Source organism: Nelumbo lutea, chromosome 4 (assembly GCF_056320005.1).
Source record: "Nelumbo lutea isolate HS-2025 chromosome 4, American lotus-T2T, whole genome shotgun sequence".
NCBI lineage: Eukaryota > Viridiplantae > Streptophyta > Magnoliopsida > Proteales > Nelumbonaceae > Nelumbo > Nelumbo lutea.
This window is the reverse complement of record NC_142687.1, coordinates 28,189,055-28,333,233: the sequence shown is the minus strand read 5'-3', so window position 1 is coordinate 28,333,233 and position 144,179 is coordinate 28,189,055. Positions and strand designations below refer to the sequence as shown.

The window sequence follows — 144,179 nt, the reverse complement described above, 5'->3', positions numbered from 1 at the left end:
TGCATTGAATATGCAATTCACGACCCGATCATTGGGTCAAACAGTTCTTAATGTCAACGGTTTTTTACTGTCTGATGGGTCTTAATTGAATCGAACCCAAAATCCTAACTGAGTGACGATTCATACGGTTCAACCAGTCAGATTTAAAACATTGTTACAACATAAAGGTAACTGGTTATAGGGATTACTCAAAAACAGAGTATAACATAATAGCATCTATCTTTTAAGAATGTTGCGCGAAATTGTAAGCAGGTAGTAGGACCTAGGGCTGTTCATAAGAATGCCCAACCCAACCAAACCGACCAACCCGGACCGGCCCAACCCAAGTCGGCTGGGTTTTCATCAGTACCGGTCAATTTCGGGTTGGGCAAATATATAAACCGATATATCGGGTCGGTTTCAGTTTTCTTGTGTGAAAACCGAAACCAACCCGACCCAAACCGAACTAGTCTTCTACTAGTTCGGTAGTTCCCAGTTTGAGTAATCTCCTATTTAACTATAATTAGTCTTCTACTAGAACTAGAATGTCCATTAGGCAATTACAATTAGAATAGGCAATCTATCCTAGTTTCTAACTTTCTATAGTCTTTTACACCAAATAGGCAACCCATTAGGAAATTACAATTAGAATTCAATTAGGTGTCCTTTTGTACAGGAGCAAAATCGAAACCGACCCAAACCGACCTAACCCGACTCAAACCGACCAGGTTGGTTTGGCCTATCAGTAGGTCGGTTTCGATTTCCACCTCAGGTAACCCAACCAGGTCAGGTTGGTTGAGAAAACCCCAATAAACCGACCCAACCTGACCCGTGAACACCCCTAGTAGGACTAGCAGAAGAAGAGACATCTCTTTTAAGAATGTTGTACTTCATCTGCTTTTGGGGATTTATGAAGTAATTGCCCTCAAATCTCCCCCAAATTAAGGGTGACTACGTTGGAGAGAAAGTTTTTGGCTGCTTCCAAACAGAGTTTGGAAGGAGTACAAATGTAAATATGTAAAGTGCAAAACCTTATATTTTGTATTATTTTGTATGTATTTATGCTATACATATTTGCATTTATATTGCTTTCAAACTGAGCCGGTACAAATGAAAAAAAATGCAAATTCTTATTTAATTTTATTTTGGGTTTTATTCTATTCTTCTCCATATCTTAACTTACTTCATTTGTACTTCATTTGTACTGCAATCAAATAAAATAAATTAAAATTTGAAACAAAAATATGTCAAAATTTACACTCAAATCATTTGCACTGTCATAGTTTTGCAACAATGCAAATTTATTTGTATTGCAACCAAACACAGCCTAAAACACATATAATAAAATAATTAAAAGCGTATGAAATGGTAGAATTGCAAACTGGCAGGCCAAAATCGGTATAATTGAATGTAGCACTTCAGTGGTACACTGTGGTGGCTCGTAACTCAATTAATTCCTGTCAACACCTTGGCTACTACTGTTCTCACCAAAAACGGTCACAACAAATTCGACAAGATGTGGTAAGGCTTATTTAGGCACGATTTGGAAATAGTAGCAATACAAATATGTCTCATGTAAATAATACAAAATATAAGGTTTTACATTCTACATATTTATATTTGTACTCCATCCAAAATAAGCTAGGTACCACTTCCATATCATATGGATATGGTGTTTCTTTTGACAAAATTCATGCACCTCTGAGTCGCACTTTGTGCTTCCTTTGGTTGTACTACTTTACTGTAAATAAAGCACACCATGCACTGAAGATGCACTAGAGTGAAAAAAAAAAAAGTGGTGTTCCTTAAACTTAGTCTGGGAAGAGTACAAATACAAATATGTACAGTATAAATTCATACAAAACAATATAAAATACTAGGTTTTGTACTTTACATATTTGTATTTGTACTCCTTCCAAACTAAGCCTTGTCAGTTAGCATAGAATTGGTGATTGGTGTAAAATATAAAAGAATGATAATAAAATTGCATTGCTAGAATATGGAAATTATCAAATTACATGAATATATTTAAAGAATTAAGGCGATGTTTGGCATCAATGACGATTTCTTCTTGCTGATTATCCAGAAATTGGTCATCTCTAGAATCAGTGTTTTTTGAATAGTCATCAAGAATTGTTGTTTGGTATCATTTATGCCATATAAACAGATTTTTGAGAAATCAGCTTTCAGTCTATTTGGTACTGATTTTCAAGGGCTGGTTATTTTTGTATTAGAGTTTATTATTCAATAGCATGTTGGATGCCATGTTCGGGTCATGACTGAGCTAGTCCTGAGAGACACGTGGCTGCACAGCCATTGCCCGGCCACATCGGCCTAGCTCGGCCACGTCAGCATAGCTCGATCGAGCTATACTACTATTGTGGCCCCCCATCTTATCATTTCAACCACGTCAGGTACATGTCACACAGATGAAAACAACTACGGATAAAGAGGGGTAAGGAAGATAACTCCATTGGAGAATGGGACTCTATCCCAAACACCTTGGCGGCTAACCTCATCCCGACAACCCCGGAAGCCCAATCCAATCAGGACACGAATCTTCGGCTATAAAACGGTACTCCATGCTCAAGGTAAGGGATCCAACTTCTAACACAAGAACTGCTACTTGGCTCGGACTTGCAACCTTATAGCTTGGCCCGACCATCTACCATCTCCTATTGACTTGAGTGTCGGAGTACTTACCTGAGGATAACTCCCCGGGCCTCTGACTTCTCCTTTCTTGATCATAGGTCTTGAAGTGCGGCCTCGTCCTTGTAGCTTGGTTCCACCCTGCCAATAAGGACTATCTGGTTGTTCTACTCAGTTCATGCACCACCTTGGATTGAGCAGCATCACCATGTCATCCTCAAAATACCGGAATCAGTTAAAAGCAAGATATTACCAGAAAATGTAACCCCTGAAAAGGGTTGATTTCCCAAAAATTGGCATAATCAGCCAACTAGACAAGAAAAAAAAATCACTAATTCTTCAAATTCTGATGTGGATCCTATGTGGTGCCGATTTCTGGGAAATCATCAACGATGCCAAACATCACCTAAGAAGTCCTACAACGACTAATGCCCCGTTTAATTTGCAAGAATAGGAATCTAGAATCGGAATCAGAATGGTCTATTCTGATTCCAACTGTTTGGTTGGGTGGAATCGAAATCCCATTCTCATTCTTGATGGAATGACATTCCCCCATTTGAGGTAATGGCCATTCCCTGCCCCTTCTTTGGGAATGAAATCTTATTTTTGAGAAATCAGCTTTCAGTCTATTTGGTACTGATTTTCAAGGGCTGGTTATTTTTGTATTAGAGTTTATTATTCAATAGCATGTTGGATGCCATGTTCGGGTCATGACTGAGCTAGTCCTGAGAGACACGTGGCTGCACAGCCATTGCCCGGCCACGTCGGCCTAGCTCGGCCACGTCAGCATAGCTCGATCGAGCTATACTACTATTGTGGCCCCCCATCTTATCATTTCAACCACGTCAGGTACATGTCACACAGATGAAAACAACTACGGATAAAGAGGGGTAAGGAAGATAACTCCATTGGAGAATGGGACTCTATCCCAAACATCTTGGCGGCTAACCTCATCCCGACAACCCCGGAAGCCCAATCCAATCAGGACACGAATCTTCGGCTATAAAACGGTACTCCATGCTCAAGGTAAGGGATCCAACTTCTAACACAAGAACTGCTACTTGGCTCGGACTTGCAACCTTATAGCTTGGCCCGACCATCTACCATCTCCTATTGACTTGAGTGTCGGAGTACTTACCTGAGGATAACTCCCCAGGCCTCTGACTTCTCCTTTCTTGATCATAGGTCTTGAAGTGCGGCCTCGTCCTTGTAGCTTGGTTCCACCCTGCCAATAAGGACTATCTGGTTGTTCTACTCAGTTCATGCACCACCTTGGATTGAGCAGCATCACCATGTCATCCTCAAAATACCGGAATCAGTTAAAAGCAAGATATTACCAGAAAATGTAACCCCTGAAAAGGGTTGATTTCCCAAAAATTGGCATAATCAGCCAACTAGACAAGAAAAAAAAATCACTAATTCTTCAAATTCTGATGTGGATCCTATGTGGTGCCGATTTCTGGGAAATCATCAACGATGCCAAACATCACCTAAGAAGTCCTACAACGACTAATGCCCCGTTTAATTTGCAAGAATAGGAATCTAGAATCGGAATCAGAATGGGCTATTCTGATTCCAACTGTTTGGTTGGGTGGAATCGAAATCCCATTCTCGTTCTTGATGGAATGACATTCCCCCATTTGAGGGAATGGCCATTCCCTGCCCCTTCTTTGGGAATGAAATCTTATTCCTGCTTATTCCAATTCTCATTCCTGGGAATGAAATCTTATTCCTGCTTATTCCAATTCTCATTCCTATTCCTGTTTGAAGCAAACAACTATAAGAATAAACCATTCCGATTCCAATTCCAATTCCAACTATGAATCAAAAAGACCCTGAAACTTTATCTTATTCTATCTTGTAATCTCTATTTTCTCATCCGTATCTCATCGTAACCGCCTCATGAAACCCCAATCTTATCTTGCTACAATATTCCCTGGTATGCCCCCTCAAGATGAGAGATCTTCATGTGTTTGATAAAAAAAAAAAAAACACTGGATAGTTTCCAACTGTGATGTGGCAAGTGGACGGTGACATGGTGATGTAGTAAATGATCTTGTCTTGCTGCTTCTTCAAAGAACGAAAGCCTCCAAAGGCTGGTTACCAAAAACATCAGCGGGCCAACATGGTCCTAACCGAAAATGGGCTAAAAAGCCTAAAATAGGTCAACAAAATCCCACATTGGGTCAACCGAGACGGGCAAGCTTTTAGAGCCGATACAAGACGGGCCACAATGGGCTAAACCAAAAAGGGCCAATAAAAGACCACAGTAGGTCAACAAAGTTTCTTAATATGCAGGGCCTCAATGGACCAAAATGAAAATGCCTCAATGGGCTGATTTTTTAAATGTGAAATGGGCCTAGGTGGCCAAAATGTAGAAGAGCAGCAGGTGTTATTAGCCAAATGGTCCAAACCAACCAGCTCAGATGGAAACCTAGGATCGCTGATGCAGTGCATGGTGTTTGATTGCGCTTGGTTGGAGGAAATACAATTAGAAACAAGCTACGAGCAATGGACGACATGGGCAATTCAGAAAAAGTGGGGTGGGTCCGCCAGTTGGATAAGACCTGTAAGAACTGGTTATTGTTCGTTCCTTACAAATTCGTAGGTTCTGCTTGGTGAATAGGGGTGAAATTTAATGGGGATATGTATCTTGTAGTTTGGGAAGAATACAAATAATAAAACTGTGTTGTATTTCTAAATCTTGTATTTGCACCTTATATATTTGTATTTGTATTTTTTTCAAATTAAGATTTAATTAATTATAATGGGCCAGAGGGATCCAACACTATACCACTTCATCAAATAGGCCATGATACCCTCTCAAGGAACTCAAGGAACAGTTGAAGGTTTTATCCCATAACAACCGGAATGTCATGGGGACTTTCAAGCTTCCAGAGTAGTAACTAAACTGATTGGATGGTTGAGACTTGACAGCATCTCTGTCTGTTCCCTACTTCCCTTAGACCGAACGAGGCTCGCCTGGTTAGCCGACGCTAGGTCCAATACGGCTGCTTTAAATTTCTGTCCTGTCCAAGCATTTTGTTGCTTGTTTGAATTTTGAACCCGGTCTAATCTCATACTTGGCCGTGACACGACTGCCCATTTCAAACCCAGCACCACAAGGCGGGGATCAACCTACCTGTGTTCATGTCCATATTCCAATCCGACGGTTTTTAGTGGTGTCGCATCAGAGCGGTGTTCTCAGAAGTTTTATTTATTTTTTGGTATATCGGTGTAGAAGTGCATCGATGATATTTTACATCAAACCGTTTAAATGTAATCATTTGAACTTTAAAAAGTCAAAAGCATGACGAGAAAAGCAAAATTTTACATCAATTTTATTGATATATCCATAATCAATGTAAAATTCTACTTTAGACAAAGTTTTACATCTTATGATATAAAAATTATATTCCTTCCAAACTAAACTGAACTGGAGTTTTACATCAATTTCGATCTTGATTTATACTCCTTCTAAACATTGACAAAATCGAACAAACTTAAATATTTACATCAATTTCGATTTACATCACTTCCAAACACAACCTAAAGGCAAAGTTCATTTATCCACCAGCATAACAGATTGACCAGTACAATACAATCATATACCAGCCTAATACGAATCATTTAACACCTCTCCCTCAACAACACATGGTTTACTTGTTATCAAGTTTGCTTCTCCCAGTTTGGTAAAATACAATGGAAATCTTGTATTTTATATTTATAAACCTTGAATTTACACTTTAGGCTCAGTTTGGAAGGAATACAAATACAAATATATACAGTGCAAATATATACAAAATAATACAAAATACAAAATTTTGCACTCTAAAAATTTACATTTGTATTCCTTTCAAACAGAGCCTTACATATTTGTATTTGCACTCTACAAATTTGCATTTATACTCTTTCTAAATTGAGCCTAAGAAATTTCATCTGCTAGGAAGCCGTCTGAAGCAAAAAACCTACCACAGGTCATCGGCATGAAGCCTAAGCCTTTCAATTTCACAAAAATGTAGTTTACAGTGACACGTCCCTAGCGTGGCAAAATGTGAACAACTACTTCTGGGTAATAATCCAAAGGGTATCAATTAATTTACAAGAAGCAATGAAGCATGGGTTATTTAAATTACCAACTTTGAATATATGATAACAGAAACGTTTTCAGAAAAATTAATCTGTTAAAGAAAGAGTTGCAGTACATGGTTGATATGAATGCATTTTTTTGTCTGCTTCCAAGATTGTTGAATGGTTTAAACATGAGGATGTGAGCTATGGAAGGAACCCCGTAATGTAAGGATAAAGCTTAACTTGGATTCAGCTAATTAATAATTTTAAATCCTTCTTCTTAACATGGGGATTTGAGTTCTCAGTTTCTCTGTCAGTATGACTGAGTTTTTTATCTCTCTGGAAGAGAATGAGCTTCTTCTCCATCACTGGATGAGGAAAGAACAGATTTTTAACACACGGGCTCTGAAAGCTCTAAGCTGGTAGATATTGTACCATATTTTATCAAAGTTTATAATGTTTGGTGATGGAGCGTGATCCGGCCGGTCTTAGCTGTCCGCTGTCTTGCTTTCGAACGAGGTAGCAGGGATCCTGAAACGGGAGAGATAGAAAAGCTCCGAGGGGAACCCGGTGTAGAGGCTCCGAAGCTCAAGTTAGAATCTTTCAAAAGCAAGGTAATACCAGATAGCGCAAAGTTTTTGCATACCTCCGTTGTTGGGGGGGGCAGGGGGCTCTTATAGTCGCTTCGCGTACTCGTCCCGAGGCCCTTGTCAGATCGGGTATGATTACTCTTGCGCTTGTCAACTCGGCTGTCGTCCCTTCTGCTGAGACAGAACCGTCACTGCCTAACCGTCACTGCCTAACTGCCACTGCCTAACCGTCTAACTGGAGAGGGCGGCGTCAATGGCGGTGGCAGGTGGCCGTTTAGAGTGTTGCTGCCAAAACGTCAGATCCCAATTCAGTCAGGCGTGGCGCCCTCGGGCACGGAATTCCCTGGTGCCAGGCATGGTACGACTTGTTTGGCTTTGGTGCCTAGAAGATGCGAAGTGATGAGCGAGGCGGTCTTGAGCTCGGAGGTATCCTGAACTGCAACAAGGTGGGTCAGTTCGGCGAAGTGTGTCCCGAGCTGTTACAAGGTGGCAGTTCGGCGAAGTCTACCCCGAGCTGTTACAAGGTGGTAGTTCGGCGAAGTCTACCCCGAGCTGTTACAAGGTGGCAGTTCGGCGAAGTCTACACCGATCTGTTACAAGGTGGTAGTTCGGCGAAGTCTATCCCGAGCTGTTACAAGTCAGTTTAGTTCGGCGAAGTGTGCCCTTGTTCCCGCCTAGGCTTGACCCCTTTTGTCGAGCTGTCGTTTCTGCCACGTGTCTCATAATAAAGAGGTCGGGCCAAATTTTCCTTCATCAATTGCCCCCCACTCCTTGCGCCGAGGGCTTTGCCATGGTGCGAGGAGTTTTCACGAGGTGGTTGTAGATTTGTCCCGTCCTTCAAACCTTCACTGTATGAGACGCTTTTGCTAGGGTTTTTTCGGTTTTCGAGAAGGCTAGAAACGTGCCTTACTCAAGAACGCTGGTGGTTGTGATCGTGCGTTTTAAATTTCAAACCAACTCGCGCCGCTGGGACGTGACAGCGGGTCATTTCAAAAAGGCACGCCACTGTTGTACGTACGCCGTCGACTGTCAGGGAGACGTGCGGCGCGTCAGATTCGAAAAGACGCGTGTCGAAGCGACGTCGGTTTCAAGAAGACGTGCTGACGTTTCGCTTTTTTCGGAAAGACGTGCGCCAATCACGTCTCGACTTTAAGGGTTGCGCGGTTGGTAAGAACGTGGGCCGTCGGATCGTCTTCAGTCTGCACGGTCGATTCATGGTTACTGTAGCTATAAATAGTGGGGGACCCCGGTTGGTTTGTCACTTCTGCGGTTGTCTATCGAGTTCGCGTCCAACCTTCCAACTCGCGTCTGAGTCTCTTCCAGCTCGCGTCAAGGCTGGTTATACAGTCTTCACGGTTCTTTAGCTTGTTCTTCAAACTTTTCGGTGAGTACTTTCTTGAATGTATCTTTTCCCCAATGTCTAGCTTTGATAGCTCAGACGATTCTTCGAGTAGGGCCGACGTAGGTTCCACCAACCGAGCCGTGTCCCAAGACAGCCTCAGTGACCCCGAGGTGGAGCTTGAAGACTATGAACTAGTGGGCCGAGTTGCTTCGGGCAGTTTGGCGTCTAGCTCCCGCCGAGGTCGGATGCTAGACAGGTTTGGTCCTTCGACCATGACGCCTGAGGGACTTCAATCCATACTTCTGTCCTACAATCTTCCTGGGGGGTACACATATTTCATTCCTTCGGGTAGCTTTCCTTGAGAACACGGTCCCGACGAGATCATGATTTTTCGAGAGCAGCTCGCCGCAGGGTTGCAACTTCCTTTCCATCCCCTCCTCGTCGAAGTCATAAACCACTTCGGTGTCACCATTGGCCAGGTTCATCCGAACTCTATTCGGAACCTGGTGGGGACGATATCCCTTTTTTGCGAGCAGAATTTCCCCTTGGACTTAGAGATATTCTCCTCTATCTTGATGCTCAAGAGACAGGCGGGTCCTCTTCTTGGGGGGAGACGGGCGTATTACCTTACTCCTCGCCAGGGTTTTAAGCTTCTGCACGATCTCCCTAACAAGGTCCCGGCGTGAAAGCGGGACTACTTCGGTGTGCGAAGTGCACAAGGATGGCCCTTTCAGACCGGGTGGGGTGAGGCCGCTCCCGACTTGGGCGTAACTCTTGATAAAGAGACGGTGAAGGGTCTCCGGCAGTGGGCACGGCAAGGCTTAAAGTGCCACCACTACTTAACGGAGGCTAAGCTTTTTGCAGCCGGCCTAAGTTCGGGTAGGTTTCTGGCTATGCGGTTTCTTGCTTGCTCTGTTCCTTCATTTTTTCTGATGTTGAACTCGTTCTACAGGTGTGATGGATGCGGAGAGAACTCGCGGTGGGCGTTTGCTCCAAGGTATGAAGAGGAGGAAGCGGGTCACCAAGCGAACTCGTACCGATCTGCCCCTGGATGAGGAGCCCCAAGCCCCAGACCATACGACAGAGGATCTACCCAGGGAGCCCGAAGTGACTCCACCGGTGCACGAGACTGCTGGGGCACCTTTCGCTGAAACCACTCATACGGGCGCTCCTGCGTACCCAAGTGCTCCTCACTCCGGGTCTGCTCATACGCGGGCTGGGCCCTCGGGCTCGGGAGCTCAAGGGGAGTTTAGGAGCGTGTTGATGCCGAACTACGCTCTTCAAAAGAGTAGGGATGCTACTTTCCCCGAGGAGGTCGCGGCGTGGACCGATCTTCCCTTGAATCAGGTCGCTTGCCACGCCGTAACACATGCCATGGTGGTAAGTGAGATTTCGTCTTCCTTTTTTATTCTGTTGCTTCTGCTGTTATTTGCTCACTTGTTTCTTTTTGTAGGTGAATTCTTCAATTCATGCCTTGGCTGCCCAAGTGGAGAGGAGCTCGCGACAGGCGCGAGCTGCTGAGGCTGCTGCTGAAGAAGCCTTCCGTGCTGCAGAGGCAAATACCCGGGCTGCTGAGGCGGCTGCTTACGCTACTGAAGAGGCTGCTCGCGTCGCGATGGCTAGACAGGCGAGGTCTCAGCGTGACGTCGAGGCCATGGGGGTAGTTGTCAAGCACATGGCGGACTTGAAGTTGGATTTGTAGCATCAAGTCGAGTATCTTCAGGAGGACATTAGGGAGAGAACACAGATTTTCTCCCAAGGCATTGAAGACGCTAAAAAGAAGGCATTTGAAGACTACATTGCCTCCCCGCGTTTTGACGATCTGATGGTGGACTCTTACAGGAGGGGGTTCAAGTTGAGCCAGTGGATAATCCGGAATACATATCCCGACCTCGATGTAAGTGCCATAACCACTTCGCGCATAACTCAGGAGATGGCCAATGCTGCCGATGGCGAGCCGGACTCTGAAGGAGAGGCAGGGCCTTCGGGTGTTGTTGAAGTGCCTTCCGATGGCGAAGAAGTGGCTCCGGGCATGTAAATTTTTTTTTTCAATGTACTGTTTCTTGCAATGGAGTGTCTTTTTCCCTTGCTCATCTTCCCCGAGCTGTTTCTTTGCCGGGTTTTTAGATTTTCGTGGTCTTTTATGCCGCGAACTGATTTTTTGCCGAGCTGATAATGTGTTGAAGTTCCTCGGCTTGCCTTGTGGCACGGCCTGATTTCGTCCACTTCGCTAGGTGGTTTATAGGTAGTATCGCCTCAAGTTCACGATGTTCCACGTTCGGGGTACTCGTTTGCCTTCCAAGGTTTCGAGTTCATATGCGCCCCCGAGCGCTGTTTTTACTTTATAGGGACCTTCCCAATTAGGTCCAAGCTTGCCGACGTCGGGTTCGGGCACCATAATTTTCCGGAGGACCAGGTCACCGACTCGGAAGCTTCGTTGCTTTACTCTGCTATTGTAGTAGCGAGCTACCTGCTGCTGGTATGCCGCTATTCGGATGTGCGCGAGGTCCCTTACCTCGTCCAGTAGGTCGAGGTTGGTGCGTAACTCGTCTCCGTTCGTCCGATCGTCGTATGTTTCTAATCGCAACGTTGGTATTTCGATTTCCGCTGGGATCACCGCTTCAGTGCCGTAGGTGAGGTTGAAGGGGGTTTCTCCCATGGCTGCATTTTCGGTCGTTCGGTGAACCCATAAGACACTTGGTAGCTCTTCGGCCCACAATCCCTTAGCTCGATCCAGACGTGCTTTCAGTCCACGCAGGATGGCTCTATTCATTACTTTCGTCTGACCGTTTGCCTGTGGGTGCGCGACTGACGTGAAATTTTGCCGAATCCCCATGTACTGGCACCACTCTTGGAACTTGATATCCTCGAACTGTTTGCCGTTGTCGGAAATTAGAACCCGAGGTAATCCGAACTGACATACTATGTTCTTCCAAAAGAAGTTCTGTATGTTTCGGGCCGTAACAGTTTTCAGAGGTTCGGCTTCTATCCACTTCGTAAAATAATCTACCGCAACAACTAAGAATTTTCTCCTGCCTGTTGCTGGTGGGAATGGCCCAAGGAGGTCGATGCCCCATTGTGCAAAGGGCCACGGGCTGGCGAGGTATTTGAGGTCGGAGGCAGGTTGATGGTGGATGTTAGCGTGCTTCTGACACTTGTCGCATTTTCTGACGAGCTCGACAGCTTCTGCCTTCATCGTTGGCCAGTAGTATCCTTGTCGAAGTGCCTTTTGGGCGAGTGCTTTGCCCCCCAAGTGTATGCCGCACAAGCCTTCATGAGTGTCGCGGAGTACAAACTCGGCTTCGGTAGGTCGCAGGCACCGCAAATAGGGGAGCGTGTACGACCGTCGGTATAACCGTTCGTCTATTATGACATATTTAGCCGCCTGGCGCTGCACCCTTTTGGCGGCATTGCGTTCTACAGGGAGGGTTTCGTCTATCAGGAAGCTCGCGAGTGGATCGATCCAGCTCGGCTCTGCTTCTAAGATGGGAGCGACCTCCTCTGTCCCCCCGAGAATACTAGGCCGAGGTAAGTCCTCTATGTACACAGTTCTCATATTGTTGTGACTCGTGCTGGCTAACCGGGACAGGGCGTCGGCCTCAGTGTTTTCAGACCTCGGGATTTGCCTGATGATGTGTGACCGGAAGTTGAGCAGGGCTTCTTTTACTTTGGCCAAATATGCGATCATGGAGAGATCGCGTGCTTCGTATTCGCCGGTAACTTGGTTTACCATGAGCTGAGAATCGCTGCAGATGACCGAGTGTTTTGCCTTTAGCTTTCGCGCTAGGTCCAGCCCGGCGATTAACGCTTCGTACTCTTCCTCGTTGTTGGATGCCGCGAAATCAAAGCGTAGCGTGTACTCTACTTTTGTGCCGCTCGGGCCGACAAGACTATTCCAGCTCCGCTGCCCTATCGGCTCGAGGAACCATCCACGTGAAGGATCCAGGGCTCCTCATCCCAATTCGCTCTTCGCCTGATCAGGAGAGATGCCACACTGGATGCTACTTCACGGAGTTCGAACTCTATGGGTTCAGGAGCTCCGGGTTCACCGCAAATGGGGACCTCGGGCTCGACCTGTGGGGCTTCGTGGCTGAAAGTGCACTCGGCGATAAAATCTGCCAAAGCTTGGGCCTTGATAGCGGTTCTCGGTTTGTACTGGAGATCGTACTCGTTGAGTTCGATGGCCCATTTCGTCAGTCGACCGGAGACTTCGGGTTTGAGTAAAACTTGTCTGAGAGGTTTGTCAGTTAGGACGATGACTGTATGAGCCTGGAAGTACGGGCGGAGTTTTCGAGCTGCTATTACTAGGGCGTATGCTAGTTTTTCTATCTTCGGGTACCTTGCCTCTGCTCCCTGCAAAATTTTACTAACATAATATATGGGTCGTTGGACCCGGTCTGTTTCCTTTATTAGTACCGAACTGACCGCCTCGTCGCTCGCCAAGAGGTACAGTTGGTATACTAGCGAGGTAACCTTTTAGTTCGTCGAACGCGAACTGGCAGTCCTGGGTCCATTCGAACCCTTTGCCTTTGACTGCCTTGAAGAAGGGTAGGCAGCGGTCTGTTGACTTAGATAAGAAGCGGCTTAGAGCGGCTATGCGGCCGTTTAGCCTCTGGACCTCTTTTACTTTCCGAGGTGGTTTCATATCTAGAATGGCTTTTATTTTGTCCGGGTTGGCCTCTATACCGCGCCGATTGACAATGTAGCCTAGGAACATGCCCGAGGTGACGCCGAAGACACACTTGTTGGGATTCAACTTCATGCTAAAGTGTCGCAGGATTTGGAAAACAGAATCTAAGTCTTGTATTACCTCTTGTGAAAACTGAGTTTTGACGACCATGTCGTCTACATAGCACTCTATCTTCGTACCAATCAGGGGCCGAAATAGCTTATTTACAAGTCTTTGGAAAGTTGCCCCGGCGTTTTTTAGTCCGAAGGGCATGACTTTGTAGCAATACAGGCCGAACTCGGTAATGAAGCTGGTTTTTTCCTCGTCGGATGGGTCCATCCTAACTTGGTTGTAGCCCGAGTAAGCGTCCAGGAAGCTTAGCAACTCGTTTCCCGAGGTCGCGTCCACTAGGCAGTCAATTCTGGGGAGGGGGAAGCAGTCTTTTGGGCAAGCTCGGTTCAGGTCGGTATAGTCGACGCACATGCGCCACTTGCCGCTTGCCTTTTTTACCAACACCGGGTTGGCCACCCAGCTCGGGTAGTCGACTTCCCTTATGAAGTTTGCTGCGAGGAGCTTCTTGACCTCCTCGTCGACCGCTCTCCAGCGTTCTGGGGCTAAGTTGCGTTTCTTCTGTCTAACGGGTCTGATTACAGGGTCAGTATTAAGCTTGTGAGTTATCAGTCCGGGGCTAATGCCGGGCATGTTGGCCGCTGACCAGGCAAAAACATCTAAATTTTGGAGTAAAAAACTTACCAGTTCGGCTCGTAGGGGATCTTCGATGGAAGCTCCGATGCTTAGTGTGCGAGCTGGGTCCGTAGCTGAAGCCTGGATTACGACTGTTTCCTCCGTGGGCGAAGCTCGCTCCTCACCTTGCTCCGCGGTCGCTCCAGCTCGAGGTCGTCGGCCGCCTTGGTTTTTCCCTTTAGGGCGGCAACGTAGCACTTGCGGGACTCGAGCTGGTCGCCCCGCGCTACCCTTACGCCAAAGTCCATAGGGAACTTCATGGCCAAATAGTAGGTGGAGACCGCCGCCCGTAGGACATGCGTGATCGGCCGCCCTATTATGGCATTGTATGGGGAGGGGGTCGCGACTACCAGGAAATCATGGTTGAGTCTGACCGCACAAGGCCATGTGCCGACTTCCACAGGGACAGTTATTTTTCTGAGGGGCCTAACTTCCTCTCCGCTGAAACCTACCAGGGGAGTGTTCGCGGGCTTCAACTCGCTCCTCTTTAACTGCAGCTGGTCAAATGCCGATTTGAAGAGGATGTCCGTTGAGCTGCCCGAATCTACGAGCACACGCCTGACCTCGAAATCGCTAATCCTTAGCTTAATGACAAGCGCGTCATCATGGGGGTAGTGGACTCCTCGTGCGTCGTCCTCCGTGAAAAAGATTGGCTCTTCGGTCTTTGGCCTCTTTGGGGGGTTCCTTTCTTCGAGGGCCACTTCGCGAACTGAAGTCCGGGCTGCTGCCGAGGTACACCCCGCTACTACGGATCCTCCCACTATTACATGGATGGTTCCCCGAACTGGCCTCTCTTCCGGAGGCTGCTTCTGCAACGGTTCGGTAGGTCTGTTGCTAGACTCGGGTGCATCCTTTTCTTGCTCCCCTTGCTGACTTGCTTTATTGTTATTGTTGTGCTGTACAAAATTTCTCAAGTATCCGCGACGGATGAGTTCCTTTATCTCATCCCGGAGGTTATTACACTGTTTGGTGCTATGACCATGGTCTCTATGGAAACTACAATACAAATTCTTGTTTCTATCGTTCGGATTTCCCTTCAGGCGAGGTGGCCACTTAACGTACGGAGCGTCTTTGATCGTCATTAAGATCTCTGTCCGCCTCGTGTTCAACGGCGTGTAGTCTGTCCGAACTGCTAAGGGGGCCCGAAAGGACTGGTTCGGCTTTGGCTCCCGGATCGGGTTTTTTCTACTCACCGGGTTGGGGAGCTCGCCTTCTCTCTTTCTTTTCTCGTTCCCGCCTTCGGTTCGTTGGTTGATCTCTTCCTCAGTCATCATGAACTTATCTGCGAGTTTGAGGAATTCGGCCACGGTCGCGGGCTAGTTGACCACCATGTTCCATTTGAACTCTTTGTGCGTCACCCCTCTTTTGGCCGCCGCGAGCTGCACTACGGGGTCCAACCGTGGTATTTGCAAGCATGCCTCGTTGAACCGCTTGATGTAGCCCCGAATAGACTCTCCTTCTCTTTGGACCACTCCGAAGATGCTTTCCTCTGTTCTGGGGCACCGTCGACTGGTGATGAAGTGCATGGTGAAGACTTGCATGAACTGGGCCCAGCACTTTATCGACCCGGGGGCCAGGTTCCTGTACCAAGTGCGGGCTACCCCCCTGAGGGTGGTGGTAAAGGCCACGCACATGAACTGAAAGGCATCAACGTGGTCGTTGGGGTCGAAGGATCCATCGTACTTGTCCAGAGGTGGGAGTTTGAAGTCTCTGGGTAAGGGGACCGCCAGGAGTTCCGATGCGAGGGGGGAAGGAACGGAGAGAGTCGGGGTAGCCCCTACCTCGTCCGAGCTCGTGGCTTTGCCTCTGACTTCCGACAAGGCGCGGGTGGCGGTCTGGCGGCTTCGCCGGCGCCTTCGCCGTTGAGCGGGCCTTGTGTTGGCGCTGCTGGCGTCCGTGTTACCGACCTCGATGGGCCCGGAGTGCTGGTAGTCCGCCGCCAGGGCACCGAATCGATTTTCGGTGAGCGGGAGATCGGGTTTGGAGCGCCGGGGTGCCGACCTCGCGGGCGAGGTTTTCGACCCACCCGCGGGTTACGAGGCGGGGATGACATTTCTCTCTCTTCGGCCTGGGGACGAGGCCTGGCTGTTGGGGTGGTTTTGGGGCCGGGAGGCCTTCGCCTGGCGGGGTTGCCCATCCTGCGGGGAGGCCTTGACCGGCCTCAGAGCGGGGTGGTGAGGTGGAAGTAGTGGTTGGTTCAGTGGCAGTTGGGGGAACTGCTGTTGGTAGTGATACTGGGAGATGTTGTGCAGCACTTGGTGCTGGTGAAGCTGGTGTTGCTGGAACTGTTGCATTTGGGCTTGCATTGCCCGCATGCACTGCACCAGGTCCTCCAACCGGTCTTGGTTAACTGTTAGGGGGACGGCAGTTGGTTCAGTGAAAGTTGTCTCAATGGGGAGATGAAAGGGGACGTTTGTGGTAGGAGGGTTTACGGGTGCCACTGCTTGTGGCGTGTTCAGGATGGGGATCCCATCCGCCGAAAGGGGGATGGTGAACTGTCCAATGCACACTACGGGGACCTGAAGTTGCTCCCCGGTGGCGTTTGTCTCCGTGCCACGTCCAGTGTTGCTGGAGGAGGCCATGAGTGTTGGGATTTTTGAAGAAAGGGGGTATCGAAGTTTGGAGGGAGGCTTTTTGAAGCGTTTTCCACAGACAGTGCCAATTGATGGAGCGTGATCCGGCCGGTCTTAGCTGTCCGCTGTCTTGCTTTCGAACGAGGTAGCAGGGATCCTGAAACGGGAGAGATGGGAAAGCTCCGGGGGGAACCCGGTGTAGAGGCTCCGAAGCTCAAGTTAGAATCTTTCAAAAGCAAGGTAATACCAGATAGCGCAAAGTTTTTGCATACCTCCATTGTTGGGGGGGCAGGGGGCTCTTATAGTCGCTTCGCGTACTCGTCCCGAGGCCCTTGTCAGATCGGGTATGATTACTCTTGCGCTTGTCAACTCGGCTGTCGTCCCTTCTGCTGAGATAGAACTGTCACTGCCTAACCGCCACTGCCTAACCGTCTAACTGGAGAGGGCGGCGTCAGTGGCGGTGGCAGGTGGCCGTTTAGAGTGCTGCTGCCAAAACGTCAGATCTCAAGTTAGTCAGGCGTGGCGCCCTCGGGCACGGAATTCCCTGGTGCCAGGCATGGTACGACTTGTTTGGCTTTGGTGCCTAGAAGATGCGAAGTGCTGAGCGAGGCGGTCTTGAGCTCGGAGGTATCCCGAACTGCAACAAGGTGGGTCAGTTCGGCGAAGTGTGTCCCGAGCTGTTACAAGGTGGCAGTTCGGCGAAGTCTACCCCGAGCTGTTACAAGGTGGTAGTTCAGCGAAGTCTACCCCGAGCTGTTACAAGGCGGTTTAGTTCGGCGAAGTGTGCCCTTGTTCCCGCCTAGGCTTGACCCCTTTTGCCGAGCTGTCGTTTCTGCCACGTGTCTCATAATAAAGAGGTCGGGCCAAATTTTCCTTCATCATTTGGGGATTAGATATTTGGGTTGTAGCCTACATATGCGTTCATGAATAAGTATAGTCCAATCAACGAGGGGCCATAGACTAATTGCAGTCTTAGCAAGATGAAGTTCCTCAGGGAATGCCTTCAGTGAGGCAAAGACTAAATGAATTTTCAATTTTTCATAGAAAAATGAACAAGCTGGAAGTTTCAATTACTTTGCATAGTCATTGACTCACTGTACATTTAGTGGAAAAGAGGGCAAAGTCTTCTGATATTAGAGAATCAAAGAGAAATGGTTGTAGCTAATTATCAACTGTCTACTTGATATATTGTGACAACCACATGAAACCATCACCATAGCCCATCTTACGAACAATGCTACACATGAAGAGCTCAATAGGACGGATGTTAGAGTTTGACAAGTTCACCTTCCCCTTGCCGGTAGTGCAGGTTCCCAGGCCAAGGCAATAGCGAAGTTCGTCTTCTGAGGCTGCATAAGGGATGTCTATCTTGTTGCCAAGAATAAGGAATGGAACCTTTGATAGAGAGTCATCTGAGAGCAATGCATCCAGCTCATTCTTTGATTCAAAGAATCGCTCTTTGTCGGCCGCATCCACCAGATATACTACAGCATCAACCTACAACTCATACCCAGATGAAAATGATAACAACAGAGGAAAAAGCAAAGATAAGAATCAAATACCTTAATTAAATGAATTTCACCATTTCATTGCTTTGCATATAAGATTCACTGCAGTACAATAAATATGATTGGTTTATTTAATTCCTTCACAATATCTTTAGTGAAATGGGAAGATAAGTTATGACATCAATAACTAAGTAGTTTCTAAGTGTTTTTACATCTTGAATAGGTGAAAAGATTTGAATTTCAGAGACAGATAATGGATCAGGTATAATATGAAATTTTATCTTTGCCTGTGTCCTGTTTCTTCAGAAAACAAATAAATAATATGTAACCATCAAGCTTGATGAAGAAACTAAATTCAACCCCCGAGCCCAGATGTTAAGAAAGTTGTTCCTTTTCCAACTATAATGCAATTAAACCTGGTTCTTCAATGAAAAACCTGTCTAAAACTTACTGAGGCCATTTATGTCTTAAGCACAAACATTCGATGAGAGTGGCCATGTTAACATTAGCTTTTCTTATCTTACATCAAGAAGCTGACAAAAGAGTACTAAGTATTGGTGGATAGCAAAGGGCACTCAAGTGAGAGATCCCTTCGGTACATATTGCATTCAAGAGATTTTTTTTTTTTTTTTTGAAGGCTTGCATTCAAGAGATTTGGAGAATGATTAGTTGGCTGAAAAATAAATAGCCTGAAGAATTGCATAAATTTAGAAAACTAAGAAAAGAATTGCTATTAAGGCTTAGTTTGGAAGGAATACAAATGCAAATATGTAGAGTGCAAAACCTTATGTTTTGTATTATTTTGTATGTATTTGCACTGTACATATTTGCATTTGTAATCTTTCCAAACTGAGCCTAAAATTCAGAAAGCTGTATACAAATTAGATGGTAAAAGTCATTAATAAATCATGCTTTTTTTATATAGACCCTCTCTCAGTTGGTACTTGGTGCCCATCCAGTTATGGGTCCCAATCCCATGTTTTCTAACAAGTGGCAAGTTTTGAGCACGCGTAAAGGGAACTAGGATAATGTTGAGTTGAGTCAGATTCTGTGGAATAGGAATTCAAGTAACTATACTCTGCTTATGATGTCCTCATGGAAGGGCAGTCGAGTATTTCACTTGTTACTGGCCTTTGTTTTACTTAGGTCCTCCAGAGGGGTAAAATCTATATTTCCCTACTCTGAGTGAATCTCTTTTCCAAATTCTTTAAAATAAAATGAATTCACAGCTAAAGATCATTCCAAAATCCAAAAAATAAAAAATAAAGAAAGAAGAAAGAAGAAGTGAAAACAGTATCGTTGAAAAATGAAGAAGCAGCAATTAGAACAATGTTAAATTGATACAATATCGATAACAAGATACACCTATTATAAGTGAGTATTCTCTAACCTATAAGAAGTTGAAATTGGATATCTATTCTGTGTGTCTCTTTATAGGAATTTGTTAGAAATGTTTAACTCTGGAATTGATGTTTACTTATGACAAAATCATTATTGATATGGCTAAATGGTTCCATGATTTCATCGGGATTTCAGGATGAACGACATTTAATTCTGAACAGAAGCAAGACAATGGAACGGATTTAATTGAATATGAAGCCACTCCAAGAATAGTGCATATTGAATTCCATGGGTCAGCAGGTGCAGGCAAGAAGAAATCCAAAAGCAGACCAATCTGAAATAAAGACTTGTTTAGTAGTGTAGTGATTAGTGATTATTAAGGCTAAGATTTAAATTTCAATGTATATATATTCAATCTAATATAACCAAATCCAAATATAAAAAAAAAAAAAAAAAAAAAAGTTGACAGAACAGAGACACTTATAGAAGAAGAGAAACGGTTGAAACGAAAATCATATATGAAAATTTACCTCAGCATAGTAATCTTTCCAAACCCTCCGAGCAATCTGATGCCCACCCAAATCAAAGGCTTTAAACATGATCTTCCCAATGCAGAGCTCCTCAGACGTGGGATGCTGCGTTGGCTGGTGTTGTGCTAATCTCTGTTCATTCATCACAAAATGAAAAGAGAGAGAGAGAGAGAGAGAGAGAGAGAGAGAGAGATTAATTAATAAAATTAAAAAAAAAAACACGGAATCCATCGATCATCAATTTCTTACGGTTAGAAACAATATTGGATCAAAGTGGAAGATGAAAGAAATTGGAAAGATTGATTAGAGAGAGAAAGAGAGAACCTCATCTTTAAGCATATGTAGAAGCGTAGTCTTGCCAGCGTTGTCCAGTCCTAAAAATAGGATCTTGGCCTCTTTCATGGCCAATCCTAACATGGCTAACACCCCATAGAACCATTCCAACAGAAACATGTTCCTCTCCTATATAACACGGAAAATTATATACAATCTCTCTCGACGCTCAGTCGCTCGTTCTGTACAGGCTTCGGTGAAGGAGAATTCCTACCTTTTCTTCTTTTGGCAAATGAGCAGAGAATTCAGCTGTTGTCTCCAAAACTTGTTAGAACTGACTATTTATAGTTTTCTTAAGGACACGTGGCTTTGGATCGGTAAAATTGTCAGCTATTGTGATGTCACTGGGCTTTTATTAACCGTCAATTTTCTAAACAACGGTTGCGATCAGTTCTCATAAGCAAGAAATTTTTAGAAGAAAAATAAATAAAATCTGATGCCATCCATCCAAGCAGAATACTTTGTGGTGCTGTCTCTTCAACGTATACTGAATTACTGATGTTAATGGATGGTTTAGAAATAGAATTATAGATTCTCCCTTAGGAAAATTACACATATCTGAAATTTTGGGTAATGAAACTTCAAAAGTTAATACATTTCATTTTTTGAGACACGGTTTCTCTTTCTCTTTCTTGGTGAATTAGACCAAACATCTCCCTATACACAAACAGAATACACATATATAACTACTGGCAGCCGGTCCTGTTTCCCCAATTTCTTTCCCTCCCCTCCTCCTCCTTCTTTCTTTTTTCTCTTTCTCTCTTTCTTTTTTTTTCTTTTTACTTTCAGTTTCTCAATTATTCTTTAACCGTTCATCTTCAGCCTGGGAACCTCTCAATCACTCTCTCTCTCTCTTGCCGCACAAACACCATGAATGATAAGTTTCAGGCACTTGGGCTTCGTTTGGATCCAGTATAAAAGTGTAGAGTTTTACACCGATAAAATCAATGTAGTATTTACACCGATAATTGATGTAAAACTTTATGATTGATGAGGTTTTACATTGATTCACGATGTAAAACCCCTCTCCATCTAAACGCCAACAAATTTAAATTAGAGCGGAGTATTATATTGATATTCATTTATATTCCTTCCAAACGCCAACAAAACCAAACTGGTGTAAATTTTTACATCATTCTTGATTTACACCAATTCCAAACGCAGCCTTAAGTGTCACTACCCCCAAAGTACAAGCAATAGTTAAAGTATTGGTATCCAGTATTATATCAGACAATTTAAATAGTGGATATGGATATGGATACGAATACACTTTGAAAATACATGGATATGGATCAAAATTATAAAAAAAAAAAAAAAAAAACGTTTGGATACATTAGGGAAATACATAAAAATTACATAAATACACTAATAACACTAAATTTAAAGTCAAAAAATCATAAATAATGTATAAATATATAAAAAATACATACATACATACATACATGCATGCATGCATATACATATATATATATATATATATTTAATGGTTTACATGCAAAATATATTATAATTAATATAGTGGGATGCATAGATATCATACAAGGCATTAATCAAGAGTCCAAGACACAAAACATATGGACCTATTATGTTTATCCTAATTATTTTCTATTTTATTATTGTTCTTTTTTAACATCAACAAAAAATTAACCAAATACTAAATTCTCAAAAATAAATTAAATTATCATTTAATAATTTTAACTTAAAGTATATCAAGTCTATTAAAATTTCTAAAATATATATAATATGGAAATCCATAATTTTTAATAACTAAAATAATTAATTCATTATTAAAATTTTTGTTTCTATAATTTTTTTGAAATTAAGTCATTTTTTCATATAAATGTAAATTAGTGGATTTGATAGATTCAATTTAATATTATATGCTTTAATATTTTGTAAATATTTTTTTAAATGAATTAACAAACACATTGTTATTTAATATCAATTAAAATATTAATAATTATAAAAATATATAAAAATGTAAGATATATATCATGCACAAATTTATAAATATTAAGTACTAAGATAATTATTCTATTATTAATATTTTATTTGTATAAATTTCTTGAGATTAAAATCATCTTTTGATGTAAATGTGGATTTGATAGATTATTTACAAAAATGCTAATTTTAAATATTACTTCTTTTAATTTTTAGTTGGAGTTGTTAAACATAAAAATGTATTATTTGTTTGGATTGCATATGGATAGAAAAGTTAATAAAAATTATTTTATTTTATTAAATGTCACAAGACACGAGATGGTTTAGTGGTTTGAATTTGTGTTAAGAATTTAAGCGTTAGGTATTATGTGATTTAGGTTCTAAGCACACTATAAGTATCAATTAAATTTTTTAATAGAAAGGCACTACATATTCCCATATTGATGCATGCCAGTCAATACAATGCGATATGGGATGATATGAAGTGTGTACCAGTCTGATACGTACAATTTGCAGGATACATTTCCAATCGTATTGTATTCTACATCACCCTACACTGATACCAATACGATATGACCCGTATTGGATATATCCTATCTAATATTTAAATCCTTGAATACAACATACCCACCTATACTTCTCCCTATAAAGTAATAGTTTAGTATTACTACAATTTTTTTACCATAACAGTACAATGAAATAATAAGAATTAAGAGTTTAGACTTTAAAGAGTGACAAGAGATCAAGAGAGAATATGGTGAGAAAGGGAGGAGTTGTGTTCAATGAAGGGCTTCCAGATGACTTCAATTCGACTAACCCATACAAGGATCCATTGGCGATATTGGAGATGAGGAAGAATTAGTTAGAAAAAAAAATGGATCATCACCAAAACGGCCAATAAGGGCAAAGCCAAGGGTGGCAGAGGAGACCCATCGCCCACTTATGGCTTAAAAATTCCCACAATTCCATTTATATTTCACTTATATTAACTTAGTCCGCAATCCATATTTATTAGCTTTTGCCCCCTACTAAAAAATCTCGGCTCTGCCCCTGATAGCCAACATATCGAGAGAGAAGCTCAAGTGGTGCTATTGTATTGGGAGTGCCAACCACCTTCAGAAGTAGTGCAAACACATTGTTCATCAATACCTTGAGGCCACCCATGGCATTGGTTCGGGCAAAGATGCTTGTCCCTAGAATTCCACAGTATTTTATTTATCTATCTATCTATCTATCTTTTATCCATTGATCGATCGATCAAGAACCTAGAGGCATTACAGTTTTATCAAGGTAATCATGCTTCATAGATATTAATCAGGATATTTTAAGGGAAACCTATTGTTCTTGTAAGTTAGATAACTGGAGAGTTTGGTAAATTGATCGGTTGCATATGAGTATGCAGTACGAAGCTACAAATACAATGTTATCAGCTTGTCAATAGTCTTTAACCGGGACCGGATCTAGTAGGTACATCGAATTAAGCACATTAAATGAGCACTTAATAAATATTTTGACAATTGTCAAAAGTGGGTATTAATCTTTTTCAAGAGTGGGGTGAGGGTATTCTAAGGGACAGATGCCAAAAAAACTTTCAAGTGCTCATTGAACGTGCTTACAACTTCATGCCTATCTCATCTGAGCTCTCTATAACCATGCATGTGGACACAATAGAAATGTTTGTTCAGTTTTGAATGCGGTTCTCTATTCATGGCACTTGGTAGCATGATATTTGATGCCTGGATCCTTTACCTCTTATTGTGACTCTTTTTTGATATATGTCCTTTTGTGATTTAAGGGCCTTGCGATGGCTACTTCCATGTGGAGCGGACATTTGTTATTGTCATGGGCATTTGATCAGTTTTTTTCCCTTGGCCACCTAATTTGTTGGTTTGTGAATTACATCAGAAGCCAATAAGACAAATCTATCATCAGCAAGCAGTAGCTGGGCCTAAGATCGAAAATCAAGGAGTTCCATAGTTTACAACCGAGTATTCTCCTTGGCAAGTCTTCTTCTTAGCAAGTCTCAAGGTGAGATCCATATGATTTTTTATCATAAAAAACAAAAGCACTCTTAGTCTCAAACCATAATAACTAGTAGTAGGTCGCAAGATGAGATCCATCTGATTTTTTACCACGAAAACAAAAGCATTCTCAGTCTCTCACCATAAGAAACAACAATTGCGAACATGGAGCCCAAGGTCCAAACAAAAGACCTATCATCATGAATACAAAATGGCCATTGAGATTAAAGCTAGCTTGGAGAAAAACTATAGACCTATCATCATGAATGCGAAATGTTCCAGTTCATCTTAAAAAGTTAGATGAGAAATCATTTATCAAACACTTACAAATTTCCACTAATAAATCCAACCAACCTAGCATATGGGGGGAACCTAGACGGTCACGAAAATTGTGCTAGAATTGGATAGAATAGTCAAGGAAAAGTTTATTGTGTATAAACCACACTGTGAAACAAAAAACACGAATTAGTTATAAAATAACATGATACAATTGACATCTTTAACATTATTAAAATCTTGATACATGTTATAAAATAACATAAAGTACACATTGTAAAACATGGACCAATGAAAAGTAAGTAGACTCTGTTTGATGTCTTTTAACATGATTGGTTGAAATCCTTATTAGGAGTGGCAATTTCTCACCCAACCCGCTGAATCCACCCAGTATCTAATCCATCCAACCCGCTGAATCCACCCAGTATCTAACATAATTGGTTGGGAATGGGTTGATCACTCATTGGGTCAATTTAAATGGGTTGGGTCGGGTTGGGTTGTGGATAACCATTGGGTTAACCACTAAAGATACAAGTATTAATTCCTTAGTCTTTTTTTTTTTAATTTCTTCATTTGAGTGAAACAATTTATAATTAATGCATTAATTTTCTATTAATTATTTACTAAAATTAGTTTTGCCTCAAATCAACACACTTCACCCAACCGATCCATATCAAGTCGATCTAGGTCGACCCGAATCTAAAGCGGGGTCGGCGAACTAGCGCAACCTAGACCTGGCACATTCTGACCTGAAACCTAGCCAGCTTGCTTTGACCTGGTTCGAATCGATTGGTCTGACCCGTATTTGTACACTTGACCCAAATTTGGACCAGCCCGCTTTACTTCCATTGACCCATATCAGACAATCGGTTCGGTCCCAAACCCATGCACAACCTGATATAGGCCGATCCGAGTCAATCCACCATTGACTGAAGCGGTCCGATCTGGTCTGATTGGATCGATCCAAATCCAAATGGTTCAACCACTTTTAATGTGATTAACTTGAAGACAATCCAATTAGATAGTTCAAGTTGGTCTGACTAGTTTGAACCTAAGTGGTTCGGTCAAACCCAAAACTCGAACATAATCAAATGGCTTCGCCACTTGTGTAAAAATAACATGCACGTAATGTGATTTGAACCTTCACCACTTGTGTAAATAACAACTACTATTACCACCAACTCACCAAGCTATGACCAACTTATTTGTCAAGTGGGAATTAGCTTTTTGTTTTAAGTACATAAATATAAGATTAATGGGTTTGGGCAGGTTGGATTGGGTCAAGGCGGGTTTGGGTTGAATCTAACCCATTTAGTTTTATATAACTGGGTCATTAATGGGTTGGTGGATTAGATGAATTAGGTTAAAGCTCAACCCAAACCAAACCCAACCCAACCCACCCGCCCAATTGCCACTGCTAATCTTGATTAGATGTGCAACAAATATTTCTAAATGCACTCTTAAACTCAAATAAGATTTAAACTCCGCTTGTGTGTGAGGTGGGATGGGGGATATTGGATTAATGGAATGCGATGGCTATTCAGCGGCTGTGGAATCAATGATAACACCCTATTTCAATCAGAAATATATGACCTACATCCACTCAAAATCTATCATTTATTATTTATGGCTGATGTTTGACATTATCATTAATTGGTTCCACAGTCCCCTAAAGAGACATTGTTTGGGTCTATATATATATATATATATATAATGCATCTTCTACCTTGTTATGCTCTAAATTTGTTACACATTCAATACAAGGAGCATTCTATTCCAGTCGCTGACCCCATAGATTCATTGCACATTAAATGAAGGTAGGAAGTAGGATGATTTCCATATTACCGCCTTAATTTGAATAGCCCTTCATTTCATTTCCATTCTTAAGAATTTCCATGGATGAAGAAACAATGTGATCAAATACATTGAATTATATTAATACATATTAATTTCATTTCTTGGTGGATAACTTAGAAAAAATGAAAAAATACATGGAACAAAGAAGAAGAAGAAATATTATATCATCTGAATATTGTAACCTAATCACGAAAACTTTCTAAGTGACTACCAAGGGCAAGCATTCATTCCTCTACTACTCGTGATCTTCTTCCTCTTCTTGCACATCTTACATCCCTAAACACAAAAATAAGTAAATAACACATTAACATATTGTTAGGTTTTTGTTCAATAAGAAACTTAAGAAAGGCAGGAAAAAACAACCCAAAAAATGAAACAATGAGAGAATAACTAATATCTTGTAATCTCAAATCTAATTTGGACTCCCTTTCAGGTTTGAATTGGAGAGAGCTAAACAATTGATGATCTTATTTCTAAATTTTAACTATAAATAGAAAAAATGGTAAATTGGGACTTGGGAGAAGACCAACTCATTTAGGGTTTTTGGCGGTCTTATTCTCCATTTTTTTATGTAGTCTAACATAAACAGTAGAACAAAGTATAGAGGTTAAGGTCTTGCATATGTGAGCATTGTCTGAATAAAGTGGCCTTTGATAACACTTTTCAGATGTCTGATGTCTAAAAAACTTGCTTTTTAGATGTCAGACGTGTTTGGGTTTAGGTTTGATTTGAAGATCTAAACCAACAATTCAGAAATGGTAGAAGCTTGCTTAGCAACTTAACATGCTCGGACACATTTCAGATTTTGCCTTATGTCTTAAATGCCCCTAAATAATTTGGAAATGACCAATATTACCCTTTAATATACCAATTTCGAACCCTAACATCAATGCCCCTTTAAAATGGGAAATGTATCCTCTTGTTGCTAGTTCATCCTATGCCATCCATCCTCTTCTCCTTTCTCTTTTGTTCTCTCTATTTCCTTGTGCCATTCATCCTATGTTGCTACTATTCTCTGTCTCCGAGCAGAGAAAAGAGAAGATGAAGTCATCACCAACTAGCTCCACTCACAACTCCACGGTGATGATGGCATTGCTATTCTTTTGTTTCCTTTGTCTCCAAGAAGATGAAGCCATTAATGGACGATCACAGCTCCACGGTGATGATGGCACTGGTATTCTTTTGTTTCCTTTGTCTATGAGAAGATGAAGTCATCTTGGAATGTCAATTTCTCACAACTCCAACTAGCTCCACTTACAGCTCTACTGTGATGATGGACATCAAAGATGCCAACTCTCTCAATATGTTGGCCAATGGCCAAGGGTATTGTCAACGCCAACAACAAAACCGTGGATGTTGATTTCTTCCACTCTTTTGAGGATGATTTGGATAACATCAATTGAACAAAAGAACTCTAATATTTTCCCTATAGTTTTATACACCCATTGAACTGGTGAAACAATTTCTAAACTAATGTTTTTTCTCCAGTTTTGAATGTATTATGTTTGATTATTTTTCTTATTTTCCTTGTGGTTGTAGGTTTTTGAGAGAACTATGTCTTTCGTTTTTTAAGTCTACCTTTGTGCTTTGATTGCATTTTACTTGTTTTTTTTATTGTTTCAATGAATACAAGGGTTAATTTAAATTAAAGTTTAAGCAAATATTTTGTTTTGGGTAAAATAGGAAAACCCAACCATTTCAGATGTTGGAAAAATGTTCCAACACAAACAATATTATCTTTTTAGAGTCTCTAAAATGTAGAAAAGCATTTATGCTGGTTTTCAGACTTCAGATCTACATAATAGCTTTCTGGCTTTTCAAACTTCAGATTTCAGATTTATCAATCCCACCCAAGTAAACGTGGCTATCAAATCCAGACTCACCTTAGTAAGACATTCCTTGCATCCCAACAATTCCACACAGTCTTTATTACTCCCTCTAATGTCAAAATCACCTAAAACCTTTTAGCCAATCACATTGTAGATGTACCACCAATGGCCAATCACCACTTCTCCATACCAAGCGGTTCCAAACCATCCTTAGATTATACAAGCTTCGTTACACACTACCTAGCCCATTGGTACCTTGAGCCTGGATCAATCCTTTTATCCCATTCAAATCTATCCTTACTATACATATACCATAGGTATACTTATTTAATACATACGCACAATAATACATGCAAGCATGCATAAATTTATATAAAATACACAACATTCTTATCTGATGGCGTATATTGACAGATGCATATGGTTTAGATCACCAATGTGAAATAGGTTTAGGGTTATTTTTTAGGGAAAAGTACAAGCAGGCCCATTGCAGAAATCTGAACACCAGGCCGGCCCATACAGAATTTACAATTACTCTCTAATTCAACTTTTGAAATTATAAGACTGATTCCCAATCCAAGTCGGATTACATGTCACAATAACATTTATTTAAAATTTTATTTTGAAATTTACCCTTAAATTGCAAAGACTAAAATGACCCTCTTAGGGCCCACGACCATTGTTCTCTCCCGCCCTCCCTGTTCTCTCTCTTTCGTTCTCTCACACTCGCAACTCTCTTCTCTTCGACTGCAGATGACTGAACTTCGGTTGCTCTCCCTCTCTCCTGTTCTCCCTCCTTGATTTCACTCTATAACTCTCTCTTGTTCTCCTTCTGTCTCGCCCCCATTCTCTCTCTCTCTCTCCCGGTCTCCCTTCCCCTCTATCGCTCTCCTGCTCTTCCTCTGTCTCGTTCTCCCTCTCCCTCTGTTGCCCCCACTTTCTCCCGTTCTCGCCCCCCTCAGTCTTGCTCCCCCTTTGTGGTGCCTTCACCCTCTCCCTTTATCAGTCTCTCCCGTTCTCCCTCTGTCTCGCCACCATTCTCTCTCTCTCTCTCTCCCAGTCTCCCTCCCCCTCTATCACTCTCCTGCTCTTCCTCTGTCTCGTTCTCCCTTCTCACTCTCACTCCATAACTCTCTCCCGTTCTCCCTCTGTCTTGCCCCCATTCTCTCTCTCTCCCCGTCTCCCTCCCCATCTATCACTCTCCTGCTCTCCCTTTGTCTCATTCTCCCTCTACCTGTAAATTTTTAGATAGCATTGTGCTTTTTTCACTTCTATTCCTGTCTCAATTTATACAAGTGAAGGCCCATCTTAACCGGACACCTTCCCTAATCGGAGGAAATTATCATTTTGAACACTTATGCCACTAACAGGTATTTGACTATCTCTTTGTATGATATTTTAATTTGTTATAGTCAATCATAAAGTCCTTTCAAATAAATTTGAATTTTCGTTCTCTTTACATTTCTATCACAGTAAATAGGATATCGTTTTTATATAAAAAAATTTGTTAAGTTGTGTTTGATGTTGATTCATTCCTGTTGAATGTGCATTGGAGAATGAGTGTACATTAGTTTATACATGGAAAAGAAGATCAAGCAAGTGTGTATTTGTAAAATTTATTGTATGGAAGGTCAATTTACTTTGGTTATGAAAATGTCTCTCCAAAATTAAGATGATAGTTTAGTGATAATCACTCATAACAAGCATTAATAATCACATATTGTTTTGTTATAAACTCTAGGAGGGTGTTTGCCTTCTCAGCATGCTATTCAAATTCCTCTTATTAAGAGCCAAATTTAGTTAATGAGAAACATTAGTTTGTAAGTTGAAAGTCCTCAAATCAAAGATAGTAATTAGGTGATGGTTACTAGGTTGGCACATTTGGCACCTTATTTGCCAAGGGGCCAATAAGATTTGTTTTTTTTTTTTTTGTTGAAGAATAAGATAAAATTCATTAGGAAAAAATACGTTAGGATGGTGATAATCCATAAAAAATTCCAAAAGCCTAACTTTGACCTCACAAGTCCCATAATAATACCCATAGAACCAAATGGCAAAATCTTATCATATTTTCTCTAAACAACCTCTATCACAGTCTAAGAGACAAACCAAAATATTGCTTTATTGTCACAAGAGAACTAAATAAGGGAGAGTACTATAGTGTATATTACATTGAATTGAATCCTGGTTTTCGTATTCCAGACATAAGTTCTTATCCAACCATCCAATAAAGAGACTTTACCTTACAATGATCCCAATGATTGGCAATCCAGAATTAACATTATCTTGCTTGGCATTCCAAGACATTACCATTGCACCGCCAATGGCCCCCTTATACAAATATATTCAATGGCTTGGACTAAGCAGCAACTCTTGAGCTCAATCATTTCTTCGACCTAGATTTTCCACAAAGTAAATGAAATAATATCGAAGACAATGATTAATGGGTTTTGAAGCTCCTTATGTTAAAACGAATTGAGATATTCCTTTATTGCCAACTGATATTCCTTGTTTGCAATGGCTTTTGCAGCTCCTTATGTTAAAAATTGTCATTTTAATTGCATCTTGATAATTTTTTACCAAGTTAGATGATGCTTACCAAGTTGGCACATTTTTCCCTACATTTGCCAAGGGGCCATGTAAAAATCATTAGGAAAAAGAACACATTAGCAAGGTGATAAGTCATCACCCAACTTTGATCCCACTGGTCCCATACTAATACCCCTAGAATTGAATGGCAAAATCTAATAATCTTTTCTCCAAAGAACCTCCATCACAGTCCGATAATACAAACCAATGTATTATTTTATTGTCAAAAGATATTGTTTGTTTCCAAAGGCTTTCGAATGTCTTTATATTAAAAATAGTCATTTTAACTCCATCTTGGTAAATTTTTACCAAGTTAGGTGATGGTCACTAGGTTGGCACATTTGACACCTTATTTGCTAAGGGGCCAATAAGATTGTTTTTTTTGTTGAATAATAATATAAAATTCATTAGGAGAAAATACATTAGGATGGTGATAGTCCATAAAGAATTCCAAAAGCTCAACCTTAATCTCACGGATCCCATACTAATACCCGTAGAACCGAATGGCAAAATCTTATCATATTTTCTCTAAACAACCTCTATCATAGCTCAAGCAACAAACCAAAATATTCTTTTATTATCACAAGATCTTGTTTCTTTTCTATGGCTTTTGCATGCCATTATATTTCAAATTGTTATTTTAATTCTATCATGGTAAAGTTTTACCAAGTTAAATGATGCTTACCAAGTTGGCACATTTGGCCCCATTTCTGGAAAAATCTGATAATTTTTTTTTCTCCAAAGAACCTCAATCACAGTTCGATAATACAAACCAAGGTGTTATTTTATTGTCAAAAGACATTGTTTGTTTCCAAAGGCTTTCGGATGTCTTTATATTAAAAAGTCATTTTAACTCCATCTTGGTAAATTTTTACCAAGTTAGATGATGGTTACTAGGTTGGCACATTTGGCACCTTATTTGCCAAGGGGCCAATAAGATTTGTTTTTTTTTTTTGTTGAAGAATAAGATAAAATTCATTTGAAAAAAGAATACTTTAGGAAGTGATAAAGCATCACCCAAAGATAAAACATCACCCAATGGGGCATTAAGATATCATTTTTCTCCAAATAATCTCCATCACAGTCCAATAATACAAACCAAGGTATTATTTTATTGTCAAAAGATATTATTTGTTTTCAAAGGCTTTCGCATGTCTTTATTGTTTGTTTCCAAAAGTCACAAGATATTGTTTGTTTCCAAAACATTCTTTTATTGTCACATGGTACAGAGTATGTATAAATTATATATTAAAGAGAGTGCAAATGGTGAAATACAGAGTATGTATAAATTATATATTAAAGAAATGAAAGAAATGATGATAGTGCTTTTCCTTTTCAATTTATAAATTATCTACCTTAGAAATCATATTTAAAGAGAAAGCAAATGCTGAAATGCTGAGTATGTTCATGTCTTTATTTAAATGGGATAAAAGATTAATATGGGTTGAATAATTCACAGTGATAAAATTAGATACACGATTCGTAATATTTACAAGATTGCATAGCTTCTTTATTTAAATTTATATGTTCATGTCTTTATTCTGATTTATGACAAGGTTTTCATATTATTTATTGTGTACAAATGGCAACAACTCTACGCAAGGTCTTATTATGTTATTGCACTTTTGAGGATATTATAATTGGGTTCGTGTTGACAGTCAAACAGATTTTAATGAATTTGTTGGTGAAGTGTGTGGTGGTTTGAAGGTTCATGCTAATAATGTGAGCTTACATTATACAACACATCTCAACAAAACATGCTTCTTGCCATTAAATGGGCCACATGACCTTTCAAATCTATTGGAGTTTAATAATGAGAGTGCAAAGGTGCATGCATTTTGGAAGGGCATAAAGCAAATTAATGTTGAAACTCAGCTAAGTCCTCATGCACATATTGTACATGATTTGACAACATCTTCTAGACAATCAACAAGTGAGCTTAACATTAGCAATGATGCCAATTTGTTAGCAGTTTGGGAGCATGAGATAATTGGAGTGGGGCAAACATTTGACAGTGGAGATGATTTTCGAAATGCACTAAATAAATTCTCCATTGCTAGAAGATTTGCATATAAGTTTCTAAAGAATGATAGAGAATACATACAATGTAGATGTGTTGTCAACACTTGTAGATGGAAAATTCAAGCAAATGCAGTTAGTGGCGGACCAACATACAGGGTGTATAAATATAGTCTCGTACATACACATTCAGTTGGTGATGAATCAAGTTGTCAGTTTCGTATATCAAATAAATTCATGTGTTGTTTTGTTGGAAAAGCTTTGTGATTCTCCAAAGTATTTTCCATCAGATATAATAAAGGATTTTAGTCGTGATTATGCCATTTCACTGACTTATAAACAAGCATGGCAGGGGAAAGAGAGAGATAAAGAATTGCTTAATGGATCTGCAAATGATTCGTATAAGCTTATTTATTGGTTGTGCAAAAAGTTGGTTGAGACTAATCCAGGAATAGTTGCTACTTTTACCGTTGATGATTCAGGTAGGTTTAATCAATTATTTGTTGCTTTCAACTCATCCTTACATGGCTTTCGAGTTGGTTGTCGTCCAATGTTATTCATTGATGCGACCCATTTGAAGGGTAACTATCAAGGTCAATTATTAGCTGCCAATGCATATGATGCGAATAATCAAATGTTTCCAGTTGCATTTGCAGTTATTTCATCTAAGTCAATTCCAGATTAGACTTGGTTTTTAAAGAATTTGAAAATTGCATTGAATGATGATCAAAAGGTAGTAATTGTTTCTAACCGTAACACTAACATTCGACATGTAGTATAAACAATGTTTGACTCTGAATATCATGTTTTTTGTTCAAGACATTTGATGGAGAACCTTAAGGGATGCATGCACCGTCTACGCTTATTAAAGGCTGAAAAAGAGGTAATCAAGGATTATGTGAATCAATTAATTTATACAAGAGATACGGGGAAGTTTGATCAATATCTCAGTAAAATACATAATCAAAATTTGGATATCTATGGTTGGATAATAGATAGTGATCTGCCACATTGGGAAAATTCTCTATTCAAGGGTAGACGGTATGATAAATTTACATCTAATCTTGCAGAGTCATTTAATGCATGGATGTTTGAGGCACGGGAACAACCTATCATGTCCTTAGTCAACATAATTCGATTGAAAATGACAGAGTTGAAATTTAGAAGGCAATGTAAAGCTAAGGGATATAAACATCCAGTGGGCCCTAATATAGAGGATTTTCTTAAGTTTAACATATCAGAGTCCATAGATTTAGGGTACACACAATGTGGGGATGATGAATTTGAAATTCGCTATAAGAGAAAACAATAAATGGTGCACCTGACTTTAGAAGTTGTTCATGTAAGGCATGACAAATGGTTGGATTATCATGTGTGCATGCATGTCGTGCCATTGGTCTATTGGGCCTAAACATTTATGATTTTGTAGAAGAGTGCTATTTGAAAAAAACTTAATAGGCAATTTACTCCAAGCACATACATGCTATGCCTAATTCAGATATGCCTGATTTCAGTAATGAGTCAGTTTCTTTTATGAGCAATGGTGTTAAACATAATGTTGTGAACTTGTTGCCACCAAAGCAAAAACGTCAACCTGGTTGACCTAGGACTAAAAGAATTGAATCACAACCAATTGAAAGGAGGAAAATTTATTGTAGTCGGTGTGGAGAAAGTGGTCACTACCGATGCACCTGTCGAGCTGCAATCGATTAGTTGGATGCATTCTCAAGTATTATAAGCACATGTACATGTTTTTGTCTTGTCTTTTGGTACTGTAAATGTCTTACACTTTGAATTTTTTGTGTAGTAATTGTATTTTTTGTAAGTAGTGGTGTAATATTTTGCAACTTGTGCCAAAAATAGAACTTGGAATTAGCAGTGAAAACACCAGCTTTTAGAATCCTCTTGTACCTCTGATTTTGATGTTTCTTTAGAAACATGCCTATTGTGCCACCAGGTGAGAAACTTGCTCCAACTTTTGGATTGATCCCTTAAAAATTAATTTTAACTGAGTAATAGCATATTCGATCCCATCATCAATTTGATAACACGGGTATTTGGATAGCATAAAGTTGTTACCAAGAATCTACAAGCAACATAATCTATAGTATAAATTAAACTTAGAATCACCTGTCACTCAAAGCTTGCATCTTCTTAGATGCTAGTAAATGGAGGTTGATCCCTTAAAAGTCAAGATACTTTTAGAACCATCAACCTAGAGAAAAATAAATGCAGGAGCCTAACGCCATTTATGCAATTTTGTGCTTTTCCTCATTAGGAATCTAAGTATGATGCAGTCTAAAAATCAAAGACTCGACATTATTTTGCCCTATTATGATGCCTCATTAATAGTCAAATCAGTCCATCATCCTCAGGCAAGACTCTTTTGGCAATATAAACATATTGTAGAGTATATACTAGTTAAGTATTTTTTTGGATGCAAATATTATGTGTCAATAGAGAAAAGAACCAACTATCCCATGCTTTAGTTTATGGAACTTGTCAAAGAGCCCTATATACTGAATATGAGTCTTCATGTACATCACGTTCATAAGCTAATAGAATGATCTTTATTGCCTTAAAAAATCAAGAGATTTAAAAAGTATATCTTATAATTTATACAATGTCTATATTCCAAGAGTTGTTTTTGTCTAAAAACCATTATTTTGATGATTTCAAAAACATGAATTGTTTTTGGAACAAAACCAACTTGTTCTTGCTTTTCCAAATAAAGACAAGGTTCAAGAACTAGTGTTTGGTTTTTTGCCAATGTGTAATTTCAAAAATAAGTGAAAGAAAAAACATTCACGTTGTAGAACTACAAAATTAGACCACAATTTTTATGTCAAATTCTAATTTTTTTTTAAATCAAAGTTGTAGTTCAATTATTTAAACTTGTTTTTTGCTTACCTTTCTTGCTTATTGCAGTAGAGGTCAGTAAAGTGGAATATAATCAAATGGTTGCACCTTAAGAGCCAGTTTTCGTTCACCATAGTGCCTTCCTTTGTTTCCATTATGGTGAATTCAACTGCTTCCTCCCCAATATCTAGCAAAGTTTTATTTTCATTGAATGGGATTAGGATAACCAAGATGGGGCACTACCAGCAAAATTATTTAGTTATTCTTCTTCATGGCCACTGGGAAATGGGGGTAGCTGATGCAATGATCAAAATTATTTGGCAACTTGTGGTCATATGAGCCAACTTGGTAAATTTCAATAATATGGGGTCCTTAGAAAATGGCCATTAAGGAAAGGTAAACACATAATAATAGACACTTTCACCATTTGTTATTAGTTAATTCATATGAAACAGATGTTTCAATTTGCGGATGATATGTTCTCTTAGATAAACTTAACCAACACCTCGAATTCCATCTTGGTAAATCTTTACTAAGGTGGTTGTTAAGGCATGTATGACCATTACATGAATGAAGTTGGGCATTTTAGCCCATCAAGCTATCACATCCACCTACATAACCTCCTTGTTTGATAAAATGTTCATTTAGGAGGTAATGAGCATGGTCTCATGTCTTATTTTTTTCATTCAACACTTCACATCCATCTACATAAATATATATCAAGTTGGGCATTTTATCCCATCAAGCCAATATTGAATCGTAGTCTAATGTGGAATTAAAAATCACGTCATTATCAAAAACACTACAAAGTGAGTAATAACTCCATCGTCCAAAAATATTTAACCAACACCATAATAGTCCTTATGATAATTTTTTTGGTATTTATAGTAATTACTATACATATGAATTTAACAAAATAAATTCAACAATCATCCCTAGTAGATATGATATGCCTGTCCAAAAAACACCGAACATTATCTTTATTTGCCATTAAGAGAGATCAAAATAAATGTTACATCTGAAAGTATGATATTGCTTTTGGTTCCACCTCCATCGGGAAGAACAAAGTTTTGTAGGTAGATTGAAGCTCCATTTCCAAATCACTTTATACATTCCAAAGAGCACCACCACCTGTGACCAATAAAAATTGATTAGCATCAATATATGAGCAGTTGAAACTAATTCCCAATCTTTCTTTACAACTAATACAAAAAAATGAATTAGTACATAATTCATCAAGGCACAAAAAAAAATACAACAAGCATATATATGAATTGCATTGAATAATATCCATTAAGCATATCAAATTAACTTTCATAACCTAATACTCGGTTGTTTGTAGATGGGTTGTATTTGAAATTAGTCCATAAGATGAAATGTTAGTTGTTTGGTATTGAAGCAAACTTAGTAAATCAACAACTTGGGCTAGTGTGAATAAAGACATGAATGTAGGATATGTAGGTGAAAGATCCCGTTTGGATCCCCATCAACCTCAACCAACAAGTTCTTTTTGTTAAATTATCTCACCTACCAAAGGTAGGAGGTACAACTGTATTGGAAAAGTTTCTAATTATAATAAGATTGATATGAGATGCCAAAAAGAAGAAGAATCTAATAGGCGGTACAACTTTTATGATAATGTATGAAGACTTGTCTTCTGTCTATACAAACAAAAAAAGAATCAGTTGCAGCTCAATCTAAATGAAGGGTTGTAATTGATGGTTTAATGAAAGCCAAGAGATTGAGAGCAAAACATATGATGGTTTTTTGCAACTCTACTAGTATTATAGATGCAACTATCGAAGACATGGAGGTGGGCTGGTCTATGAAGAATTTTCATGATTCCACTCTGAACCTAATTAAATATTTTGAGTATGTACATTCTAGACTGTCAAAACTCATATGCCCATCTACTAGCTTATAATGCTTATAAGTTTAAGAATGAATGTTCTTATGTATTTAGTTTTGATGTCTAATATAATATTCAAACTCATTTAATATAAAGTTCACTATCTATTCAGATTCATCTAATATAAAGTTCACTAGTTAAACACTATGAATAAGAAAGGGTCTCAATCTTTATAACTCATGCCTCAATAGCACTGCATGCCTTTATAGCAATATTGATAAGATGTAACCAAGATGATCATTGGCTTAGTTTTTTGGTATAGCTTGAAATTCCATCTCTATTGCCATTAAGACCTTACACGAAACAAGTTTTGCACCATCTCTATCCAAGAATTGATTGGTGTCAATAGAAAAGCAAATGGCAAAAGTTCCAAACCATATTGGTGTAACTCATACACCACAAGTAATACATCACAGATAATTAATATAATTAATACACTATTCCATTGTAATACACACAGTTATATAGATGGGTGGATGACCTGAATGAGCTAGTGATGGTTTACTCTAATTGGGATTGCAATATTTGTGCACCAATCTTCCATCGTAAAATTATTGTATCATTGAAAGCAAAATCCCATAGGGCATTTTGACATAAACAATCCATGTACTTCATTACAAAAAGCCCACATTCGGTCCTACACAACATGTATGATGAAGTTACTTTGCAATACTTAAGATATGTATCAGTATAATAAATATTGATGGTAAACAACGTGATAATCATACCCATTGGCATGTTGGGATGGAGCATCATTGCATACTTTAAATCCCCATTTGCTTGTAAACCCCACTCCTAAGAATTTACTCCTGTAGTAATTGGACTAAAACAAATATCGATTACAAAGTCAATGATGATTATGGATTAATACAAAAACACTTGCACATGAAAATATTGCAATGCATATACCCATACCATTGTTCTAGCAAATTACTTGTATATAGCATACTGGATTGAACTATATCATTCAATGCAGTTGCTATCTCTGTTTATTACTAAAAGATGCCAATGCCCATTACTTTGCAAGGGTATAAATACTTTGCTATACCGTTGCCTTAGAATAGGGCCAATATAGGGCTCTATTGCAGCATCATCACTCGTTTTAACCATTTCCTGATATATGCATTTGAAAAGAGAAAAAATAGATTATTCAATATATGAGTACATAATAAATGAAATAAAAATGGTTAAAACCCATTACTTGTGCAAATGTGCTAATATATAAGAACCTCTCACATTCAGCATTGCCCAATTTTGTCACTCCCTTTCAATTAAAATACATCCATACGCATTTATGGCCTATAAAAAAAATAAAGGCAGCTCAATAGTTATATACAAATTATAACAAATATATAATTATTATAGGTGAAAAAAATCTACTGCAAGAGTTACATACATCATCTCATATCAGGCACCATCAAATAGTGAGTACAAGCGTACCTCGGCCAAGCTGTTGGTTCCATCAGTTCAAATAATTTCACTGCATATGTGGAAACTGTATTAATAACTTGATAAATCAGGGGTGTTCTATTTACCTATGTCTAATGCATGTGTAATCAACCTAGTAATTAGAGCTGATAGAAACCGTCTAATAGTTGATTGTTGACTCTTAGATAACTGGCATTTGAAGTTGCAGGATCTCCATAATCTTTTTCCATCGATGACCTGAAATATAAAATGTTGCTAGGTTGTTAAACTTGTTTTGCCAACCCATCATATTTAATAGATACGATATGAAAATATACCTCCTTATTTGATGGTGATGTTGTACTATCTACATCAATCGTGTGCCTTTTCTCAATCCTTTTTGCTCATTCGTTAACAAATGGTGAACACAAAATATGAACTTTCTTTTTTTCTCGCCTGGAGCGAATCTTCCTACCACCTTCGTCAGGTTGATCTTCTTCATCACATTGTTTTTCTTTCCATACTTGTGATGGTAACAAGGACTAGAGATAAATGTTCTCCTTGGTTAATTGTGCAACCTTTGACTTAAGATTTCTAATTTCCAAAACCAATTCCTGATTTGAGGAGGCTCCTTCCTCCTCATCTTCTTCACCATCCAACAAAGCCACTTCTTCATTGGAGGTAGGAACTAAAATTTGAAGAACCATAAAAAAAATGAAACACAAAATGTTTTAGAACAATAATCTATGTTAGAAGATTGACATTATAGATAAAATCCCATTATATTACCTCATCATCCGCAAGTATGGCAATAGCATCACTATATGTTCTCATTCGATGATAAGTGGTGCTAGACCATTTTGCAATTCTTGGAAATGCATCTATCATGGAAGGAATCCATACAGTGGAATGTTCAAACAACTAAATCTACAGGTGACAAGATAAGAATTCACTCAACGTTAGCATACAAGGTTTATTAAGTGGAATTAATTTTTATACAAAATGTAAACTTACGATAAGTATAGTAGCACAACCACGTAGCCACCCAGATTTGGGTGGTGCCTCCTTCATCATTAACATAGAGAGTTCATTCAAACTATTTAGTAGCTCCCTATGAACAACACCAGACCAATCATAATCTCTTAATTCTTCAAGCTTATCAGCGTACTCAAACCATTTACAGTCAATGTTATAGTAAGTCTTTGTAAAAAGGAATTAACCCAATATATAGACAATAAGCAACTTTGGGACATAGTTCCTTTCTACTTTCTTGCTTCATAAAAACTCCTTAATTTTTTCTTCTAAATCGCCCCATTGTATCACATTTTTTTCAAAGATTTTTGTTTGTAAATGTAATGTATGTGGGGCCATGTACAAATCTACAAAATTGCCTCTCATAGGCAAACCCAAAACCAAAGCTACATCAGATGCCGTGAATGTGACAAGCTTTCTCCCTAACCTAAATGAAGCTGACCGCATGTTCCAATAATTCACAAGTGCAGATAGAAGTGACTTCTTAGACATTATACCTGAGAAGTCAAGAAAATGTGCAAATGGTGTTTATCCCATGACATCTTCAACACCCTTATGGCTAGACAAGTTAAGTGATGAAATAAACTTCACCAAATGGGTGATACTATTTCTAGTGTATACTTGCATCTTGCATTGTAAATATCTGCAAAAAATAATCAAGGTCAGTTAGAACAAGTATATATACACAAGGAAATAATGAAGAATTCATAGTGCCAAGTATATCCGCTTGAGATAAAACCAATTGTATAAAGTTTCCCCTTTTTGCATGTTTGATTCACAGAATTAATTCCACTACTCTGAAGTTTTTAAATCTTTCATCAAATATGCTTTCAGGCCCGTTGCCTTATGCTCTTGAAAAATGTGTGATGGTGGATTTTAACAAAAATGGTCTCTTTGGTGATATATCTATTATGCAAAGCTGGGGTGATACTTTAGATATCATTGATTTGAGTTCAAATGCATTGTCTGGAACCTTTCCAAACCTTACTTATCAATTTCAGAGATTGTCTTCTATTAAGATCATGAATAATTCTTTAAGAGGTGACCTACCTATTGAATTTGGGACCTATCCAAGACTATCTATAGTTGATCTCAGCTCAAATGAACTTACTGAGCCCATTCCAAGTAGTTTTTTCACTTCATTGTCATTGATAAACTTGAATATTTCAGGAAATATTCCTCTTCAAGGCTCAAGGACAACACAGTTATTGGTTTTACCTTCTTATTCGTAGTTGGAGTCACTTGATTTCTCTGGTAATTCATTGACAGGTTCCTTGCCTTCTGAGCTAGGTAACTTAGGGAAGCTTAGGTTGCTAAATTTGGCAAGGAATAGCTTGTCAGGAGAGATACCAAGTGTAATGAGAAAGCTTAATGGTTTAGAGTACCTTGACTTATCCAATAATAATTTCAATGGTAAGATCCCTGACGGGCTTCCATCTAGTCTAAAGGATTTCAATGTGTCTTATAATGATCTATCAGGACAAGCTCCTAAAAATTTGGTGCATTTTCCAAATACTTCATTTCATCCTGGAAATACGCTACTAATCTTTGCAAATACTATGCCTTCATAGAGCAATAGCCCCATGAGTTTTAATGGTAAGGGGCAACATCATAGTTCAAAATCTAATATTGGAGTAGCATTTATTATTGCCTCTATAAGTGCCACTTTAAAGATTGCTTTTGTTTTACTGGTTTATTATCGTGGAGAGTTCCAACAATTTCCTAGAAAAAGTAAAATGAATGGCCAAACAATGGGAAGAGATATTAAATCTGGAATATTTACACGTACTTTCCTTTTCAAATTCCACAAAAACATTGAACCCGCTCCAACTTCATTGACTTTTTCAAATGATCACTTGTTGACATCAAATGCAAAGCCATTGTCTAGGCAGAAAGAGTTTGTGGCTGAAACTGTAGAGTTTGCTTTACCCAAGGGAAGAGAGGCATGTCCAGAGTCCAAGAAATACTATTGGGGGCTCAGGGAGCAAGAAAGGCTGATACTTGCAGATTAATCCATGGAGATAGTTTGTCTCTTCACCTCTATGGTAAGATCTTCCAACAACTTATATTTAAACTCCACCCAATAAAATAGCATTGCATTGTGCTCTATCTCTATTCTCTACTCAAAGTTTTGCAATTATCTTGCTTCTATATTTAGTATCTAAGAGCCATTATTCATTGTCTATCTACATCTATTATTATTATTGTTATTGTTATTGTTATTATGAAGTTCTTTCATTATCTTTTCAAACAAAAGATGTTAAAAGGTGTTATTCATTCGGTGGCCTTCTCCTTCGAGAGGTTTCAGGCCTAGTTTTCCTTGGGTAAACTAGACTAGTGTATTCTTGTATTACATATCAACAAAGTTTTTGGATTTTGTTCAAGATAAAAATAAAGGAAAATGTTAGAGGTGTTCTTTGTCATGTTCCAGATGCAAATAAAGTTATCCTCAATTATATCTGCTTGCACTTGGACCATCATATCACTTACTATGAAGTATCTCATGACTACTCACTTGTAGCACCTAGGAAACCCCAACAAGCAGAAAACTTCATGCTATGTTTTGCAAAGGGAAAAAGGAAGGAGGTCATTGCCAACTGATTTCCCACCCTCAAGGCATACAATGGATGCATCCTTTAAGTAATATCTTCCAACTTACTGGATCCATTCTCAGAATCTTGTCCAATATGCAAATAGTTGGTTGTGTTTGGTTGGATGTAGAATATTTTGGAAATGGTTATTTTGGGAAATATGAATTTCTCACTTCTTGGTTGTTAGTAAAACATGAGAAGTTTAAATTTTACCAAAATCTAGAGTGCACAACATCACAAAATGAATTTGCACCTTTTAAAAGGTAAGTCATTTTGCTTGATTGAGCTAAGATTGGCTTCAGCTTGACAGGAGAATGGAATCAACTCGATCATAGCCTTTTAAGTTGAGGCTTCTATCATGGTCTGCTTTTTTTTTTTTTTTTTTTTTTTGAAACAGGTTAAGGTATTGAATTATATTAAAGTATGAGGAAGAACATATATAACAGCCCATGTACAATGAGAGCCTGTACAATGGGAATATACAAAAATTTGTCAACAAAAGAAAGGTCCAACTTGTAAAAAAGAGAAAATCCGGACACCCTTGAATGCCCTGTGTACACTTACATGCCCTTGATACTTTTTTTTTTTGAGAGAGAAAGAGAGAGAAGGCAAGGTTAATTGTATGTTATGGCATCAGCTCATTACATGCCCTTATACTTTGTAATTAATGAATTAATTTTTCTAAAAGAAACCAAACTCAATTATAGGCTTCCTACATATATATATAAAGGCTCTCTTTGGAATCATTCAGCAACTTGGTAGTGGTAGACTGGATACAGAGCCAACTTTTTGGCTTTTTTTTTGGGTACATGGTGACTGCTCTTAGACTTGAACCCTTATTATGCTTGTCAGCCTCAGATTTTAATATTGCACCAAGCAATGGCTCCTAATTTAGTGATGCACTCCACACTTCTTGATTGGGCAGTGTAGGTTGACGGTGCATTCATCAGTTAATTCCTGAAGGATGAATCAAAGTTGGCCGATTAGTTGCACTTTGGACTTTTGATAATTTTTGAAATGGGTGCCCAAGTGGAGTGCTCAAATAAAAAACTTCAGGATTAGACTAAAATCCAAGGATGTTGTTGGTAGATATAAATAAAATTTTGAGGGGTAAAAACATGTAGAAAACTTTTTGTACAGAGGAGAAGAGTGTCATACACATACTCTTTTTTCAGTTAATACATTATACTTCACCTTCTCTCAAAGTTGGGCTTTTGGTTAAGTGTACACAGGGCATTCAAGGGTGACATCTCAAGGGCTTTTGTTTAAGATGTACACTTAACCAAGAACAAAATATTCATTACCATTTTGCAGTTTGATTTAATATTTTTAGGTAATGAATTAAATGTGGACTGCTACACATTGGTTAAGGAATATTTGGTTAAGTGTAGCAATATCTTGTGACGATAAAGGAATATTTTGGTTTGTGTTCTTGGACTGTGATAGAAGTTGCTTAGAGGTTGTTTAGAGAAAATATGATAAGATTTTGCCATCCGGTTTTACGGGTATTAGTATAGGATTTGTGAGATCAAAGTTGGGCTTTTGGAAATTTTTATGGATTATCACCATCCTAATGTATTTTTTCCTAATGAATTTTATCTTATTCCTCAACAAAAAAAAAAAAAAAACAAATCTTATTGGCCCCTTGGCAAATAAGGTGCCAAATGTGCCGACCTAGTAACCATCACCTAATTACTATCTTTGATTTGAGGGCATTCAACTTACAAACTAATGTTTCTCATTAACTGAATTTGGCTCTTTATAAGAGGAATTTGAATACTTGCTGAGAAGGCAAACACCCTCCTAGAGTCTACAACAAAACAATATGTGATTATTAATGCTTGTTATGAGTGATTATCACTAAACTATCATCTTAATTTTGGAGAGACATTTTCATAACCAAAGTAAATTGACCTTCCATACAATAAATTTTACAAACACACACTTGCTTGATCTTCTTTTCCATGTATAAACTAATGTACACTCATTCTCCAATGCGCATTCAACAGGAATGAATCAACATCAAACACAACTTAACAATTTTTTTTTTATATAAAAACGACAACCTATTTACTGTGATAGAAATGTAAAGAGAACAAAAAATCAAATTTATTTGAAATGACTTTTTGATTGACTATAACAAATTAAAATATCATACAAAGAAATTGTCAAATACTTGTTAGTGGCACAAGTGTTCAAAATGATAATTTCCTCCGATTAGGGAAGGCCTCAATGTATTGGCCAAAATTTTAGTATGATGGATAAAGCAAACAAAATGATGGAGCAGTGACAAATGCTGTGCAAAAAACAAAAACTATTAAGATGGGCCTTCACTTGGTATAAATTGAGACAGGAATAGAAGTGAAAAAAGCACAATGCTACCTACAAATTTACAGGTAGAGGGAGAACAAGACAGAGGGACAGTAGGAGAGCGATAGATGGGGAGGGAAGCTGGGAGAGAGAGAGAGAGAATGGGGGCAAGACAGAGGGAGAACGGGAGAGAGTTATAGAGTGAGAGCGAGGAGGGAGAACAGAAGAGAGGGAGAACGAGACAGAGGGAGAGCAGGAGAAGGAGACCGGGAGAGAGAGAGAGAGAGAGAGAGAGAGAGAGAGAGAGAGAGAGAGAATGGCGGTGAGACAGAGGGAGAACGGGAGAGACTGATAAAGGGAGAGGGTGAGGGCGCCACAAAGGGGGAGCAAGACTGGGGGGGGGGAGAACGGGAGAAAGTGGGGGCGACAGAGGGAGAGGGAGAACGAGACAGAGGGAGAGCAAGAGAGTGATAGAGGGGGAGGGAGACCGGGAGAGAGAGAGAGAGAGAAAATGGGGGCGAGACAGAGGGAGAATGGGAGAGAGTTATAGAGTGAGAGCGAGGAGGGAGAATAGGAGAGAGGGAGAGCAACCGAAGTTTAGTTGTCTGCAGTCGAAGAGAAGAGAGTTGCGAGTGTGAGAGAACGAAAGAGAGAGAACAGGGAGGGCGGGAGAGAACAATGGTCGTGGGCCCTAAGAGGGTCATTTTAGTCTTTACAATTTAAGGGTAAATTTCAAAATAAAATTTTAAATAAATGTTATTGTGGCATGTAATCCGAGTTGTAATGCCACGTCACATGAAAAGCTTAGGTAGAAGTGTGATGCTTACATGGCGTGGGAATCGGTCTTATAATTTTAAAAGTTGAATTAGAGAGTAATTGTAAATTTTGTATGAGCTGGCTTGGTGTTCAGATTTCTACAATGGGTCTGCTCGTACTTTTCCCTATTTTTTAAGGGCAAATTTTTTAAACTACCCTTATGGTTTAGCTAATTGATTAACTCTACCTTTACTATTTATATATTGTCTTAAAGTATCCCTATTGTTTTTGAAAATTGACATCGTCGTTAAGTGCAAATGAAAAGAAATAAAATGTTGAATTTTCTCTTTACTATTCCTCAAATTTTCAAAATAAAATTCAACTGATGAAAAATTTTCCCTCCCCTCTTTCCTTCCATCTTCCTCTCCTGGTGTAGGGCCTATGTTCATCGACGGACTTGTGCCATTCTTTAAGATGTATCAATTACATGCACTAGTAAACCAGATGAGATGTGATCTACTGCACCATTCTTTAAGATGTATCAATCATATGCTATACGCATCAGTAAACCAGGCGAGATCTGATCTGCTGCCAAGCCAAGACTGGTGTTTGATTTGAATCAGGCTGCACCACGAGATCTGATCTACTTTCTCTTCTCACCACGTCTCGTTGCCATAGAGATCTCCCAAGCCGAAGCTCTCCGCATCCAACCACACCCTTGTCATCTCTGAGGAGATCCAAGAGATCGTCCATGTTGCTACTCCGGATCAAAGGTCGGTGCCACTTGACGTTCCCATGATTCAGATTGACAATGGCAAGATGAAGCATTTAGTAGTATTCTTTGGTAGGCCCTCATCACACGCAAGCGGAGAGTTTTGTTCAACTACTACAACGGATACTGTATCAATGTCCGGGGGCCTATTGAAGGTGTCTCATCTAGGGTGGGGTCACTAGTACACTTTGAGGGTGTTCGAAATGTCGACAAATGGGCTACGAGATCTTCCAGATAGGATGCACGAGCTCAGGAAGGACAGACAGTCCCACCATTAAATACTTAAAGATCAAAGCTTGATGTTCGAGCTCTTGCCACTGCAACACCGTGAACGACTACAATTGTTGTCAACACCGATGTGTTGTTCATCTCTTCTACCTCCTCCTCCTCATCCAGGGTTTCCAACCAATCCCTCATCCAGTAAAAGTTGCAATGAAAAACAACCCCAACTCTAGCTGAAACATACCCCTCAACACAATAAAACCATTTCTCGCACTAAAAGTGAGTATGTGAATGAGGCTTTTAATGTTTTACAAGCTTATGAATCAGCTCTCCTCTCTCTAAACTCCACTGCACCATCGGGAAAGCTCTCCTCTCTCTAAACTCCACTGGCGGAGATTGATCGAAAGTAGTAGCTATTTTCATATGGAAAGATGGCATGCTGGCATGGCTAACAAGGGGGGAGAGAGAGAGGCTGTTGGAGATGCCGGTGTTATCGATTCAGGCAGACATTGTGGTGTCTAAAGGTGACAACAAACGAAAAAGAAGACATTTGACCCTTGATATGCATTCTGCTCCTACTTTCTTATGCTAAGTTTCACAGAACTACTGCTATGTTTTTTTACCAACATCAACTCGCTCCCTCTTGTGTTGATACAAGTGATTGGTTCAACAATAAGAATATTTTATGGCAAAATCATCTTGCCCAAATGAAAAGAGTATTTTTGATCATAAAAGGATAAATTAGAGATTTTTAAAATTAGAACAGTCACCTAATGTCACATATGAATGATTTATGATGAAATATTAATGATGAGGAGGTTTTAGACAATTATCAAAAACAGTAAGGATAGTATAAAATAATAATTAAACAAAAAAAGTATAGTAAGTCAATTTGCTTAAACTATAAGGTGGTTTAAGATATTTGCCTTTTTTAATACTTTAGGTCCAACAGACCTGGCCCACCAAAACTTTTAAGTGAGGCCCAACTAGTCGTTATGGTCTGTGTGCTCCGTAGTCTTGAATCCTCCTTCTGATCCCATGATTGGGTCCCAAAACAAGATTGAAAGCCATTGGATTGAAATGTTGTGAGCCGCGATAGAGTGGGGATGCTGTCAGATCAAGGTAGGGATCTGCTTAAAAAATGTACCGAAAAACAACTGCAGCCGCACATTAGGGAACATGGACATCTCGCTTGTCGTTCAAGAGATGTTCTTGATGTACGGCTTTAATGGTTGGTTGGGACGTTATTGACATCGTGTGTTGGCAGTTGATTCGAACTTCAGGTCTGGGTCCTGTGCCGAACCCCCTGTGTAACCTGTGTAACTATGTTCCGGTCTCGAAGGACCCAGATGTGAAGTCGTGTAAACAACAGACCGTTCTTAGAGTCTACTGTCCACCTATGATTACTCCAACAATCCACAAGTGAAGCAAGGCCGAAAAAGGAACACCGAAAGCCCTAAATGCGTTCTACAGGTGGAGAGAGACTGCGTGCTCGTGTTTTCCCTCCATGCTTACCGCCAAGTAATCTTCTCCATAATTCCGGTATACCTCTTCACCTTCTCCTTCTGCAATTTCTTTCTTCTCCGTCTTCTTCTTCTTCTTCATTTTTCCCTTCTTGTAAAATTTTGAGCTTGTTGTCTCTTGGATGAGTTCGTCTCATCGTTATTCGAGAGGTTTGCAGAGAAGTTAAAATCTTGCTCCCATACTGTTTATGAGAAATTGAAGGAATCAAATTGGAATTCTCCATTGAAGCTCAAATTGATAATTGATTTATTTTAGTATCGGGTTCAATCTTGGTTTCACATTTCGAAACCCTTGAAAATTGAAAGAAAAAATAAAAAAGGAAATGAATAAAGGAGTTATTTCATTAGGCCATTAACTAGCAAGGTTTGCAAACTGCGCATTGCTCACAATTTGGATATCTTTGCACACATGCAGGACAGGACCCTCCCGTGACTCTTTTTGGATATCTTTGTGTCAATGCGTTTTCTTTTTGTATGTTTGCGTAAGGTAGCAGCCTAATGTGTTTCTGTAAACTTTAGGAACATAGGGTTTGTATACGAGTTTAGATTCTCCTTAGCTCTCTTTACTTTGTTCCTAGGATTTACGATAGTCTTACTATGCTTGATCATCAAAATTGTAGATTTCGTAATTCTATCTGGTAATAAGTGCGGGCTTAGTTTTGCATGGGCTTCAAAGTTTCAATACTTATAATTTTGAAGGAGAACCGATTTAATATTCCTCATGTGATGCGCATGTCCTTTGGAAGCTTAATATGTTACTGGTTTTTGAATAGGATGGTGAAGTGAAGATCATTCCACTTAATTTCATCGTCTTTAGCTTCTTTTTGGACTGTGCTAGAAGCTTCAGTTTGAAAACTATTGTTCTCTATGTTTCTTGTCTTGTTTCTGTTGGTGTAGAAGCATTGGATCACTTATCCCGAGTCAACCTGTGAAGAAAAATGGAGAACACACAAAATGGCAAAGTAAACAAAAATTCAAGCAAATAGAGATGAAGACACAAGAATTTACATAGTTCGGAGAAAGTCCTATGTCCACGGGAAGAGCACACACTCCAGATAGATATCTTTCATTAATATTGTAGAAGAAGAAGAAGAAAATACAAGATAGCCACACTTTTTTATAACTGACTTTGTGATTACCATGCACTAATAGCCACTTTCTATAACTAACTTTATGGTTACCATGCACTAATAGCCACTTTCTGTAACTAACTTTATTTTTGAGTCAATTCCAACATTCTCCACCTTGACTCAAAAAAAATTTCAACTCTCTTCTTCACCTTGCTCCATTTCTCTCTCTAGAATACCCCCTCTTCTTGGGGCCTTCACAACTTAGCACCGTTGTATGTTTGGAAGCTTCAGGCAATGGCTGAATCTCTTCCTTGGCAATGGCTTGGTCATCATGTCTGTTATGTTCATCTGGGAAGAAATCTTCTCGAACTGAATGTCGCCATTTGCTACAAAATCTCTGAGCCTTTGATACCACACCCCTATGTGCTTAGTCCTTGCGTGGTATACTAGATCCTTTGCAAGACATATAGCACTCTGACTGTCACAGTGAACACAAATGTTCTTCTGATCAATTCCAAGCTCTTGAACCAATCTTCTCAAACATACAACTTCCTTGGTTGCCTCTATTGCTACCATGTACTCTGCTTCTATAGTAGACAGAGCCATTATATCTTGTAATGTAGATCTCCAACTAATAGGACCCTGACCAAGAGTGAAAATATATCCCGTAGTAGACTTTCTTTTGTCAATGTCATATGCAAAATCAAAATCTACATACTCAACCACTTTGTTTCCTTTCAAACCATTCTAAACCTATATCTTGGGTACCGTTCAAGTGGCACATAATCCACTTTACAACATTCCATTGCTCCTTCCCCGAATTAGCCATAAATATTCTCACAACACCAACTATTTGAGATAAGTCCGCTCTGGTGCATACCATAGCATACATAAGACATCCAATTGTACTGGCATATGGTATATGTATCATTTCCTCACGTTCTTCCTTTGTCTTTGGACAATGTTGAAGAGATAGTCTGAAGTGCTGAACTAGTGGTGTGTTCACTACCTTAGCCTCCTTCATATTGAATTTGGTCAATAGCTTCTCAATATACCTTTTTTGGGTCAATCATGACTTCTGATTGCGCCTGTCTCTTTGAATTTCCATACCCAAGATTTTCTTTGCTCCACCTAAATCTTTCATCTCAAATTCCATGCTCTATTCCTACTTTAACTTAGCAATCTCATGCAAACTCTTACAAACAATAAACATGTCATCGACATAAAGCATTAGTAGTATAATGGAGTCATTATGAAGGAAACAAAAATAAACACAACTGTCGTACTTACTTGTGATGTAGCTATGTGAAGTCATAAAAGTGTCAAAGCGCTTGTACCATTGCCTCGGTGCTTGCTTAAGGCCATAGAGTGACCTATTGAACTTGCATACCAATTGTTCTTTACCTTTCTCGACAAACCCATCGGGCTGCATCATGTAAATTTCCTCTTCTAAGCTCCCGTGGAGGAAAGCTGTCTTCACATCAAGCTGCTCCAGCTCCATATCCTACATAGCTACCATCGTCAACATGATTCTAATGGAACAATGCTTCATTACAGGAGAAAAAATCTCATTGAAGCCCACTCATTCCTTTCGTGCATATCCTTTCACTACTAACCTTGCCTTGCACCTAACTGGTTTGCTTGCAGATGAGGCCTCTTTCTTTCTATACACTCACTTGCACCCAATGGCCTTCTTTACCCTTAGGCATTTCTACTAACTTCCAAAGAGAGGTCATCTCCTCTTTCATAGCACCCATCCATAGTGAGCTGTTCTTATCTTTCATTGCCTCCTTGTAGGTCATTGGATCATCACAATTAGCTGTTAATGCTTATGCAACTGTATCATTAAATTTGACTGGTCTCTTGATGTTCCTTTTAGCCCTGCCTGCAGCAATGAAATATGGTGGTTCCTCTTGGGATTGTGCAACTTCTTGGCTTTGATGAGAAGAATTTGTAGCGACTGGTTCACTACCCATTTTCTCTTCCTCACTTAGCTCTACTTGAATTGAGGTACTGCTCTTTTCACCATCTCGGATTTGCTGTTGATTTTTCTTCAACATAGAAGCTTCATCAAATACAACATCTTTGCTTATCTCAACCTTCTTGGTGTTAGGATTCCCAAGTCTAAATCCTTTCACCCCTTCATTGTATCCCAGAAAAATGCAAGGTTTTGACTTGGCATCCAGCTTTTTCTTCTCTTTATCTCGCAACAAGACATAACAAGGGCATCCAAAAATTCTCAAATTTGAGTAATCAATAGAATTATCAGTCCATTACCTCTTCTGTTGTCTTGAGTCCCAAATGCTTTGGAAGGTAATCTGTTTGCCACATAACATGCCATATTAACTGCCTCGGCCCAAAACTGCTTTGGTAAATCTGCAAAGATTCTCATGCACCTTGCCTTCTCTAGTAGTGTCCTGCTCATTCTTTCTGTTACCCCGTTCTGTTGTGGTGTGCCTAGAGTAGTAAGATGTCGAGTAATCCTTTTTGTTGCACAAAATTTCTGAAACTCTATAGAGGTAAACTCTCCACCATTATCTGTCCGTAGGTATTTTATTTGCTTTTTGGTTTGCTTCTCCACTTTTGCCTTCCAAATCTTGAACTTCTCAAAAGCTTGTTCATGAAGTGCACCCAAACCTTCTAGAATAATCATCAACAAAGCTAACAAATTATCGTGCTCCACCACTAGAAGTCATTGGCGATGAACCCCATGTATCTGCATGCACATACTCAAGAATCTCCTTGCTTCTTTTAGTAGATGTTGTAAAACTAACTCTGCATTGCTTTCCAAAAATACAATATTTGTAGAAATCTAATTTGCAAGGTTTTTAACACCATCAAGTAATTTCTTTTTGTGCAGTTCTACCATGCCTTTCTCGCTAATGTGTGCCAATCTCAAGTGCCATAATTGACTAGAGTCATCATCTAAAGTGGATGTGACAACTGCATCCCCAATGATAGTTTTTCCAATTAACCTATATAATGATAATTTTTTGTCTCCTTTTATGACAACCATAGCACCCCTTTTAACTTTTATGACTCCATTAGTCCCACTATATGTACACCCAAGATCATCTAAAGCACCAAGTGAAACTAAACTTTTTTTAAGATCTGGGACATGTCTAACATTCGTTAATATTCTAACAATCCCATCAAACATCTTGATTTTAATTGTCCCAATCCCAACAATTTTACACTCGGCATTATTTCCCATAAGAACTGTGCCGCCAACATGTGACTCGTATGTAGAAAACCAATCTCTATAAGGACACATATGATAAGAACATCCAAAATCAAGTATCCAAGTATCCAATGGATCCATACCCGAGGAGACCGTAAGAAGATCTCCATCATTCTCTGTATCGGAAGCAACATTTACCTCGTCTGCAACTTTGCTTTTCATCTTTTGAGCCTCTACAAATTTCTTGCAATCCATTAGCCAGTGACCATCTTTCTTGCACCACTTGCATTGTGTTTTTGTTCAATTTGGATTTTGATCTGCGTCTGTTCTTTTTATCTCCCCTTTCTTTAGATTTGCCCCGTTCATAACCCGACTCCTTTGCAGTTAAACTTTCACTATCACTTAAAGAAGGCTTTCGCTACATCTCGTTTGAAAGCAAAGTACTTGTGACCTCATCCATCACCAACGTATCCTTTCCATACAAGATGGTTGTCACCAAATGAACATGCGATTCTAGGAGAGATGAGAGGAGAAGAATCGCCTTATCTTCTTCACCAGTCTTCACATCTACATTGAGAAGTTGCACAATCAACTGATTAAATGTATTCAAATGATCCAATAAATTGGTTCCATTGGCCATACGCAAATTGTATAATTGCCTCTTCAGGTACAACTTATTGGTGAGAGATTTTGTCATATACAATTTCTCCAACTTTGTCCACAAGTCAGTGGTGGTTTCCTCATCAAGTACGTTGTACATCACTTCATTTGCCAAGTATAATTGAATCATACTCAATGCCTTCAGATCTAATTCAGCCCACTCATCACTTGTCATCTTCTTTGCCTTCTCCTTTCCAAGGAGAGCCTTGTGAAGACCTTGTTGTACCATAATTCCCTTCACCCTCTTTTGCCACAACCCAAAATTCATCTTGCCATCAAATTTCTCCACTTCGAACTTTATAGTTGACATCTTCACCATCGTAAGTACTTCATAGGTTTAATAACCTTGCTCTGATACCATTCGTTGGTGTAGAAGCGTTGGATCACGTATCCTAAATCAACCCGTGAAGAAAAATGGAGAACACACAAAATGGCAAAGTAAACAAAAATTCAAGCAAATAGAGATGAAGACACAAGACTTTACGTGGTTCGGAGAAAATCCTGCTACGTCCATGGGAAGAGCACACACTCCAGAGTGAGATTTTTCATTAAAATTGCAGAAGAAGAAGAAGATACAAGATGGCCACACTTTTTTATAACTGACTTTGTGGTTACCATGCACTAATAGCCACTTTCTGTAACTAACTTTATGGTTACTATGCACTAATAGCCACTTTCTGTAACTAACTTTATGGTTACCATGCACTAATAGCCACTTTCTGTAACTAGCTTTATTTTTTAGTCAATTCCAACAGTTTCATCTTCCACTAATTTAACATTACATCTTAAATGATTGCAGTGAATCAATTGAGTCATATTTATTTAGTGTATTGATGAGTCCTGAGTTGTGTTTCAGAGTATGTTCTGATTACCACACTTTTTTCTGTTTGCTTGTTATAATATCATAAGCTATAGGGCTTTTCCTTTAGCAATATGGACAAAAGCAAAGCAGGTTCTTTCAAAAAACGTCCTCATGCTCAATTTAAAAAGAAAAAGGGCTACAAAAAGAGCAAAAGGCAGAACTTTAACCAAAGTTTCAACTATGATCAAAATGCTGGGAATCCCGGTTCTGCAGACTCTGTCTACCGTATTCTTTGTCCAAGTAGAAAGATTGGTAGTGTTATTGGCACAGGTGGCAGCATAATCAATGCCCTGAGAGATGAGACCCGTGCAAAGATCAGGGTTGCTGAATCTGTTCCTGGCACAGATGAGAGAGTAATAATGATTTTTAGCTCTGCTACAAGAAAGCCTAGGAGATACAATACTAGTGAAGATACTGAGGATGATGGTGTTCTCACTGAGAAAGAACATGAGCTCATGCAGCCACATTGTCCTGCCCAGGATGCTCTATTGAAAGTTCATGAGAGGATTGCTGAGGAGGATGAGTTATTTGGTGGTGCCACATTTGAAGATAATGATGAAAATGATGTAGTCACTGCACGGCTTCTTGTTCCAAACAATCAAGTTGGGTGTCTTCTAGGTAAAGGTGGAACCATCATTCAGAAATTGCGAACTGATACTAATGCTAACATTCGTATCCTGCCTGCAGAGCACCTTCCAGCATGTGCTATGAGCACTGATGAATTAGTGCAGGTAAATTCCCCTTTGGCATGTTTGCTGGTTTTCTTCTGTACACATGTCACATGCACACAAGTATTATAGTTGTGGTATCTGAGTTGACTAATGAAGCACATTATTATTTTTTTTTTAATTTTAATTTCCCTTCTAGGTTGCATGACAATGACTGCCTAGATTCCCTATTGATATATCCCAATTATTTGTGACATTTGCGTAGAGGCAGAGTTGTATAATAGCATCATCTCCAAGGTTTTGCATCATACATTTCTTTTTTTTTTTTTTTTTTTTTTTTATCAGCAAAAGAATTTTATTATATTAGAAAAGAGTTAAAAGTTAGCTTAGCTTGGATCCCAATTCCTGTTCTTTGTGCCTTATTTCGAGGTGATCAATTGCTTCTAAATGTTCTCTGTCTGCTTATTGAACCTCCAAAACCACTTGCCTAGAAGGGCAGTGTTTACTGCCTTTAACCTCCTACATCGAAGCCTTCGTTCTTTTCTGAACCACATACTTAAGTTTTTTAAAACACAAGGACCTTCTAGTGGCCAAGGCACAAGGTGCAAGTGTAAGGCGAGATGTGTGCCTTATTAGAAATTTAGAAAATAATATTAATGTATTAAAAATGCAAACCTGGATTAAAAAAAAATAATGTTTTAAAAAGTCTATTGGCTCAAATTAAAATAAATTAGTGTCACATATAAACATATTCAAAATGAAAATGTGGAAGCGAAAACAAACATATGTGGGTTGTACTGAAGTGCTTCAAACATTCAACAGTTGTTTTTTTTTTTGACAAGTGCATTCATTCATTTTTTTTTTGTCAGCAGTGAAGCATTTATTCATTCAACAACAATTTAAGCATGTTAAACTTTCAATGTATTTATTTATCTCCTAGTTGCATTGCTTAAAATAGCTAGTGTGTTAGTAAACATCTTGCATTCCTAATTCTAGGAGAACGACTCTCCACCTATGTAAAGGTTGAGGCAGGCCCAAACATGTCTAGTCCATGTGGGGGTTTGGGTAGTGCACAGAGTCCCAGATCTACATTTTTGGCCTGAATATGAAAAAGGTTGGTTTTTTTATTCCTGTCACAGCTCATTATATTTAAGGATTAGGGATCAGATAATGGTTGTATTGTTGTTGCTTCTATAGTGGAAATCTTTCTATTCAAGATCCTATTTGCAAAAACTAAGGCTTCAGGTATTTAAAAGATCTTTGTTTTTCGTTTATTTGAAAGGTCAATAGATCATTATTATTGTACAAACAGCAATAAAAAGTAAATCAGAGGTTGAGAAACCATTACAATGGTATAAACACATAAGATTCTACAAAAATATAATAAAAATGAGTATTTGAAAAAGGTTTGCACCTAGGCTGATGCACATGACATGCTAGCCTGGGTGTACACTAGGCACATACCTTTTGAAAGGGGTTGTGACTTGTGCTTAGGTTTGGGTGAGTTGCAGGCCTAAAAATGCTTTACTAATTCTAGGAGATTGGCTCTCCACCTCTGTAAAGGCCCCTTGAGGTAAGCCTAAACAAGTCAAGTTCATGTGAGGGTTTTGGGTTGTGCCCAACCTAAATTTTTGGCCTGTATGTAAAAAGGGTTGATTTCATGATTCTAGTTGCAGCTGATTTTTTTAGGATTAAGGATCAGATAATAGTTGTATTCTTGTTTCTTCTATGCTGGAAATTTTGTTATTCATGATCCTATTTACAAGAACTAAGGTGTTGGGTATTTAAAAGGATTTTATTTTTGTTTATTTCAAAGGTTAATGGACCATTATTATTGTACAGCCTCTAGTTAAACATGTGTGTTTTTGATATTTTATTAATGACTTACTAATTTACTTTACCTCTTAAAAAAAAATACTACACCTTATTTTTCTCAAGAAAAAGGTACAAACATCAATAAAAGGTATTTAAGAAGTTGATAAACCATTACAACGGTGTACGACACATAAGGTTCTATAAAAATACAATAAAAATGAGTATTTAGAAAAGGTGTGCACCTAGGCTGAGGTGCAAGGCACACTAGGCATGTACCGTTTGAAGGGGTCTGTGCTTAGGTTCAGGGCTAACTAAAAATGTGCTTTGCCTATTGTAGAGAGAATGGGCCTAATGGCCCATAGGATGCTTTTATTTGTTTATGTTTCTGTTCATTTTGTTAATGGGCCTTTTTATACTTCTTTATGTTATGGTTAATTAAGTTAATCGCCCAATTAACGGCCTCACTGTAAATACCAAAACTTTGTAAATTATGTTTTAATGAAAAGGATTAGGGAAGAAAGAAAACATTCGATTGACCTCTCTAAACCCTATTGCCGCCAGCTTCTTCTTCTTCTTCTCCTCCTCTCCTCTCCTTTTCTCTTTACTGCTGATATCTAACACTTTTTCACAACTTTTAAATCAGTCCTCTCATTTCTTAGGACTATTTTTCTTCTCCTATGCACTTAGGCATGCCCTTTAAAACACCTAAAGTGGGGGCTTCTTTTTGGAAGGTAGTAACACTTGAGAATCAATGCATGTGAGGTTATACTTCTACATGAAGATCTGGTAAGAGTTTATTTCCTTGGATGTGCTTTTTATTTAAGAACAAGTGGTGAAACTACTTCCTACATTTTAGTTTTATTGTTTTAAATAATTTTGTTTTTACTATAAAAAAATTAAACCTAAGTTGGAACTCAATAGATTATCCAATAATTCTATAAGGACTGTTTGTATATATAATGGGTCAAGTAGGGCGATTCTGTTCACGACCTAGCCTAGCCTATTTCTATTGAGGGATGTTGTGGCTGACTCAAATTGTCCATTTGATAGGTGGTCACTTCACATCAGCTAAATGTCCACTCCCACTGTCCAAAATCAGTCACTCCAGATCTTGTATTAGCATTTTCCTTGAGTAACATTGGCCTTTCAAGGTTGCAATTGATACTGCCTATATAAAAGGGCTATTCTTAGACAAGTGCTTAAGACTTAGGATTCAGAGATTCTCCCATAGGACACTACAGCTGTACATTGGGAACATCGTCCGTATTTACATGTTACCACTCACGGGGACAAGTGGCTAAGACTGACCTATGAGATCTTTTTGGGCCCCAATCAATGTTGTCATGTCTAAAATTCCTGGGTCAGTTAGAGTTCTCTGAATGATTCAAAACATTCATACATGTGTACATACATGGATTTCCCACTTCTAAAATGACTGTATAAAGAAACTAAAAACAGAAACTACTTCTAGTTGAAGTGGACTTACCGTGATAACTTAAGTACGAAACTAACTGATCCTATAACAATGTTCAGTTCCATTGGTTTTCCTTGGTAGGACTCAACATGCAATCTTTTATGAGGAATATATGGCTGAGTTGGCCTCCTTAGCCTTTCAAATATGAATGTGGTTGGTTAGTAGGAGTTTCATTTAGCCAACCTTATAGAAAAGCCAAATTTAGTTTTGAATTATTTCCTGTTTTAGCATGGTGTGGGGGCCTGACTTTACACTGTATCGGGCTTGGGCTTCGGGCAGGGCCCATTCAAAATTTGGCAAAAGCCAAGCCTGAGTCCGGCTAATGAAGAAGTCTAGTCCCAGGATCACAAATTGTTTCTGGTACAAAAGACAAGGCTTCACATAGCCTTAAGGTACAACTTTCTGTGTCTCCTCTCTTATTTCTACCAAACCAAAATAAAGGGATAGGGGTGTTCATGGGTCGGGTTGGGTCGGTTTGAGTCATTTTCTTCAACCGGTCCGACCTAGTCAGTTTACTTATTGACAAAAACTGAAACCAACCGACCCTGAAGCAAAACCGACCCAAACATGAAGGGTTGGTTTGGGTCGGTTTATCGGTTTAGTTGGCTTTTATATATATTTTAAACTAAAATATCTATTTCTAAATATCGATTTATATTCAAGTTTATTTCTTTTTATTTTTTAAGCAAAATCAAAATATATATTTAAGTCGATTAGTTTTTTATGCAAAACTGAGTTTTTTGTCAATATATATTTAAATTTATACAAAACTGAATTAAACATTGTACCATTGTATTATATTTGTATTGGTTTTACTTTTTAGTTCTTATCATAAATAACCATTTTTTTTCAAAGTTCAAACATAACACAAATAAAATATTTCAAAATTTAACATATAGGGTAGAGACTAATTAATAATTACTTAAACATATAGGATCAGTTCGGTTCGGTTTGATTTTGGTTTTCACGTATGAAAACTGAAAGCGAACTGAGTTGTCAGTTTATTTTCTCATCAAAACCGAAACCAATCGATGGTTTTGAAAAACTGACCAACTCGGGTTGGGTCGGGCCGGTTTGGTCGGTTTGACATTTAACGTGAACACCCCTATAAAGGGATTGTGTGGTCAATATATGGTAATACATGTGAGGCAATACACAACTGTTCTTGTGACTATGTTAGTGGTCAATGAATACACGCATTTACCATTAATATAACCATCTTTCCAATTATTGTGATTTGTGAAGTTTACTAAACCTCAAAACTCTAGATTCCCCAAGATGGGGGACTAAAGGAAGATTAGGTTCTCCACTTTACCAATACTTTGTGCTTTCTTCCTATTGTTTCTTTCTAAAGGAACCTCCATATGTCAAATGCAGTTAGGTTTCATAGTGTATGACCTCATCTGAATCCTTTCAATATCCAGCAATCAGTAAGCATTTACAAGTTTCCTGGATCATTGATTGATACCCAAATAAGTTAATAATTTAAGATCATATGTTATATGAGTATTCACAGTGAAGAAGGGGGTTGAGGACACAATTCTTCTTAAGTCCACATAGAGAGCATTGGTTCTTAATATCCTTAGCCTTGTGTATCAAGTAATTATTAGTGAAAATACAGCATCTACCTCAAAAACATAATTTGGTGGGAGTAATATCCATTATTATAGGAAGGACATATTATTATCACCAATGATAGTGGTCACTCGATAATTTGGGGTTTGGATCCAAATTCTCCTGCCCTTGTCATCTGGTTTATTATTGTTCTTTGGAGACTTGGAATCCTGCTAGCAAATAAAAAAAGGTGGTCAGCTCTATCATTGATGTGACCCCTAGGCCATGTACTGCATGCAACCTCATGACTTCAACTTGATAAGGTCTACAATGAAGATTATTAACGTCTTTGTAGAGATGAGATATATGCTGGCTAAATTCATATTTGAATTGGTTTTATTTTGAATGTAAATGGTATTTGCCCATTAATAGGAACTTTGTTTGTTATTCTAAATAGGTGTGTTTTTTATGCATTTCGTTATGGGTTTAAAGGAACAATCATGCCCATGTCAACAACCTCTTCAGTTCCTCAAAAAGTACTATGGTTCTCTTAAATAGGAAAGTTTTACACTATTTTGAAAATTCCTATATCAAAGGCTATTACCCAATGTTGATCCCAGCTATCTGGGGTCTTAGGAGGGGTAGATTGGATATGGTCCTAACCTTCGGCATTTTTTGCACAGGGTGGTGATTTCTCAGACTCAAACCTGTGCTCTCATGCTTGTCAGTCTGAGATTTTGAAAATTCATATATAATTTCCCTGATTTGAATGGTAGAAATTCCTATCAAAATCAGATTGCTAACTTTGCAACCTAAAAGCAGAAACATCTATTCCAAACAACAGGAAGAAAGACTTCACACATTGGCCTATTGCCAATCATATGATATTACCTCCTTCGTGAAAGTGAATGGTTAAGAAGACTGCATGGTGTGGTCCACTTTGATTTTTAAGATTTCGAATTAGGGGTTGACTCCAATTCATACTCCAAGCAATTGTACTAGCAATTGTCCTTTTACAGAGCATATAGGATTCTTTCATGAATCCATATAGCTATTTTCTTACAAGTGCCTTGTCCATCAAACAGATAGATATCAGTTCAAGGCTTCAAGCCTTCTTTCTGTTTACACGTGCAAATTTGATTGCCATTCACCCAATTGAATTTCTTCTAACCATTAGGTTTACCTAGAGGTAGTCGGTAGTCCCTTTGCTATCTCCATTAATTATGACAAGAGTAACAGTTCCTTGGGCTTCATCTATTCTTAAATGCTTCTGTATTGAATCCTGTTTTCTGCTCAGTTGTGGTTGATGTTTTATTATGCAAATATGTAAATATGCACAGACATCGGGAGATTGGTGATTTGGTTCTGGGGAGTCTTGCATTGTCTTTGTCGTCCCCAATAAACTCTAATTTTGCAAGGCACTTTTCAGATATCTGGAACATCAGCTGTGGCGAAGAGGGCTCTCTATGAAGTTTCTACACTTTTGTACCAGAATCCACGTAAAGACATTCCTATGAGTTATCCCAAATCTGGTGGTGGCTCAGGTTTTTATCCACCAGGTGGTCCCATGCTGCCACAAGGAAACTCAATGTGGTCTCACCACGGAGCCCATGGTACACCACCAATGCCATGGGGTGGGGGATATGGAAATCAGTCTGGATTTATGCAGGGTTCTTTTGGAAATGCTGGGGAAACATCAGATGAGTTTTCTATGAAAATTTTGTGCTTATCTAGTAAAATTGGTGGGGTGATTGGAAAGGGTGGTAGTAATGTAAAGCAGTTGCAGAAGGAGACGGGAGCTAACATTCAAGTTGATGATACGTTTCCAGATGTTGATGAACGTGCAATTGTTGTCTCTTCTTTTGAGGTATCCCTGCCATCTCCATAAGTAATTAAATTTCTGCAACATAATTCTTTCATGTTAATTGGTAAAGCTGTAGAATGTTTATGGTGCTAAATCAATATCTACTGATATTGTGATTGTAAACACTTTGGCAATGCCTTTATATACTGAACTGTTTCAGGGCCTGTGGAATCCAAGATCACCATCTATTGAGGCAATTCTTCAGCTTCAGGGCAAAACAAGTGAAATGTCTGAGAATGGTATCATTACAACTAGGCTTCTTGTTCCATCAAGTAAGGTTGGTTGCCTCCTTGGACAGGGAGGTAATGTAATTACAGAGATGAGAAGGCGAACACAAGCAGATATACGTATTATATCCAAGGATGGTAGGCCCAAGTGTGCATCTGCAGATGAAGAGCTTGTCCAGGTGATGTGTACTTTCTTCAGAGTATTCCCCCTCCTCCAAATTCATGATTTATGGTTCTTTTAAATAGCTTTGGCTTTTGATCATACAGATATCTGGAAATTATAGTGTTGCCAGAGATGCCCTGTCGGAGATTGCTTCAAGACTTAGAGTCAGAACCCTTCGGGGCTCAAATGCTGCTGTAGAACCTCCTCCGCCACCACCTCCACCTTCAATGGGGCCTTTTCAGGGATTTGGTCCTTCAGGAAACTTCCCTGTAAGAGGGCCACCAGGCCCACCACCTTCCAGTATAATAGGAGCTGGCAGCTCTGGTGGATATGACCATATGAAGGTATCATTTTTGTTTGATCTTTGTAATACTACTCTTACCATATACTTGAGTATGGCCTTGTATCTTTTTCTTGTTTATAAAAAATTAATAGTTGACTGCTAAAGTTCAACTGTGCTATTTTGAAGGGTGCTGGAGGTGAATATGAAGCTCCAAATTATCAAGCTCAGCCTGCTCCTACCGGGTACAGTAACCATTTCTAGTTTAGTCTTCATTCATCTTGACATCATCATTCGTATGGTATTATTCAGATTCCCACCAATCTTTTCTGTTGCCCCAGATATCCAAATGTTGACAACCCCATGGAAGTTAAGATTCCAAACAACGCAGTGGGATCTGTTCTTGGAGCAGGTGGAAGCAACATTTCCAGTATTCATGAGGTAAAACTTTAACCTAATACTTGGTCTACTCAAAATGTAAGTAGTTCATTGAAGCTGTTCTAAATATATGCATGGCGGGTTAGCTTTTATGATTAGGTCAACCAGTTATAATTCGTTTGATTTTTTCTCTTTGAATTATTTTCAAACTAAGTCCACAGGTTTCCATTTTATACAACTACAATGTTTCTGAACACTAGAAACTACTGAGCGTTGTGTGCTTGTGGCTGAACAAGATTTTTGATGCCTGGTTGGTTCTTGTCTCTCTTTTTGTAATTTTCAAATCCAGATTTCTGGGGCAAGAGTGAAGCTGCAGGATCCCCTGGCTGGTGGTTCAGAGTGTGTTGTCGAGATCCATGGGTCTTCTGAGAAGATGAATGCAGCACAGAATTTCCTTCAGGCTTTCATATCATCTGCTGTACAGAACTTCAATACACAGCAACCCTCCTATCAATAACTCGGTTTTGTTTTGTTTTGTTTTTTCTTTTCGGCGGAGGGGTTTTTGTACAACTATTAATGTAATCATGCTAGCTTTGCATTCCTTCCAGGTCTGCTAGCAGGCTAATTGTGGACAAATAAATACCCATTCAGATGGCAAGTACTGCAGGAATTGGCACGCTGTCAAGATCATTACAGTTCAATAGACGTACTGAAAATTTTCATAATTTTCATGCCTTTTGTTCAGTCCATGAATTAAGTGTCTGTTTGGCATCGGTGCCGTTGCTCCAGAAAACAGTGAGACATCAGCGTTACGTCGAAAAAATCGGTGCTCCAGGAAACGTTAATATATTTGGAATCGTTTTTCCATAAAAAACGGTGCTCCAAGTTACACCTTTGAAATCGAGGTGTGGTTTGGAGCAACGTTTTACCTTGGCAGCAAATTTCAAGAAAAAAAAAACACTGTTTTCTCAAAAAATGGTGCTTTCAATCCATACATAATCTGCAGCATCGATGCCAAGCATATACTAAAGACTAAAGTAGTGTTTGAGCAGATCAAGTTTCAAGGTATCGACACATCGATCTGTATCGGTTTATACATATTATGTCGATGGCTTCCTGATATGCCCTTATAGGAATTGTATCGGGTCAGACCATGGTTCAGAGGGTAGTTAAGACTTAAACTGATCCCTTTGAATCGGTTATGAAAAAAAATAAAACGTAGACTGGCGTATGCAACATATCGACCTGTGTTGACACCTTGAACCATGGTTTTCAAAACTGGATTGAACCAGAGGGTCGGACCAGAAAAATCGGTAATTGGTCAGGCCCCTGGGTCTGGTTATACTATAAACTGGCAATTCCTTAAAAACCATTGAAAAAGTCAGAAAACCGTTGACCCGGGCAGTTGAACCGCTAAACCATTCGACCCGGGCAGCGGTTTGTAGGTTATATTTTTTATTTTCATTGATTTAAATAAAATAAAAAACAAAAAATAAAGTGACTCCTGTATCCCTGACCTCAAATATTACGAATGCTTAGGGTTAGAACGACCCCCATTTTCGTTCTAACCTTCCCTCCTCTCAGCCCTCACACCCAACCGACCACGACCTACGGCGTTCGATGGCGACACAGCGACGATGATGATTCACGGCGACCGGCGACGGCGGTCAGTTTCATCTACGGCGGCCAGCGTTGATTTTGCAGCAGGTCCAGCCGTCCAGCAGTAGTAGTTACGGTAGTAACAGGTCCGACGACCGATTTGCAGCGGCGGGCGAGGGTTTCTAGCGGCAATAACAGTTGCAGGCTTGCAGCAGCACTTGCAACGGCAATCACCTGTGACCAAGCCCAAGCCCACCGTCACAGTCACACCACCATTATCGGAGGTGACCAGCTCAAAAACGCAGAAAATTTGCAGCCCCAATTAGCCCAGAAGCTGCCACGGTGCGAACCATCAGAAACTTGCGTAGTTTCCAGTATATTATTTCACTTAGCCTGCCTCTCCCATGACTTTCCGGACTAACCAACCCGGATCTGCCGTCGCAAGTCTCTCTGCATTTTGGGAGCAGAGCATGCAAAATCGAGCAATGGATCTTAGAAGCTTTGAACGGCACGACTCTTTCTGCACTGGCATTTGAGTTGTCTCCCCTCCTCTTTCAATCGACACACTGGATGTAGATAGTTTCGGTGGCCCTGGCTTCTGCCTCTATCAAGCGGCGACAGCCCCTACCCTCCCCTACCACGCTTCCCCAAGAACCCATTTTTCAGGATCTGTCTGGGCCATGATCTTTCTGAGCTTCTTGCAAAGACCTTTGGTGTTTGGAACCTTATCGGCAGTGGTGGCAACTTCAAAACTGGATATATTCTGGTTCTTCCGATGATACAAATTACAAGCTTGGCTGATTTTCTGTTGCTTCCTGACTTCCTGTCACTGCCCCGTTGGTTGCCATTGCCGATTTAATTGAGCGCTTAGTCCTTGGCATTAGAATCTTGGTCATCGTGACCATTGTTGAGCTCATCCGCACACATGCTGTGATTCACCTTCTTTTGTCACTTGGCATTGGATTACCTCTTAGTTCTTTTTCATGCAGTTTTTGGAGTTAGAGATGATGATGAGGATTTCCAGAGTAAAGCTAATTGAATTCAGTCTCAGATTCTCATTTTATGGATATAAGATGATCTACTGTTCTACTAAGGCCCTCGAACAATGTCAGTCATGTAATAATCTGTTGGTTTTAAATTTTATTCATGTTGGTTTCCTTAATTATTAATTATTTAGATAGTTTAATTTTTCTATATTTTTTGAAAATTTTCTGTATTTTTTATGTATTTTGTACTGTATAACTTTTGTATTTAGATAATTTTATTTTTCTGTTTTTAATTAATTTTATACTATTTTCTCATGTTGGGATCCTATAACAGAAAATTGGGTTGTCGATGGTAACCTGGAAGGTCTTATGGCCTTCAACGAATCAAAATCTAATCTAATCACGGCATTGATGTGGATGGGAGTGACCGTGATCCACCTAGAGGTAGAGGCACACGCGTCTTGACCGTGATCCACCTGCGCTCTTTGTTGATTATGGTTAATGGATGTAGTTAATTCCGTCTAACGCCAATTATTCCAGGAAAAAGACAAATAGTCGTATTCTGCAGGTCGGTTAAACTGAAAATGCATCCCCAAGTTTTCAACAAGGATGTGTAGGATGGCGATAGCTACGCGTCCCAGGTCCCACCTTCAAAATTGCGAGGTCTTGTTTTCCATTTTTCTAAGAGTTATTAGACATCGAAAGGATCGTAGCCACTTGCTAAAACAGGGGAATCCATCCACGTCCATCTCTTAATTGGTTTATTTATATCAAAGATACTTGGGAGATTTGAAAAGGCACTGATTCGTATTTGTTAATAATGATAAAGACTGACCTGTCAAGAAGGTTTTTGTCCTAGTTTTGATTTTGAAATAGCTAGCGATATTCCTTGCTGGGTCACCATTAAATAATCAACACTCTTAAGCACTCTGATCTTATAAGCTATAATTCGTCTCACCTTTTTTTTCTTCAATGTCCCTTCCTTCCTGCTGTTTGTGTTGCTTCCCACCCAGGCATGTCATCTTGTTTTGAGGAGAGCCAGACATTTTGCGGTTGCGTGTTTGAATCCGCACCTCCTCAAACGCAATCCATTTTTGTTATGATAACAGCCTTCGGTATATTGCTTTGGATTCATCTTGAAATAGGTAAAGTAGGGCCATAGAAATACCTCTGAGGCTTTGGTTTTACCTTATGGTGGGAGAAGTGGGTGTGGGTAAACAGCCAGAGATGTTGGGAACGTTTTTGTGCATCACACGCTAGCATAAGTGTAGAGTAAAGGATTAATTACATTGCATTCATACTACTATATTGAAAGTGTGAATAAGTGGAACTTTTGTTTGATTGAAATATCTGATTTTTTGAATTCGGTCCCTCTCTAAGGACAAAAATATAATTTGAGCAATTACTTTTCTTCTCACTCAAATATTTAAGTCTTATATTTAAGATATTAACTTTCTATAACATTCATGGAATCCTATTATTGACTATAATACTCTTATTTCTGAAATTGGTCCCCCTCTAATTGTGAAGGGACAAAATGCAATTTGAACTATTACATTTCTCTTCATTCAATTTTTTCTCATTAAATCTTATATTTAGGGTATTAATTCCCGTTCTTTCATTGAATCCTATATTAAATAATCATATTAAAGAAAAATAATTGTAACAAAGAATAATTATTTTTATTGATGATATAAATAAAATACATTTTTTTTCTTTGGTTCATTGAGCCACACAACAAGGGGCAATCAATCCCCCATACCCATTTCCTTCCGACCCTAGTGACCATTGGAATCAATCCCAAGTCTCTCTTGGAACGAATGAGCCAATGTACCAACTGAACCACCCATTAGGTGGTCAAAAATGGAGTTATTTTCTTGCTTTAGTGGTGGGTCAACAACTTAATCTTTTGGGTTAAATGTGTCAACACTTGTTGTCATAATTAAATCTATACTACGATTAAAAATGTGAATGGGAGTGTGAACCTTTTGTTTGACAAAAATACCCAAATTTTTGAATTTGGCCATTCTCTAATTGTAAGGACAAAAATGTAATTTGAACAACCACTTTTCTCCCAATTCAAATTTCTCTCATTAAGTCTTATATTTAAGGTATGACTTTTAATTAACATTCATGGAATCCTATATTAAATAGCCATATTAAAGAAAAATAAGTATGACAAAAAATAATTACCTCGATTGATGATAAAAATAAAATACAAATTTAAAACCAACCCAAAAACAGAATTGTTTTATTGTTTGATGGTAAGTTAGCAATTCAAACTTTTGAATCAAAATGTGTTAATCCTTGATGTCATTGTTAAATAATAATACAAATTTAAAAAAAAAATTAAACCACACAAAAGCATAAAAAAATACAAAAAAAATCATAGAAAAACATTTGGGCACATCTCTAATATCCAATATTCATCTATCAAACGACAATAAGTGTGACAAATAAGAATATTTTTTATAGAGATATAAATGTAAAAAAATTATTGAAATTTTTGAAAACATATTATACTATCATTATCATCATAAAAAATTGGGACATGCAAAGCATGTGCACATTACTAGTATTCTTTTAAGAGAAAATCTGTGATGCCAAACAGACATATGGAAAGGATTTGACAAATCAAAACTCCATGAATTTTTAATTCAAAATTGAGTGGGATAATTAAAATTTAATTAAAAATCAAAAATCAAAACCCTTTTTTAATTAGAAAGACAAATAAAAAAATAAGTGGGAAAACATGTCATGTTCAATAAATTTCAAAATAGTCAATACTATTTTTTGCTCCCAAAACGTAGGGATGTCGAGAGAAATGAAGATTACGCAATTCACAATTGAGGCCCCATCTGTTTTATTCTTAGGGGGCATTCTTTTTTCGAATTTTGAGAGGGGGGAAGTTGGTCAATGGGATTTTGATTCCCATTGACCAAGAAACAATGTTCTTTTTTTTTTTTTTCAGATTTATGTGGGAAATAGAGAAAGTTTAGTTTCTTGGGTATACCCATCTCCTAGGTGGGTAAATAACTTTCCCACTTGGGAGGAAAGTTGCCAACACTTGAATGGGACAAAAATGCCCCTTTTAATAATGGATTTTTATGGCTAAAATGATCATTGTCTTATTTACATGGGAAATAAAAGAACATGGGTAAATGCACTTACTTGGGTAAGTCTTTCCTAGGAAATACTTACCTGGGTACATGCATTTACCTGAGTAAGTAACTTACCAAAAAACGAATAGAACCTTAGAGTCAATTCTAATTTTTTAAAAGGACTAGTAAATGTACATGTGCGCTGCACATGATTTTAAATGACAACAATAATAACAATACAATAACCAAAAAAGAAAAAGAAAAAACCATAGCAGTAATAATAAATTAGTTTTCTTACCAAAACCCATTTAAGAAAGATAAGTAATTGAAGCATAGTGGGCTGTTGTAATTTTTTGGCCTCTAGTAGTGAGAAGTTCATGTGGAATATATGAAAGGGAACCTAATGTAACCGTTTTCGGCCACATACCAATGTTTTGTGATGTAAATTTTTTTGGCTAAGTACCTCGTTATTTGACCCGGTGGTGGCGTGCCTTATGATGGGTTGCTTGGTGGTGAACTGCCTACTGGCGAACTACTCGGTGGAGAACTGCCTGGGGGCGAACTGCCTGGTGGCGAGCTCTCTGGTGGCGAACTGCCTGGTGGCGAACTGCCTGGTGGCGAACTGCCTAGTGGCGAACTGCTTGGTGGCGAACTGCCTGGTGGCAAACTGCTTGGTGGCGAATTGCCTGGTGGCGAACTGCTTGGTGCTGAACTGCCCGGTGGTGAGCTGCTCGGTGGCGAACTGCCTGGTGGCGAATTGCTTGGTGGCGAACTGCCTGGTAGCGAACTGTCTGGTGGCGAATTGCCTACTAGGCGGCTGGTGACTTAGAGAATGTTGGAGCTCCCTGGTGCAGCACAATCCGACTGCCCTCAGCATGAGGTGGTATTCTTTCCTTTGTAGGCTGTGGGAGCTGAGGGACCTGCAAAAACTTCATCTTTTCCTCCTCTTTGTAGGTGGCGGGAGCTGAGGGACCTACGAGAACTCCATCTTTTCCTCATCTTTGTAGGTGGCGGGAGCTGAGGGACCTCCGAGAATTCCATCCTTTCCTCCTCTTTGTAGGCGGCGGTAGTTGAAGGACCTGTGAGAACTGAATCAGAGGTCCCGGAGGTATTTTCCCGGTGAGGGCTCTCCGACGCTTAAATTAGCACTCTTATTGTAGAGAGCTTTGAAGATAATATGAGAGAGCTAGAGAGCAGGGGTTACTTCCCTTTTTCATCCCCCTCCCCTTTGGGGGTGAGGTCTTTATATACCGGAGTCCTCGCGGGTTAGGTGGGTGAAAAGCCTCCAAACGGTAAGACTTGTCGCATCCTGTCAGAACCGGGGTACGGTGGTGAACTCCTCGAGGTCGTCAGGCTGGCGCTTGTGTCAGGCGGCCAGGTTGGCGCCTGGGCCGGGTTGTCAGGGGGGCGCCTGCGTCAGTCGATGGGTCAGTGTCTAGGCCAGGTCGTCAGGTCGGCGCCTGTGTCAGTCGGCGGGTTAGTGTCTAGACTAGGTTGTCAAGCTGGCGCCTGTGTCAGTCGGCGGGTCAGTGTCTAGGCCAGGTTTGTCGATGGGCGCCTTATGGGCAGCTTGGCCGGATCATGCGCTAGGCTAGTCCAGGTCGGCCAGGTCGCGCAGGCCGCACGCAGTTCGCGCAGGACGCGCGCAGGTCGCGCAAGCGCGCATCAGGCCACGCGCAGGTCGCGCCAGGCCTGCTAGACTAGTGCCCGGGTGGGTCACCAACTTTGTAAGTTTGTTGGCTTGGTGTTTTCCTAGTTGTCACGAGGTGCCACGTGTTACAATTTCATTGGAGGACCAAATCTGCCCTCATCAATAGCCCCTGACTCTCGAGCTGATAGTAACTCAGCGAAGGGAGTAGATTTCTTTTGGCCCGTAAGTCGATGAGCTAGTAAGTGCTGATCCAATTACTAGTGTGGCCCGTAGGTTTTGGGAGCGACTCGTAGTCTACTCTTCTTTGACTTTTGCCCGTGCCGGAGAGGCGACCGGGTCTTTAGTAGTAATGTGGCCCGTAGGCTTTGGGAGCGACCAGTGGTCTACTCTTTTCTAACTTTGCCCGTGCCGGAGAGGCGGTCGTGTCTTTAAATAGTAATGTGGCCTGTAGGCTTTGGGAGTGACTAGTGGTCTACTCTTTTCTAACTTTGCCCGTGCTGGAGAGGCGACCGGGTCTTAAGTAGTAATGTGGCCCATAGGCTTTGGGAGTGACTAGTGGTCTACTCTTTTCTGACTTTGCCCGTGCCGGAGAGGCGACCGGGTCTTAAGTAGTAATGTGGCCCATAGGCTTTGGAGTGACTAGTGGTCTACTCTTTTCTGACTTTGCCCGTGCTGGAGAGGCGACCGGGTCTTAGGTAGTAATGTGGCCCGTAGGCTTGGCCTGCATCAGCTTCGTAATGTCGGTCACCTACTCCTACAAGAAGCTACTAGGGGCTCGACCTTCGAGGGCAGTACTACTAAATTTAGGTTGCCAGCTCACACGGGAGCCTTGGAAGGCTCGACCGGTAAGGGCGCCTGTGTAGTCAGTTGGCCGCCAACTCCCGCGGAAGCCACGAAGAGCTCATCTTTGTAGGGGGGACCTTGCGGAGAGGAGTGATGTGGCTTTATCGGAATTGAAAGTAAGGTTGGTAGAGCTACTTAGTCCGTTAGCTCCCTGCATAGTCTCTGAGTTCATAAAAAACGTAAACTATAAAGCGATAGCTTCAATTTCTAAAAAGTGAGGACTTAGCTTTGGCAAGATGAGAACTTAGCTTTTGTAGGATGAGAACTTAGCTTTTTGTAGCGTGTTCCCACAGACGGCACCAATTGATGTAACCGTTTTCAGCCACGTACCAATGTTTTGTGATGTAAAATTTTTTGGCTAAGTACCTCGTTATTTGACCTGGTGGTGGCATGCCTTATGATGAGCTGCTTGGTGGTGAACTGCCTATTGGCGAACTGCTCGGTGGAGAATTGCCTGGGGGCAAACTTCCTGTGGAAAACTGCCCGGTGGCAAACTGTCTGGTGGCAAACTGCCTGGTGGCGAGCTCTCTGGTGGCGAACTGCTTGGTGGCGAACTGCCTGGTGGCGAACTGCCTGGTGGCGAGCTGCTCGGTGGTGAACTACCTGGTGGCAAATTGCTTGGTAGCGAATTGCCTGGTGGCGAACTGCCTGGTAGCGAACTGCCTGGTGGCGAACTGCTCGATGGCGAACTGCCTACTAGGCGACCGATGACTTAGAGAATGCTGGAGTTCCCTGGTGTGACGCAATCCGACTGCCCTCAGCATGGGGTGGTCTTCTTTCCTTTGTAGGCTGCGGGAGTTGAGGGACCTGCAAGAACTTCATCTTTTCCTCCTCTTTGTAGGTGGCGGGAGCTGAGGGACCTGCGAGAACTCCATCTTTTCCTCCTCTTTGTAGGTGGCGGGAGCTGAGGGACCTCCGAGAACTCCATGCTTTCCTCCTCTTTGTAGGCGGCGGGAGCTGAAGGACCTGCGAGAACTGAATCATAGGTCCCGGGGGTATTTTCCCGACGGGGGCTCTCCGACGCTTAAGTTAGCACTCTTATTGTAGAGAGCTTTGAAGATAATATGAGAGAGCTAGAGAGCAGGGGTTACTTCCCTTTTTTCATCCCCCTCCCCTTTGGGGGGTGAGGTCTTTATATACCGGAGTCCTCGCAGGTTAGGTGGGTGAAAAGCCTCCAAACGGTAAGACTCGTCACATCCTATCAGAACTGGGGTACGGTGGTGAACTCCTCGAGGTCGTCAGGCTGGCGCTTGTGTCAGGCGGCCAGGTCAGTGCCTGGGCCGGGTTGTCAGGGGGGCGCCTGCGTCAGTCGGCGGGTCAGTGTCTAGGCTAGGTCGTTAGGTTGACGCCTGTGTCAGTCGGCGGGTCAGTGTCTAGACCAGGTCGTCAAGCTGGCGCCTGTGTCAGTCGGCGGGTTAGTGTCTAGGCCAGGTTTGTCGGTGGGCGCCTTATGGGCGGCTTGGCTGGATCATGCGCTAGGCTGGTCCAGGTCGGCCAGGTCGTGCAGGCCACACACAGTTCGCGCAGGCCGTGCGCAGTTCACGCAGGCCGCGCGCAGTTCACGCAGGCCGCGCGCAGGTCGCGCAGGCGTGCGTTAGGCCGCGCACAGGTCATGCCAGGCCGGCCAGACTGGTGCCCGGGTGGGTCACCAACTTCGTAAGTTTGTTGGCTGGGTGTTTTCCTAGTTGTCACGAAGTGTCACGTGTCACAATTTCACTGGAGGGCCAAATCTGCCCTCATCAGAACCTATTTGTCATCTGCTTGCACTCATCTCTTTTCTCCTCCCTCACTCTTAGTAGACCACCTTCACTTGACACATATGGCATTGTTCTTAGATTTGATGGTAGCCCCTTGGGTAACCCCAATTTGGCTGGGGAGATTTTTGGCCAATTAGAGGTGAGACTTTTTGGATTTCAGCAGACCTATTGAGACTGCAAGTTCCACAAAAGGTAGAGTTCCTAGCCTTGCTCATCAGTCTTCAAATAGCTAAGCAACTAGGGTTAAATTTGTTTATGATTAAAAGAAATTCTACAAATACAATTAGATGGCTACCTTCCAAGGTCCCATGGCAATTGGGGCATCTACTCACCAAGGCTAGGGACCTAGTTATAAATATGTTTACATCCTAGAGATAGACCCCAAGGGAATTTAACATAGCAGCTGGCTCATGGGAAACGTTTGGTCTTTTAGAGAACATTTTGTCTAACTATGCATTGCCTTGAGTTTTAAAGTGGCTCTCTACTTTTTGTCTATTCATTCACCTTTTTCCCTTAGTTAATTTAACGTCCTGTTATCTTTTCTTCAAAAAAAAAAATCAGATATGTGCTCAAATGTTTTTTTACAAAATTTGTATGCTTTATATATATATTTTTGTATTTCTATGTTTTTAAATATTTATTATTTAATTGACATGGAGGGTTTTCCTATTTGGTCCAAAAGGTTGGATTCTTGACTTGCAATTTAGACAAGAAAATGGTTTCATTTTTACATCAATTTTAAAATTTTTATTTCATTTACATCATTAATAAAAACAATTAGTGTTTATCACGCATATTTTTGTTTAATATGACTAATATATAATATTAGAGATATGTGTCTTTAAATATTAAGATTGCTTGATAAGTGTCCTAGTATACCAAGCTATTAAATGAAAGATTTTAAACGCATAAAGATGGAAAGCTTCAATTTAAAGGTCCTTGATTTTAAACCATTTTGGGGTCTCACAATCTTTGAAAAGCTTGAAAGATCTTCTAAAAAGACTTGCCAAATAGACCTTAAATCTTCATACATAATTACCCTAAGGGTATCAAATCTATTATGATGAGCAAGGAGTCTTTACTTCTTTACAAATATCTCAAGTCTTTTTAAAAGCCTTTTAGTGGTCCTTTCTAGGGTTACTTAACTTTGATATTTGTTGAGTTCACTAATAGAAGAAGCAAAATGATTTAATCGGGTTAGGATCAGGTCAGCCTTAATTGGATTTTAGGTTAGGTTCGGTTTGGACCAAACCATGCCTATCCAACCCATCAATTCAATAGGGATGATCATGAGTTAGATTGGGTTTTTACAAGTAGTTAATAGTCTTGAGGCCTACCTAGGCCTCATAATACATGTTCGAGCCTGACCCTAAGCCAAGCATCTAGTTTGGCCCATACGAATATATAGTATTTGTGTTTTAAAACAAATAAAGTTTTGACTTAACTTTATAATCAAATTACAGAAAATAAGCTTAAAAAAGTTACAGAAAATAAATTTGAAAATTTATTGTATGTATATTAATGTATTATATCATATGTGCATATATGCTATATATACATGTGATACGTACCATATTTATATGGATATATATTTGGTAAAGTACTATGCCATAAATAAAATATATTACATAATCACGATAAAAATATAAGATGTTATACAAATAAATAAGACATTATACCAATATTATAGTATGTGTTATAAATATACACACAACTTTTGAGATGGGTCGGTTTTGTTGGACATAGGGCTTGCTTGTCCTAGGCCCAACCTGCATTATGTTGGGGCTCGATACAGGTCCAAGTTAGACCAGCTTGAGAGAAATTTGATTGCCTATGCCAAAGAATTTTTAGGATAGGTAGCCCGAGCGAGATCATAAATAATCATCCCTACCCATCAACATCCCTAATCCCATGTTTGTAAAGCTAAGCACATCCCTAAAATTATAGTGAATATTGTCGATTCAATTCATTGAAACAAGTAGCATTAAAATGGGTCACTGTAATGTATCTTATACAGAAAATGGATGATTTTTTTGAAAGTTAAAAAGAATGAGCGATTGGGACAATTCTACAAGTGTGTGCATCATTTTTTAATTTGGCACAATTGATTATATCGTTTTGGCCCTTTGAGAAGGTGAAAGACCAATTAAACTATAACAAAGATTTGGTCATCGGATGTTAAAATGACATTAATTATCAAATACTTAGCATTGCAAATTAAATAAAAGGGTAAATTGCTAAAACCTCCATTGAAGTTCGGTAATTGTAATCACCTCTCATAAACTTTCTAACTTAGTTGCAAGTAGACCCCCTCTATCAAAATATTTTAACAAGAGGCGTAAAAATGTTCAAAACATTCACGTAGTTCCTTTTGGCCCAAATGTCTATTTTTCAAATTTTCTGTTCATATAATTGCTATCCTAAAATCTTCCATTTTTTTTTTGGAAATTGATTTATTTATCCGCCTCTTTATCTTTGAAAAACTTGCTTTTTAGGGGTAATAGACATTTAGGGTCATGTTTAAAAATGGATCTAAATGCTACTTTCAGATCCGAAACGGTAAGAGGTTGCCCAGCTACTTAATGTAGCCAGAGGCAATTCAGAGCTGATAAAATGTCCTAAATGCCCTCCTATCATTTCTCAAATGACAAAAATTGCTTATTTTAACCCAAATCCAAGCCCCAATTCACTTCCTGAGTTAAAGCTTCATGTCTCCTTCTCCGGTGTTGACAATTCTACCAGGGATAGTTTCCAAGTAAAAATAATGCACTCTTTAGTTTTTTTTTTTTTTTTCTTCATGCCGACAACTCTACCAATGATGGTTTCCATTTCTCACTTAGTAAAACTCTCCATTAATGGTGAAACTCAAGGAACACCTCCTGCCAAGATTTTGGCTAGTTGTAAACGTTAAAGAGCAATCGTTCAGACCCTCTACCTCCAACCAGTCGCTTTTCCAAGGCACGAATTTCCTAGGTTTGAAGAAGCATGGGTAAAGTATGCATCTTGGTGTCGACACCTTTGGGAACTCTCACCTCATTGGTTTCTTGTGGAAGGTGCATCCACCAACCATTTGCTATATATTTTGACTTGCTCAACCTTAATACATGGCTGGATGAATTCTTTCCAATGAATTAAAATAGTAAAATCTACCATTTTCAGATATTGAAGAATTGATCTATCTTAAACAATTTCACTTATTTAGAGCCTCTAAATAACAGAAAAGCATGTATACCTCTTTTCAAACTTCAAAATTAAATAATAGTTTTTTTTTTTTTTTTTTTTTTGTTTTTCCGGTAGAGACAATTCTAATTTTTTAAAACGAATCTTCTTTATTTATGTAGAGAGTTGGAGTGAAAGGGCTGTTACTGTTTGGCCAGCAAGTGGTTGGACACTGGTGTCAGCATCTGATCTCTGCGGGACCATCTTGTTAGCGTACGGTCGCATGCACCAATACACATCTGCCGGACGTGACCATATGTTGCCACTTGTCCATCCATCTGCTCCAATTTAAGATATTTTGGCCTATGTTGAATGGGATAACGGCTTATCATCCACGTGTACAGCACCGAAACGGCAAGGCCCATTCTCAGGTCTCATCTTGGGCCCTTTTGGTTCTGGATCTCTGGCTCCAGAAACCTTTCTTGCCTTTAGGAGGGAAAGTCTCCTTCCGAGTTCCGACGGTAGATGAAAATGGCCACTCATAAGCAGTCTGCCAATCCATGATTAAAAGAAATTTGAACAAGCTTCATCGTTCATTCAAAAGACAACATGGGTTAAGACTTACGTGGCGGTATTGTTCACCAGTGATGATCCAACTCTTTTCTTTTGGTTGGTGATGCCGATAATACAATAAAGATGAACTGTGGTCCGTTAGTGGTACCCACCAGCACCACCACCCAAGAAATAGAAGGGAAAAAATATATAGAAAGAGATAATTTAAATGACGGTCAATACATCCTACATAACTACGTTTGTTGGGCACAACACAAGCCTCATACGAAATAAATGGGGTGGGCCCTTGAATTACCAGGTCAGGCCATAGCTACATGTTGGCCACATGTCACTTTATTATTTTTTAATCTTTTTGCCCAAGCATCCTTGTGGCGCAAATTGGGAAGAGTGATGTCCATCCAATGTTAAGAACCCTCCACCACTCCTCCATTAGACCCTTTCTTCGCTTTGTTTTTCTTTACTTGTGTTGTGTGCCTTATGCCTATGTATCTAAGAAAATGTTTATGTGTAACCTTGAGGTCCACTCAATGTTAAGAACCATCCAGCACTTAAACACTGTGAATGGTAGACCCCTCCCTCCATTTTGTTTTCTTTTGCTTTGCTCATGTTAAGTTAGAAAGATGTGTATGTCTGTAGGTCTACTCTCTCTCTTGAAATGGCGGAAAACGCCCTCATATATTAATTTCTCATTCTTTGTCTTCTACAAGGCGATTTTGTCTTTTCATTATATTCAGTTTGGAGGGAGTACAAATATATTTATATGTAGATTGTAAATCCTTGTATTTTGTATTATTTTATATATATTTATATTTGTATTCTTTTTAAATTGAGTTTAAAGATGTTTTCGGATGCCGCCTAAATATAAAAGTAGGAAAATGGCCAGACGTGTCAGCACAAAAAATGAACCCGTCAATGTTTAGATTTACACTGCTGTGTGTTTGGAAGATCAGTGTAAATCATGAGAGAAAATAGAGAATGGGGTCGCACGGAATCAAAAACGATAATAGAGTTGGAAGATAAAATAGAGAATGGAGAGAGAGTGAGAATGGGGATGCATGGTGGTGGAAATGACGACGGAAAGAAGTGCGACGGTGGTGGAGGGTGCTAGCGAAAGAAACTCGACAGAAGTAAAAATTCGATGGTAAGAGAGAGAGAGAGAGAGAGAGAGAGAGAGAGGGGCAGAATGAGCGTTGCTTCGATCGAGTTTTACATAAAAAAAAATCGATACATTTCATGTCGATTATCTAAATAAAATGGGTTTCAAAAATGAGGTTTTACACTAATCTTCGGTGTACTATTACATTCCATCTAAACGACCGCAAAACTGGACTGAAATGTAAAAATGCACCGAACCAGCTTTTACACTGCATCCAAACGCAGCTTAAGGGAACCATTTGTCCAAAAATTTTCTTTATTCCTCACCAAATTGGCCCTATTTCAGATCATTAATTAAGGAAGATGTACTGAACAAAATCTGACACCTTGATCAATACAGGGATTCGTGCCAAGTCCAGATAGGTTCAATGTAGAAAGTAGAATTAGAACGGAAAAAGGAACTTTTGAAAGAGGAGGCAAGTTAACTGGAGCTCTGAAATTGGGAAGTCAAAGGAATTTGATTATAGTATAGGCTCAAGTTTTCAAGCCTTCATGAGAAGAGAGAGGGTTGACGTAGAGTGTTTGTAAGCTGTAAATAGATGTTAAAATTTCAATTGATTTTCAAACCTTTACTAAATCAATTAGTTTCATTTTTTTTCCATAAAAAAATAGTTTCATTTTATCAAACATTTTTTCCAACCTCCAAACCCCAAATGAATTCATTTGCATATCCTTGGGCTTTAAACGTTTCAGCCGGAATACTAAAACTTGGTACTTGGCAGCTGGTAGAAGACAAGAAGGCTAATAAGTCCACACACACACACATTGAGAGAGAGAGAGAGAGAGAGAGAGCAAAACTGAAGTTTTAATATTAGTCAATACTCGATGGCATTAGTTCACAGGCCATCGAAAATAAAACTTTGAAAGCCCATCAAACAAACTCTTTAACAGACGGTTACTGCATAGTCAGAACTCAGAAAGGAAAAGCAGCTGGTCCTGTACAGGACGCCCTCTTGATGAATCGACCTTTCATTCGAGGTCTCTTCTCCGCATTCAGCTTCCGAACTTCGTACCGTATCTTCTTCGAGAACAACCTTGTCCTTCTCTTCTCTCTGTATCTCGATACCCTCGCTTCTCTCCCTCCATCTCCTGCGGTCACGTGTCCTCCTACTCCTCCCATCTCACCGTAAGGGTGATAATGGTGAACTTCCGTCGTCGGGCACGTACCCTGAACACCAAAACCATTTTCAGGTCAATCACTGCCATAATTTAAGTGTTCGCCAATCGCCATAAACTATCCTTAGTCCTAGTTTCTTTTACAAATTTTGGGGTGTTCTCAGATCGTTAGATGACTAAAGAGCAGTTTGGAGTCTGCACTGCACTGAGAACGATGAAATCTCATTGTGTCTATCTACTTCGAAGACTTTTAACAGCTTGGCGTATTAGAAAATGACGCACGCACGCGTAGATTTTGCGTTCAGTGTTTTGAATTTTTGATAGGTTCTTTTAGTATGTATGATGAAGATGAAATGGTGGGAGTGGGTCCAATTAAGAGCCTCACCATGCAGTCGGGCCAACAGTCGTCGGGGTTGAAGTGTGAGCGGTCGCCGGTCTTCCACGGCAAACCCTTGTTTGCCCAAGCGGAGATGATTGCCTCGTAGTCGAGTTTCAATGATGTTTTTCTCGTCGTCTCCTCTGCTTTACATCCGCCATTCGTCACCATCATGGTTGCTCCGGTGACCATTTTCTCCTCTACTTCGTCATCGGCAGTCGTTGGTGAGTCGTAGTCGAAGTTCAAGTCTAGTGTTTCCCTGGCCATGTCGTGCTCCGGTTCCACTTCCACATGACATTCTACGGCAGCTTCAACTTCCTCCTCTTCAACTTTCACCCTTCCACTACCAAAGCAGCAGTCCGTTTTCTCTTCATCTTTACAATCTAATAGTCCCAAATCCTCCATGCCGAAAGAGTCTTCGTCGAGTCCCTTTCCTAATAAGGTCTCGACGTCGGCGGCGAATTCCACAAGGTCCATATCAGAGGGAAGAAACCCAGGCAAGTTATCCATATTCCCCGTTACATCATGACCTTCATGAAGGAAGGCCTTCGTTTCAGTACCCACAGCTGCAGTACTCGAATCATTTGCAGTCATCGGTGCTTCGTTGGACGTGGCGGGCGTGCATAGTTCAGCGACAAAGGGATCGAATATGGGAACCCGATAAAGAAGCTGTTCTTCATTCTCGTCCGGTGAGGCCTCTTCGCTGCCCATCTCCGGTACAAGAGGAAGTGGGTTTGGTATTGGTTCTTCATGATCAGTACTCTTGGATTGCTGCAGTGCAGTTGGCTTTCCATGACGAGGGGTTCTCGCCTTGCGTGTAAAACCCTGGTGCCACGCCGGTACATAATTCTCAACCAAGGAATCATCGTTAGGCTTGAAAGATGCAGTCTTGAGTCGAACTCTTCCATGCCGTCGTGCTAATGGGTTCGCTGAGTGGACTGAAGCATCACAGCCTTGACAAAGAAAAGCATCGTCTGCGGCGCAATACCAACGCGCACGTTTACGCAGGCAACTATCACAGGCTCGGGCCGTCTTGCCACCGACGGCGTTGGCCACTTTCTTGTCCGAGCTCATCGAGGAGAAAACGGTTTGAGATGGAAGAGCCAAAAACAGAAAAAAAGCAAACTAGTGGAAAACAAACGAAACCGCAACAGGAAAAATGGGGTCGGGTCTTAAGTAGAGACGAGCTGGGTGGGTTCGCAATTATTGATTAGTGGGTGGCCCCCCACAAAGCGCTTTTTTCCTCTTACAAGGCCTCTCTCTATGCACTTTTTGGCGCGGTCAGCAGAGAGCATTGCGCTTTGGACCCACAGTCCTGCCTTATCTCGTCCTCCATTGGCTGAGTTTAAAATCTCCATCCGATTCTTTGCATTCTCATTGGCTACCTCTCCAATTAAGGGGATTTCTCGTGGATCCTACTACTGAGGTCTAGACTTCAGTTGGGTCCCCTCCCCACCCCTCTCTCTCTTTCTATATAGTTGAATGGGACCTGTGGTAGATTTGTCTCTTTGTTACAATTATTCCTGGTTAAGGTTAGAACTCTTGGGTGCGGTCCCCTGTTGCATCTCTCTCACACCCACACCCAGTTAAACTTTCTTTCTCTTTTGTTTTGTTGGTTTTCTTTTCTACCTACCTCTTACAAAATCGAGGGGGCTGTTTGAATTGGCTGAACTAGATTGCTTATTTTAATGGTGACCCTGACATAGTAACAAGTCCATTGCTTATTCACCGAAAGGAAAACCAATAAAGAAACTTGATGATGCGCGAGCTGGCAGTTTATTGTTGGAAGGAAATTTGGATGCCGAGTTGGCTAGTTTGCCGGGTCGACCTGCAAAGAGATAGAATTAGAAAAGTCCGAGTTGCTTAACTTAGGGTGGGTACTTCGATGCTTAAGTCATCAAATTTGAGATTTCAAAGAGAGCTAAAGAGTGAGATAAATAGAGTGTTTAAGAGCTGAATCGTGTATATCTTCTCTAAGGGAGGGGACACCTTTATATAGGTGTAACAAACCGGGAGCTTCTTATAACACACCCGAGATTCCTGAGAAACCACACCTGCCATGTTTGGAGGAGATCTCTCAGTCGAATACGTGATCCACACAAAGGGATAAGGTCGATTTGATCAACTTCGATGCAGATAGATGAGTCTAACGGTCGAGTGTCATGGTTTCAAAGAAGTCGGAGACAATAACTCACTCAAAGGAAAATTTCGGCAAGTCGCTAATTGAACTCAAATAAGGTTGATAGAAGTAAGTGACCTCTCATGCCGTACTAGCATCTTGGCCGGACTAGGGTAATCCTTTGGAAGTAGGTCGCATCACAAATCGGCCTGTGATGGCATCTAATTTTTTGCAGTTTGATCTACCAAAGTGACGGTAAGGTTATTGATACAATTATAAAGTATCCAAAATGATCTGTTTACGTGTTGCCAAAGTGTCACTCAACTGTTTTGAGATGCCGCCTGTCATGAACCCTCGTCAAAACTGATCAATTCAGCCATTTCAGCCTCTATCAAACAGACTTAACATAAGAGTGGCATGGCGTAGGCTGAGTTCGGTTAGGTCAGGCATCGACGTGACCAACCATAAACCTGCAGGTATTACCCATGTTGATCATCAAATGTCCATTCAAATCCGACAAGCACCGCTGAGTTAACCGGATTCCTATTATTAAGTGACAAAATACCCTGTTTGGTTGGATCCATGATTACCTAATTTCTAGAATTGACAACTGAACCATACCCTATTCTTATCTGTCTAGGATGTAGACAAAGTACCTGTAAATGAGAGAAGGGTGTGGGTTTGATGGTCGGGTTAGTAACTGCTACTTCCAGTCCTGTAAATTTTATGCACTCTGTTAAATTGACTTGATTTACACACTCCAATTCCCAACATGCCCCACCTTGATATATATTTACTGAATTACTTTTCATCGTTCAGGAAATTCTAAGAAAATGTCTAATTCAATGTCTTATTCCAGAATTAAAAAGCAGAGAAATTAATGTGTTTGGAAGATGTAGAAAAATGGACAGGGGAGTCAAAATTGACATTATTAGAATAAAAAAACTAAAAAAAAAGGATAAGGATTGCGGATTTCCTTATCTTCCTCTCTAGTATCTAACTATCTACCCCAGAATTTTCTAACGAATCAAGGGAGTTTTCCCATTAATTCCTTGACATGATGATGATGATCATGATGGTCCAATTAATCCAACTTTTGTTGGACTGCTTCGACGGTCATTTGTTGCCTTCACTGACACGTGTCACGATCTTGTTGAATCTCTTACTAATTAATGCATATTTCCATGTCTTGACTATTGACTAACAGTGACACAAAAACATCTATGTATGTCGGGTAATTTCCAGTGTTGTTCTACACAGTAGGTAGAAGTGTAGGTGGTGAGGAAGTTGATAGAAACGGACCTCGGCCGGCCTTGACTTGAGGTTAGAAACACTGGTGAAGAGATAAGAACTGGTGAGTTTTATAAGTACTGGATTGCTGTAATACGGAAAGGTTAGTGTGTATGTGTGGTCCAGTACTGCAGAACTGGACAAACTACTGTAGCTCTCTTGTGCTCAGAATGACACACGTAAGTAAGAGTGCATGTTCTCCGATTTTATTGCATGTTAGTACCAACCCTTTCTTTGCACAGATGACCACTTTGAGTTTCATTCATCAACGAATTCATTACAAAAGAGACAAGTGCCAGGCACTCAGCCTAGCTTATGCTTATCAAGATCGAAAATATTCTGAAATACAAAATCCGTATTTGGGAAATAATTGTAATTTTGTTTGCCTCCCTACAGCTACAGCCTACAGGCTAACAGGACCAAGTTGTTGCTTAAGTGGCAGCCCAAATGGGCCCACTCATTTACCACGCACATCAATATTCTCTATAGATGTGGCAATCTTTAACACACAACACCACCTTGGCAAGTGGCAAAAGAATTCGAACAAAATTGAAAATATATATAATGGGTTGCTGCTAGCTAATTGATTAGTTCTCCGTATATTGTAGAGTATGGGGATATCGTGGATCGGGACATATTTATGCATGGAATCTTTAACAATCAACAGTTGGAGATTGACCATCACATAGCTTCATGAGGGTGTAACCTGTAACAGGAGGGCTGGATATAGAGGTGTTTAAGTTTGGATCAGAAATTGAAAATTGAATCGAATCAAAAAAATTCAATTCGGTTAATTCAGATATTGGTTCGGTTCGGCTTTTGTTGTATGAAAAAATGATTTTAGATTTCGATTCCGGTTCGGTTTGTCTATAAAATCTAATCGAATTAAACCAAAAACCGAACTAGAATGCTATATGTATACCGAATTACCATTCCTAAATCTCCCTTTCAGCTTTGGGCCCAATCAAAATCTATGTTAGTATTAGGGGAATATAATAATAGTAAAATTAATTATTAACTTATCTATTAGTAATTAATAATTACTAATATATTAGTAAGTGGTAAAGTGGATTTGGAAAATTCAAAAGATAGAGCCACCCAGACATTGCCGAATTGGGCTAGAGTCTAGAAGGTAGCCAAACTGTCAAGAGTGTAAACTCAAAGAGGCAAGAAAAGTAAAACGGTGAATTACACAAATTGAGATTTGAAAGAATCAGCGAGAACAAACTTTACTGAGTTGACTCTTGTAACTGCATAATACAGATGCCAGCAGTGATGAATAATAATTCGGCTGGATTAATATATAAAACATAACAGCCCCAACAGAAGGATACAATAATTGGGCCGGCGCTCCACAGCACAGCCACTCATCATATATATAAGGTACTGATGCCAGCAGTGATGAATAATGAATTAATTGCATGCATCCAGCTGCTGCTTGATGAGTGCGGATGAAGAAACCACAAATTAGAGCAAGAAAACCAATAATCTCTTCCTTGTCGTTCTATTTTAGGGTTTAGGGGGCAAAATCAGCCCGGCGAGCTCAGGCCTAGAGGACAATTCGATCCAAGGGATATGTATGTTAAAGTAGGTCATGTATACATTCTGATGTGACCATTAAGGTGGTGGGTTGATTGCATCAAATATAAGTTGCCCTTGTTAATATGGTCAAAATCGACTACTAGTTATAACTTAATTAGAAGTGGTAGTAGGTTGGAGCATGGTTTTTAAAATCGGACCGGACTGAATGGTCGGACCAGAAAAACCAGGAATTAATTAGGTGGCCAGTTTCATTTTCCAAAAAAATCGGATTTCCTTTCAAAACCGTTGATTTTAGTCAGTGAACCACTGAATCGGGCAGTTAACTGTTCAAACTGTTTGAACAATTTTATCGTTTATTATTTTTTTTGTCAGAATAAGTCGAACATTCAGTTCGAACGATCAGACCATTTGATCCGATAACTGAATCCCTGACTAATTCAATCACTAGGTCGATTTTAAAAACCATAAATTGGAGTAAAGTCGTTAATTGAAGGTCGAGCCAACTTAAAAGTAGCTAATTTTACAAAGCTGATTTGGTCAAATTCTGTTATGGACACACCGCCCGGCAACGCACTGCGGCACAGGCATAGGCAGCAGCACGCACAGCGGGCCGCCCAGTAGCACGCACCACCCGGCAGCGCACCGCATGTACCGCTGGCGGAACGCAGTACGCACCGCCTGGCAGCGCGCAACATGCATCGCCCGGCAGCACGCAGCACGCACCGCACGGCAGCAGCACTGCGAAACGTGCGCACTGCCGGCAACAATAGTAGGGCAGGGCCCACATGACAACTCATCAGGGTGGGCCCACACTTATCTTACCACATCAGCTCTGCCCACCAATTCGCCGCCAGTTATACCATTCCTCATCCTTTATCCTTGTCCTTATCTTATCTTAAGTAAGAGTTGTGTTACCATTAGGAGTAGGTAATTAGGAGTTTGAGTTTAATTAGGAATTTCCATCTATAATCTCCTATTTAAGGAACTACGAATTGAAATAAAGGTATTCAGTTTTCCCAATCAAGAGAAGAGTAAGGAGAATTCGGGTGGTTTCTTGGACAAATCACCAATTAGGAGAGTTCGGTTGGTCTCTTGGATAAATCACCCATTCAGTTTTCTACAATAGGTTCTGCATGCAAGGGAAAGCAAGGCTTTTTCACCGTGGTCCGACCCGTAACAAGATCCTACGCACGGGCCCATAACAAATTCACCTTAGAAAGCTAAGCTGACCTAATCAATAATCATGTTAATATTACACCGGCTCACAACATGTATATCTGGTCAACTGAATAAGGGCCAAGTTGATTAGAACATTATAATGCCAGTGTATTCAACGTGTTATAAAGGGCATAATAAGTGGATCAAACTCCGACTACGTGCAAGCCATGTATTTATTCTTAAATGAACCTCCTCTCTTATAAATAGCTGAACCATTCATTTGTTTAAAGACATTACACTGGATACTATACACAAGACACACATTATACACCTCGGCACACCTCACTTCATCTCATCTCATATCATATTACATCATAAGGAACCCACGCCCCCAAGATATTACCTCAGGGCCTTGGACATTTCCTGTGATTATAAATAACACTCTAAAGCCTAAGTAACACCTTATCAACCAAGGTCTACAACAAATTTATATATTTCACCCTTGTTGCAAATTTTGGCAACAACACCAATGATCAAACAATAGCATAGACTATAACATGACTGACATTTGAACCCGCATCTATCATACTTGAAATTTGAAATAACTATTTTTTTCTTTGTTTTACTATATGACCCAATATAAATGTGAAAAATTAATCTTATACTCTTAACTTCCCACTCTTTTTTTTTTCTCTTCTCCACAAAGGAAAAGTCTATGATACTGAGAAAATATATTACTGGAAGAACTTTGACCAATTAAAACACAATGTAAATTTTGATAAATACCACCTGATTGGTCAGCTCTTTTATAATGAAAATAGAATTGTGGAGAAGAGAAAAAAAGAGTAAAGAGTTGAGAGTAGAAGATTAATTTTCCACAATTTTAATTTTTGAGAGAGAATTTTTTTACAATTGAATTGAAGGTATGGAATTATCTACTTTCTTTTGTTCCTTAATTCTTTCGGTCTTATCTTTACTAACTGATATAAGCTATAACCTGAATCCGGATAAAAGGACACCTTTTAATTATTCTGATTTCCGTCCAGTGATTTAACATGTTATTTTCATCAGTTACGGATATAGTTTAACTCCACTCTCCACACTTTGTTTCTCTTTTATTTTCTATCAAACCAGAAACTCAAGAGTTAAGCATAATATCTCAGGTTTTTATTTTTTATTTTTCACAATTCCTCGTCTGTGATGGGTTGTAAAAGCCCCATCTAAGAAATTTCTTGGGATAAAATTCATCACCATTGTGAGAAATCTGTTCAAACAGAGGGTTACGTTGTAGATTCCATTCGGTTTTGTATTGACAAAATTTACAATATTTTGTTTGGTTGTGATGGGTGCAAAGTCCATGAGCACAATATTGTTTTATTTGTTTGTTGGGCATTAAGATGAAGTATATGTAAAAAAATGAGTTTGTGGGTGGGGGCAAAAGTTTACTCCCTAAAAGAGTCCATATATGGTAAAAATATTAGTCCCAGTTTGAAAGGAGTACAAGTACAAATAAGAACAGTGTAAAACTTTGTATTTTATATTATTTTGTATATACTTATATTGTATATATTTGTATTTATATTCTTTTCAAATTGAGCCTTTTAAAAAAAGCAAGCAAATTTGTACTCTTATCAAATATCTGCAAACCTAAACCCTTGCCTCGATTTGGCATCTGTCAAAATTAGAAAAGAAAAAAGAAAACGACTGTTGAGATGATTAGAAAAACAGTCATTAGTGTAATTTTATCTTTTAAATAATTTATTCTCATTAATTTGATAAAAGATCTGCTGCTAAATAATAGGAGAATGATTTTCTTTATTTTAATTTTAAAATAAAACATGTATATTCACTTGACAAACCTGCTGTTAACCTATCAGTATAGACAATCATAGTTACTAATCAGTACTTAGCTTGAATGAAAAAACAAAATAAAATAATCAGCAGTTAGCTAGTAAAGGAAAAGTTAAAGAAATAGGGATCCAAGGAAGAACTGATTGTGACTACACATGGTGTGATGTTAGGTCTACAGTCATCCAACATATCGCAAATTGGCAACTTAGATATTGTAAAATGCAAAATGGTTGACTATGACATGATTTAATAATTAATTAAAACCACAGGCTATTGCTGAGGTGGACTTATCAAAAAAGTTTTAGAGCATTTAGAAAATAAATATGAAATATTAATGGAGAACCCTAATTAATTTAAAAAAATCTAAAATCCATCATCAAAATTAAAATTGAGATCGAAGAATTCATATCTTTGTTCCTCAGTTACCTTATTCAAAAACTAAAAAGAAAAATCCTCAATCCTCAATCCTCAATTCAGAGCCCATGTAGAGCCACAACCACAACGTTCTCTCTCTCAGGTTTGGGCCCAGAGTGGATCAGACAAACCAAACTCATAATACCATCCTCAGTCACGCTGACGCTGTCAATAAAGGTATAACATGTGAGTAAGCTAAAACGACATCATCAACCGCCTACGTATGATCATGGTCATGCTTCAGTACTACTTTCATCCAATGCTTATCCATTCCTGAGTCCCTGACCTAAATATAAATGAAAATTTTAGATTTAAATATATAATCTAATAATTATCCATTTTAGTCCTTTATTTGAACTAAAAATCTAAATGGAAGAATTTGTATGAACGAATGGAAAGAAACAAATCATGTCCTTCTTTGAGAGACTCTTAGGTGGTGGGTGGATAGGAAAAGTGACTAGGAAATCTCGAGTGAAGCTGAAAATCCTTGCTAGGTTTAATCTGCTTTTATGGAGAGATTTTTGCGGTTTAATTTATAATTTTGAAATTTGACTGCAATTGGATGAATAAAGGAATCTCGATCGGATGATGCGATAAATGCCCACTTTAATTATCTTGATTCTGTTGAAAATATATTGCATATCTTTGTTTTTTGCCCTTGCTCGATCTAGCTATTGATCTGTTTGCTTAATTGCTAGCCCTTGGAGTTTGGACCATTAGGGAAAATGAGGATCAATGTCATTCGTCAACTTTTGTATCAAATTTTACAAATGGGAAATGACTCCGAAACTGTGAGAAGCATTTTTGAACCGACTTGTTATGGCCTGGTACGTACTTTTTATATGACAATTAAACTAGAAATGAGAATTATCTTCAAAAATGTTGGAAGGAGTACTTGGGTCTTTAGTTCAGTAAATGGGGCCTTAAATGTTTTATCTTTGGATGATTTGGAATACCTCACGGCATGCAATTGAATGGTAAATCATTTACTCGTAATAATAATTCCTTCTTTCTTCGATGTGATTGGAGAGACTTTGTGCTGATGATGAGAATAATATTTATGGCTTTTGTATTCACAACTCAAAATTTTGTGATGGCTGCTGGTGAAAATATGAGTTTTGTCAAAGGCAATGGAATTCTCCATCTTCTCCTTACACAGTGCGCCTCACACCGACTTCACACGTACATCTTATCATGCATTAGTAATATTTCTCTACTTATAAATTATTATTTATAAAAGATGTTTTCAATGCACGGTGGATGTGCCTATGAAGCACCCCTATGTAAGGAGCAGATCCCATTCCATTCCCTGCATGCAGCATGAAATAATGAAAATCCAGCCACATATTTGAAAACATACCTTCATCAATTTAACATAAATGTATGGGTGAAATTCCTTTTACATAAATGTGCAACTGGATAGAATGTGAGCAGGTTTTTGCTTGTAAGAGATCCGAGCTCTCGTTGAATATGGAGTAGTCCATAAAGCTCTCTTTTGTCTCAAATTAAAGCAAGGTGGGAATTATGTTGTGCTGGTGTGGGATTCACAAAAAGTAATTTCAGTTCTTGCATTTTTTCCATTCCATAGCAGCTTAGATGGTGTTTGGTATGATTTCCAATTATTAGATAAATGGTGCCAATTCATTTGTCCCAAATTGTTATTTGATAAATGTTTGTATTGGTTTACATGCAAATTAACCATTGGGGAAAGTTTTATTTTAAAGTTTCTCTCAACACAAAAGTGTTTATTTATTGTTTCGCTTACGTGGTGTCTAATTGATAAGCTTAAGTTATTCATAAGAATTTGGGGTGTTTTTAGGCTTAATTGTTGTGATTCTATGGTTAATTTGGGTATTTATGAGTCAATTTAATGCATTTGGATGTTTTGTCACTTTTCAGGTAACTAATAGTCAAAGATGAAAGTTCTTGGCCAATTTGGGACAAGCTGATAAACATCAGGGACTAAAGTGCATAGCTCCACACCCAACTGCAGCCCAACCGAAACCTTATGGCCGAACAACAGTTCGGCCCATCAAGGAGAACAACCCAACTGTAGTCCGGCCCACTAAGAACAACAACCCAGTTCGTAGCCTAGGGGAGGCTCCAAAGGCGGCTAGCTTTAGAGAAGGAAGGGAGGCTGAAGAGAAAAGGTATAAAAAGAAAAGAAAAAGAAAGAATTAGGGTTCAGACCCTTGAAGAAAAAAAAAAACAAGAAAAGAAGAAAGGAGGAGGAGATCTTTTGGACGAAGCACACTCAATTCGAAGAGAAGAAAAAAAAAAAAAGGAAAACATAAGAAAACAAGGGCGGAGACAAGATTGAAGATTCTTGAGCCAAGATTGAGAGATCGGTTGCAAGATACTTTCTTTTTCTCTTGTAACATCATGTTTACTCTTGATATTGGGATGTTGCTTGTTCTTAATTACATCATGAGGGGCTAAGTTTCTATTATTATGGATTAATACTTGATCATGCATTGATTTTCATTCATTAATAAAATCGATGAGGTTCTTGTTATATTGTGTTATTTGTGCTTATTACTTATCATTAACCAATGATTCGTTCTTTAATCAAGATTATTCATTGAGAGATGATGATTGATGTGGAACTAATAACCCTTATTCGACCAATAATTAGGTAAAGATATCATTTATTGGTAGGATTTCCTTGTAGGTGTATTAACAACTTGTATTTATTTAAAGAGGATTTCGATTGAAAGAATGAGAATTCATTGATTGTAATTCCATTTAATTGAACATAGGTTTAGCCAATCGACTCTTGAGAAAGATCGACTAGTGCTTTTAGGAAACACCTTGGAATATAACAACCCTCATGAGATTTTATTGATATTGAATCTTGATGATCGTGATAGGATTAATCCCTAGCAACTTTGTTATTGATTTTGTTCAAATTATTGGTTTTTGTCATTTAATTTCCTTAATCAGTAGCGCTAGTTTAAATTCCTTAAATCGCAAACCCAAATTGATTATTGCTTTAAACAAGTTGAGAAGAAATTAATAGGTGGCTAAATAATTCATTCATCGTGGGAATGATTCTGTATTCCTTACTATATTACTTGCATGACTCCGTACCCTTGGGGATAGCGGTCACTAATGGCATCTAACTGCTGTCAATATATACTAAAAAAATGTTTATCAACCACTTTTTCTTAGTTTTAAAGACAAATCAAGTACAAGCGTTTATTTAATAAATGAAAACCAAACCAAACACCCCCTTAATCATTCGATGGATAATATTTTTTCTGTTTTGTAGAAGTCAATTGATGTAAAATTTGTCCATGTAAAGTTATAATTGAAATAGTTGAAGACTTGGCGATCGGATTTAAAACCTAGAGTTTAAATTAATTAATTTCGGAAATTCATGTAATTAATTTTAATTTGAAGCATTGGTATGTAACTGTGATGAAAGGTTGGATATCTGCTACAGTGGCCAATAAAACGCTATCCATACATGATTTATTGTTGGGAGCAGAACTTGTGATGAAATTTTTGCTATATATATATATATTATGAGAATTGTACGCGTGCCTACCATAATGTGAAAATTGAAGCTGAAACTTAATGAAGATTCAGGAACTTTAAAACTTTATTTAGTTTGATATTTTGAATTTTGAGAGATCACATCTCCGTTCTACAACATATCCCTGCTCTATATTAAGAATATTTCCTGATGATAACATCATCATCATCGGTTCTGGTATATCATGGGAAGATGTTTCTAATACATGGCGGGAATGTGCTGTGGGGTGTTGTGAGGCAAAGATGTGAACTCGAATTTTAAAGCCAAAAATACTCAATATGGGGGGATGACGATATGTACATGCCCAGAGTCCTTGCCTTAAGAAATAGTAAAGTACTAATTAGTCAGGTGGCTCAGTTTGTTCATCTAGGAAGAATGACATTAGCTTGGGGTCAAAATTTTTAGGCCCAAAATACAATTAGGGTGAGTGTCAGATCGGAATTGATGTCAATTCAGGAACAAGCATTGGTATAAAGAGTGAGGGTTTTTGCCATTTTGAATGTTCATCTTATCTGGTGGTCTGGTGACGACACCTACATGACTCTTGTACTATAGCACTGCCACTATTAAAAACTGAGACTCTGACCCACCTTGAATTTGCATTGTTCTAAATCTTAGAAAGCATCCTGTAGTGTTTAGAAAAGCATTCAATAACTTATAAAGCAGCTCCGTTTTGTGTGTTCCATCATCTATATATATATATATATATAAACCCATTAGAGAAAAACTTAGAGAATATGTGATGAATTAATGTCATATGTTGATATGTAGAAACGGAACAAAAATATTTTAAACAAACCGAAAAAATAAAATAGACCCCGGTGTGCCTTTTCTCTTCAACTCATCCAAATCGCAGAATTCTTTGTTTGTTAATTCCTCTCCTTTGGGTACTTGAGAGTACAAAAACTATATATATGCATGGTCCATATAAGACATGGCATGGGCTTCTGTTGTCGTGCCTCGATCAACTTTGCCACATTGGCAATTCAATAACATTCAAAGGACAGAAACTCTCCATTCCAATTTAATTTCTTTCTACCTGCTCACGAGGGGCAGGGCTAGTAGTAGTGGCTGAAAGCTCCATTCATGATACCGTAAGTGACACGTGAGTGTTGGGGTTCAGGGGTAAAGTTGCGGTCCCCCAACCATTACTTTTCCATTGCTTAAGTGGGTTGGTGGAGAATGTCAAGAAGGGCCCATAATTACTAATTACTTTCTATTTTTGGCGTTTACTATTGTTATAACTTATAACAATTCCTTCATGTTTGTGAAGTGTGATGCCCTCGCAACCACGAGCAATGCCGCAGCCAAGAATGCGAGCATTTCAATGCTTCAAATAAGCATTGACACATTACTTGGGTTTGATCCTTGGGAGAGTCATCCGCATTAAGTTGTGTTTAACTGGGGCCACACATAACCTATCCAAACTCACCAAAACAAAGTCCATCTTTAACAAGAACAATAGTAACTCTTTCTTCAAAGCTCATTACATTATAAATATTTTATTACTTACGTTTTCTCTTTACTCTTCCAACCAAAAGCCCAAAACCAATAAATTTGATTAGGTTTAACTGGGGCCTATATTTCATTTTTTTTTGGTGTAAAACATAAAAACCTCCCCTAAAGTTTCTTACAATTATAATAGTCTCCCCTGTAATTCACAAAAAAAACTTGCACTTACCTCTTTTTCATCATTGTCCCCATAAGGGAGACTTCAAACTTATAAAATTACCCTTACATCTTTCAATATATTTAAAATGGCAGATTAGTCCTTCTAGACTTCACTAGACCTAACATTTTGTCGAATAAAATTATTTTATTCTTTTCAATATGATTCTAAGATTTTTTTAATTAAAAATGAAAAGTTATTTTAGGTGTATTTTTAGTAAATTTTCATCTAAAATTGATAGGTATAAGGGTAAAATGGATACTTTTGAAAAACTTATGCATTGGACCAACATTTTCGGAAGTAACTGCAGGTTTTTGTGAAATATAAAACCTCAGGAGGCCTTGAGGTTTTTATGATTATCAGAAACTTCCAGGAATATTTTTATATTTTACCATTCTTTTTTTGCTTTATGGGGTTGGCCTTTCACCAAAGCCCTAATCCCAAGTCACCGCTACAGCCAACTAGAGCCTTTACCGAGTCAGTTGGCACCTTCAACCATGACCTAGTCGTGTTAAGGTTTAAATTGTGGATGGCACTGCAAAAGGCGACGTTGTAAGCTTGAACAGCTTGAGCTGTGTTTTAGAGCCAACTCAGATCCTACCCACATGGTTTCTGGGCCCAAGCCCGACGTACTGGCCAACTCAGGCCTAGCCCAAGCTCAAATGGTTTCTGGGCTGGGTAGTTTAAACTGTATAGATGTTTTTACAATCTAAAGTCTTAACTACTTTTCAAATCGGATCCTACACTATCTGATCGAATTTCATTATCAAATTCATATTTAAGATTTTACGTATAAAAAAAATCAGATTTAAGATTTATAATAATCAGGCTGGATTTGGATATGGTTAAGTCTAATACGAAATCCAATTACAGCCCTACCTAGGTTTAACAAAGAAAAAAAGAGAAGGAGAAACAGTTAAAGGATTCAACTGAGTTTGGCCCGAGTTAGCTTTTCAAACTGTTTTGTGCTCAAGCCATTGGGCCGGGCTCATTCAAATTTTGCCAAAAGACCAACCCGAGGTCGTCCAACATACATTAGTTTATATGAAACGAAAAAAATAGGGTATTCTACCTATCATAAAAAAAAAAGAAAAAAAAAAAGAGGATATTACTATAAATGGTTTATGTATCATGAATTCATTTTGTTTAATTTCTTTTAAAAGACTATACAACGGAAATAGCCCATCCCCCAATGCATAACCCCAAACTAGGTGCAGCGGGATTCAATCTGACAATTTCATTCTCATGATAGAGTTGGATAAGGGTTGCAAACCTCGGATTCAAGAACGTATTGGGTTTAGGGTCAGCCGGTCAGGGTTGGGATTTTAGAACATTAGATTGGGCTAGGATTGGTCAGAGTTGGGTTTTAAGCACATTGGATTGGGCTAGCGTCGATCCAACTCGGCCCAAGTTACACCAAGCCACCAACGAATTTTCCCACTATTAACCATGGACAATCGTGTAATTCTGGAACGAACACAAGATGCTAGGTTTGCTGGGCGCGCGAAAGGTGGCATTACAAGAGGGAACTCCGTTGCCGTCGAAGGTCGGATACTCGGAAGCTCCCGGTGAAGTTCCAAAAGAGCGGTTTCCTGTAAGTTAATTATCTTTCTTTGTTTTTTTTTTTTCATTTTTAAAAAACTTTCTGCTTATTTTGTTCGGTATTCATTGTTTGCTTTCTTGCTTTTCTGCCATTATGTAATTCTGAAATGTTTTCTTTCTTTCTTTTTTTTTTTTTTTTTGCTGTTGGTAGTAATGAACTAATGAAAACGAAGTATGAAATGAAGTACATGTATAAAGGACTCGTAATTGTCTGCATAAGAGTCTTCTTATAGGTATTCTATAATGGACTTTTCGTTCAAGTCACTTTTCTGTTCTTAGAGTCTTATTTCGTTTGGGAATAGTAGGAACCGGTTGTGATTTATGGTTATAGATCTTTATTCTCAAAATACAATCCTACATTTATATATCTCATGGCTTCTCTACTGTGGATATACCAATCCGGCAATCCCATTAATTATGGCCGACGAGTTTATCCTTGAAGAGATATACTGATGGTCTTTTTCATTTGCATTATTTTGATGTAAAACTGTTTCGTTTGGGACAAATTTGGGCAGTGGCAGCTAATGTTTTCCCCCTTACCTCCTTGAATTTTAGATTAAAAACAAAAGCTAAGGAGTTCAATTCTTTCTATTTGGTGTAAATCTGTCATTTTCCTGGACCTTCGAGAGGCCTATGATGCGCTTCAAACTATTAAAAAAATATGGTTAAACATGTTATTCAAACCTTTGGAAGTTCTGATTTCCTTCTTTGAGCCTGTAGGGAGGTCATATCCAAAAATTCCTTGTTCAGTACATTTGAACTATTGTACTATCCACCCGTTTCCATATATGTGATTGATGATACTTAGTCATAGTGATCCACTTGATCAACATTAGTACCTGCTGGTTTTGTTATATAAATAAAAGTATGGTCAAATCCAATGAGCAGGACCTAGAGGTAGGAGATTACATTTTGACACATACCTCTTGGAAGCATAACTTTTACCTGGATGACTGGGATGCTCTTGGGCGTTATCTCAAAAAATGGGATTAATCATGGTTTGGTTTTAGTTGCTAAGGTTTTTTTTTTTTGTGCCTTTTATTATAAATAGGAAATATGTTAATTTAATTAGAGAAACTTTCCATTAGCAATAACCTAGTTGGCTTTTACATTTAGGCTGATTCATATTTGATGTCAAAACAAGGGTTTTCCCTAAAAGGTGCTGATATATAGCTGATGTATGCTAGAGCGAATACTTTTCTACTTTTTTGTATTTAACAAATGGAGCCTTAGAAAGGTATTATTTTCTCAAGATTTCCCCATTAGCTGGAACTGATGGATCAAAGTATAAGTTGTGTGGCTTGAAGCAACAAAAACATTGATCCTGACCTTTCGTATTCACATTCCTTTCTCTTCTATCTTAAGTATGCGCTTATTAGTATTGGAGTATATTTATTGCATCAGAGGTGACAAACTTTCCAAATTTTTTCTTGTCTGGTACAAGATATGCTGGACTGGGTCTAGGTGTGGCGGTAACTAGTTGCTCTAATTGATTGTAAGATTGTATTCACTTATTCAGTTGACTATGAATTTCTTGAGGGCAGCTGCTATGTAAAATTTTCAATTTGGGTACCTGAATTGCACCCCTAGTCTGACTTTGACCTGATAAGACCCAATTATAATTGATGATAATTTGGCTTGATAATTTGACAATAACAGGCATTTATTCATTTAAAGGAAGAAAATCTTCAAATCTTAGTATCTTACAAGATAAAATATAAAAAATTATTAAAGAAAATCATAGTACAAAAAAGAGCATTGAAAAACAACTACTTAAAAATTACAATGCACTTAGAGAACAATCCCAAGGGAAAGTTGTGTGGAGTGTAATTCTGGCAGCCAATTTCTGGGTCATGTGGCAAGAAAGAAATGGAAGAATTTTCTGCAATCAACAGTGTTCAGATGATACAGTGTTTCAAAAAGGGCAGCCCAGTGCATGAGGCTCCCGCCAATGCAGGATTTGGCAAGAAAAGAAATGGAAGAATTTTCTGCAATAAAAAGTGTTTCAAAAAGTTGTTGGAAAATTGCTTTCATGGATAAGTATTTAAAGATACTTTAAATAAAGAAATTATAGGACTTTTTCCTCTTGAAACTCTTTTTCTAAACAATCAAGGGATAGTGACTTTGTAAGTCTTTTTGGGGAAGGGTGTTTTTCCCCTTGTACGTCCCCTTGTTGTACAGGGATTTTCGTAGTAATGAGCTATCTTTACATTATCTCATGTGCAGTTTCTTTCACCTTAATGAATTTATACTTTACCTTTTTCAAAAAAAAAAAAAAAAAATCCCAAACCCATCAGTCAACACAACTAAGAAACAATGAGAAAAGAAAGCAAGAAGAATCTCAACATCTCCATCTATTTTGATCACTCCCCGTACTTGAAGTAAAATAATTTCCTCTGTCCTCAGCTCCTTTTGCTTATAACTAGGGAAAAAAATTCTGATATCCCCTCCCTAGCTTTGCAATAATAATCCTAATGGGTAAGCATTTGAAGAAGCAGAAATAGACCCTCCTCAACTTGATGGTATGTCAGTATGTGGTTTCATGGATTGAAATTACTTTCTCATTAATCCTTAAAGGCACAAACTTGTGAGAAGAGATACAAAGAAGCCATTCATAACGCAAAATCCTTCTTGTACACAAACACTGAATCTATTAATTTGTTTCCTAGGATACTTCCCCAATAAAAATAAGGTATGGTTAATGTAAAAAAATAGGAGCAAGAGAAAAAGCAACATATAAAGTGAAAAAGAACAAGAAAAACTAGCAGAAAGATAGGCATAATAAACAAAATGGAGCACTTCCCATTGACTAAATAATATGCATCATATGTAACTGCATGAAAACAAAATCCACCTGTATTTCAATAATCTCAAGATGAGATAAGTTTCAATTTTTCTACCACTTGACGACTTAATCCGTTTTTGAACTACTCAACACTCTGCTTTTCTTTCTCACTATGAAGTTCTCTATCCATCCTATTCTTAGAAAAATTCCCACTGAAACATCACAAATTCTATCTTGACCTTAATGTAATGATTATAATAACAAAAACACCTTTTGTACCGATACTTGAAGTGGGAAAATGCTGAACCTAAATGTAATGTTCAGTGAGCTGATTATTGAATCAAGACTGTGAAATGTTGTGTGAAAAGTGCTGAGGTGTTGAACTTCCAGTAAGCCTGCTATTGCCTAATATGATTGAGGAGGGAGAGTGTGACCAATTAGCATTTGCCTCTCTTTCTCATGTTTCTTGTATATTCATCTTAAATTGACAACTTTGGACATCGTAGTGTAATATCATTACAGATAAACAATGAGAGTATATATGTATGAAGATAAATTTGGTTTGGGTCTTAATTGGGTTGAAACAGGCAAAATCAACCCAACCCTGTTTTTAGTTTGGCTAAACAAGGGGTACAAAGACAGTCTTATGTTTTGGGCCTATATGTAATATTTGGGGGTTTGGACATCTGGTGTCCTCTTTGTTTCCTTCATAACTTCTGGCTGTACTGCTTTATTTAGTTTTAATGAAATCAATTTTCTGAGTTGTTGATAAAAAAATCCAAACCTGTTTTAATAGGGATAGAAAATACAGACACATACATTATGTAATTGTAGTTCGGATTAGCTGAATGTGATGGCTGTGTAGTGAGCTGCGGAACCAATGATAACACCCCCACACCAGTCATAAAATGCTTGGGGTCCACACTGAGTGGTTGAATGGTTGTGGGCCCCATGTATTTTATGACTGGTGTGGGGTGTTATCAGTGGTTCCACAGCCTGCTGAACATTGAACTGATATTGTGTTAGCTAATCTTATCTCATGTAGTAGGGCCAGTTTGGTTTGTGTCTGTTGAGTTGACCCAACTCATTGACAGTCCTAGTTATCCTCTAGGTCCCATGGCCCTTGGTCCTTTAGACGTATGTTAACAGAAGCTTAAGCTGTTGGAATCCAAGATGAACTGCTTGTTCATTTGGATCCCTAGATCTGCCAACAGTCATTGAAGCTCTATAGTCTATATCTAGGGTAGAGGTGATACAAAGGGCTTATTTGAGGGGCCCAAGCCCAGGGGTGAACTTGTAACTTTGTACTGATTTCTACTTGGATACAATGTAAGTCTTAGGCTGTTCTTGTTTTAGCTCCATTGTTTCCAAGCCCTTCTGAATGGTTTTGGTCTTTCACATTTCTCGCATTAATATAAGCTGATTAGTGTTGATGATATGAAAAAAAAAATTCAATGACATGTCCTGCTAAAACTTGGATGCAGAACCCTCTTTAGGATAAAGGTATCAATTTGGTACACCTGTCCTCAAGAATTATAAGTTAGATATACCAAAATAAATAGGTTATCAAGTTGGATTGTGAGCATCTTCTAATCAAGGTTTAAAATGTTGGTATCGGTTGTACTTGTACAAATATGAGATTCAAGCTGATTAGCCTTCTGTTTAGCTTCTATAAAATCCTAGCTAAAGTGCTTGCTGAGAGATTAAAAGGAGTCCTTGGTAGTGTTATATCAAACAACCAAAGTGCTTTTATTCTGGGTGGGCAGATGCTGGATTTTGTTCTTATTGCTAATGAGCTCATTCATTCAAGGAAAAAAGAAAGTTCCTTAGGTTTGATCTGTAAACTTGACATTGAGAAGGCCTATGATTATGTTAACTGGAGATGTGTGGACCTTGTGCTTCATCAGATGAATTTTGGGCAGAAATGGAGGAATTGGATTAAAGTCTGTATCTCTTCTCCAAAGTTCTCAGTCTTGGTTAATGGGTAGTCTGCAGTTGTCTTTGATAGTTCTAGGGGCCTCAGGCAGGGAGACCCTTTATCTCCTCTTCTTTTTATATGTGTAATGGAGATACTTGCTTTGTTTTGTAAGAGGGCTGCAGTCTCAAGAGAGTGGGATGGGTTTGCAATGGTGCCGGGGGGAGAGAAGGTGAATATTCTTCAATTTGCAGATGATACTTTGTGTTTTGTGGATGCCTCCCCCTCTCAGGTGGAGCTAATCCTTGGGATTTTGTCTTGGTTTGAAGTGATTACAGGTCTAAAAGGAAATTGGAACAAGAGCCAAATTATCCCAATTGGCCATGTGTCTAATTTAGTTGAATGTGCTAGTATTTTGGCTTGTCTGATGGAGTCTCTCCCAGTTAAATATTTGGGACTCCTGCTAGGGGCGAGTGGTGGTTCCTCTGCAATTTGGGACCCAGTTATTGAGAGATTGGAAAGGAAGTTGACTTCTTGGAAGGCAAAATACCTCTCTTTTGGGGGGAGGGTGACTCTGATTAAGAGTACTATCTCCAATTTGCCTACCTACTTCTTGTCTCTTTTCTATATACCTAAGAAGGTTGCAAATCAGATTGAAAAGCTTCAAAGGAGTTTTCTTTGGAGAGGCTGGGAGGAGGAGAAAAAAGTGCACTTGGTGAGTTGGGAGCAAGTCTGCCTCCCCAAATCGGAAGGGGGGTTAGGTATAAGGATGCTGAAAAATTTTAACTCTGCTCTTCTCTGTAAATGGATATGGAGATTTGTTGTAGAACCTGATGCTTGGTTGAGATCTCTCATTGCCAGTAAATATGGTGTGAGTTGGGGAAATTGGAGAACTAGGGATCCTCCTCCTAATTGGGGTAATTCTCTATGAAAAGGGATAATGAAGACCTATTCAGATTGGGCCAGGGGGTCTCAATTAGGGTGGGTAATGGTAACAGGACCAAATTCTGGAAGGATCCTTGGTGCTCAGATGTTCCTCTTGCTGAGTCCTTCCCATTCCTCTTTCAGTGTGCTTCAGATCAAGAGGCCTCAGTTGCTGAGTGCTACAGTATTTCGGGTGGTTTGGTTCTTTGAATTCCCTCTTTTCGAAGAAATCTTTTTGATTGGGAGGTGGAAGAGGCAGTGAATCTCTTGACCTGTCTTCAAAATCAAGTTATGGATTATAATTTGGAGGATAAGTGGCTTTGGATGTGGAATTCTGATGGTCTGTTCTCTGTAAAATCCTTGGCTGCTATGCTTGGTAGGAGGGGTGGACCTGATTTCCCAGCTTGGCAAGTGTGGATTCCAATTAGCCCGACAAAAGCCTGCTTCCTAGTTTGGACTATGGTTCTAAATAAATGTCTTTCTAAGGAGAACCTTGTGAGATGGGGAATCCAGGTTTCAGACTTGGCTTGCAGTTTATGTGGTAGCAGTGCTGAATCCACTGATCATTCACATCCATTGCCCGTTTTCTGCTTAGTTGTGGAACCATTTCCTCAACATCATGAAGGTTTGTTGGATGATGCTGAGGTCGGTTAAAGAGTTGTTAAGCTGCTGGCAGATTAGGGGTTTGAGCAAGAGAAAGAAGACACTCTGGAAGTTGATTCCAAGTGTGGTAATCTGGTGCATCTGAACCGGGAGGAATAGAAGGGTTTTCAATAACAAATTTCTAAGTCTGGAGGACTTAACTCAGAAGTTAGTGGGCAAGCTGATTTCTTGTCTGTCTGGGGTTGCAGATTGTAGAAACTGTAATGTGTCAGATGTATTATTTTCTGTTTCTTGATAGTTCATGTATTTTCTGTTCAGATCAGTCAGCCTATTCTAGGACTGATCTCAGCCTCTTGTGTGTATCTCTTTCTCAATAAATATTACTTTACCTTTTTTCAAAAAAAAATGAGAAACATGATGGAAATGTTGGAAATATCGTATGGAAATATTGTAAAACTTACAGACATGGTAGAAACATTATAAAATATGCAAAATATAAAATAATATTTTATGAAATGATAGAAGAAGCATAGGTACACCTTTTAAACTATTATATTGTTCCGAATCACTAAACAAAGCTAAGAAACTAAGGTTATAGACAAAAAGACGTTTTGAAGTTGCCTTGTAAACCTTATGATTTAGAGCTTCATGATAAAATGAGTTAACACAAAATTTAAACACATACAAAATGTAAATGGTTGTAATAAATCAACCAAATATTTCTAGTACACAAACAAAAACTAATATTTAATTTTATGCTTGAAATGAATATTCGGCTAGCTCAAAGTGGTAATTGATGGAGCGCGATCCGGCTGGTCTTAGTTGTCCGTTGCCTTGCTTCCCAACGGGGTAGCAGGGAACCTGAAACGGAGGAGATGGGAAAGCTCCGGGGGGAACCCGGTGTAGAGGCTCTGAAGCTCAAGTTAGAATCCTTCAAAAGCAAGGTAATACCAGATAGCGCAATGTTTGCATACCTCCGTTGTCGGGGGGCAGGGGGCTCTTATAGTCACTTCGTGTACTCGTCCCGAGGCCCTTGTCAGATCGGGTATGATTACCCTTGTGCTTGTCAATTCGGCCGTCGTCCTTTCTGCTGAGACAGAACCGTCACTGCCTAACCGTCTAACTGGAGATGGCGGCGTCAGTGGCGGTGGCAGGTGGCCGTTTAGAGTGCTGCTGCCAAACGTCAGATCCCAAGTCAGTCAGGCGTGACGCCCTCGGGCACGGACTTCCCTAGTGTCAGGCATGGTACGACTTGTTTGGCTTTGGTGCCCAGAAGATGATGCGAAGTGCTGAGCGAGGCGGTCTTGAGCTCGGAGGTATCTATAGGGCAGGTCAGTTTCGGCGAAGTGTATCCCGAACTGTAACAAGGTGGGTCAGTTCGGCGAAGTGTATCCCGAGCTGTTACAAGGTGGGTCGGTTCGGCGAAGTATATCCAGAACTGTTACAAGGTGGGTCAGTTCGGCGAAGTGTATCCCGAGCTATTACAAGGTGGGTCAGTTCGGCGAAGTGTATCCCGAGCTGTTACAAGGTGGCAGTTCGGCGAAGTCTATCCCGAGCTGTTACAAGGTGGGTCAGTTCGGCGAAGTGTGTCCCCTTGTTCCCGCCTAGGCTTGGCCCCTTTTGCCGAGCTGTCGTTTCTGCCACATGTCACATAATAGAGAGGTCGGGCCAAATCTTCCTTCATCAATTGCCCCCCACTCCTTGCGCCGAGGGTCTTGCCATGGTGCGGGGAGTTTTCGCGAGGTAGCTGGTGGATTTGTCCCGTCCTTCAAACCTTCACTGTACGAGACGCTTTTGCTAGGGTTCTTTCGGTTTCCGAGAAAGCTGGAAACGTATTTACTCAAGAACGCTGGTGGTTGTGACTGCGCCTTTTAAACTTCAAACCAATTCCCGCCGCTGGGACGTGACAGCGGGTCATTTCAAAAACTCACGCCACTGCTGTATGTGCGCGGTCGACTGTCAGGGAGACGTGCGGCGCGTCAGTTTCGAAAAGACGTGTGTCGAAGCGACGCCGGTTTCAAAAAGACGCGCTGACGTTTCGCTTTTTTTCGGAAAGACGTGCGCCAGTCACGTCTCGACCTTAAGGGTTGTGCAGACGGTAAGAACGTGGGCCGTCAGATCGTCTTCGGTCTGCACGGTCGATTCTTGGTTACTGTGGATATAAATAGTGGGGGACCCTGGTTGTTGTCACTTCTGCGGTTTGTCTACTGAGTTCGCGTCCAACCCTTCAGCTCGCGTCCAAGTCTTTTCTAGCTCGCGTCAAGGTTGGTTATACAGTTCACGGTTCTTTGGTATTTCTTCAAACCTTCCGGTGAGTACCTTCTTGAATTCGTCTTTTCCCCAATGTCTAGCTTTGATAGCTCAGACGATTCTTCGAGTAGGGCTGATGTAGGTTCCACCAACCGAGCCGTGTCACCGCAATATGAATTTTCTTCTGCCTGTTGCTGGTGGGAATGGCCCTAGGAGGTCGATGCCCCATTGTGCAAAGGGCCACGGGCTGACGAGGTATTTGAGGTCGGAGGCAGGTTGATGGTGGATGTTAGCGTGCTTCTGACACTTGTCACATTTTCTGACGAGCTCGACAGCTTCTGCCTTTATTGTTGGCCAGTAGTATCCTTGTCGAAGTGCCTTTTGGGCGAGTGCTCTGCCCCCCAAGTGTCTGCCGCACAGGCCTTCATGAGTGTTGCGGAGTACGAACTCGGCTTCGGTAGGTCGCAGGCACCACAAATAGGGGAGCGTGTACGACCGTCGGTATAACCGTTCGTCTATTATGACGTATTTGGCCGCCTGGCACTGCACCCTCTTGGCCGCATTGCGTTCTGCAGGGAGGGTTCCATCTATCAGGAAGATCGCGAGTGGATCGTTCCAGCTCGGCTCTGCTTCTAAGACGGGAGCGACCTCCTCTGTCCCTCCGAGAATACTAGGCCGAGGTAAGTCCTCTATGTACACAGTTCTCATATTGTTGTGACTCGTACTGGCTAACCGGGACAGGGCGTCGGCCTCAGTGTTTTCTGACCTCGGGATTTGCCTGATGATGTGTGACCGGAAGTTAAGCATGGCTTCTTTTACTTTGGCCAAATATGCGATCATGGAGAGATCGCGTGCTTCGTATTCGCCGGTAACTTGGTTTACCACGAGCTGAGAATCGCTGCAGATGACTAAGTGTTTTGCCTTAACCTTTCGCGCTAGGTCCAGCCCGGCGATCAGTGCTTCGTACTCTGCCTCGTTGTTGGATGCCGCGAACTCAAAGCGTAGTGCGTATTCTACTTTTGTGCCGCTCGAGCCGCACAAGACTATTCCAGCTCCGCTGCCTTGCCGGTTCGAGGAACCATCCACGTGAAGGATCCAGGGCTCCTCATCCCAATTCGCTCTTCGCCTGACCAGGAGAGATGCCACACTGGCTGCTACTTCACGGGGTTCGGACTCTATGGGCTCAGGAGCTCCGGGTTCGCCGCAACTGGGGACCTCGGGCTCGACCTTGGGCCTTGATAGCGGTTCTCGGTTTGTACTGGAGGTCGTACTCGCTGAGTTCGATGGCCCATTTCGTCAGTCGACCGGAGACTTCGGGTTTGAGTAAAACTTGTCTAAGAGGTTTGTCAGTTAGGACGATGACGGTGTGAGCCTGGAAGTACGGGCGGAGTTTACGAGCTGCTATTACTAGGGCATATGCTAGTTTTTCTATCTCCGGGTACCTTGCCTCTGCTCCTTGCAAAATTTTACTAACATAATATATAAGTCGTTGGACCCGGTCTGTTTCCTTTATTAGTACCGAACTGACCGCCTCGTCGCTCGTCGAGAGGTACAGTTCTAAGACCTCGCCCACCTCGGGCCGGGCTAAGGTTGGCACACTAGCGAGGTAACCTTTTAGTTCGTCGAACGCGAACTGGCAGTCCTGGGTCCACTCGAACCCTTTGCCTTTGACTACCTTGAAGAAGGGTAGGCAGCGGTCTGCTGACTTAGACAAGAAGCAGCTTAGAGCGGCTATGCGGCCATTTAGCCTCTGAACCTCTTTTACTTTAAGAGGTGGTTTCATATCTAGAATGGCTTTTATTTTTTCCGGGTTCGCCTCAATACCGCGTCGATTGATAATGTAGCCTAGGAACTTGCCCGAGGTGACGCCGAAGACACACTTGTTGGGATTCAACTTCATGCTAAACTGACGCAGGATTTGGAAAACAGAATCTAAGTCTTGTATTAACTCTTGTGAAAACTGAGTCTTGACGACCATGTCGTCTACATAGCACTCTATCTTCGTGCTAATCAGGGGCCGAAATAGCTTATTTACAAGTCTTTGGAAAGTTGCCCCGGCATTTTTTAGTCCGAAGGGCATGACTTTGTAGCAATACAGGCCGAACTCAGTTATGAAGCTGGCTTTTTCCGCATCGGATGGGTCCATCCTAACTTGGTTGTAGCCCGAGTAGGCGTCCAGGAAGCTTAGCAACTCGTTTCCCGAGGTCGCGTCCACTAGGCGGTCAATTCTGGGGAGGGGAAAGCAATCTTTCGGGCAAGTTCGGTTCAGGTCGGTATAGTCGATGCACATGCGCCACTTGCCGCTTGCCTTTTTTACCAACACCGGGTTGGCCACCCAGCTCGGGTAATGGACTTCCCTTATGAATTTTGCTGCGAGGAGCTTCTTGACCTCCTCGTCGACCGCTCTCCAGCGTTCTGGGGCTAAGTTGCGTTTCTTCTGTCTAACGGGTCTGACTACAGGGTCAGTATTAAGTTTGTGAGTTATCAGTCCGGGGCTAATGCCGGGCATGTCGGCCGCGGACCAGGCAAAAATATCTAAATTTTGAAGTAAAAAACTCACCAGTTCGGCTCGTAGGGGGTCTTCGATGGAAGCTCCGATGCTTAGTGTGCGAACTGGGTTCGTAGCTGAAGTCGGGATTGCGACTGTTTCCTCCGTGGGCGAAGCTCGCTCCTCACCTTGCTCCGTCGGCCGCTCCAGTTCGAGGTCGTCGGCCGCCTTGGTTTTTCCCTTCAGGGCGACAACGTAGCACTTGCGGGACTCGAGCTGGTCGCCCCGCGCTACCCCTATACCGAAGTCCGTAGGGAACTTCATGGCCAAATAGTAGGTGGAGACCGCCGCCCGTAGGATATGCGTGATCGGCCACCCTATTATGGCATTGTATGGGGAGGGGGTTGCGACTACCAGGAAATCATGGTTGAGTCTGACCACACAAGGCCATGTGCCGACTTCTACAAGGACAATTACTTTTCTGAGGGGCCTGACTTCCTCTCCGCTGAAACCTACAAGGGGAGTGTTCGCGGGCTTTAGCTCGCTCCTCTTTAACTACAGCTGGTCAAATGCTGATTTGAAGAGGATGTCCACTGAGCTGCCCGAATCTACGAGTACGCGCCTGACCTCGAAGTCGCTGATCCTTAGCTTAATGACAAGCGCGTCATCATGGGGGTAGTGGACTCCTCGCGCGTCGTCCTCTGTGAAAAAGATTGGTTCTTCGGTCTTTGGTCTCTTTGGGGTGTTCCGTTCTTCGAGGGCCGCTTCGCGAACTGAAGTCTGAGCTGCTGCCGAGGTACACCCCGCTACCACCGAACCTCCCACTATTACATGGATGGTTCCCCGAATTGGCCTCTCTTCCGGAGGTTGCTTCTGCAACGCTTCGGCAGGTCTGTTGCTAGACTCGGGGGCATATTTTTCGTGCTCCCTTTGCCGACATGCTTTATTGTTATTGCTGTGCTGTACAAAGTTTCTCAAGTATCCGCGACGGATGAGTCCCTCTATCTCGTCCCGAAGGTTATTACACTATTCGGTGCTATGACCATGGTCTCTATGGAAACTACAATACAAATTCTTGTTTCTCTCGTTCGGAATTCCTTTTAGGCGAGGTGGCCACTTAACGTATGGAGCATCTTTGATCGTCATTAAGATCTCTGTCCGCCTCGTGTTTAACGGCGTGTAGTCCGTCTGAACTGCTAGGGGGGCCCGGAAGGACTGGTTCGGCTTCGGCTCCCGGGTCGGGTTTTTTCTATTCACCGGGTTGGAGAGCTCGCCTTCTCTCATTCTTTTCTCGTTCCCGCCTTCGGTTCATTGGTTGATTTCTTCCTTTGTCCTCATGAACTTATCCGCGAGTTTGAGGAATTCGGCCACGGTCGCGGGCTGGTTGGCCACCATGTGCCATTTGAACTCTTTGTGCGTCACCCCTCTTTTGACCGCCGCGAGCTGCACTGTGGGGTCCAACCGCGGTATTTGCAAGCATGCTTCGTTGAACCGCTTGATGTAGCCCCGAATAGATTCTCCTTCTCTTTGGACCACTCCGAAGATGCTTTCCTCTATTCTGGGGCACCGTCGGTTGGTGACGAAGTGTGTGGTGAAGACTTGCACGAACTGGGCCCAACACTTTATCGACCCGGGGGTCAGGTTCCTGTACCAAGTGCGGGCTACCCCCCTGAGGGTGGTGGTAAAGGCCACGCACATGCACGATTCGCTAGCCCTGGCGAGGTGCATTTGCGACTGAAAGGCGTCAACGTGGTCGTTGGGGTCGAAGGACCCGTCGTACTTGTCCAGAGGTGGGAGCTTGAAGTCTCTGGGTAAGGGGACCGCCAGGAGTTCCGATGCGAGGGAGGAAGGAACGGAGAGAGTCGGGGCAGTCCCTACCTCGTCCGAGCTCGCGTCTTTGCCTCTGAATTCCGACAAGGCGCAGGTGGCGGTTTGGCGACTTCGCCGGCGCCTTCGCCGTTGAGCGGGCCTTGTGCTGACGCTGCTGGCCTTTGGAGCGTCAGGGTGCCAACCTCGCGGGTGAGGTTCCCGACCCGCCTGCGGGTTGCGAGGCGGGGATGACATTTTTCTCTCTTCGGCCTGGGGACGAGGCCTGGCTGTTGGGGTGGTTCAGGGGCCGGGAGGCCTTCGCCTGGCGGGGGCGCCCATCCTGCGGGGAGGCCTTGACCAGCCTCGGAGCGGGGTGGCGAGGTGGAAGTAGTGGTTGGTTCAGTGGTAGTTGGGGGAACTGCTGTTGATAGTGATACTGGGAGATGTTGTGCAGCACTTGGTGCTGGTGAAGCTGGTGTTGCTGGAACTGTTGCATTTGGGCTTGCATTGCCCGCATGCACTGCATCAAGTCCTCCAATCGGTTTTGGCTAGCTGCCAGGGGGACGACAGTTGGTTCAGTGAAGGTTGTCTCAATGGGGAGAGGAAAGGGGAGGTTTGTGGTAGGAGGGTTTACGGGTGCCACTGCTTGTGGCGTGTTCAAGATGGGGATCCCATCCGCCGAAAGGGGGATGGTGAACTGTCCAACGCACACTACGGGGACCTGAAGTTGCTCCCCGGTGGCGTTTGTCTCCGTGCCACGTCCGGTGTTGCTGGAGGAGGCCATGAGTGTTGGGTTTTTTGAAGAAAAAAGGGGGTATCGAAGTTTGGAGGGAGGCTTTTTGAAGCGTTTCCCACAGACGGCGCCAATTGATGGAGCGCGATCCGGCTGGTCTTAGCTGTCCGCTGCCTTGCTTCCGAACGGGGTAGCAGGGAACCTGAAATGGAGGAGATGGGAAAGCTCCGGGGGGAACCCGGTGTAGAGGCTCCGAAGCTCAAGTTAGAATCCTTCAAAAGCAAGGTAATACCAGATAGCGCAAAGTTTGCATACCTCCGTTGTCGGGGGGCAGGGGGCTCTTATAGTCACTTCTGCCTTGCTTCCGAACGGGGTAGCAGGGAACCTGAAATGGAGGAGATGGGAAAGCTCCGGGGGGAACCCGGTGTAGAGGCTCCGAAGCTCAAGTTAGAATCCTTCAAAAGCAAGGTAATACCAGATAGCGCAAAGTTTGCATACCTCCGTTGTCGGGGGGCAGGGGGCTCTTATAGTCACTTCGTGTACTCGTCTTGAGGCCCTTGTCAGATCGGGTATGATTACCCTTGTGCTTGTCAATTCGGCCGTCGTCCTTTCTGCTGAGACAGAACCGTCACTGCCTAATCGTCTAACTGGAGATGGCGGCGTCAGTGGCGGTGGCAGGTGGCCGTTTAGAGTGCTGCTGCCAAACGTTAGATCCCAAGTCAGTCAGGCGTGACGCCCTCGGGCACGGACTTCCCTAGTGTCAGGCATGGTACGACTTGTTTGGCTTTGGTGTCCAGAAGATGATGCGAAGTGCTGAGCGATGCGGTCTTGAGCTCGGAGGTATCTATAGGGCAGGTCAGTTTCGGCGAAGCGTATCCCGAGCTGTTACAAGGTGGGTCAGTTCGGTGAAGTGTATCCCGAGCTGTTACAAGGTGGGTCGGTTCGGCGAAGTGTATCCCGAACTGTTACAAGGTGGGTCAGTTCGGCGAAGTGTATCCCGAGCTATTACAAGGTGGGTCAGTTCGGCGAAGTGTATCCCGAGCTGTTACAAGGTGGCAGTTCGGCGAAGTCTATCCCGAGATGTTACAAGGTGGCAGTTCGGCGAAGTCTATCCCGAGCTGTTACAAGGTGGGTCAGTTCGGCGAAGTGTGTCCCCTTGTTCCCGCCTAGGCTTGGCCTCTTTTTCCGAGCTGTCGTTTCTGCCACGTGTCACATAATAGAGAGGTCGGGCCAAATCTTCCTTCATCAGTAATCATGTAAGCTAGGTGGGTAATAACATTGTTACTCTGCATATCTATCTACAATATTGTCAGCAACTTATGTTATAATGCTATCTCTTGTACTCCACATAGTGGTGGTAGTTTTCACCTGGGAATATGTCGTTTCCAGTAAAATTTCATGTCACTACTCATAGAAGTGGAAATGGAAATATGCTGTGGAAATTCTTGTACTTCACATAGTGCTTGTAGTGTTCATAGGGAATATGTTATATTCTAGTAAAATTTTGTGTCGCTACCCATGGAAATAGAAATATTAGGGAAATTAGGGACATTTTTAACCATTCTTCTAATATGTTGGCACTAACAAAAAATAATTGCAATGGACCTCAGGTCACAAAAACGAGTGGTTTTAATAATCTGGTGGTAGGAGTGTATAGTTTTTTTCATTGTTTATCTACCAGAATCATTTTAAGGTGACTCAGGATCCTTGTGCATTTATTCTTCTGGAGATCCTGTTTTATTGTATCATATTAATAGATATTGTATCAAAGTGATTGGAGTTCACGGCAATAATATTACCAGGATGATCCAGGGTTCTTGTGGTGGAAATTTTAAAGATAGTTATCTGAGCAAGTTGTTTTACAAAGATAGTGGATTGATAAATGTAAGAGTCTGTTTCCAGATTGATCGGAATAAATTTTCATGTGAACTGGGATGGTTATATGATGGAATTGCCTGAAAGGTAGTGGTATCGCTCCTGCCCTAACAAACTCATTTGTGATTGTTTTTTTGTTTGTGTTTTTTTATTTTTCTTATTTTATATTGTACATCTTAGATACTTTCCCTTTTTTCTAGCAAGATTATTTGATATATTTAATAGGATACTATTCTTGCATGCCAGCTATCTGAGATCTTGGGAGTGATAGACTGGATACTATTCTCGCTTGCCAGCCCAAAATTCTACCACTACACCAAGTAATCACCCCTCGTAGGATATATTAATAAATGCAAGGAGAGGGTTAGCAGTCGAGATGGGAAATCCATGAAGGTTGGTGGAGATTTAATTGAGTAGAGTGCATATCTTAGCTGCCCTTTCCATCTGGAATGCTTACCCACTTCCTTCATTTATTATCTGGTTAACTTTGAATCTAAAAGACATTTGATGGATCCATTTTGATGGATTTTGGAGTTTGGCGATTGGAAGGTTTTATTTGCATCAAATTTCTATTATTGTGATAATCAAATCAGTACTGCTGGTACATATAGTATTGTTGATACTGGTAGAACTGTTGGATCTGATGCATTTAGATCTGTATTGTCTGGATGCACTGAACGATGTCATGGAACTGGGAGTGCCCAATTCCAAGAGGGACCACAGATGGCTGGGAGAAAGTCGTGCCCGCTGGGGGAAGCGGGATGCTCACTTGTGTAGTACCCTACGGTACGGACAGTGATGGGACTCCTGACACTGTAAGAGGAATAGTAAACTAGCAAATACATACCGTAGGACCTCGAGGGAAGGTTGATTGTTGATCTTGCCCCCAGGTGACATTCATCTCGATACTTTTTCCGGTGTTGCTGGAAGAGTCCATTGGGACAAATTGAAAAATAAAATTATAATTAAAGTTGGGATGACCTTTCAATCGTTCCCACAGACAGCACCAATTGATGGTGCACAATCTAGATACTCCTAGCTGGAAGACAATCCGAACTCCAATTGTGCATCAAGCTGGATCAATCTGCAAAATAGTGGATAAAAAAACCCAGGGTAGCTAACCCGACGAGGTCGCTCCGATGCTTAAGTCAGTATACTGTGGATGTGAGCTGAATACTTGAGTGCTTGAATGCTAGTGAGTAAAATAATCACACGTACCTTTGCCTTTGAAGTTTTATGTCCTTATATAATGGAGTAGTCGTGAGCCTTATGGAAGAGTTTCGGGATCTCTGGGCTGTGCAATATGTTTATAAGGTTTATCATTTTACCTTTGATTCAAGTGGAGGTAGGACGAGTCTCATCGTAATCCCGAGAAATACAGGGTCCGTTGGGGAGACTTTTGGAGTCGATTATGTGGCATTTCGGCTCTTTAGCTCCGAATTGGCACTTCGATTCTTTAGTCCTGAACTAGAATAGGTATCGAGGTGTCTCTACGCTGATGTGGTTTTTTAGGCCAAGGTGGGCTAGATACTCGAGCTCCGAATGTTGCGAAATGGGTTCATTTGGCTGAATTGTCACCCATTGATTAGATCGCGTCTATGTGTCCCCTTCTTACTAGGTCGTGTTAAATCACCATTCATCACTTCTGTTGATCGCTGAATGTGTAATAGGCTTTGTTTGTAGAATGTCTTTTGAATGTGAGAAAAAAAGCAAATGAGGACTAAGTATAGCAGAAATTTGTTTCCATGGCTCGTGAAATTGAGAAACTCATAGCAGAGCACCTGAGCGTGGAGAAGAGAGCAAGGGGTCTACGTAATTTTTTCTTTCACCTTTAATTACTAAAGCCCCAAAAGTTCCTTAAGTCCAGGGTGCTGAAAGCCTTTTCTATTTGAGCAGGTGGTGCAAGCTATGGAATGTTAAAGTAAGCTCTGACCTGGGATACCTAGGTGGTGCTTTTGGTGATACCTACAGTGGAGCAAGGGGGGGCTTATGATGCACGCGGTCCTACCCGTCGCTGAACTCTTTTATAGTGCTGGGTGAAGTTTGTCACTTCTATGTTGGGGTCTTCCCCCTAATTTTGTGACTTGCCCTTGTTTTTCTGCCACTCTTCTTTTGGTTTCCTAAGTTCGTCGCCTTCTTTGCAGTCTGCCTGAAAGTCCGTGGTGTCTAATTCATGTAGGAGGTGTTCTCCAGTTTGTATGGTGTTATTTAGAACAAAAAGAATGTCACACATTGTTTGACAAATGGGTGGGTTCGATTAGGTAAGGGTTGAATATAAATCCACTCATATTGACCCACCGATTCACCATAACCCATCATCAATCCTAATTAAAGGGTCATAATCCACCCTAACCCCAATCCACCCTGACCCACTCATATTGACTAACCACCTTTATCATACTAACCCACGTACTTTTATAAATACAAAAATGGGTTGGGATGGCCTGCATATGCAAAATAATAAATTTTGAGAGAATAATCTCTCTCAAGACTGTCATGTGACAAAAATGAGTCAAGTCAATCCGTATACCCGAAAATGCAAAAAATTGTAAATAAATGCAGAAATTTGAAGAAAAATTACAGAAGAAAAATACAATAAAATACTAAAAACTTATAGAAAATTCAGAACTTTTGTAGAAAAATCAGAAAATGTGCAAAATAAATACCAGAAAATTGTAGGAAATGCATGAAAAATACCAAAAATTATGCAAAAAAGCACAAAATTTTGTAGAAAATGCAGAAAAATACCAAAAATTACAAAAAATGCAGAAAATAACGGAACAATTGCAAAAAATGCATCACTTCTATAAAAGCGAAGTGCTTTCGCAAAAGTACTTTTATAAAAGTACTACAAAAGTGCTTTCATAAAATGATAAAAGTACTTTTGTAAAAGTGATTTTGTAAAAGTTCTTTTGCAAAAGTACTTTTATAAGTGTTTTCGTAAAAGTACTTTAATAAAAGTGCTTTCATAAAAGTACTTATATAAAGTGCTTTTGTTTAAAAGTACTTTCATAAAAGTACTTTTATAAAATTTTTATAAGTGTTTTCATAAAAGTACTTTTATAAAATTTTTATAAAAGTGTTTTCATAAAAATACTTTAATAAAAGTGATTTCGTGTAAAAGTACTTTCATAAAAGTACCTTTGTAAAAGTGGTTTTATGCTTTCATAAAAGCCATTGTCATAAAATTACTTTATAACATTGCTTTTGTAAAATTGCATGTGAACACGAAAGCTAATAAAATCTATTTTATTCCACCTTTATTCTCAAAATGAAATGTGGCATAGTGGTTTAGAAGTATAATGAGATGTTGGTACATTAGGAGGCTTGAGTTTGAATCCTTACAACTTCCAATTTTTGAGATTTGGCGAGTATAGATAGAATTGACTTTGACCCAATCCATCTTGACCCATGCGACCCAACCCATCCTGACCCTAATGGGTACCCTTGACCCAATCCACCCTAACCCTTTTTCCACTAGCCCTAATGGGTTACTCGACCCATATTACCCATTGGGGTCAAGATTGCCAACCCTACTTTGTGATTACCAAAATCATTCATATCCTATCATACATTGGGTCCGAAATGTGGAGTACATGATACTTAGGCCCCGTCCGCTTTTCAATAATTTATTTACCCAAGTAAATGCAGCAGTTATCTGAGTAAGTTTTTCTTAGGAAATACTTATCCGGATAAGTGCATTTACCCATGTTCTTTTATTTCTAATGTAAATAAGGCAGTAGCCATTTTAGCCATAAAAGTCCATTATTACAAAAGACATTTTTGTCCTATTCAAGTATTGGCAATTTCCCCTAGGTGGGAAAGATATTTATCCACCTAGGAGATGATCATTACTTACCCAGGAAAATGATACCCAAAAAATTTTTTTTCTTAGTCTCCACATAAATGTTAAAAAAGAACATGGGGTTATTGGTCAATGCGAACCAAAATTCCACTTATCAACTTTACCCTCTCAAAATCCCATAAAAAAGAATGCCACGCCCAAGGTAATGGCACTACTGTTGATATGTAAAAAAAAAAATCGTAAATTTAAATCTTCCATTCGGTGGATAGAGTGGACAAATCTTTGATTAGGATTACAAAGAATCCCGTTTAAAAGGAAATGAGTATAAGGCCTGATTGATCAACCAAATTTGGAGATCATGGTTGGTCAAATGAATTAAAAGCTTCATGGCCCCACCTCCTTTGCCAAGTGGCACTTGGCTATAAATTATTAGAAGGGAAATCCAATCCATTCCCTTAATAAATGAGGATCACAAATTGATCACCGAATCATGATTGATGGGTCCCATGTCAATCAACCTTAGCATGAAAGTTCAAATTAATTTGAGTTTATTGGGTGGATTCTACAAAGGCCATTATAAATTGAGTAACACAAAAGCAACCCCCTTTGGAGCTCCCATTTGGCTCCTCCATTTGGCTTTTCCTTCAACTCTTCATTAGAAACATTTCTTGCAAGAAGAAGAAGAAAAGGGCTTCACCGGATGAGGTATTCTCATTTCAAGTTGTTGTAGCTTTCTTCTTGAAAGATGTATACCGTAAAATTGCTGCAACTTTCAACTCAAGATTTCAAGTCATTAAGCTGTTGATACAAGAAAACTTAAATCAAATCACCACAATTGAAGGATCTCCTATAGCTGGAGGTTGGTGTTGCAGCTCACGCTCAAATCAACAATTGATTGTGAACAAAAGCTTTGTTCACATATGATTGATCACTGTAAATTCTTTCTACAACTACAAACTATCAACCTTTTCGGATCGTGTTCGTGACAAGTTACAAGTACAAGTTTGGGTTGTGTTCGTGACAAGAGAATCAGAGGGTTTTCTTTGCAAAAAAAAAAAGAGTTTGTATTTACTTACATTTCTACAAAAAAAAAATAATAATAATCTTTGAATTTGTTCGCATTAATTTTTGTGCTCAAATTTAGTGCGAAATTTGTGTCGACAAGCACGACTGATCTGCGGCCTACAAGCTGAGTTGAGCCATGCTTCTCTCCCTTGAGATACTTTAGGGGTCAGCTCGGCTCAAGCCCATGGCCTGGGCCCTCGTAGGCCTGTGCCATGCCATGTTGTGTTGCAGGCTGAAATGGTTTGTGGGTTGAGCTTTGAGCTAGGCTGGGCTATGGATTAGGCCAAGCCATACTTTTTAAAAATTTTGAAAAAAATAATGAAATTTTGAACATAAATAAAAAAAAAAGATAAAAATTAAAAAATTATTTTAAAATTTTATTTTATACGAATTTTGATGTATATATATATATATGTAATATTATATATATAAATAATTGTTTAAAAAAATATTGGGACGTGCTGACCCATGGACTTGAAACCCTAGGCTTGGCACGATGGCATGACCCATATGATCGTGCCAGACTCGACATGGCCCATGGTCCGTTGTATCAAGTTGCCTCAAAATCATGTCGCACAACATGACCTGTGTATGACTTGGGATATTTGGGGGGTCGATCCAACGCAATCTACTACCCAAACCCATGCAGGCCTGTATCGTGCCACGGACTGAGTTAGGCCATATTTTTTAAAAATTTTAACATAAATGAAATAATAAATAAAAAATAATAACCCCAAACCTGATACGACCCATACAATCATTCTGAGCCCAGCATGTGCTGCAGTCCGTCGTGCCATGCCACTTGCAACACAGCCTGATTTACACCACTAATGATACTTGCCTTGATATCTCAAAATTTTTGTTCATTTGTTATTGGGCCATTGAACTAATTATTATAGTGTCTAGCCCATAGACCAAGATAAACCCTATAAATTATCCATTTATTATAGTGTCTAGCCAATCATTCTCTCCATTTGTTATTTGTCCATTCTGAGCTTAATGGTTTATTGATAGATTTACTACAAGTTAAATCATTTATAATATTTAAAAAATCAATTATTTATAATTTTCAGAATTTTAGTAATGGTCATGACTACTTTTATTTTCGATCATTCTGAAATTAAATAAAAACTAATAATCTGGGGTAGAGGCTCCTATTACATCAGCCAGAGGAAGTAGACATACTCCCGGAGCCCGGACTCCGGAGGGGGTGAGTGAAAAAAATTTAAGGGTTCATTTGGATCGTGGCCAAGATCGGAATTGGAATTGGAATGGGAATTATCAATTCCTGGTGCTTGTTTGGTTCAATAAGGAATCGAAATCAGATTCTGAACATTGTTATTTGGTTCAACTAAAAGTTGGAATAGGAATCAGCTTAAATTTCCAACCTTGACCCTGTTAAAACAACTTCAATGGTATCGGTGAAGAAACAGAGTAATCGGGAAGAAGAAGAAAAAGAAGAAGAAAGGACCCACGTACAATTATCGATAGTTTTAAGAAGGGATTCGATAAAATTGTCAGAGATATTCAAGATCTTGGAGCTTGGATAAACACCCAATCGAGTTTGGGAGAGATTTTAAGCTGGTTTGAGTGAACATTTGACACGACAATGTTCAACAATCTTGCTGTTTAATGACTGGAATGCTCTGTAAACATTGCAAAAAAAATTAAATAAATTAAATTTATGAATAAAACAAGATAACTGAGGAATGTTTAGAAGATTTTCTGTTTATATACATGCTTAGATTTACATTAAAATACAACAAAGAAATAAAATAATATTATTGGATGACCTGTAGAGTGTATGAAGCCAAGAGGAAAGAATAATTTTAGAAGTAGAACCAGAAGCCATACAATTTGAGACTCATTTACTGCATTAAGATTTGATATGTGGAGATAAAAAGAACTCAAGAGCTAAGCAAAATAGAAACCAAGAGGCTAATAAAAAATTGTAGATAGCAGAAATATTTTGATTGCTGATAGTGGTGAGGTTCAGAGACGGATTGGGGATAGACTCCATAGACATGTCGTTGAGATCGATGACCTGAAACTTCTCTTCCTTGATGAATTTCCTTGCTCCGTCGACTTCCTTAAGTCCATTCTCACATAGTGTTCGTACATCATGCTTCTACTTTCTGGTTTCTGATATTTACAGAACTCTAGAAATTGAAGAGATGGGATTGGCAGCGGCAAAGGTGGTGGCTGATTTGGAAGAAGAAGAAGGAGGAGGAGGAGGACGAAGGATGGTCGACGACAGTCTTAACTCATCAAAGATGGGGTTGATTGACGGTTGTCTTACTTCATCGGAGATGGGATCGACGGCGCTGCAGCGTGTAGTATGGAGGTTGAAAGAGTTGCTTACATAGCTTTCAAACTTGAACGGAAAAAGGGTTGGAATCGAATAGGGTGTTTTCTGTCAAAAAAATAAATAATTAAATAAATGGACCAGAATGGGAATCCCATTCCAGCAAAAATTGGAATGGAATTCTCATTCCACTCAACCAAATTCTTTGGGATGGGTCGGGAATGACCCATTCCGATTCTAATTCCAGGGTCCTATTCCCTCTAACCAAATGCACCCTAAATCTTTCTTTCGAAGTCCAATCCAGACTTCTTTGTAGCAGTGGGTTATTTGGACCGTCCAATTCCTCTATAAAAGGTGATCATTTTCTTCCTTCATATTAGCAAATAGCAAGCCTCCATGGAAAGAGAATCCGAATGTTTTTGAATCCCAGGTTCCAAACTTGTGTGAGAGCCACTCTGACAGCCCATAGTTCTGCAATGTCGTTTGACGCATTTCCAATGTAAGCGATAAATCCTCCTTTCCAATTGCCCAAATGGTCACGAAACACTCCTCCCGCAGCAGCGTTGCCATTACTTCTTTTTGCTGCACCATCAATACGTGTTGGTCTTGATTCTGGCGGTTTCTATCTGATTTCCTTCCAGCATTTACTCACAGGAGTGTTCTCAATGCAATTGTTACACATTAGGGTAAAATACAAAAATCTTCCCAGAAGTTTCTGGCAATAATAAAAACATTTTCTATAATTTCATTTTAACAAAAACCTCCTCTCTATTTTTGAAAAATTCAACAAATACCTCCCTTCCGTCAATGATCAAGACGACGTTATAGAGATTATCATTTTTTTCAAATACCTATTTTAGCCATCTCTCTATGATCCACTCGAACACCGCTCATCTTCTTCCTTACATGCATTGTAGTGCACTCCCCCCTCCAAAAGATTGCAATAGACCTCTCCATCAAGCACTCCAGTTACCTCCTCACAACAATAAGAGATTCATCGAAATCTAAAAAGGCTTCCCATATTACCTTTTGAAAAGGACAATGGCGTCTTGGTTCTTGGAGACCGAAATCCAAAGAAATCAGGTCTAGGTACATGTCCCCTTCCACTTCCACCTCTTTTATTTCTTCTTCTTCTAGACGATGCCCACCTCCTCTTATTTCGAGGCCCACGTGCCCACTACCTTGACAACCGCTTCAACACCATTGCCGTCTTTGATCAAACGATCTCAGTCTGCCAAGCGGAGGCGTCTAGTCACTCCTCGACCCACCAAACCACTTGCCTGATTCGACGAGGATGGGCAATGCTGCCGGAGTTTCAGTAGCTTCAAAAATGTTGTTCACGTCTGCACGGAGTTTATCAATTTCATGTCATGGGGAATCATTCTCACTTTTGATTAGTAAGATGAAGGCCGCTCCAATGCCCAATTTGAGTAATACCAGAAAGGCTACACTGGAGTGGAGGAGGACAACACCATTGAGAGGGAAGATTGATGGTCCTATAGGAATAGATCAGATGGAGAACTCAAAACCCATTGATCAGCAACGTTGGCTGGGCAGAACTAGAATGGCAAATCCTTTAACAAGAAGTTTAGATTACACTATTGACAAGAAAAAATCCATTGGATCTGGAACCGTGGTTCATGCATTGCAGCAATTAATGATTGATGAAGGTAGGAGGTCATCGTTTGATGGTAGATTACATCGGGATTCAAGTGTTGTCGACTTTGTAAAGACTGTTAAGCATATAATTGATGTCAATTCCACAAACCTCCCGTTGAGGTTTGTAACCGCATGTTTTTTTTTTTTTTCAAAATTACAGGGGGTTTGTTAAATTAAAATCATAGTTCATTCTTTTCTCGGAAATCTTTATCTGACTCTCCTTTTGTTTTCATTCCAATATTTTATTTCTAGTTGAATCTGGTCCTTTAAGACCTTGAGTTGATTCTTTTTCTGGGAGGAGAACAAAGGTGCATTCTTGGTCTTGAATTTTCTCTTTTGATTTGTCTCGTAGAAATTTGTGTTTTCAAGAGTTTGGTTTAGGGTCCTTGCATCCCATTTTTTCCATTGCAAAGTTTGTATTATACAGATGAGTTACTTTTCTTGTACGAGTCCTTAGGGAAAGGACGTAAGAAAAATTGAAGACAGTAACAACGTTTGATCTTTCTCTCGCCATTTCCGTAGTTCTTCAGGTCGCTCTCTATTCCTTTATTTCTCTTTGTCGATTCAAAACTTCTGTTGATCTCCTTACCACTACTTTGGCTTATAGGAACCAGTTTGCAATGAATGCCAATTTCAAAAACGGGTCACCAATTCCCACCAATCTCACTACATTTGATACTGAGGGTGTCTCATTTGGCAGAACTTTTGGAGTATAGGAGCACAATGGGGTTTCTCAAGCTCGGATTGGGCCTCATGGAATCAGTGTCCCTGCTAGGTTTTGGCAGGAAACAAATAGACGGTGGCGGCATTTACAAGACCCTGGTTTGCCATTGTTGATGAACACTAATTCAAGGATGACTACTCCACCAAAACGTATTTCATCCATGGTTGGGTTGCACCATCTTTCATGATGAGGAGGAACAAAGTGGCTCGTGGGGAAGCCTCAGAAAGAGAAAAGAAGAAGAGGGAGAGCAAGAGGAGACGTAGAGATGCCATTGATGGATATTGAAGAATGATAGAGAGAGGGGAATGATGAATAGTGCTATTCTGTGTTGGTGGAGAGAGAGAGAGAGAGTCAGAGGGAAATTCAAGAAGAGGGAAGGTTAGTGGGGGGAGTGCACCGCCATTCTGTCAGTGTTGTGAGGAAGAAGATGAACAATGTTCCAGATGCACATTAATTCGTAAAAGGGTAAAATAGGTATTTTGAGAAAAAAATATCAATCTCTTTAATGTTTTCCGTCTTGGTCATTGACAGAAGGGAGGTATTTGTTGAATTTTTCAAAAATAAAAGAAAGGTTTTTGCTAAAATAAAACTATAAGAGAGATTTTTATGATTATAAAAAACTTTAGGGGAGATTTTTGTATTTTACCCTAGACAGGATGAGAGGATCTTTGTCTAAGAACTTATAGACCAATTTTGATGAGACTTTACCATTTTTTATGTTTGGCCAGACCCAGTTGTTCTCTTTATTAGTATCACGGCTTAGGGGGATGGCCAAGATTTGGTCTTTGATGGCCTGGTGTCTGGTCATGAGTCATGACTACTTCAGCCTCTTTTTGGAGCATTTTAAAGAAACTGAACCAATTTAGCTGAATCGTCGGGTCAGTTCTCACAAACGGGTCCTATGTCTTTTCCATGCCGAAATTTTATTCTACTCTTTCTTTTATTATATTAAGGCAATGTTTGGGAGTGCTTATTTAAATAAGCACTTATTTGCATTTGGCACCCAAATATTTCAAGTGTTTATTTTTTAAAATAAACACTTGTTTTATATTGTGTTTAGTAGTTTTTTTCTCTAATAAATACTTAAATAAGTATTTATTACTATTTTGTTTTTTATTCTTTCAAAATTTTAAAATGTACTTTTTGAAAGCACTGTTATAAAAGTACTTTCTTAAAAGTGCTTTTTGTAAAAATATTTTTATAAAAATGCTTTTATAAAATTACTTTCATAAAATACTATTATAAAAATTGAATAAGTGTTTAAGCACTTAAAAAAAGCTGAAAATTTGGACTTAAAAAATAAGCCCTTATTTTTAAAATAATATATATATATATATATAATGGGTGCTTTCTCCATTCAGAAAACGGAATCTAACTCATGTGAGTATATTTTGCATCTCACGTGCAAATATTTTATACGTGAAAAACAGAGCAAAGCATCAATTTCACTTTTGCCCTCCGACGATCTTCGGGCAGAGCATCAATTTCACTTTTGAGCATCGCCAAACTCTCTCCGAGGGCAAAGGTCGCCAGAGAACGTCGACCTTCGAGTTTCCCTATCGTCGACCTTCGAGGATTTGCCCTCTTTGTTTTGCCCTTCGACAATCCTTGCACAGGAGAATGAATGACAAAGGAGAACGGACGAATGAACGACGAACGACAACCTTGGCCATTTCCGGTGACCTTTTGCCCTCTTTGTTTTGCCCTCCGACGATCTTGACACTGTTTTCCATCTGACGATCCTTGCACAGGAGAACGAATGACGAAGGAAATCTACCTTGCATGCTCTGATAACCTACTGTCACTGCTCGACTGGGATTAATCCGTCACTTGCATGCTTAAGGATTAATCTGTCTCTTTGTCGATGTTTGATTAATCTGATAGCACTCGATTGGGATTAATCTGATAGCCTGTCACTTGTAGGATTAATCTGATAGGCCGTCACTTGCATGCTCGGTTGTGTTTGATTGCCTAGGTAAATAGATATAATAATAATTTTTAGCCATAATTATTTCTTCTCCTAGGCAGATGTATTTGCATGCTGATCTCTCTATCTATCTATTTATCTATATCTTCTTATATGAACTTCTCGTTCTATTTTCTTCTGGTTTTCATTCTTGCTGCTTGGGGGTTCTTCTTGTACTGCCGTTTGGGTTCAGTGTTCTTCCGGTGTTTGTATGTTTCTGCTTTATTTACATCAAACCAAGATTTTTTGTACTGATATTGAACTATGTGTTGACTTGTTTTTTTTTGTGCTATAGTTCTTGTTGTCTGGGTTCTTCTAATACTGCCGTTTGGGTTCTTGCTTCGGTTCTCCTAGTGTTTGTATGTCTATAAATTCTTTGTTTTTCCCATCTCATTTTTTATCTCAAGTATGTCTTTGGATTTCAGACTTATATTATATTGATAGGATGTATTTCTATGCTGAGTTTTGGAATTAGGCTTTAGTAATGTTGGACACAGAATGCCTGCGTATGAATGCCTTTTTTTGGAATTACTAGTTGTTGCCTGGGTTCTTCTGGTTGTTGCTTGGGTTCTTCTAGTACATGTGCTTTGGCATGTGATAGCAAGTATTTCAAGAAGACAACCAGTATATGGATTTCTCTGATATTTTTGGGTGATATCTGAGTAACTCCTCCCTTCCTATTGGCAACTGATTTCCACCACAACCAAACTCTTTTTTTTCTTTCCTTTTCAAGTGTTTTGAGGCTTGGTAAAGAGCTTTAATTTCTTTTCGTTTCCTATTAGTATATGTACCCTCGTTAGCAGTATGGTAGCCTCTCGTTTTATAGGTCAGGATGCTAGGTGCTCCAAACCCATTTTTCCCGGGTATATGAACTCCAGAGTCCAGGTACCTGTTCCAATCAACAATCTATTCTCCTCCCTTAATGTTTTTGTAAGTGCCTTGTACATTGTTGGGAAGTTCAACAAATTGGCTGTTTAGTTACAATGATTGGACTAAGTGCTAAAGTTAGGGAATTCCACTGATCCTCTTACAGAGATAACAGAAGTTACTTATGATGCTTGACACCCCTGTGGCCCTGCCACATAGACATTGGCTTAAAATACGATAATGGAATCAAATATTTAACTATAGTTGGTGTTTCAACAAACAGGTGTACCATTACTCCCGCAAGTAATCTGCTATGTGAGTATTTGTGCTTCTTTTTGTTTACTGTGGATAGTAATCTCTTTCGAAGATGTGCCAGAGTGAGATTTTAGGAATCTGAATGGTGTGGGGAAGGAAGGCTTGGTGACATTTGTTCAAGATTGTAAAGGCTGAGCACAAGAGCACCACAGTTAGTCAATGCTTTGAAAAGAGGGGTATGAATAGGTTGTGTGGAGTCTGATATTCAGGCATATTATATTAGATAGAGAATTGGAATAGTTTTCTGTTATATTTTTAATATTGGAAGCACTGAAGGTGGATATTAATGAACTAAATGCAAGATTGTGGATGGGAACTTTTTCTGTTAAGCCGTTTTAGAAGGTGTTTACAAGAAGTTAGGTTGAAGGATCTGATACTAAGAGGGTATTGGGAAATCCAGTTCTTCCTACATTTGAGGCTCTTGCATGGTTATTATTCTTGAGTAGTATTTTGATGTTAGATTATTTGAAATCAAGGGGTTTCCGGCTTCCAAGTATTTGTTTGATGTATAAAGAAGTAAAGAACATGAGTAAGACATGAAGCACTTGTTCATTTGATGTAGTATGACAAAATTTATGTGGGATTTCTTTATTTCTATGTTCAACACTTCAGAAGGCCGATCATTCTCAGTCAAGCAAGATATTATCAACCTCTCCAAATATGAGGTGTGGTAAGAAGCTCGAAGGAGAGAGAGAGAGAGAGAGAGAGAGAGAGGAAAGAGAGAGAGAGAAAGAGAGAGGAGAGAGATTTCAACACCATATAAGGAGAGAAAGACACATTTTTTAAGATAAAGCAATGTCTAAAAGCATGCTAGTTGCAGAATTTTGCTCATTGATTGTGAACAGGTTGCTAGCATATCCAGAATTAAAGGTGTAAACAGAAAGGTGTGGTTACAACTTATGGGCAATGTTGGGTCTTTGTAATGGGGGATCTTAAATTGGATGTGGGGAGTATCATTGTACTTAATTTTTGGTGAAGTTCACTTGCTATTTGGTAAGAGCACTTCATAAAAGATTATATCTTCTTTTTCCTATTAATGAAAGCAGTCCACCAGGAGTAAAATCTTCTCTATTTCCAGGCAGAGCACTTTTCACTGCATGTATCAATTTATTTTGGAAGCTGATTGCCACATTTGGCTTTTTTGTATTTGCTTCTCTCTCCTTCATATGTGTTCTTCACTTGAGTACTAATAGTTGGTAAAGAATACCATACAAGACATGTGAGAGAAGGATAAGGAGGGAGAGGTTGGCCAGTGCTGCATGCTTAGTGCTTCTTTCTGTTAAGTAATTCTCTGAACCAGTAGACATATCTTTGGATACCTCTTAAGGGTTTTGAAGTCGATATAGACTATGCCAAACCTTGTTGTAAACCCTGATCTCCATTAAAAAATACAATGAATTTTAGTGAAGACAAATACAGGTTCAATAGTTAACTAAACTCATAACCTTAAGAGCTCTGCATTTTGCCATCATCTATGAAGAATTTTGTCTCTCTTAATGATTTATTGAGAGGATGGAATATACCTTTTTGGAACGCTCTTCTTATTTTGAATCACTATTTATACTGCATATGTGGTTTACAATTCGAGTAAACAAAACCAAGTAATTTGACATATGTACCCTTTACTATTTTATGATTTTACTGAAACAAGTATTTTTTTCCCACCCTTATTTACACGTTTTTTAAGAAAACATTTTACCTTCAACTGAACGCAGGGGCCTCTCCGCTAGTTTTACCTTTAGGTACTACCGAACATGACCTAAAACGGATGAAGTCTAACTGGTTTTGAGCATTGGATTGCTGTGTATTTTCTAATTTCAGTCTTAAATAATGAATACTCCTAGCATATTAAAAAATTGGCTTAAATGAACCCAACCCGACTTGGACAAACACATGGCCGCCAAGCTGGCAAGGCCAAAAGGCTCAGCTCCAATCCACCATTCATTGTCAGCCTTTCTGCAAGCTTATACATACAAATTCATGCAATACCGGAAAATAGACTCTCGTTTGTTTGCCTTGAAAGAAAGACCAAAACGACGATAGCACTTTTCGCTAGAGCCTTGAGGGTTGTAGCCAAACACATGAACCAAAGCAAATTATAAAATTGGCAAGGAATGTACAGCACAAAGACATGAAAAGTACCTCTACCATAAATTAAATAAAAACAATAACAAAAAAAAAAAAAAAAGAAAAAGACATGTAAGGTCCTAATTACCGAGTACCCTCTTCTTTTTTGGCTACTGGACTGAGAACCCTCTTAAAACGAAACATTGGAACTCAGGATGCTTCTTTAAAAGCCCTTGAGATTGCTCGAATGGTGGAAGGTGTTGTTCGACAACATCCTCCAATGAGTTTGGCTCCTGCATCACGCCATCTTGTTGCAAATATTTCAAAATTTTCGTCATCAAAGCACTTCGAAGGCTGTCAACCCAAATCAAGAAGAGGCTAATAATAATAATAATAATATAAATGAGAAAGTGATCTTATCAATGTGAACAGGTTGAATAAATGCATCAGCCCAAAGGACTTTGCTGAAGTGGAAAAATTAAACTACCTAGGTTCTTCAAGGCATGATGTGCGCAGAATGCCCAGATGAAGCAAGGCACAGCTTTTCAAAAGCATAAAAATAAAGAACTTAAAAATTAATAATATGCAAATCTGGAGTCTATATCAAATAAAAACACATAAACCTCCATAATGGCATAATGTGATGATCCATAGCTATATATCTTATAAAAACATTGACAATTCAATATCTATAGAACACCATGATCCAAATACATAGAAGAATGTACGAATCCATGAAAGCATAGAGAATGCCAACATCAAATTTCAAAGTTACATGGTAACTATAGAATAAGGCCTGAAGCTTGGGGACTTCACGGAGGTGGAGGGTTGATAGACCTGAAGTTGGAGAATGGTCCCTTGTGTCGAGGCAAAACAATCCCAAAATATTTTGTATATACAGGAAAATCGATTTTGTGAAACCCAAAATATTTTACGTCTATCTAGAAGTTGATAATAGACCATTACAAAGGTGTGAAACGCTTTAAAAATAAGGCCCAGTTTGGTTGCAGTTCAAATTTCATTTGCAATGGTGTAAATGCATGGGAATGCAAATAGGGTGACTGTAAATTTTGGTCTACTATTGCTAATTTGACCTTATCTTCTTTGATTGTGAAAAGCAAAATAGGAAGGAAATTGATATGGTCTACCTTACATGCAAGAAAATGGAGGGAGGATAAGGGTTATTTGTTTGGGAGTGAGGTAAGAAGAAAGATAATGTTGTCCCCACTTTATTTGAGAGAGAATTAAGGTTGGAGGAAGGTGGTGCAAATTTTGTATCAGTTTTTTGAAATGCAAAATTTGAACTGCTAGTGAGTGCAAATGCAACAAAAAAGATACAATTTTTGTATCATGGAGTACGAACCATAGTTACAAACAAATAGATGCAAAACTTAACTGGGTACAAAATTTGTATCTGGTTCAGATTTGCACTGCAACCAAATGTAGTCTTAAGTAACAAAAGGGATTACAAAAAGTGTGCTTTGGTTGCCTTGTGCTTCAACCTAGGCATGTTCCTTTTGAAAGCGCCATGCCTGGGTCAAGCAAGGTATATTGCCTTATGCATCCACCTATGTGGCTAGGCACAAACATTGGTACAAATCATGAGTAGGTTTCACTCCAAGAAAATAAACCATCAAGAGTGATAACAAGAAAACACGTGCTACTTTTAATATGCTTCCAGTGAGTAAAGGGTAATATTCAAGAGCAAAACATGGTAAATTTGTTCTGGAACAAATAAGAAAGCAACAGATGTCATAGCTCAATCTTACACTTACCAGCCATCTCTTTGTTCTTCCATCCCATACCTCTCCACTATTGGGATAAACAATTATGGCCTTTTCAGTTGACTGGGCAGAAGAAGAAGAAAGTATAGCTCAAAACACTGATTATATAACAATATGGATAAAAATTATTATAACGGGAATCCTGCTTGCTTACCTCCCTAAACTTGCAGATTAGATTTTCTACAAAATGGGGTGGTGTGCAATTTATTCCAACAGCATTTACTCTCTTACTCGTGTTTATTATATCAAGACACTCCTTAAAGCTCTCTCCTGATGGAGCATGTTCACCATCTACAGAGTTGAAGCAGATCCAACATGGAATTTGGACATTCTCTTCATCAAGCAGCTCAGCACAGGCCTGTATATAGCTTTTCAGAAGCTAGGATAATAAAAAGCGAAACAACTTTTGAAGAGTCTATGTTTTTTTGGAAACTAAGGGTCCATTTTGTTCGCAGTCGGAATTGGAATCAGAATGGTCTATTCCCATAGTTTATTTGGTTCAGACAGGAATGGAAATGGGAATTGGAATAAGCAGGAATGGGATTTCATTCGCAAGGGAGGGGTAGGGAATGGTAGGGAATGGTGCCATTACAGCAGGAATAGGAATGGGATTCCAGCTCCACTCAACCAAACAGTTAGAATCGGAATAGCCCATTCCAATTCTGATTCCAGACCCCTATTCCCGCGAACAAAACAGGGCCTAAGAGTTAATATGATGTATTGCTTTTTCTTTCCATTGTTGATAATTAACAAAGATCAAACATGATTTTTTAATGACAATAATAAGAATTACAAAGATGAAATGCCATAACAACATGGACCCATTTGAAAGAAATTCTATAAAAAACTGATATATTTTTCAGATTTAGAAAGATAAACCACTTTTCTGAGCCAAAGGCATAACAAATTAATTCCTATGCATACAGTTAGAAACCATAATCATACTAGTCCAAATTATGTGTTGTCAACTGATCAATCCTGTTCCTGCATTAAGTGTAGATCTCTAATATTAATGGTTCAGTTTTTTTTTTTTTTTCTGGTGGAATAATATTAATGATTCTGGGACCTGCAACTTAGCCCTGATATAAATCATATATCACCAAGAAAAAACAAAATTGAGCTATTATAATGTGTGAGGTACACCATACATGTGGTCAAGAAACCATCTAGGCATCCACACCACATTTTTGAAAAAAAAAAGTTATGCCACTTAACATTAGCAATCCCAAAGGATAAAAGGGTTCTATAGTGAATGGCCAAATATTTCCAAGCATCCACCTGCTTGCTACACTGGAAAAGCTACCTTAACTGTGAGGGGAGAAACCAGGAACAGTCTACATAACAATGTCCATCCCAACAAAGCACATTAACATGCCATTTTGGAGTAGGTCATCAACCCCTGGAAAAGACCCTATCCCATGGAAAGACAACAATTTTTATAATACCCCATTTTACTAAGGCTCAGTTTGGAAAGAGTGCAAATACATACAAAATACAAGGTTTGCACTCTACATATTTGTATTTGTACTCCTTCCAAACTGAGCCTAAAGTGAAAAATATCTGTGAATTTTTGTTACTATGGACCTGGTTCAGGTAAGCAATGCTTACTATGAAAGAAAAATATTTCTATTAATATCACTTTTGATTTTGAAAGAACTCTGTCAAACAACTTAATCCATAATTTAGCACTAAAATGGCTCCAATAAATATTTATAAGGTTCTACCACAAAACTATACTGAGAGTCAGAGACAAAGCAAAGTGGTGTGGTCTTCAGAGCTTATAAACTGGATCAGTTACAGCTCAAAATAATTGATACACAGGAGACTGAATTGAGAAAGGGCACAAATCAAAGATATGAAAATGCATTGGCTAGGTTCAATGTTCCAAGCTTTCTTTTTTTTTTTTTTTGGTGGGGGGGGGGGGTGTATTTCATAATTATTACATGCACACACCAGAAGCTACTAATCAACAGCACTGATGGGATATGGATAAGCATACTATATCTTCTCTGGCAGTTTTTAGCAACAAGAATGAATGATTGATGAGAATTTCCATCAGTAAAGCCAATCCACAATAGAAAATATAAAGAAAATGTTTTCTCCATCTATTACTACTCCATTATAGCAACAAGCATTTGATAACACCCTTTATGCCATCTCATTTATGTCTAAAGATTATCAATAGAAAATATCAGGTCTGTAACAGTACAGAGCAGAACTGCCGAACAAAATTTCCACTTGTTTCTTCTATCGGGTCATTTAAAAGTGCACTCTCCGTCACATTTTGTGCTTGTCACCAAATAGAAAAGTTGTTTATCATCAGCCACATGAAGATCAAATATATTAATAAATCAGAAAGTGCTCCAAGTATCTTTTCTATTAAGAAAACTTCTTACAGAAAACCAAGGTTGTAAATATACCATCAGAACAAAGGTGGTAAAACCACGGATTAAGAAAATAAAACAGTTCCTCGGTTACTATGGAAGAATGAAAGATCCATAGATAAGTCAAATAAATTGTAAATATAAATTATTCACACACCACTGGTATCTGTAATGACAAAAGAAATGCATACAAAACAGAGATTTCGTATGCAATTTTGGTCACCCACTAACATAACAAGGACAAATCTACAAAAGTGAAATCTGCAAAGAACTCACCTGAGCTTCAATTTTGTTAGGTATGGTCTCAAAGGCTAGCAAATCTGGCCCTGCCTCTACAAGGACTTGTAATCTCCGTCTATGGAAATCCTTCAACTTGTCCATACTCACATCTGGTCCATAAGCCCCACTGGATGGACCATATACAAACAAAACCGGAAAATGAGATGAATTTCCAATCGATCATATGTAATAATTCTGAGAGCATATTGAAGAAGCCATTTACATCGAAAAGAAAACAATATAAGTTTTAAAACCGAGATGTATCATCTAGAAAAATTCAAACACCTGTACTCTGAACCATCAGCAAGATAAGCACCATAGCTTCCGATAGAAGCTGCCACCAAAGCCCGATTATAACCATGTTTGCCGTTCTTTTGCGCTATGTCCCAAAACTTGTCACGGGCTTCCACGGCCAATTTGACACTCTTTTGCAGTAAAGCCTCTCCTTGTTCAATGGATAGTCCTTTGGACAAAAATCCTGGGATTGTTGCCTGGAAAGCCGATCAGAAGCCAGAACAGAAAAAGGGTCTAGTTAAAGATATCTATCTAACCCACGTCGGAAGTCTAGTATAGCAGAGTAGAGATGTGTCAAAAAATGTTCATACTTGTAGAAATGGAAAACACCCAGAAAGACGATAACATCAAGGAATGTAGAATGTAGTATAACAAGTGTTGCTAAAACAAACAATAGATTGATTGGCATAATAAGATTAAAAGATGAACAACGACAATGGTAGACACCCAAACCTGATACGAAGAAGTTACTAATATATCTGCACCGGCCTCGAGATATTCCAGGTGAACCTACACGTTAACAGAGCCTCTTCATGTTCAACCATTGCCGTTATAAGATAAGACATCATAACTCTATTATGCTTTATGCAACTAGGATGGGAGACATAAGTCAAGTTCCATATATTTGTCCATACACTGATTAATGCATAAAGAAGTGAACCCATGAAGAAAGAGAAAAAAAAAAAATGAAGAGAAGAGTAAACCCGTTGGACTAGTTGAGGGCTTTGGATCAAACAAAGAGCGCTCCACAGAGCATCATTAATGGAGGCACCATGCCTTTCAAGCTGCGTCGCAAATCCTCCGTCAACAATGGCGCATCCTCCTGCCTTTTCGATGAGATCATCTAACGACGTTGTGACAGCCTTTGCTTCTTCCTCACCCGTCCCCAGTCCCATCTCCTGAATCTCCTCCCTCTGCCTCTGTCTCTCTCTCTCTCCCGGGTCCCGGCTTGCGAGCGAGGCAATCGGCGATAAAAACGGATAAATGCAGAAAAAATGGAAACGGAGGCCAGAGTTTTAAAGCACGTGGAAGCAGAGGTCTGATGGCGCTGGCTGGAAACACGTCGGGTTGGGAGAGGAATATGAATCGGGACAGAAATGGGATTCAGGTTCAAAATAAACAAGTGCTTCTACTTTCCAAACCTCTCTCTACACCCCGACGGCCCGAATTTGGGGTCCGCATCTTCCCCCTACATACTTGGCCCCCTAAAAACGTCCCACAAAACCGAAACGCGACGCGTGTCATGAAACACGCGCATTAAGCGAAACGCGTGCGAAACCTATTTCACGGCGTGAAATGCACTTCCGTTAATTCCACTCTTGCTCAAAAGCCTTCTCCCATACTCCTCCATTCTACTTCGAATGGAAATTCTTGGCGCCAGCCCCCTTTCGTAACCCACTCACCGGAGATTAACCTAGTCGAGTTCTGCCGGGTGACGCCGACAGCCATACCGAAATGAGGTAAGTACACTGTAAGTATTTCTCATTTCTTATATATATTGTTTTTTTTTTCATTCGTTTTCCAACATTTATAGATTTGAACCCACCGGAGTGGGAGCCTCAAAAATTCAAGACTCTCCGGAATTTGAGTTTTGACTTGAGGCACTTGGCCATGGCTGGAACAGCCTGAGAGAAGGAGTGAGAGTTGTGCAACGACGACTGCTTCGTTTACAACAAAAAGAAAAGAAGAAAAGATTATATTGCTGCCACTGCACCACCAGTACCGGCTTCTGATCCAGAGTGGTGGAGCAGAGACAGCGGAGGGAGCAGAAGAAGAGGACGCTGCTGAAGTTGAGAGATCAGTTGCGACAAATGAATTTGATCATAATTTCCTTTCTAATGATTGTTGATGTAGCGTGATCTGAGCATTCCTAGCTGTGTGCTGACTGGCTTCTTGTTGGCAACGAACGACACCTGAGAAGATGAAAGGAAAGATTCCCGGGGATTTACCCAGTGGGAATACTCTGATGCTTAAGTTAGTACTGTGTATGGGAAGTAAAGGGAAAAACAAAGGCTAAGAGTGGAGGTTGCGCTTTTTTTCTATACTCGAGAGATTGGAGGTCTCAAGAAGAAGTTTCTCTTCTGCCCTGAGGGCTTTTATAGGGGCGCTCTTTGTGAGATCGGGCATAACCGCCACTGGGCCCCCTGCCACAATCGTTACCTGCCAGGGCTGCACAGGTGGCCGTTGCGACATACTCCTTACTCGGGCGAGTGACACATCCCCAAAGTTATAGGCACGCCTCCGCCTATTGAGAGACGTGGGCGCAGACTGACGAAAGGACAGGGACTGCGTCGTTAGTAAGGGATATGGCGCAGCCTGATTGGTATGGCCTATCAGATAGAAGCTTCCTGCGGAATGCTCGTGCGGCTCACTCACGAGCTACTTTGTAGCGAGCTCGGAATACTTCAGGAGTACCCCTAGTAGAATTAGTCATCGGGATGACTTGCTTGCGTGGGAGCTCGGGCGAGTTGGTTTTCTTAGCTTGCGAGCTGAAGTTGCCTCGAAATATCCCTTTGGGGGTAGCTTGGGGAACCCGGAGCTTGCGTCGTGGTGAGCTCCTCCTTTTGTGCGATATGATGTGGTGAGCTACTTTATGGACCCGTTACTTAGTTGTACTGGGCCACAATGCTAAGCTATCACTTACGTCGGGTCAGTGTCCAATGTCGTCGTTTCATAGATCGGGTCAAATCATCCTTCATCAAAAGCCCCCCACTCCTCGGGCTAAGAGTATCGCCTTAGCACGGGGAGTTTATGAAGCGCGATGGACTGATTTGACCGAAATTCAAACTTGATTGACTACCCCCATTAAATGCATTTGTGAGAATCAAGAGATCTTCTGACTTCCCTGACTTTTCAGATTCCGAAAACGTGCTGAGGTGGCCTTTAATTCCGAACATTGTGCGGTTGCGACTAACTTAATCGTGGAAGATGTGTCGCCAATCGCCTTCGTTTTTCAAAAGGCGTGCGGTTAGGATATCTACGGACCGTTGGCTCTGCTTTGATCCAGGCCGTTAGTTTGAACGGACGTGGGCTATAAATAGGGGGTCCCCCTCGGGCCCTATCTTCCTCCATGCCATCTTTTGGATTCTGAGGTCGTGTTCTTCACCTAGCCTACTCGAGTTCCTCAGTTTGCTCCGTTCTGTCTTACTTTGGTGAGTCCCAATCGCTGTCAACAATGTCTGGGTACCCACGCCATACCTATCACAAGGGCGATAGCCAAGATGATGATGCTCCCTCGAGCTCGGGAGGAGCCTGGGAGCATATCCTGGAGGCTCGGGAAGCCTCTGGCGACACGACGTCTACTTCTAGGGGGAGGGAGCCTGATACCTTTGGCCCTTCCTTAATGACAGCGGAGAGACTCAGGTCTCTAATCCGCTACTTTCACCTCACTGGGGACCTGGTTTACAGCCTCCCTACTAGCAACTTCCCCTAGGAGCATGGTCCCAATGATATAGTGATCTTTCAAGAACAGCTCGAGGCTGGCTTGCGTCTCCCCCTGCACCCCTTGATAGTGGAGGTGCTGAATCATTTCAATGTCACTATTGACCAGCTTCATCTCAACGCTGTTCGGAACATGGTTGGGACTATATCCCTGTGTCACAAGTACTACCTTCCTTTGGACCTTGATATTTTTGTATCTATCCTTTGCATAAAGAATGCTGCTCCTGGGGCTCCTTCGGAGAGGCGCTTTTATTACCTCTCCCCCCGTTGCGGCTATAAGCTCTTATACGAGTTGTCGAATAAGATTCCCGCCTGGAAGCGGGATTACTTTGTGGTCCGTAACCCCGAGGGGTGGCCCTTTCCCACTACTTGGAGGGGCGCTATCCAGGACCCCGAGGTCGAGCTAGACCCTGAGACTCGGAAAACAATGTTGTCTTGGGCGTTAGTAGGCTTTCATTGCTCGGATTACTTAGCCGAGGAGAAGCTCGTGCAGGCAGGCTTGAGCCCGGGTAGGTCAGTCTTTCAGGTCGCATAGTGCCTTGTGACTATTGTGTACACATGCATTTTGTTTATTGTTGGACTAATGCCTTGTGGTCTTGTGGCAGCCATCATGTCTAGTGCCGATTCGCGTCGCCTTCTTTTGGGCAGCCAGAGACGCCAAGTGAAGAGGACGCGCCCTGACCGAACCCCGCCTTCAGGAAGCACTGAGTTTAGGTCTGCCGAGTCGGTCCTGCCCTCTCCTGCGCCCGAGGTTCCGATGCCCCCTCCTGAAGGGACTAGTGGGACTAACCCTGGGGGAAGCGAGCTCCCTTAGCCGGGGGAGGTACCCTTTAACCCCCTTCAGCCCCGTCCTTACCCCTGATTCCCAGTGGGAAACTGGGAAGGGGTAAATGATTATCTGGTAGCTCGCCAGAGGAGTCGGAAGGCAATCACCAATGACGAAATCGCTCAGTGGGGAAACATGGAGCTCGGAGATCTCTCCGCGTTCACCTCTACTCACTACATGGTGGTAAGTGACCTTTTCCCTCTTCCTCTCTTGTTTTGCCCTTTTCCGCTGTCTTTTGATCTTTCTTTTTCACTGATAGGTAAATTCTGCCATCCATGCCATGACTCTCCAGACGCGCATCCATCGCGTCGACGCCCTCGACCAGCGTGCTGCCAACCAGAAGCTCCAGGTCGAGCTCGATCGGATCCGGGGCGAGCTCCATCACACTCGCAAGGGGAGCGAGTCTCAGGAGCTGCTCGTCCACGACCAGGAAGCTCAAATTGCTCAGCTTACTGAAGAGAACGCACACTATAGGGAGGAATTGCCGAGGATGGCGGGGGAGAGGGAGCTTCTCAGGTAGAAGGTGCGGGACTTGGAGTCCACTCTTCTGAATCGGACCCGAAAACTTTGATCAGATGGTGGAGGCTGAGCAAGAGAAAGCGGTCTGGGATTTTAAAGACTCCTAGGAATTTCATGACCTCCAGGCGGAGTATGGTTCGGGTTCGTACCGCTCAGGGTTTAAGCTCTACTGGTGGCTGGTTCGGAAGAAGTTCTCCGGGCTCAACCTCGACGGCATTACTATGAAGAGTCTGTCTCCTGAGACAGCAGACCAAGCAGATGAAGAGGAGCCTGATTATCCAGAGGATGAGGAGGCAGATTCTTGAGGTGGCGTTTCTCTGGGCTTCTATGGCTTTCGGGTGCCATAAACCCGGTCTTTCACAAGTTTTCGGTTGGGCGGTTGTGCCCTATGATGATCAAACCTTTCCCGAGCTGTTTGGCTTGGTGACTGCACTTGTTATATATATATATATATATATATATATATATATATATATATATATATATATATATATATATATTTTGACAATGAAAGTTTCTTCCTTCTTCTGATGATGAACTCCCTTTATTTTTACTAAAGCAATCTCATCATTTGAGTTGTTAAAGTTACATACTTGAAGTAGGGCTCTTCGGTAGGCGTTATCCCGATTTGTCACGTTTAAGGCCCCTGTGGTATACCACGGAGTGATTACAACGTATGTTCGAGGTTGTCTATTCCTCAGTTCGACCAACATGTCGGGACGAGCTATGCTTCGTAGGGTTTAAACCCGAGCTGCTTACGCTTTTGATATTTCATACCTTGCCTTCGCCACTGAAGTGTCTTTCTTCACGCTGAGGTCTTTGTTAGCTCGGTGTTTTGGCCCTTGGGCTGAAGGAGTGGCTCGTGGCTCACTCGCGAAGTTTTCCCATGCCATAGAGGCAGTTGGGTCCTGTTGTGCCGAGGTCATATTAGCCTGGTGTTCTGGCCCTTAGGCTTTGGGAGGGACCCGTAGTCTGCTCCTGGATTTCTCCCAGGCCGAAGTGGTAGCTGGGGTCTTCTTGTGCCGAGGTCATGTTAGCTCGGTCTTCTGGCCCTTAGGCTTTGGGAGGGACCCGTAGTCCGCTTGATTTTTACAAATAATATTGCCTCAAGTTGACAATATTCCATGCTCGAGGTACTTGTTTCCCTTCGAGGGTCTCGAGCTCATATGTTCCTTTCCCGAGCACTCGTTTCACTTGGTAAGGACCTTCCCAGTTGGACCCGAGATTGCCAGCACTGGGCTTAGGCACCATAACTTTACGAAGGGCCAGGTCACCAACACGGAGGTTTCACCTCTTGACCCTGGCGTTATAGTACCGAGCTACTCTCTGCTGGTAGGTTGCGGTCCTAATGTACGCGAGGTCCCTTACTTCGTTGAGTAGGTCAAGGTTGGTATGTAGCTCATCTTCGTTTGTTTGATAGTTGTATGCTTCTAGGCGCAACGTAGGTACTTCGATCTCTGCGGGAATCACTGCTTCGGTGTCATAGGTGAGACTGAAGGGTGTTTCTGTCGTGGCGGTCTTCTCCGTGGTTCGGTAGGCCCATAGGACACTGGGTAGTTCATCTGCCCACAATCCTTTAGCTCGGTCCAGTTGTGCCATTAGTCCGCGGAGGATGGCTCTGTTCATGACTTCTGTCTGACCGTTTGCTTGAGGGTGCGCGACTGAAGAAAGTTCCGTTGGATCCCCATGTATCGGCACCAATCTTGAAATTTGATGTCCTCGAACTGTTTGCCATTGTCGGAAATCAACACCCGAGGTAGTCTGAAGCGGCATACGATGTTCTTCCAAAAGAAGTTTTGGACATTTCGGGCTGTGTTGGTCACGAGGGGCTCGGCTTCTACCCACTTGGTAAAATAGTCCACCGCCACTACTAAGAACTTTCTTCCACCCGTTGTTGGCGGGAATGGCCCGAGTAGATCGATGCCCCACTGCACAAAGGGCCACGGGCTGGTGAGATACTTGAGGTCGGTAGTGGGTTGGTGGTAAATATTGGCATGTCTCTGACATTTGTCACATTTTCTAACGAGTTCAATGGCGTTTGCCTTCATTGTTGGCCAATAATACCCTTGCCGAAGCGCTTTCTGGGCAAGGGCCCTGCCCCCCAAGTGTCTGTCGCACAGACCCTCATGAGTGTCATGGAGTACGACCTCGGCTTTAGTAGGTTGCAAGCAACGCAGGTAGGGGAACATGTAGGATCCCCTGTATAGCCGCTCGTCTATCATAACGTATTTAGTTGTCTAGCGTTGCACCCTTCTGGTTGCATTGTGATCTGCAGGGAGGGTCCCGTGTAACAAGAAGCTCATGAGTGGGTCAATCCAGCTTGGCTCTGCTTGAACGACGGGAGCAACCTCCTCTGCCCCCTCGAGAATGCTAGGCCGAGACAGGTCCTCTATGTACATGGTTCTCATGGTGATGTCGCTAGTGCTGGCTAACTTGTATAGGGCATCGGCCTTGGCGTTCTCCGACCTAGGGATCCCTATGATGAAGTGTGATTGGAAGTTGAGCAGGGCCTCTCTAACTTTGGTTAAGTAGGCGACCATGGTCGGCTTGCGAGCTTCATATTCGCCCGTGACCTGGTTGACCATGAGCTGGGAGTCACTGCCGATAACGATGTGCTTGGCTTTTACTTCTCTGGCTAAGGCTAGTCTGGCTATCAACGCCTCGTATTCTGCTTCATTGTTGGATGCCTTGAAATCGAAGCATAGCGCGTACTCCAGTTTCATGCCGCTTGGGTCGTGCAAAACTATTCTGGCACCGCTGCCCTGTTGGTTCGAGGAGACATCTACGTGAAGGATCCAGGGCTCCTCATCCCAGCTCACGGTTGGCTGAGCTAGGAGAGGTGCCACACTGGCTACTACTTCACGGGGTTCGGACTCGACCGATCCGGGAGCTTCGGGCTCACCCAAGGTGGGAGCTTTGCGCTCAACCGGGTTGGGAACTTCGGAGTTGAATGTGCATTCAACTATGAAATCTACTAAGGCTTGGGCCTTAATGGCAGTTCGCGGCTTGTACTGGAGGTCGTACTCACTGAGCTCAATGGCCCATTTCGTCAACCGACTAGAGACCTCGGGCTTAAGCAATACTTGCCTTAGAGGTTTTTCGGTAAGGACGATAACAGTATGATCTTGGAAGTATGGGCGGAGCTTCGGAGCTGCAATTATCAATGCGTATGCTAGCTTTTCCATCTCCGGGTATCTCGTTTCTGCTCCCTGCAATACTTTACTAACATAATAGATGGGTTGTTGGACCCGATCTACTTCCTTAATTAGTATCGAACTGACCACCTCGTCGCTCGCCGAGAGGTAGAGTTCTAAAGCATCGCCCTCGTCGGGCCAGGTTAAGGTCGGCATGCTAGTAAGGTATTATTTGAGCTCGTCGAACGCAAGCTGGCAATCTTGGGTCCATTCAAACCCTTTGTTCTTTATTGCCTTAAAGAACGACAGACAGCGGCTCGCCGATTTAGACACGAAACGGCTTAGGGTGGCTATGCGGCTATTCAACCTCTAAACTTCCTTTAGCTTTCGGGGTGGTTTCATGTCCAAGATGGCCTTAACCTTATTCGGGTTGGCTTCAATGCCGCGTCGGTTAACGATGTATCCTAGGAACTTACCCAAGGTTACACCGAACACACACTTGTTTGGATTCAATCTCATATTAAACTTACGCAAAATTTCAAAAATAGAACGCAAGTCTTGTATTAATTCATGTGAAAATCGAGTTTTGATGACCATGTCATCCACATAGCATTCTACTTTTCTGCCGATTAACGGCACAAATAATTTATTTACAAGCCTTTGAAAGGTTGCCCCTGCGTTTTTCAACCCGAAGGGCATAACTTTGTAACAGTATAGGCCAAACTCCGTGATGAAGGCAGTCTTTTCTTCGTCTGCCAGGTCCATCTTGATCTGGTTATAGCCCGAATAGGCGTCCAAGAAACTTAGCAACTCATGCCCTGAGGTTGCGTCCACCAGACGCTCGATTCGGGGGAGCGGGAAGTAGTCTTTCAGGCAAGCCCGGTTCAGGTCGGTGTAGTCGATGCACATGCGCCACTTGCCGTTGGATTTCTTTACCAGGACGGGGTTGGCTACCCAACTCGGGTATTGGACTTCTCTTATGAAGTCTGCTGCGAGGAGCTTCTTGACTTCCTCGTCGACCGCTTTCCACCGTTCCAGGGCTAGGTTGCGTTTCTTCTGTCTAATGGGCCTAACTACAGGATCAATGTTCAGCTTTTGAGTTATGAGTCCAGGGTCTATATCGGGTATTTTTTTGCCGCGGACCATGCAAAAATATCTAAATTTTGAAGTAAGAAAACTTACTAATTCGGATCGTAGGGGCTCTTGGACAGAAACACCAATTTGGAGCATCTGAGCTGGGTCTACTGTCAAGGTCGGGACCGCAACCGTTTCTTCCATGGGCGCGGCTCGCTCTTCGCCTTGCTCCATGGGTCGCTCCAGTTCAAGGTCATCGGCTACCTTGGTTTTCCCCTTTAGGGCGACAACGTAGCACTTGCGGGACTCAAGTTGGTCGCCCCGCGCTACTCCCACCCCAAAGTCTGTTGGGAACTTCATAGCCAAATGGTAAGTGGAGACCACTGCCCGTAGGACATGGGTGATCGATCGACCTACTATGGCATTGTAGGGCGAAGGGGTCGCTACCACCACGAAGTTGTGCTCGAGTTTGACCACACAAGGTCACGTGCCGACCTCTACAGGTACTGTTATTTTCCCAAGGGGTCAGACTTCTCCGTTGAAGCCTACCAAAGGAGTGTTTGTGGGCTATAGGTCGCTTCTCTACAACTAGAGCTGGTCAAACGCAACTTTGAAAAGTATGTCAGCCGAGCTGCCTGAGTCGACGAGTACACGCCTGACCTCGAAGTCGTTGATTCTCAGCTTTATCACGAGCCCGTCTCTGCAACTGGAGCTGGTCAAATGCAGCTTTGAAAAGTATGTCGGCCGAGCTACCTGAGTCGACGAGTACGCGCCTGACCTCGAAGTCGTTGATTCTTAGCTTTATCACGAGCCCGTCGTCGTGAGGGTAATGGACCCCTCGTGCATCGTCTTCTGTGAAGAAAATCGACTCTTCTGTTCTTGGCCACTTTAGAGGGTTATGCTCCTCCTAGGTGACCTCACGAACCGACGTCCGAGCTACCGCTGAAGTACAACCCGCAACGATTGAACCTCCCACTATCATGTGGATGGTCCCCCGAACTGGCATCTCCTTTGGAGGCTGCCTCTGCGATTGTTCGACCGGCTTGCTGCTGGACTCGGGAGCGTCTCTTCTGTGCTCCCCTTGCCGACTTGTTCTATTACTATTATTATTATTATTATTATTATTATTATTATTTTTGTACAAAGTTTCTCAAATATCCGCGACGGATGGGCTCCTCTATCTCGTCGCGGAGGTTTTTACAACTCTCGGTACTGTGATCGTGGTCTTTGTGAAAGTTGTAATACAGATTCTTATTTCTATCATTGGGATTCCCCCTCAGACGGGGTGGCCACTTCACGTACGAGGCGTCCTTGATCGCCATCGGAATTTCGGTATGTTTCACATTCAGTGGAGTGTAATCAGCTCGGTCCGGAGCAGGAGCTCAGAACAGCTGACCCGACTTTGCACCCCGAGTTGTTTCCTTTTTTCTTCGGATGTCCTTCTGACTGGAAGGTTCTCCTTCTCTCTTTCTTTTTTTGGGTGCGCCCTCACCCTTCTAGTTGATCTCCTCTTCGGTGGCTATGAACTTATCTGCAAGTTTCAAAAACTCGGTTATGGTCGTGGGTTGGTTGACGACCATGTACCACTTGAACTCTTTGTGCTTCACGCCCTTCTTGGCTGCTGCAAGGTGTACGGCGAGATCCAGGAGCGGTATCTGCATACAAGCGTCGTTGAACCGCTTGATATAGCTCCTGATGGACTCTCCCTCCCTTTATGCTACGTTGAAGATGCTTTCTTCAGTTCGCGGGCACCGCTTGCTGGTGAAAAAGTGGGACGTGAAGGCTTGTGCGAACTGTGCCCAACTTCTTATTGACCCGGGTGCCAAGTTCCGGTACCATGTGCGGGCTGCTCCCCTGAACGTAGTGGAGAAGGCCACGCACATGCACGACTCACTGGCTCATGCCAGGTGCATCTGTGACTGAAAGGCATCTGCATGATCACTCGGGTCGAACAACCCGTCATACTTGTCAAGAGGGGGGAGCTTGAAATCCTTTGGATCAGTACCGCTAGGAGTTCAGAAGACAAGGGAGATAGAACTGAGAAGAGGGGAGCTTTGGCTTCGGCTGAGCCTACCTCTTCTTTGCCCATGAGCTCGGGCAAATCACGGGTGACAGATCGGCGAGCTCGGCGTCAGTGCCTTTTTTTCCTGACGGGCTCGGCGTTCGTGTTGCTCACCTTCACGCTATCCAGAACGGTTTGCACCGGGGGTAGCTTGGTCTGCTGGTGATGGCTACGAACAGAAGGGGCTTGCTTGGAGTTTGTTGCCAGGATCTTGAACCGGTTATCGAGAATCAGGGTTCCAAACTTCGATTGTCGAGGCGACGCTGACCTACCGAGCCGGGGTCCTCCCGACCTGTCCGCCCGCAGCGAGATCGAGGTAGTCGGTCTCTCCCGTCTGCCATGGGGGGAGGCTTGGTTTTTTGGGAGATTTTGGGGGGCCTCTCCCTGGCCAAAGAGTTCGCTCTGGTGGCAGGACTTGGCTTACTGTGAGGCTAGGTGCTGAGGATGGAGCTGAGGCTGTTGAAGCTGAGGTTGGGGCAGTTGGGGGAACTACTGCTGATACTGGTACTGGGAGACCTGGTGCAGCGTGTGCTGTTGATAGAGCTGAAGTTGTTGGAACTGTTGCATTTGAGCCTGCATGGCTCTCATGCATTGCATCAGGTCATCCAGCTGGTTCAGGCTGGTCACTGGGGGCACGACTGAAGGTTCGGTGAACGTCGTTCTGACTGTAGTAGGGAGTGGGGCCATGACAGGTGCCATTGTGAGAGGCACGTTCAAGCTGGGGATTCCGTCCGCTGAGAGGGGGACGGTGAACTGTCCAATACAGACAGTAGAAGCTGGGGTTGTTCCTTGGAGTTATCCATTTCCGTGCTTCATCCAACGTTGCTAGGGGAAGCCATGAATGTTGGATTGTTTCAAGGAAGAAGAAGGAACTGAAAGAGTTTAGAGAGAAAGGCCTTTTGAAGCGTTTCCCACAGACGGCGCCAAATGATGTAGCGCGATCCAGGCACTCCTAGCTGACTACTGACTGGCTCCTTGTTGGCAACGAACGACACCTGAGAAGATGAAAGGAAAGATTCCCGGGGATTTACCCGGTGGGAATACTCCGATGCTTAAGTTAGTACTGTGTATAGGAAGTAAAGGGAAAAACAAAGGCTAAGAGTGGAGGTTGCGCCTTTTTTCTATACTCGAGAGATTGGAGGTCTCAAGAAGAAGTTTCTCTTCTGCCCTGAGGGCTTTTATAGGGGCACTCTTTGTGAGATCGGGCATAACCGCCACTGGGCCCCCTGCCACAGTCGTTACCTGCCAGGGCTGCGCAGGTGGCCGTTGCGACATACTCCTTACCTGGGCGAGTGACACGTCCCCAAAGTGACAGGCACGCCTTCGCCTAATGAGAGACGTGGACGTAGACTGACGAAAGGACAGGGATTGTGCCGTCAGTAAGGGATATGGCACAGACTGATTGGTACAACCTGTCAGATAGAAGATTCCTGCGGAATGCTCGTGTAGCTCACTCATGAGCTACTTTGCAGCGAGCTCGGAATACTTCAAGAGTACCCTTAGTAGAAATAGTCCTCGAGATGACTTGCTTGCTTGGGAGCTCAGGCGAGTTGGTTTTCTTAGCTTGCGAGCTGAAGTTGCCTCAGAATATCCCTTTGGGGGTAGCTCGGGGAACCCGGAGCTTGCATCATGGCGAGCTCCTCCTTTTGCGTGATATGATGTGGCGAACTGCTTTATGGGCCCGTTACTTAGCTGTACTAGGCCGCAATGCTGAGTTGTCGCTTACGTCGGGTCAGTGTCCATGTGTCGCAGTTTCATAGATTGGGTCAAATCATCCTTCATCAGTTGTCATGTATTCTCTCATGAAATATTAAAGGTTCTTTGTAAATATTCCCTCTCTTTATTTGTATCTACACTATAATACGATATCTCTCTCTAAGAGGCAGTTGGTTTCAGCAATGGTAAAAATTTTTAAGTCTTAGGCTTCATTTGCCTTTTCTTATTTCAAGGACTTACCTCTTTTTGGTGTTGGGGGCATTTTAACCGCAAAGAGGATTCCTTAAAACAAGGAATGCCAAATGCAGCCTTAGACCTGGAAGTCATATCTGCAGAGATCATGTAACAGCAATGGAAAGCAAAGATTTAAAGGAGCATCGCTGCTAATGAGAGTATATATCTACTGATACTTGCTACACAACGCTATGACTCCTGTACTACAGATATACAGATAAATATACATTGCCTTGCTACTACAATAGTAGAAATACTGCTGGTCTTTGGTTATTACCAAAATCCCTCTTCCAGACATAGCAACTACCTAAATGCATACATGAGCAATAAACAAGGTGCTTCGAAGATATCATTGCATTTATTTGGTACTTTTTCTGATAACCCGCTCAAGTTGCAGAGGGTTTTAGAAAATGGTTGATAGGACCAATTGCTAAAAGAAATTAGACCTCTGGCTTCTCTCTTTATTATCCTGCTCCCGAACTTCATTTGACGTAGATTACTCCATGCTGCATCAACATAAATTGTGAGCCATATCCTCTTACAGTAAAAGTGTTGAAACACACCAACAGTTCCTAGCATGGCAATTATGTTTCTTTCCAAACTATTGTTTACCATTATGAATCTTAATTGTTTATCATTTATGAATTTTAATTGCTTATGATCGGCGAGTTTCGAATTTTGGAGGACTTTCGAATTCTGGGGGTGTCAAGGGTTTGAAACGGCGTCAGGGGGTTCCCACTTCGGCGGGTTTAGATCTTTGAATGTTAGAAAACAAATGAGAAAAAAAAAAAAAAAATATATATATATATATATATATATATAAAAGAAATGAGAAAAAGTTACAGAGTACTTACCTCCTACCAGTATGGCCGTCGGCGTCGGCTGACGGAACTCGACCGGATTAATCTCCGGTGAGTGGGTCACGAAAGGTGTTTGATGCCAAGAGTTTCAGTTTGAAGTAGAATGGAGAAGTATGGGAGAAGAAATGCTTTTGGGCAAGAGAGGAATTAACGGAGGTGCATTTCATGGTGTGAAATGGGTTCCGCATGCGTCTCGCTTGATGCGCGTGTGTCCTAACACGCGTCACATTCCGGTTTTGTGGGACATTTTTGGGAACCAAATATGTGGGGGGCAGATGCAAAGGATTGTTTCCTTTCCTTTCAAGTTCCGGACTTCCGGTTGGTTTGTTGGTTAGTTGCGTTATAAAATACAAACTTTTAAAATTTTCAATTTACATTTTGAAAGATAATAAAAATGAAGGTTCAACCGTTCAAAGTATAAAATATGAAAAGTGTACTATAAACGCATTATGAGGATATTGTTTGATATATATAAATAGGATTGAAAAATCAAGATATACATAAATATATTATCAACCTGAAATAAATCTTAAAAAAATATATTACTGATAATAATTATAAGGTATATATGACCATATATAAGTTAGTAAAACATAAAAACCTTACTTTAATCATTTTCATGAAGTGCGAGAAATTACGACATATATATGAGTGATGGAAAAACTAAAATATATATTATATACCTTACCTTGATTTTCAAAAAATCAAAATAATTTGTCTAATATTTTTTAATATATAAATTTTAATAATCAATTTTAGCATTTATTGTCAAACATATATGGGTGATGATCTCGGCCCAATCCAACTTGGAAATTCTAGGTCTGGGCCTGGATTTTGTGTTTGAGATTGGCCCAACCCATAATATTTGTCTTATATATATAATTTATCAAAAAAAGTATATGCATACTATATGCCATTAAATGTTAAACATTATATATGTAATATTTTATATATAAAAGAATTAGGCTTGACCCAACCCATAATCACCCCAATAAAAAATCCACTAAAAAGAAAAAGGTTTATTTAATCAGCAAAATGCATAAAATTTAAAACAACAAAATAGATATAGGTGTAGTGGTAGTGGTGCAGCGTGTAGCGCGATAATAGAGATTGCCACACGAACAAATCTCAAGATCAAGTTTCAATCCATAAACCAAATAACACTCACAAAGAGAATTAAGCACACAACTTGAATAATTGATCAAAAGTTGATTACAAAACCTAAAACATAAAGTATTTATAATGTACCAAAATAATGGCAAACTTGTAAATATTAAATAACCAAAATAAGTAAATAAATAAGCAAGATATCAATAACCAGTCATGAACCGATGCTGGGTCACAAACAAACTAGGACCGGTCGCTAAACCGGTTCATGACAGAGATTCGAGCCCCTTCTTCAAGACATCATCCGGTGCCGGGTAACATAGGGTGCAGATCCGGTTGGAGGACCGGTTGACAACAGGGATTCCCCTCTAAA

At 40.5% G+C, this 144,179-nt stretch overlaps 4 protein-coding genes, 1 long non-coding RNA gene and 1 pseudogene across 7 annotated transcripts; 3 read left to right on the top strand and 3 right to left on the bottom strand.

The window, feature by feature from the left end:
- Nucleotides 1-17,651: 17,651 nt before the first annotated feature.
- LOC148854825 (small COPII coat GTPase SAR1A-like) lies at nt 17,652-20,585 on the bottom strand. The gene is made up of 3 exons (XM_088941905.1): nt 20,321-20,585; nt 19,997-20,128; nt 17,652-18,114 (listed from the first exon to the last, which is right to left on the bottom strand). The coding sequence occupies exons 1-3, from the start codon at nt 20,447-20,449 to the stop codon at nt 17,794-17,796; spliced, it is 582 nt and encodes a 193-aa protein (XP_088798031.1). The 5' UTR covers nt 20,450-20,585; the 3' UTR covers nt 17,652-17,793.
- Nucleotides 20,586-47,855: 27,270 nt separating this feature from the next.
- Nucleotides 47,856-63,163, top strand: LOC148854824 (KH domain-containing protein At4g18375-like). Of its 3 annotated transcripts, none has more exons than XM_088983756.1 (9): nt 47,856-48,261; nt 54,069-54,633; nt 54,703-54,746; nt 60,956-61,393; nt 61,551-61,796; nt 61,885-62,124; nt 62,250-62,305; nt 62,402-62,501; nt 62,788-63,163. In XM_088983756.1, exons 2-9 carry the CDS (start codon nt 54,087-54,089, stop codon nt 62,953-62,955), a joined length of 1,839 nt encoding a protein of 612 aa, XP_088839882.1. In that variant the 5' UTR covers nt 47,856-48,261; nt 54,069-54,086; the 3' UTR covers nt 62,956-63,163. The 3 variants fall into 3 exon arrangements, with proteins under 3 accessions (XP_088839882.1, XP_088839880.1, XP_088839881.1); XM_088983755.1 differs by adding an exon at nt 51,192-51,322 and having other exon boundaries at nt 48,131-48,261; nt 54,069-54,746; XM_088983754.1 differs by having other exon boundaries at nt 54,069-54,746.
- A 14,886-nt stretch (nt 63,164-78,049) lies between these two features.
- Nucleotides 78,050-80,145, bottom strand: LOC148854823 (zinc finger protein CONSTANS-LIKE 6-like). The gene is made up of 2 exons (XM_088983752.1): nt 78,764-80,145; nt 78,050-78,430 (listed from the first exon to the last, which is right to left on the bottom strand). The coding sequence occupies exons 1-2, from the start codon at nt 79,826-79,828 to the stop codon at nt 78,176-78,178; spliced, it is 1,320 nt and encodes a 439-aa protein (XP_088839878.1). The 5' UTR covers nt 79,829-80,145; the 3' UTR covers nt 78,050-78,175.
- Nucleotides 80,146-93,804: 13,659 nt separating this feature from the next.
- On the top strand, nt 93,805-111,616 carry LOC148854822 (uncharacterized). Its single transcript, XR_016112438.1, has 2 exons — nt 93,805-93,929; nt 111,216-111,616. It is a non-coding gene; the product is annotated as an uncharacterized LOC148854822 (long non-coding RNA).
- Nucleotides 111,617-116,252: 4,636 nt separating this feature from the next.
- On the top strand, nt 116,253-119,210 carry LOC148854821 (QWRF motif-containing protein 2-like; annotated as a pseudogene).
- Nucleotides 119,211-124,107: 4,897 nt separating this feature from the next.
- Nucleotides 124,108-142,829, bottom strand: LOC148854820 (homocysteine S-methyltransferase 1-like). The gene is made up of 8 exons (XM_088986271.1): nt 142,694-142,829; nt 129,538-130,258; nt 129,287-129,343; nt 128,825-129,030; nt 128,537-128,666; nt 126,031-126,234; nt 125,868-125,939; nt 124,108-124,446 (listed from the first exon to the last, which is right to left on the bottom strand). The coding sequence occupies exons 2-8, from the start codon at nt 129,727-129,729 to the stop codon at nt 124,303-124,305; spliced, it is 1,005 nt and encodes a 334-aa protein (XP_088842397.1). The 5' UTR covers nt 129,730-130,258; nt 142,694-142,829; the 3' UTR covers nt 124,108-124,302.
- Between the last annotated feature and the right edge of the window lie 1,350 nt (nt 142,830-144,179).

What these genes read in the sequence shown, in the direction of transcription:
- LOC148854820 (XM_088986271.1), bottom strand. Translation starts at nt 129,729, where the DNA reads ATGGGACTGGGGACGGGTGAGGAAGAAGCAAAGGCTGTCACAACGTCG. An exon ending in GCCCTCAACTAGTCCAACGG is followed by an intron (nt 129,344 to 129,537) that starts GTTTACTCTTCT and finishes GTTAACGTGTAG; the next exon opens with GTTCACCTGGAATATCTCGA. An exon ending in GAAGAACAAAGAGATGGCTG is followed by an intron (nt 124,447 to 125,867) that starts GTAAGTGTAAGA and finishes TTGGGTTGACAG; the next exon opens with CCTTCGAAGTGCTTTGATGA.
- LOC148854823 (XM_088983752.1), bottom strand. Translation starts at nt 79,828, where the DNA reads ATGAGCTCGGACAAGAAAGTGGCCAACGCCGTCGGTGGCAAGACGGCC. An exon ending in ACTGTTGGCCCGACTGCATG is followed by an intron (nt 78,431 to 78,763) that starts GTGAGGCTCTTA and finishes TTTGGTGTTCAG; the next exon opens with GGTACGTGCCCGACGACGGA.
- LOC148854825 (XM_088941905.1), bottom strand. Translation starts at nt 20,449, where the DNA reads ATGTTTCTGTTGGAATGGTTCTATGGGGTGTTAGCCATGTTAGGATTG. An exon ending in TACATATGCTTAAAGATGAG is followed by an intron (nt 20,129 to 20,320) that starts GTTCTCTCTTTC and finishes ATGAATGAACAG; the next exon opens with AGATTAGCACAACACCAGCC. An exon ending in GGAAAGATTACTATGCTGAG is followed by an intron (nt 18,115 to 19,996) that starts GTAAATTTTCAT and finishes TATGAGTTGTAG; the next exon opens with GTTGATGCTGTAGTATATCT.
- LOC148854824 (XM_088983754.1), top strand. Translation starts at nt 54,087, where the DNA reads ATGGACAAAAGCAAAGCAGGTTCTTTCAAAAAACGTCCTCATGCTCAA. An exon ending in GCTCAGCCTGCTCCTACCGG is followed by an intron (nt 62,306 to 62,401) that starts GTACAGTAACCA and finishes CTGTTGCCCCAG; the next exon opens with ATATCCAAATGTTGACAACC. An exon ending in ACATTTCCAGTATTCATGAG is followed by an intron (nt 62,502 to 62,787) that starts GTAAAACTTTAA and finishes TTTCAAATCCAG; the next exon opens with ATTTCTGGGGCAAGAGTGAA.